Source organism: Cygnus olor, chromosome 1 (genome assembly GCF_009769625.2).
Source record: "Cygnus olor isolate bCygOlo1 chromosome 1, bCygOlo1.pri.v2, whole genome shotgun sequence".
NCBI lineage: Eukaryota > Metazoa > Chordata > Aves > Anseriformes > Anatidae > Cygnus > Cygnus olor.
Window position 1 is genome coordinate 208,712,484 of NC_049169.1, and position 122,934 is coordinate 208,835,417.

Genomic DNA, 122,934 nt, shown 5'->3' on the forward strand with positions numbered 1-122,934 from the left:
CTCGGACATCTTAACCTGCTCATAATGGCTTAATTCATGTCAAATTGCTGCCAAACCGGCTGGCCCGTAGGGCACCTTCCTCCTGCACTCAAACACTGCCATGGCACCTGCACCCACACCCGCGCTGCCAAACCCTGACCCAAACCACAGCATTTTGGAGAGGGCTGGCAACCTTGGCACCCGGGAATTTGGGATTTCCCGTGCCTTCAGCCCTGCTCTGGGCACGAAACCTGATGCAGGGGTTTTGGGGGTCCCTGGTGGGCTGCATTTTGGGGGGCGGTTGCCATTTCTGGGCTGGGCACGTGGTGCAGGAAGGGTTTCTGTTGGAGCAAATGCCACTGCTGTCCCTCGGCACCAGGTGCCCGGCCCAGGCAGGAGGGGGCTCGAGAGGCTTCGCGGTGTTTGCCTTGTGGTTACAGTATTGGGAAAGGCAAATAAGCCCTTTATCTGCAAATAACTCAGGGGAAGCAGACCGGGCGGGCACAGCTGGTGACTTGCTGAAAACGGACTCTGCAATCAGTAGGATTGTAAAGTAGGTATGTTTATTCAGCGCTGGGCGGCACGGGGGGTAGTCCCACCAAAGTCGTGCGCACCCTAATGTGGCAACTTGCTTTGGTTATATGCAGTAAGGAGTTACCTATGCATGAAGTTTCCCAATACGCCTATACATATGCATAACCTAGCTCCGCTTAGTATTAAAATTAGCTCCAAGAAGTCATTTCCATAAACTCCTCCCATCCATGCTTGCGCAGTGCCTTCTGGTGGTGGGCGCTGAGGGTCGTGAGGATGAAGTAAGATGTCTTCATCAGAGTTGAACTTTTCACCTCGTCTCCTTGCGCGTGCTCTCTGAGCCCTTGGTCACAATCTGAGATGTAAGGTTGGTTTGATCTGGTTCTCGGTGTCCCAGGGGCTCCTGTTATCTGGAGGCCTAAGTCCAGCACAGGCACAGTACATCGCAAATGTAGCACATATTAAGCAATGACTGTTGCCTACATATTCATTCTTAATCAATCGCTCTCTAATTTCTAACCCCATGTCTCACCGGGATGAAATCCTCCTCCTCTGGGTGCATTTGTGCTCTGTGTTTCTCCACCTCCACAGTGTTTATCCTCCTCTCACACCCGGAGCACGCCTTGTGCCAGGGCTGGCATGGGCGTCCCAGGATGGTCGGCGCGGTACCAGGTCACTGAGGATACTAACACGACTGTATAGATGGTTTTTATTTCTGATTTGCAGTGACATCACCCTGTGCTCAGCCATTCTTCTGCTGAAAAACACTGAACGCGTTGGTAGGAGCGAAATATGCGCACCATTGTTCGGGGGTACACTACGGAGCCGCTGCAGACCCAGCCCTGCTGGGCTGACGGGTACATTTAACCATCTTTACCCCTGCACTGCGTAAATGCAAACCCCAAACAGGAGCTGTGCATTATTAGCAAGTCTCTTTTAACTTGCATTATTTTGTCTGCGTTAAAAGACTCTCATTTGGGGGGCACGGGCAGTTATCTGCCATTCTGTAGCTGCAGTTATGCTACGTGGGGGCACTCTGAGTTTCAGAGCAGCATGGGGAGCCTTTCCCTGAAAACACACACACAGAGCTGCACATATGCACATGTAGATGTGTGTTTTGGCTAGGATGAAGTCATTCCCTCCAGCTGAGCCCCACCACGGTCCCTGCTGATGCTGGGAGCTCCCAGCACAGGAGATCCTGCAGAGAAGTTTCAACCCCTCAACAGTGTGGTTGTGCCCACAAAACAAATAACAAAGACTCTTATCGTCTATGACGCCTCTTTATCTTTCTTCAGGGAAGTAATCATGAAGGATCACCAATAACTGAAGGACTGATAATTCTCCTATTTAAGTATCAGCAATGAAGGTCAAATCCGGGTTTTAATTGTGGCTAGGAAGCTGAGCACTGATAACGTGAGGTGCGGGCATGGCTGTCACTGTCTTGTGTGAAACTGCTTTACGAGATTCAGGGTGCCATATAAAGAAACAGCCTGCTTGCTCTGATGGCAGAAAACTACTCTTCAGAATAATTTAAAGCTCTCATTAAGAGCATAAGAAAAAAAATGTAGCCACGAATGGAAGCATTTGAAATATGAATTTTAATTTTAACAGTCTCTCTTGCTGCCTGTCCAAAGATCTACAGAGTTCTTGTAAGAAACGTTCCTGCTTGGCAGGCTTTAGAGAGGCATTTAACATAGGCATTGTCCTTGTTGTGGGAAAATGAAGTTTTTGTAGACTGGAGCTGCTGTTGTGCTGGGCTCTGGCCTCTCCTTGAACACAAAACACAAAGGAGCAGAAAAGAGCAGCAAAGATATGAAGAGCAGAAGCTGTGCCTCGTGTCGACTCTCAGGTGCAAATTCCCTGAGGGAACCACCCTTGTCAGATATTCCGAGATCTGGAAAAATGTGCCGGCATCTGGCTGCTTGGGACACTGCTTTAACTGGGCTCGGGATCACACCAGCGCTGCTAAGGACGTGTGAGAAACACTCTGCAGCCAAGAACACTGGCTCAGGCAAGGATCTCGGTGAAGTAGCATTTTTATTTGCGATCGCAATGGCGGGCGTCCTGCAAGCACGAGCGCCCAGTAAAAGTTTATCCTAACCTTACATTCCCTATGACCTGACACCTGATTTCTCCCCTGTTTCCTCATGGGCTGAGAACTACAGGTTCACAGCCTACTCGACGCACTTCTATACCATAGATGTACAATTTTGTTTGACCAACTGTTAATTTCTCCTTTTTTCCTTCTCTCATGAGTAGAGGGCCCATGATTTTGTTTTTACCGATTTTGCACTTCTCGTCCTGTTTTTCTTAGGGATCCTCCTAATTTTGGGACAGTGGGACCTTCCCCTTATCTGCTTACCATACTCCCCGCTGCTACGCTACTGTCCTGCCTGCACAATCATTTTTGAATATGCAAGGTTAGAGGAGGAATTTTCTACCGCAAAAACACGACTTTATTTCTCACAGCACCCACCCCCGGGCACCCCCAGCCCCCAGACGCCCAGCAGGGCTGGGGGTACCCTGGGCCGGAGCTGCCCCTTGCCATGAGCCCCTCTGCTGCTGCTGCTGCTGCTGCTGCTGCTGCCGCCCGCAGGTGCCCTTGCAGCCCTGGGGCTGCCCTGTACTCACAGCAGCATCCCCTCGTGCACGGCCCCGTCCGGGTGCAGCTTCTCGATGAAGGAGCCGTTCCCCAGCCAGTAGAGCAGCGTGAGGTCGGGGAGGCTGCTCACGGCCTCGCAGGAGATCTTCACACCGCAGCCTGCGCATGGGGGGAGATGGGCTGGGACCGGGGGGGTGGCAGCGATCCCGCTGTGCAGCCCCCCCTATTCCATCCCCGGGGGGCCCCGTGGGAACAGCCCCTACCTCACCCGCCCCCCAAAAGCCCCCGCAGAGCCTTCCTGGGCACCCAAGCCCCAGCTGCAGGGGTGCGGGAGCCAACCCCCCCTCCCCTCCCAAGGATGAGGGGCGCAGCCCCAGCTCAGCACGGGCTCCCCGCAGCCCCTGTCCCCAGGCAGTCCCCACGGGGGTCACTTACCCAGGCGGGGGTGCTCTGCCGGCATCCGCAGGGTGAGAAAAATCTCAAATAATTTTCTTCAGGCAGGATCTTCCGTGAAGCTATTTCATTCGCGACTGCAATGGCGGGCGTCCTGCCAATTAGGAGCGCATTTTAGTAAACACATCATAACCTTTTATTCCCTATTCCCCGACGCCTGATCACCTCCCCTGTTTCCTCATTGGCTGAGTACTACAGGTTCACAAGCTACTCGACGCCCCTCTATACCATGTATGTACAATTTTTCTTTTTTTCAACCCTTTAATTTCTCCATTCTTATGTTTTGAGAACTTGTGATCTTTGTTTTACTGTTCTCACACTGCGCATCCTGTTTTTCTCACGCTTCCACCTTCTTTTGGAAGAGTGAGGCCTTCTACTGTCCACTTATCTACTTAGCATTGCTCCTTATTATGACTACGCAAGTACCTTAGAATACAGAAAATTAGTTCTCTACTGCAAAAACACACCTGTGTTTCTCACAATTCTCCCCTTCTTCTTTTCTTACTCCTATTGTTGTTTTTGCACCTCTTCACATACCGCACTCTTGAGTTTTTCCAACTTGGCGAAGTCAGGAAGGGGACCAGTAAAACCGCTGTCTTGGACTTCCGGAGGGCTGACTTTAAACTGTTCAGGTCACTGGTTGGCAGAGTCCCTTGGGAGGAGGTTCTGAAGGGCAAAGGAGTCCAGGAAGGCTGGGCGCTCCTCAAGAAGGAAATCTTAACGCCTCAGGAGCGGTCTGTCCCCACATGCCCAAAGACGAGCCAACACGGAACTAGACCGGCCTGGCTGAGCAGAGAGTTGTGGCTCGAGCTTAGGAGAAAAAGGAGGGTTTATAATCTTTGGAAAAGAGGGCGGGCTACTCAGGAGGACTATAAGGATGTTGCGAGGCTGTGCAGGGGCAAAATTAGAAAGGCCAAAACTCATCTGGAGCTCAATCTGGCTACTGCCGTTAAAGATAACAAAAAACGTTTTTACAAATACATCAACGCAAAAAGGAGGACTAAGGAGAATCTCCATCCTTTACTGGATGCGGGGGGAAACGTAGTTACAAAAGATGAGGAAAAGGCTGAGGTGCTCAATGCTTTCTTTGCCTCAGTCTTTAGTGGCAAGACCGGTTGTTCTCTGGATACCTGGTACCCTGAGCTGGTGGAAGGGGATGGGGAGCAGGATGTGGCCCTCGCTATCCATGAAGAAATGGTTGGCGACCTGCTACGACACTTCGATGTACGCAAGTCGATGGGGACGGATGGGATCCACCCGAGGGTACTGAGCGAACTGGCGGAGGAGCTGGCCAAGCCGCTTTCAATTATTTATCGGCAGTCCTGGCTATCAGGGGAGATTCCAGTTGACTGGCGGCTAGCAAACGTGACGCCCATCTACAAGAAGGGCCGGAGGGTAGACCCGGGGAACTATAGGCCTGTTAGTTTGACCTCGGTGCCAGGGAAGCTCATGGAGCAGATTATCTTGAGTGTCATCACGCGGCACTTGCAGGGCAACCAGGCGATCAGGCCCAGTCAGCATGGGTTTATGAAAGGTAGGTCCTGCTTGACGAACCTGATCTCCTTCTATGACCAAGTGACGCGCTTGGTGGATGAGGGGAAGGCTGTGGATGTGGTCTACCTTGACTTCAGTAAGGCTTTTGACACCGTTTCCCACAACATTCTCCTCAAGAAACTGACTGCTCGTGGCTTGGACTGGCGTATGCTTTGTTGGGTTAAAAACTGGCTGGATGGCCGGGCCCAAAGAGTTGTGGTGAATGGAGCCAAATCCAGTTGGAGGCCGGTTACTAGTGGAGTCCCCCAGGGCTCAGTGCTGGGGCCGGTCCTCTTTAATATCTTTATCGATGACCTGGATGAGGGGATCGAGCGCACCCTCGGTAAGTTTGCAGATGACACCAAGTTAGGTGCGTGTGTCGATCTGCTCGAGGGAAAGAAGGCTCTGCAGGAAGATCTGGATAGGCTGGACCGATGGGCTGAGGTCAACTGCATGAAGTTCAACAAGGCCAAGTGCCGGGTCCTGCACCTGGGGCGCAACAACCCCAAGCAGCGCTACAGGCTGGGAGATGAGTGGCTGGAAAGCTGCCTGGCGGAGAAGGACCTGGGAGTACTGGTTGATAGTCGGCTGAATATGAGCCAGCAGTGTGCTCAGGTGGCCAAGAAGGCCAACAGCATCCTGGCTTGCCTAAGAAGCAGTGTGGCCAGCAGGTCTAAGGAGGTGATTGTCCCCCGTACTCGGCTCTGGTGAGGCCGCACCTCGAGTACTGTGTTCAGTTTTGGGCCCCTCGCTACAAGAAGGACATGGAGGTGCTCGAGAGAGTCCAGAGAAGGGCAACGAAGCTGGTGAGGGGTCTGGAGAACAAGTCTTACGAGGAGCGGCTGAGGGAGCTGGGGTTGTTTAGCCTGGAGAAGAGGAGGCTCAGGGGAGACCTCATCGCTCTCTATAGGTACCTTAAAGGAGGCTGTAGAGAGGTGGGGGTTGGTCTATTCTCCCATGTGCCTGGTGACAGGACGAGGGGGAATGGGCTAAAGTTGCGCCAGGGGAGGTTTAGGTTGGATATTAGGAAGAACTTCTTTACCGAAAGGGTTGTTAGGCATTGGAATGGGCTGCCCAGGGAGGTGGTTGAGTCGCCATCCCTGGAGGTCTTTAAAAGACGTTTAGATGTAGCCCTTAGTGATATGGTTTAGTGGAGGACTTGTTAGTGTTAGGGCAGAGGTTGGACTGGGTGATCTTGGAGGTCTCTTCCAACCTAGACGATTCTGTGATTCTGTGAAGGTGCAATATCCTTCTTCGGATGTCACGGGGGATGATAGGTATACAACGCCATTATTATTACAATACCAACAAATAGTTGTTTGAACCAATTCTATTCAGGTAACCACAAAGTTACTTTCTCCCAAATGTTTCTAAATCCCCAGGAATTGTCATCTTGAGCTACTCTATGTAGGATCTTGTGTTGTTTTTTTTTCCCAAATATTTTTGAGATCAGTCAAATTCATCCCATTTGATCTACATATATACAGCAACTAGTATTAATTACAATGCACGCTCCTCCTTATGAGGTTATTAATAAATCTAATACTATTTGATTCTAGAATACTCTTTTTGCAAACTTATCAAACTTATTTTCTAGTTCTTCAATTATGGCTGAGATAGTTACAATAGCATTTTCTAATTCACTCACCCTTAACCAAGGTAAAAACCACCTTGCAACGCTGTGAAATGCTAGAGAATTTTACTAAAGGATTATCTGGAGTCCGCTTAATTCTGCGTGGGGTCTCAAGGGGCTTTGGCTTTGTGGGTCTTCAATTATAGTTACATCTGGAATTATTGCCTCCAGGATGCAAGCTCCCTTCCATCCTAGGGGCAACACCTTCCTGGCTTTATTGCCACATAGCCAGTACCACCCCTTGCCATTCGGGACAGGCCATCTGGTTACAGGATTCTCATGTTGTATCTGGTGTGCATTATGTATATTAGCACTCCCGTGGCTACCATATTTGGTACAGTATGGATTATTCCCTACTTCATGGATATTTCCACACCCAGGGTCAGTACTATTGCCCCCTGAGTTTCAGTCATTGTTGCTTAAAAGGCACCTGTGATAACACAGTATATTGTAGCCAGGACTATGAGTAGCGAGCTCAACTTCAAAATCTATTCCTTCCCGGGACTGAGTACGATCTGTCATTTTTAGAAATCTAGAGATTCCAGACACAGTTGCTGCTGGAAATAGCAATCAGGGACAAGGCCTTTTCAGTCTTTCTAGGCATCTGGGTGAGAGAGGGAGTTAGGAGAATCTTATCAAGTAGAGATAGAGCGCTGACAGCATTAAACTAGGATGCTACTTAGTGTCTTTGCTAACTATGGTGAATTGTGCAAATTAACTAAAGCAAGAAGCCTTGGGCCACTTACCAAGGTCAGTCTCCTAATAAGAGAGTGAGCCTACCTTAAGAAACTGGTAGAAACTGGTCCTGCGGATGGACGAGAGCCAAGGAGCAACTGAGTCTGCGCAAAGACAAGAGGTCAACTAGCGGTGACGAGGAAGAGTCATCAACCTGTGAGAAACACTCTGCAGCCAATAACTTAGGCTCAGGTGAGGATCTCAGCGAAGTAGTAATTTATTTGTGATTGCAATGGCAGGCGCCCCACAAGCAGGAGAGCACACCTACTAGTTCCATAACACAGTTTATATACTTTCTTTCCTCGAGGACCGGGACCCTCCCCTGTTTCCCCATTGACTGGCTAATCCAGGTTCACAATCTATCCAGTGCTTCACAGACAATACATGGCTTTCAGTTGCCGGCCTGTTATAAGTCAAATTTCTTTTGACTTTTATACTCTTTGAGGTGGTAGTGTTTCTTACACAGTGATTTCCGCCTAATTGCGCTAAGGATTCTGGTTGTCTGCATTTTACAAGGTTGTCTGTTAAGTTTTCTTATCACTGCAAGCATACCTCAACACCACATTCCTTCCCTCTAAACAATGCAACTCTGCAAAAACAACATTTTTATTCCCACAAACCTTCATCCCCACGACCCCCGACGACCACCACCAGAATACACTGCGCAAGCGCGGATGGGAGGGGTTTAGGGAAATGACTCCTTGGAACTTATTTTAATACGAAGCAGGGACAGGTTATGAATATGTACAGGCGTATTGTGAAACTTCATGCATACGTAACTCTTTACTGCATATAACCAAGGCGAGCTGCCGCATCAGGTGCGCACGACTTTGGCGGGACTACCCCCCGTGCTGCCCAGCGCTGAATAAACATACCTACTTTAAAATCTTACCGATTGTGGAGTCCGTTTTCCGCAAGTCATGGATGCAAATCCAACAATTATTTTGAGATAGAACTCAAGAGATGTTCTGGATTAATTGGAAATGCTGATTTTTCCCTCCATCCTATCACTAATCCACTGAGAACAGGTTTTACTCTGATAAGCTTAAAATACATCATTTCTATGTATATATACACCCCTATAATAATTAAGAAATAATAATTAAGAAAAGCAATAAAAGTTACAAACCGATAAGGATTCTTCTGGTGGGGATTAAATACCCCCCTTTCTCCCACTTCCAGAGAGTGTTCCCTGGAAACACTCCAATTCTGTGGAATTCAGTCCCTTTTACTCATTAATTCATTAAGAATTCTTCTAAGGAGAAGTTAAAGGTTTACAATAGATAGTTTTAACAGTTTTAACCTTAAAAGTCTTTGTTAATCTAGTCTCTCTGGTATCAGGGTTAACTGATGCTTTTACCCAGGTAGAGTCCACCCTTTCTCAGCCATTCTTACTGTCGTCTCAGTAGTCAGGAGCACTTGGAACAGTCCGTCGTCCCACTAAGGCTGCAGTTTCAGTTCTCTCCATGTTCGCATCAGATCCCAATCGCCTGCTCGGAATGGATGGATCACCACTTCCAAAGGTGGGGTTTGAGCTAACAGTCCACAGGTCCTGAGGGATGACAAAGAGGACGACAGCCCGAGTATATAGTTCTTAAGAAAAGCATCTTTTGTTTCAGACTGAGGTAACTCATTCCCTTTGTCCATGTACAGCAATCCAAATAATATTTCATATGGCAAAACTCCCACATCTTTTCTCGCTGCACTTTGAATTCGGAGAAGTGCCAAAGGTAAGCACTTCGTTTGGGGAAGCCAAGTTTCCAGAACTTAGTCAATTGCTTCCTTACTGTCTGATCCTTTCCACCCTTCCAGAAGACGAAGGATGCCAAGGGGTGTGAAATTTCCACTTAATTCCTAGAGTCCACATTAGCAATATTTCTGACATAAAGTGATTTCCTCGATCAGAGTCAATATTTTCAACAATTCCATACCTGGGAGTTATTCGTTCTAGAATTACTTTAGTTACTATGTTTGCAGTAGCAGATACGGAAGGGAAAGCTTCCACCCACCCTGACAAATGACCTACCAAGACTAGTAAGTATTTAAATCTACCTACTCTAAAGAGTTCTGTAAATCTACCTGTACATTTTGGAAGCGTTGAATTCCTGGTTCTCGCCCCTCCTTTGGGCTGACTGCGGATAATTTTCCTGTTTACCTTTTGACATACTACACAACTCCTGCATACTTGTTCAGCCAGAGTATATATATATATTCCAACACATGCATATTTCCATAGCACAGCGTCACACGTTGCTTGAATTCCCCAATGACCCTCTTGATGTAAAACAGTTAATATTTGCCTCATTAGCACTTTATTCAGCATTTCTCTCCCATCAGGGAGTATCTGTTTTCCTTTGGACTTCGCGACACCTCATTCCTTAAAAACCTCACTCTCTTAAAACTTTTCAGTTCTTTTTAGTTTTGGGTAGGGCTAGCTCAACAGTTCCCTGAATCCTCTCTGGATTTATTCTTTGTTCCCCCTCAGACACTAGATGCCCTAAATACTTGACTTCTCTTTCTACGAATGTTAATTTATTTTCCAATACTTTCAAGCCCTGTTTTCCCAGAAAGTCAAATAGCTTGTTAGTGGCTTCCTTCACAGCTGTTTTCTCCTGTCCTGACAATAAAAGATCATCCGCATATTGTAACAGTAACACCTCCTTTGGAGGTTGGAGTTACTCCAAAATTTGTTCTAGAACTTGCCCAAATAAATTGGTGGCCCTGTAAACCCCTGAGGTAAAATTGTCCATCTGTATTGCTGCTTCCATCCCATTTCAGAGTCTTTCCACTCAAAGGCAAATATATCCTTGCTCTCAGGGCCTGAGAGCACCCCATTAATAACACTGTTATTCCAGCCTAACAATTTACTATTTGAATGCCCAATTTCATTATCAAATCCTTTCCCAACAAGTTAGTCCCCGCCTCGGGTGCATACAATAATTGCCCAGTGATCATTCTATCCCTAGTCTCAGCTTGGAGTCCCCCAAAAGTGGCACTGTTATCCCAGTCCCTTCTACCCCCATCCCATCTAGGGTTTCATTAGTTAATTTAAGCCCTGATACTTTACAGGCCAGTAATGACCTAGCTCCAACCCCCCACCCACCAGTGCCACTCAGAGCAGGGAAGAGGTGGAAGAGAGTGGATGGGGGAAGGTGCCCCTGGCTTATTTCTTTGTTTTTCACCGCTCCAGCCCATCAGCAATAGGTAATACTTTTTTTTTTTTTTGCAATGGTGGGCGCCCCCCAAGCAGGAGAGCACACCTACTAGTTCCATGCTCCGGTTGCCCTAGAACACCAGCAGAGACAGAAAAAAAAAGAAAAAATGTACATACATGGTATAGAGGAGTGTCGAGTAGGTTGTGAACCTGTAGTACTCAGCCAATGAGGAAACGGGAGGTGATCTGGTGTCGGGTAATAGGGAATAAAAGGTTATGATTTGTTTACTAAAATGCACTCCTGATTGATAGGACGCCCGCCGTTGCAATTGGGAATGAAATAGCTTCACGGAAGATCCTGTCTAGCTGCCTCAGTGCATTGGGTTCACATGGCACGGTTCTGGTAGCGGAGAGGGCTGCAGTGGCAGCCCCTATGAAAGAATCCAGCAGCTGCCCCATGTAGATAAGGGCCAGTTTCTGCCGGCTCCAAAGGGTCCCACCGCTGCCCAGAGCCAAGCCATGAGCAATGTAGTTTAAATCTCTATGAGAGCACATCCAAGAAAAGGAAAAAAAACTGCTGCACAACAGCAGCTGGGGGAGCGAGGAGTGAGAAACCTCCCTGCAGACACCAAGGTCAGTGCAGAGGAGGGGGAGTGCGGTGCAGAGGTGCTCCAGGTGCCGAAGCCCCCCCGCAGCCCACAGAGAAGCCCCTGGTGGGGAAGGCAGACCCCCCCCCCCGCAGCCCATGGTGTACTGCATCGGAGCAGATCTCCACGCTGCAGCCCATTCAGGAGCAGCCCAGGAAGGTCGGCACCCCACGAGAGAGAACCCACACCAGACCAGCTCCCAAAGAGCCCGTTTTTTGCTGCCCGTGGAGAAACCCACACAGGACCAGCTCAGGAAGGTCGGCACCTCACAATAGAGCAGGGGGGAGAGCGCCCGTGAAGGAGTGGGGGAGATGAAGCACCACAGACTGACAGCAGCCCCCACTCCCGGTCCCCCCCCCCCCCAGAATACAAATTAGGCATTAGAAACAGACTTGACTGTTCTGCTAGGCCCTCAATTAAAGACTACTTAAAACTCCTAACCTCTCTGCTGGTAAAGGGGCAGTGGCACCGGCCCTGCGTCGCCCTGAACGGCCCCGAGCCCCCACCGGGACCCCCCTGCCTCCGCTCCTGCCACTCTGCGCTCCCCGGCGCGACTTCTCCAGGCACAGCGTCAATTGCAGTCCCTGTCTCCCCTCCTGGAGCAGCTGCCGCTGCCTCCGGTGCAATATTGGGATTATAGGGAGCATAACTTGATTCCTCCCCCGAAAACGGAGCCTTAGTGTTTACATATAAATTTCAAGCCTGAATTTTCATCAGACCCGTATTTTGGCCAAAATACTGAAGTTCCATTTATTAACTTTTTAGGCCAGACGATTGCACAATATCAAACCATTTTTTAATTATATATTTTTTAATCTTTTTTCCCTAGTCTTTGGGTTGTTTTTCCAAATCCTTATCATTCTCTCCAAAGGGCTATCTTTAGGCACAATCCCGGGGTCTCCAACCCCACCCTGCTGACTCTTGGAACCCTTAATCCCCAACCTCTTCCTGACGTGCTGCTGTGGACTTTACCACCCACAGGGTACCATGCGCCTTCACCTAGGATTAGGACAGAGGTGGGGCGTACTGCTGAGCACCTCACTTCACTGTGCTCGGGGTACCGTACACCTAAGGGCCCAAACCCCCGAGACTCTCTTTCACTCCTCTCCTCTCTCTTTCTCTTCGTCCCTCTCCAGCCGAGGGGACTTCGTTCGTCCCCTCGCGAGACTACAGAACCTCGTGGATCGGGACTCCACACTCACTTTGCACTAAAAGTGCATCTCATTCACACTCCACACAAGAGTATCCCCGAACCCAACCTGAGGCAAGATACGGTAAAGTTTCCCTTACATCGGTCCGTGCATGGCTTCCCAGTCCGGGTTATCAGCAGTAATCCCTGTGCCTGTTCCCGATCCGGGCTGAACCATATCCGGGCTGTGTCTGTGTATGTCAGTGCCGGCCTCCCTTCTCCCCAGAGCTTTGCAGGGCCTGTCTTCAAATTAACAGTCTCAGTCCTTTGCCGGCTGTACCAAGACAACCCACCACCCCCGAAGGGACCGCTGAAATCAGTGGGGTGCACCTTCCTGTCTGTGGTGGCAAGAAATCTTCGGCAGGCGACAAGATCCTGGACAAGCCCCCAAATTGTGAGAAAAATCTCAAATAATTTTCATCAGACAGGATCTTCCGTGAAGCTATTTCATTCCCAATTGCAACGGCGGGCGTCCTATCAATCAGGAGTGCATTTTAGTAAACAAATCATAACCTTTTATTCCCTATTACCCGACACCAGATCACCTCCCGTTTCCTCATTGGCTGAGTATACAGGTTCACAACCTACTCGACACTCCTCTATACCATGTATGTACATTTTTTTCTTTTTTTTTCTGTCTCTGCTGGTGTTCTAGGGCAACCGGAGCATGGAACTAGTAGGTGTGCTCTCCTGCTTGGGGGGCGCCCACCATTGCAAAAAAAAAAAAAAGTATTACCTATTGCTGATGGGCTGGAGCGGTGAAAAACAAAGAAATAAGCCAGGGGCACCTTCCCCCATCCACTCTCTTCCACCTCTTCCCTGCTCTGAGTGGCACTGGTGGGTGGGGGGTTGGAGCTAGGTCATTACTGGCCTGTAAAGTATCAGGGCTTAAATTAACTAATGAAACCCTAGATGGGATGGGGGTAGAAGGGACTGGGATAACAGTGCCACTTTTGGGGGACTCCAAGCTGAGACTAGGGATAGAATGATCACTGGGCAATTATTGTATGCACCCGAGGCGGGGACTAACTTGTTGGGAAAGGATTTGATAATGAAATTGGGCATTCAATAGTAAATTGTTAGGCTGGAATAACAGTGTTATTAATGGGGTGCTCTCAGGCCCTGAGAGCAAGGATATATTTGCCTTTGAGTGGAAAGACTCTGAAATGGGATGGAAGCAGCAATACAGATGGACAATTTTACCTCAGGGGTTTACAGGGCCACCAATTTATTTGGGCAAGTTCTAGAACAAATTTTGGAGTAACTCCAACCTCCAAAGGAGGTGTTACTGTTACAATATGCGGATGATCTTTTATTGTCAGGACAGGAGAAAACAGCTGTGAAGGAAGCCACTAACAAGCTATTTGACTTTCTGGGAAAACAGGGCTTGAAAGTATTGGAAAATAAATTAACATTCGTAGAAAGAGAAGTCAAGTATTTAGGGCATCTAGTGTCTGAGGGGGAACAAAGAATAAATCCAGAGAGGATTCAGGGAACTGTTGAGCTAGCCCTACCCAAAACTAAAAAGAACTGAAAAGTTTTAAGAGAGTGAGGTTTTTAAGGAATGAGGTGTCGCGAAGTCCAAAGGAAAACAGATACTCCCTGATGGGAGAGAAATGCTGAATAAAGTGCTAATGAGGCAAATATTAACTGTTTTACATCAAGAGGGTCATTGGGGAATTCAAGCAACGTGTGACGCTGTGCTATGGAAATATGCATGTGTTGGAATATATATATATACTCTGGCTGAACAAGTATGCAGGAGTTGTGTAGTATGTCAAAAGGTAAACAGGAAAATTATCCGCAGTCAGCCCAAAGGAGGGGCGAGAACCAGGAATTCAACGCTTCCAAAATGTACAGGTAGATTTTACAGAACTCTTTAGAGTAGGTAGATTTAAATACTTACTAGTCTTGGTAGGTCATTTGTCAGGGTGGGTGGAAGCTTTCCCTTCCGTATCTGCTACTGCAAACATAGTAACTAAAGTAATTCTAGAACGAATAACTCCCAGGTATGGAATTGTTGAAAATATTGACTCTGATCGAGGAAATCACTTTATGTCAGAAATATTGCTAATGTGGACTCTAGGAATTAAGTGGAAATTTCACACCCCTTGGCATCCTTCGTCTTCTGGAAGGGTGGAAAGGATCAGACAGTAAGGAAGCAATTGACTAAGTTCTGGAAACTTGGCTTCCCCAAACGAAGTGCTTACCTTTGGCACTTCTCCGAATTCAAAGTGCAGCGAGAAAAGATGTGGGAGTTTTGCCATATGAAATATTATTTGGATTGCTGTACATGGACAAAGGGAATGAGTTACCTCAGTCTGAAACAAAAGATGCTTTTCTTAAGAACTATATACTCGGGCTGTCGTCCTCTTTGTCATCCCTCAGGACCTGTGGACTGTTAGCTCAAACCCCACCTTTGGAAGTGGTGATCCATCCATTCCGAGCAGGCGATTGGGATCTGATGCGAACATGGAGAGAACTGAAACTGCAGCCTTAGTGGGACGACGGACTGTTCCAAGTGCTCCTGACTACTGAGACGACAGTAAGAATGGCTGAGAAAGGGTGGACTCTACCTGGGTAAAAGCATCAGTTAACCCTGATACCAGAGAGACTAGATTAACAAAGACTTTTAAGGTTAAAACTGTTAAAACTATCTATTGTAAACCTTTAACTTCTCCTTAGAAGAATTCTTAATGAATTAATGAGTAAAAGGGACTGAATTCCACAGAATTGGAGTGTTTCCAGGGAACACTCTCTGGAAGTGGGAGAAAGGGGGGTATTTAATCCCCACCAGAAGAATCCTTATCGGTTTGTAACTTTTATTGCTTTTCTTAATTATTATTTCTTAATTATTATAGGGGTGTATATATACATAGAAATGATGTATTTTAAGCTTATCAGAGTAAAACCTGTTCTCAGTGGATTAGTGATAGGATGGAGGGAAAAATCAGCATTTCCAATTAATCCAGAACATCTCTTGAGTTCTATCTCAAAATAATTGTTGGATTTGCATCCATGACTTGCGGAAAACGGACTCCACAATCGGTAAGATTTTAAAGTAGGTATGTTTATTCAGCGCTGGGCAGCACGGGGGGTAGTCCCGCCAAAGTCGTGCGCACCTGATGCGGCAGCTCGCCTTGGTTATATGCAGTAAAGAGTTACGTATGCATGAAGTTTCACAATACGCCTGTACATATTCATAACCTGTCCCTGCTTCGTATTAAAATAAGTTCCAAGGAGTCATTTCCCTAAACCCCTCCCATCCGCGCTTGCGCAGTGTATTCTGGTGGTGGTCGTCGGGGGTCGTGGGGATGAAGGTTTGTGGGAATAAAAATGTTGTTTTTGCAGAGTTGCGTTGTTTAGAGGGAAGGAATGTGGTGTTGAGGTATGCTTGCAGTGATAAGAAAACTTAACAGACAACCTTGTAAAATGCAGACAACCAGAATCCTTAGCGCAATTAGGCGGAAATCACTGTGTAAGAAACACTACCACCTCAAAGAGTATAAAAGTCAAAAGAAATTTGACTTATAACAGGCCGGCAACTGAAAGCCATGTATTGTCTGTGAAGCACTGGATAGATTGTGAACCTGGATTAGCCAGTCAATGGGGAAACAGGGGAGGGTCCCGGTCCTCGAGGAAAGAAAGTATATAAACTGTGTTATGGAACTAGTAGGTGTGCTCTCCTGCTTGTGGGGCGCCTGCCATTGCAATCACAAATAAATTACTACTTCGCTGAGATCCTCACCTGAGCCTAAGTTATTGGCTGCAGAGTGTTTCTCACAGGTTGATGACTCTTCCTCGTCACCGCTAGTTGACCTCTTGTCTTTGCGCAGACTCAGTTGCTCCTTGGCTCTCGTCCATCCGCAGGACCAGTTTCTACCAGTTTCTTAAGGTAGGCTCACTCTCTTATTAGGAGACTGACCTTGGTAAGTGGCCCAAGGCTTCTTGCTTTAGTTAATTTGCACAATTCACCATAGTTAGCAAAGACACTAAGTAGCATCCTAGTTTAATGCTGTCAGCGCTCTATCTCTACTTGATAAGATTCTCCTAACTCCCTCTCTCACCCAGATGCCTAGAAAGACTGAAAAGGCCTTGTCCCTGATTGCTATTTCCAGCAGCAACTGTGTCTGGAATCTCTAGATTTCTAAAAATGACAGATCGTACTCAGTCCCGGGAAGGAATAGATTTTGAAGTTGAGCTCGCTACTCATAGTCCTGGCTACAATATACTGTGTTATCACAGGTGCCTTTTAAGCAACAATGACTGAAACTCAGGGGGCAATAGTACTGACCCTGGGTGTGGAAATATCCATGAAGTAGGGAATAATCCATACTGTACCAAATATGGTAGCCACGGGAGTGCTAATATACATAATGCACACCAGATACAACATGAGAATCCTGTAACCAGATGGCCTGTCCCGAATGGCAAGGGGTGGTACTGGCTATGTGGCAATAAAGCCAGGAAGGTGTTGCCCCTAGGATGGAAGGGAGCTTGCATCCTGGAGGCAATAATTCCAGATGTAACTATAATTGAAGACCCACAAAGCCAAAGCCCCTTGAGACCCCACGCAGAATTAAGCGGACTCCAGATAATCCTTTAGTAAAATTCTCTAGCATTTCACAGCGTTGCAAGGTGGTTTTTACCTTGGTTAAGGGTGAGTGAATTAGAAAATGCTATTGTAACTATCTCAGCCATAATTGAAGAACTAGAAAATAAGTTTGATAAGTTTGCAAAAAGAGTATTCTAGAATCAAATAGTATTAGATTTATTAATAACCTCATAAGGAGGAGCGTGCATTGTAATTAATACTAGTTGCTGTATATATGTAGATCAAATGGGATGAATTTGACTGATCTCAAAAATATTTGGGAAAAAAAAACAACACAAGATCCTACATAGAGTAGCTCAAGATGACAATTCCTGGGGATTTAGAAACATTTGGGAGAAAGTAACTTTGTGGTTACCTGAATAGAATTGGTTCAAACAACTATTTGTTGGTATTGTAATAATAATGGCGTTGTATACCTATCATCCCCCGTGACATCCGAAGAAGGATATTGCACCTTCACAGAATCACAGAATCGTCTAGGTTGGAAGAGACCTCCAAGATCACCCAGTCCAACCTCTGCCCTAACACTAACAAGTCCTCCACTAAACCATATCACTAAGGGCTACATCTAAACGTCTTTTAAAGACCTCCAGGGATGGCGACTCAACCACCTCCCTGGGCAGCCCATTCCAATGCCTAACAACCCTTTCGGTAAAGAAGTTCTTCCTAATATCCAACCTAAACCTCCCCTGGCGCAACTTTAGCCCATTCCCCCTCGTCCTGTCACCAGGCACATGGGAGAATAGACCAACCCCCACCTCTCTACAGCCTCCTTTAAGGTACCTATAGAGAGCGATGAGGTCTCCCCTGAGCCTCCTCTTCTCCAGGCTAAACAACCCCAGCTCCCTCAGCCGCTCCTCGTAAGACTTGTTCTCCAGACCCCTCACCAGCTTCGTTGCCCTTCTCTGGACTCTCTCGAGCACCTCCATGTCCTTCTTGTAGCGAGGGGCCCAAAACTGAACACAGTACTCGAGGTGCGGCCTCACCAGAGCCGAGTACAGGGGGACAATCACCTCCTTAGACCTGCTGGCCACACTGCTTCTTAGGCAAGCCAGGATGCTGTTGGCCTTCTTGGCCACCTGAGCACACTGCTGGCTCATATTCAGCCGACTATCAACCAGTACTCCCAGGTCCTTCTCCGCCAGGCAGCTTTCCAGCCACTCATCTCCCAGCCTGTAGCGCTGCTTGGGGTTGTTGCGCCCCAGGTGCAGGACCCGGCACTTGGCCTTGTTGAACTTCATGCAGTTGACCTCAGCCCATCGGTCCAGCCTATCCAGATCTTCCTGCAGAGCCTTCTTTCCCTCGAGCAGATCGACACACGCACCTAACTTGGTGTCATCTGCAAACTTACCGAGGGTGCGCTCGATCCCCTCATCCAGGTCATCGATAAAGATATTAAAGAGGACCGGCCCCAGCACTGAGCCCTGGGGGACTCCACTAGTAACCGGCCTCCAACTGGATTTGGCTCCATTCACCACAACTCTTTGGGCCCGGCCATCCAGCCAGTTTTTAACCCAACAAAGCATACGCCAGTCCAAGCCACGAGCAGCCAGTTTCTTGAGGAGAATGTTGTGGGAAACGGTGTCAAAAGCCTTACTGAAGTCAAGGTAGACCACATCCACAGCCTTCCCCTCATCCACCAAGCGCGTCACTTGGTCATAGAAGGAGATCAGGTTCGTCAAGCAGGACCTACCTTTCATAAACCCATGCTGACTGGGCCTGATCGCCTGGTTGCCCTGCAAGTGCCGCGTGATGACACTCAAGATAATCTGCTCCATGAGCTTCCCTGGCACCGAGGTCAAACTAACAGGCCTATAGTTCCCCGGGTCTACCCTCCGGCCCTTCTTGTAGATGGGCGTCACGTTTGCTAGCCGCCAGTCAACTGGAATCTCCCCTGATAGCCAGGACTGCCGATAAATAATTGAAAGCGGCTTGGCCAGCTCCTCCGCCAGTTCGCTCAGTACCCTCGGGTGGATCCCATCCGTCCCCATCGACTTGCGTACATCGAAGTGTCGTAGCAGGTCGCCAACCATTTCTTCATGGATAGCGAGGGCCACATCCTGCTCCCCATCCCCTTCCACCAGCTCAGGGTACCAGGTATCCAGAGAACAACCGGTCTTGCCACTAAAGACTGAGGCAAAGAAAGCATTGAGCACCTCAGCCTTTTCCTCATCTTTTGTAACTACGTTTCCCCCCGCATCCAGTAAAGGATGGAGATTCTCCTTAGTCCTCCTTTTTGCATTGATGTATTTGTAAAAACGTTTTTTGTTATCTTTAACGGCAGTAGCCAGATTGAGCTCCAGATGAGTTTTGGCCTTTCTAATTTTGCCCCTGCACAGCCTCGCAACATCCTTATAGTCCTCCTGAGTAGCCCGCCCTCTTTTCCAAAGATTATAAACCCTCCTTTTTCTCCTAAGCTCGAGCCACAACTCTCTGCTCAGCCAGGCCGGTCTAGTTCCGTGTTGGCTCGTCTTTGGGCACGTGGGGACAGACCGCTCCTGAGGCGTTAAGATTTCCTTCTTGAGGAGCGCCCAGCCTTCCTGGACTCCTTTGCCCTTCAGAACCTCCTCCCAAGGGACTCTGCCAACCAGTGACCTGAACAGTTTAAAGTCAGCCCTCCGGAAGTCCAAGACAGCAGTTTTACTGGTCCCCTTCCTGACTTCGCCAAGTTGGAAAAACTCAAGAGTGCGGTATGTGAAGAGGTGCAAAAACAACAATAGGAGTAAGAAAAGAAGAAGGGGAGAATTGTGAGAAACACAGGTGTGTTTTTGCAGTAGAGAACTAATTTTCTGTATTCTAAGGTACTTGCGTAGTCATAATAAGGAGCAATGCTAAGTAGATAAGTGGACAGTAGAAGGCCTCACTCTTCCAAAAGAAGGTGGAAGCGTGAGAAAAACAGGATGCGCAGTGTGAGAACAGTAAAACAAAGATCACAAGTTCTCAAAACATAAGAATGGAGAAATTAAAGGGTTGAAAAAAAGAAAAATTGTACATACATGGTATAGAGGGGCGTCGAGTAGCTTGTGAACCTGTAGTACTCAGCCAATGAGGAAACAGGGGAGGTGATCAGGCGTCGGGGAATAGGGAATAAAAGGTTATGATGTGTTTACTAAAATGCGCTCCTAATTGGCAGGACGCCCGCCATTGCAGTCGCGAATGAAATAGCTTCACGGAAGATCCTGCCTGAAGAAAATTATTTGAGATTTTTCTCACCCTGCGGATGCCGGCAGAGCACCCCCGCCTGGGTAAGTGACCCCCGTGGGGACTGCCTGGGGACAGGGGCTGCGGGGAGCCCGTGCTGAGCTGGGGCTGCGCCCCTCATCCTTGGGAGGGGAGGGGGGGTTGGCTCCCGCACCCCTGCAGCTGGGGCTTGGGTGCCCAGGAAGGCTCTGCGGGGGCTTTTGGGGGGCGGGTGAGGTAGGGGCTGTTCCCACGGGGCCCCCCGGGGATGGAATAGGGGGGGCTGCACAGCGGGATCGCTGCCACCCCCCCGGTCCCAGCCCATCTCCCCCCATGCGCAGGCTGCGGTGTGAAGATCTCCTGCGAGGCCGTGAGCAGCCTCCCCGACCTCACGCTGCTCTACTGGCTGGGGAACGGCTCCTTCATCGAGAAGCTGCACCCGGACGGGGCCGTGCACGAGGGGATGCTGCTGTGAGTACATGGGGGTCCCGGGGCTGCGGGGGCACCTGCGGGCAGCAGCGGGGGGCTCGTGGCAAGGGGCAGCTCCGGCCCTGCTGGGGGTCCGGGGGCTGGGGGTGCTCGGGGGTGGGTGCTGACGGGGCCCTTGCTGCTCGCCCCGCAGAGAGGAGCCGCGGGGCTCGGGGGTGGTCCTGCGCCGCGACCTGCTCTTCAGCTCCTTCAGCGCCCGGGACCTGCGCACCAACTTCACCTGCGTGGTGCTGAGCCCCGTCGGCCTTGACACCAGGGAGGTGCGATGGGGCCCCCCGGAGCCGGCCCCCACCGAGAGCAGGGGACCGGGCTGAGACCGGGCAGCAGCTCGTGACGGGTGAGAGCCCCACGGTGCGGGGCAAGGGCTGCCCCGACCGCATGGGAAGGGATGCTCCGTGGGACCGGCGTGGGGGGAAACCCTCCTGCCCCTGCCCGGAGCTGCCCCCAGCCCGGCCCTTGCCGGACCCTGGCTGGCCGCGGTGCGGTGGGCTCTCACCCTGCCCACCCCCAGCTCAGGAGGCTGCTGTGGGGGCTCTTTGCCCAGCCCCAGGGCTTCGGCCCTGCTCTGACGGACACAGCCCCGCTGCGGGGTTCCTGGTGCCCCTCGCCCCCCGGGACCTGCCCGCAGCAGGTTGTGCGGCAGCAGGGATTCATTAAAGTGCATTGAGGCTGCCTGGTGTCACCTGTGTGCTGGGGGTGCAGGGGACACCCGTGGGGCGAGGAGGAAGGCGAGGTGCCCACGGTGCCGGCAGAGCTGAGTGAGTGCCGTGCGCTGCTCCATGGGGCAGCCCCCGTCCGTCCCCTCTGCAGAGCCCGATCCTGGGCACTGGGGGCTGAGGCGGTCGGTGCCAGCCAAATCCCTGATCCTGAGCCACTGTGGAGGCTCCCCAGAGAGCGGAGGAGCCCCCAGTGCTCCCCATGCCCCCTCGCAGGACCCGGGGCAGCACTCTCTGGGATGCTCTGGATGCAGGAGGGTTGGCGAGGGAGCTGGAGAAGACCCTTCGCTGCCGCCCATGCAAAATGCCCCCAGTGTGGGGAGCCACAGGAACCCTGCTCGATGCCTCCATCCTACAGCAATGCTTTTATTTCTCTGGAAAAGCCAGGAAAAGGCTTCCTCCAGCCTCTGCTGGTGTTCTAGGGCCACCGGAGCATCCTGGGGCTGGTGGCACCGCTCCTGCTGGAGCAGAAAGCATCCGGAAGAGGAAAGCGTAATCCCACAGTTTCCATTAAATGTGTTTTCACGTTTCTGCCCCATTTTCCTTGTGGAGGTGCAGCACCAGCATAGTTGGGTTAGAGGCATCCCACGGCTGCCAGGGCTGTGGCTACCAAGAGGAGACCCCAGAGGTGTGGGGGTTCCCTGGGACTGCTCCTGCCTGGTGGGGGGGGACAGGGAGTTAATGACCGCCGGAGGGTGCACGCACGGCGCTGGCCGTGGGAAGGGGCTGGGGGCTCGCCTCTTACCTGCGCTGAAAACACACGGCTGCTCCTTGCACCTTTTCTCTGCCAAAGAGACCAACAAAATCTGTGCACCACCGCAGTCTGTGCCCCTCGCCCTGACCTGGCCATGCCACAGAGGGCCCCCACTGCAAACCCCAAGGGAGAGCAGTTGGGAGTGCGCAGGGATGCGCAGGGAAGACCTGGTCTGAAGGCGAGCTCCTCAAGCTCCCCGAGCTCCTGAAGCTCCTGACACGGAGCTGTTGCCTTCACCACAAGGCTCCCCTTCCCCTCACAGAGCCGGTGGCACGGGGCCCCCCGCTCTCCTGCGGCCAAGGCTGGAGGAGCGCGGGGAGCGCGGCGCCTGCCCACGGCTGTGCCCCAGCCCCAGCCTCCTGGTGGCACCCACCCTGCGGGCTGCCCTTACCCTTCACAAACTCGCAGTTGTAGGTGCTGCGCGCAGCCTGGGAGTGGAGATGGATGAAGTTTCCGTCTCTGTCACGGGTGAAGTTGGTGACCTTGAAGACCTCAAAGGGTGGGATGAGGACTTCATCTTCACCAGGGTAGAAGGAGAAGTTCTTGATGGGGACACTGTAGCAGGTATCCAAAAAGAAGAAGGTTTCCTGGCCAAAGGACTGAGCAACCTCCTTCTTGAGGGAGGCAGAGGTGAACTGGCCGAAGCGGACGGTCTGGTGGAGCTGGGCTGTGAAGCGGGTGCCTCTGATGCCGCGGTAGACGCGGTGGCAGTTCTGGCCCTGGGCATCCCGCAGGGTGTGCAGGGCCTTGGTCAGGAGGAAGTGCAGCGTCTTGAAGGGGAAGGATTGGAGGTAGTGCTCGCGGGAGCGCCCGCCCTCGCGCACGGCCACGTTGAACTGTCGGTACAGGTCCCCCTCGGCAGTGTACGCCAGCACAGCCACCGCCTGCTCCTGCCGCAGCACCAGCGGGTGGGTGGCACGGCCCCATCGATTCCGCCACTCCGTCACTGCACCTCTCCAGCCCTCCGCGTAGGCAGGGCTGGCGAACTCGGTACGGTTCAGCTCCTCCAGCTCCTTCTCCATCATGCGGCTGCAGCCCTGGTACTGGTCATCAAAGGAGCTGAGGACCAAGTCCATCGCCACCTCCTTGATGGCATCGAGGTCTCGCTTGCTGCCAGTGGCTGAGGTGCCGAACAGGCTGCTGGCCAGCAGCACCCAGCCCAGGGCGAGGTGCTCCATGTGCAGAAGGACCCCGGTGCCCGGCTGCAGACCCACAGGTCCCCCCGGCCCAGTCCCAGCAGCCCTGGAGCTGCAGCGAGTTGTTACCTCTGCTCTGCTCGGTGCGCAGGACACGTGGAGCTGCCTGCTGTGGCTTTTTATAGCAACCCCTGCCTGCTTCCCATGGGCTATTTATATGCTGGCCCCCCATGACCGCCCAGAATAGCTGCTGCTGCCCAGTTGTTGCAAGTATCTGCAGGGACACAGTCAGGAAATTCCCCTTCAGCAGTTTCCCCTTGCTTTAGCGTTAGTGCGGGTCCCAGTCCCACGGGTGTTTGTGGTGGTGTTGCCCTGATGGACAGCTAAACGCCACCACAACCGCTCTCACAAATGGCTTTGCCTTTTCCCAAGGCAGGAGCAATCCACCTGCCTTCCCCAGCCACTTCCCTCCATGCACGACGGGGACTTCCCACAGTGCGCAGGGGCTTTGAGCAGGACCTGGATGGCTGTCAGATCCTCTGGTATTAACTAGCCAAGTGGCTTCTGCTAAATTTGCATCCCAGTGTTTCCATGCCCCAGCACCCAGTGCCTGTAACACAGGCTTTTAACGGTCCCTTACACCTTCCAACCTCTCCAGGGGCTCGTGGGTGACAGGGGATGTAATACACCCAGTCAATGCCGTGCCTCTTGGTCTAGGGGGTTACAAGGCTATTTCAGAGGTGACTCCCATTGCAGGGCTCGATTCTCTCGGGTGTACCATGACGCCATAGACCTTGTCTTTCCAGGCCCCAGATGGTGTTTGGGGCAGTGGCATCGTTTACCAGGTATGTTTCCAGCCACCCAGTAGTTGCTGCTACCACGGTGAGTATGTAGTGCTTGCCTTGGAGGGTTGGTAGCAGTGGTCCAGTTGCCCAGGTGACTTTCTTGGAGGGATGCCTTCCCTTCACACCCAACAGGAGTTGCCTCCAAAGGCTTTGTCAGTGCACCCTTCCCAAGAGAGGGATCCCAGCTGCTTGGCTTCCCTGCCCTCTAACTCCAGGCTATTGGCACCATTATACCAGCATTGGAGAAGCCAGGAGACAATCACAGACTCACGGAATTGTAGGGGTTGGAGGTGACCTCAGGAGATCACCGGGTGCAACCCCCCTGCCAAAGCAGGTTCCCTAGAGCAGACTGCCCAGGTAGGCGTCCAGACGGGCCTTGAATATCTCCGGAGAAGGAGACTCCACAACCTCCCTGGGCAGCCTGTCCCAGTGCTCCGTCACCCCCACCGTGAAGAAGTTCTTTCTCATGTTGGTGTGGACCTTCCTGGGCTCCATTTTGTGGCCATTGCCCCTTGTCCTGTCCCCACAAACCACTGAAAGAGGTTGGCCAAATCCCTCTGTCTCCCACACTTCAGGTATTTATAAACATTGCTAAGATCCCCTCCCAGTCTTCTCTTCTCCAGGCTGAACAGACCCAGGTCTCTCAGCCTTTCCTCACAGGGGAGATGCTCCCGGCCCCGTATCATCTTTGTGGCCCTCCGCTGGACTCTTTCCAGGAGATCCCTGTCTTCTTTGTACTGCGGAGCTCAGAACTGGACACAGTACTCCAGGTGAGGCCTGACCAGGGCAGAGTAGAGGGGAGGATCACCGCCCTTGACCTACTGGCCCACTCAGACGCTCCCGAACCACCACTCCCTCATCAACCAGGGGGGAGATCTCCACTTCCCAGACTCTTTCTCCTCCCTCCAGGGTCCAGGAATCCCGTGGGAAGGTCTTTGAAGCAAAGACCGAAGCAAAGGCGGCATTCAGTATCTCCGCCTTCTTAGCGTTCCCCGTTACCAGGATACCCACCTCGTTCAACAGGGGACCCACATTATCTCTAGTCTTTATTTTACTGTTTACATACTTAAAAAAAAATCTTTTTATTATCCTTTATCTCTTTTGCAAGCTTCACCTCCAGGTGGGCTTTAGCCTTCCTCGTCGCGTCCCTGCAGGCCCTGACAACACTCCTATACTCCTCCCAAGAGGACAGGCCCTTTTTCCACACTTCATAGACCTTCCTCTTCCTTTTGATCTTGTTGATGAGCTCCTTGCTCATCCACGCAGGTTTCCTGCGCCCCCTTCCCTGATTTCCTACTCTCCGGGATACACCGATCCTGAGCTTGGAAGAAGTGCTGTTTAAATGTTGCCCAGCTCTCACAAGCACCCTTGCCTTCTAGCAAACTAGCCTATGAGATACCCCCAAGCAGGTCCCAGAAGAGATCAAAGTTGGCTCTCTGAAAATCCAGGGTAGCAATCCTGCTTTTAGCCTTCTTCCACCAAGTTCCATCTTGAACTCCACCATCTCATGGTCGCTGCATCCCAAGCTGCACCCAACAATGTGCTCGCCTGTACAATGGCTGAAATCCCTTCATACACCTTGCAGCTCGCCCAGGAATAGGGATCAGGTGATCCTGACTTGTTTATGATTTCTGTCTCTTCTTCCTCCTTTTTTTTTTTTTTTTTTTTTTTTCTTTGTGATGTCCCTGCTGTAGATTAGCCTGTCGCTTCTATTTCTGCTTCTCCCTACCGGAACCTCTTTGGAGGAGCTTTTTCCCTTACTAAAGGAGCTGACTTCCTCTTCGATTGTTTCATCTTGACTAAAGGGGTGACTGCTACCGTTGAGAGCTGGCCCTGTGGTTTAGCTACCATGTCTGTTATCGGGTCATCAGACCCAGAGCCCTCCTGCTCCCCTTGAGGGTGCTGGGCAGCACCAACCACCCTTTGGTAGGACAGGCCAGGCCCCAGCACACTGCAGCCAGCTGGAGGGAGTTCTCCAGCATTGCCGGGGCAGGGCAAACGTCTTCCAAAATTTCTTTCAGTTGTTTAGGATTTCACCCTTGTTCAGGGATGAAGTTCAAAACCATCGGAGGAGACAGCCGTGACAGGTACCTGCCCGTATCCTCCCACACACCCTGCCACCTGCCAACACACTGCCTAGGGGCAGATTCCTGAGTGGTATTCGTAACTGTTTGTTTAACCTTAGGAAAAAACAGAAACCTGCTCTGGACACCTGTTGTGGTTTAGCCCGGCTGGCAGTCAAACACCACACAGCCGTTCGCTCACCCTCCCCCCTCCCTCTCCGGGATGGGGGAGAGAAACGGGAAAGTGAAGCCTGTGAGTTGAGATAAAGACAGTTTATTAAGACGGAAAAGAATAACAACAATAATAATAATAATAATAGTATTAATAGTAATAATGTGTACGAAATAAGTGATGCACAATGCAATTGCTCACCACCCGTTGACCGATGCCCAGCCTATCCCCGAGCAGCCGGCCACCCCTCCACCCCGGCTAGCCACCCCTATATATTGTTCAGCATGACGTCAGATGGTATGGAATACCCCTTTGGCCAGTTTGGGTCAGCTGTCCTGGGTCTGTCCCCTCCCAGCTTCTGCTGCATCCCTAGCCTGCTCGCTAGCAGGACAGAGAGAGGCTGAAAAGTCCTTGGCTTGGTGTAAGCACTGCTCTACAACAATTAAAACATCAGCATGTTATCAGCGCTCTTCTCATCCTAATCCAAAACATAGCACCCTGCCAGCTACTAGGAGGAAAATTAACTCTGTCCTAACTGAAACCAGGACAGATATCCACCCCTTATTCCATACCATTTATGTCATGCTCAGGTTACACTCTTTCCAATACTTTCTAATTAATCACCATTTTCATCTATGATATATAGCAACCATGGTAGCGGTGACATACAGTGTTATATGATAATTAACATATTATAATTCAACTCATGGGCTATTCTCACCCAGTATTAGGTCCCCTTGAGGTACACACCGGACCTCCCCATTCTCTTGCATTACCCACCAAGTGCATCCACGTCCCCGAGCAAAAGCAATCCCACGAATGGGCTTGTCTTTTCCTGAGGCGGGAGTAGCCCAGACTGTCTTACCCAGCATGTTTCTTACGTGCACTACAGGAACTTTATCCCCTTCTACAGTGCGTAACAGGTTTGATTGGGCAGGTCCAGCTCGGTTGGCAGATCCTCTAGTATTGACTAACCAGGTGGCCTTTGCCAGATGTGTTTCCCAATTTTTGAATGTCCCAGCACCCATTGCTTTGTCAATGCTTGCATCTCTAGCAAGGGATCCCAACCGCTTGGCTTCCCTGCCCTCTAATTTCACACCATTGGCTCCAGTGTCCCAGCACCGGAGCAGCCAGGTGACAAGCTGTTCACCTATACAGCGACCAAAATCTTTTCGCACATCTCGTAGCTCACGCTGGTATAGGGTTCGGGTAGTTACTGTTGACTTACTGACATCCTCATCCTCATCTTCATCCTCCTGCACACTTGATGGCCCAGCCTCGTCTTCTCCAGACCCAGACTTAGCAGAAGACTTTCTGCGTTCTAAACGACCTGAGTCTCTATACCACTTTTTCACCTTTTCTACAGGGGCAACTTGCACTGCTACAGCTCGCCTCTCCGACCCAGCCACAGGGTCTGCCACAGGGATTGGAATATCCTCTGCAGGGTCAACTTGCACTGCTACAGTTCGTTTCTCCAACCCAGCCACAGGGTCTGCCACAGGGGTTGGAGTACCCTCTGCAGGGGCAACTTGCACTGCTACAGTTCGTTTCTCTGACCCAGCCACAGGGTCTGCCACAGGGGTTGGAGTACCCTCTGCAGGGGCAACTTGCACTGCTACAGTTCGTTTCTCTGACCCAGCCACAGGAGTGGGAATGGCTGCGGGAGCTGGAGCCGGAATGGCTGCGGGAGCTGGAGCCGGGACGGCTGCGGGAGCTGGAACGGCTGCGGGAGCTGGAGCCGGAACGGCTGCGGGAGCTGGAATGGCTGCGGGAGCTGGAGCCGGGACAGCTGCAGGAGCTGGAGCCGGAACGGCTGCGGGAGCTGGAGCCGGGACGGCTGCGGGAGCTGGAACGGCTGCGGGAGCTGGAACGACTGCGGGAGCTGGAGCCGGGACAGCTGCGGGAGCTGGAGCTGGAACGGCTGCGGGAGCTGGATCTGGAGTGGCTGCAGGAGCCGGGACTGGAACGGCCGCAGGGTCTGTCACTAGGTTGATAGTAGCATCAATTGCAGCTCGATAGGCACAAGCCAGACCCCAGCACGCCACAGTGATTTGTGTCACTTTGGAACTGCCAGAGTCATGACACCTTTTTTTCAAGCATTCTACCAGTTTTTTAGGATTTTGCAGTTGTTCAGGGGTGAATGTCCAAAACACTGGAGGTGCCCACTGCCCTAGAAACCTGCCCATATCCTCCCACACTCCCTGCCACTCGCAAATATCCCGCCTCAAGACAGATCTCCGGATGAGATTCCTAAGTAGTTGTTTAACCTTAAACAAAACCTGAAGCGCATTCAGGAGACATAACAACAAGAACATGCTGGTCTGAGTATCCCAAGGATATTCAACATCTTGGAGAGCTACCGTAACTAGCTCGGGGGATAAGAGGGTGGTGAAGGAGGAAGGGAGAGTGAACAGGTAGGAAAAAATATCTTCCCCTGTCCCCTCCAGAGACTGACTCCCTGATGAAAAAAGGCAATAGGTGTAATTGCTAATAGTTTCTGAGATATGGTTTCCGAAGTATAGAGTCGACGACAGTGCTGAGTACAAATACCAGGTTAGAGTCATGACCAGATACTTCATCATTTCATAAGCCATCGTTACACCACACAGTACCATAACAATCTTAAACCAGGGCCCGGAAAGGGTAAACAGCACGACAGGGAGCACATACAGAAAGTAACTTGCTATAAAACTCAATTTGGGAAACAGGCACAGCAGACTTGAGATTAAGGCAATCAACATTGTGACTAGCAACTATTAAGCAGGTCGAATACTTATACCAATTTTAGTTTAACACACTCTGGTCAAATCTGTCGATATCTCAACCCTTCGAGCCCCACGTTGGGCGCCAAATGGGCTGTTGTGGTTTAGCCCGGCTGGCAGTCAAACACCACACAGCCGTTCGCTCACCCTCCCCCCTCCCTCTCCGGGATGGGGGAGAGAAACGGGAAAGTGAAGCCTGTGAGTTGAGATAAAGACAGTTTATTAAGACAGGGAAAAGAATAACAACAATAATAATAATAATAATAGTATTAATAGTAATAATGTGTACGAAATAAGTGATGCACAATGCAATTGCTCACCACCCGTTGACCGATGCCCAGCCTATCCCCGAGCAGCCGGCCACCCCTCCACCCCGGCTAGCCACCCCTATATATTGTTCAGCATGACGTCAGATGGTATGGAATACCCCTTTGGCCAGTTTGGGTCAGCTGTCCTGGGTCTGTCCCCTCCCAGCTTCTGCTGCATCCCTAGCCTGCTCGCTAGCAGGACAGAGAGAGGCTGAAAAGTCCTTGGCTTGGTGTAAGCACTGCTCTACAACAATTAAAACATCAGCATGTTATCAGCGCTCTTCTCATCCTAATCCAAAACATAGCACCCTGCCAGCTACTAGGAGGAAAATTAACTCTGTCCTAACTGAAACCAGGACAACACCTAGCTATAGGATTATGTTGGTTTCCCACAGACATGCAAAGTACTCAAAAGCTACTGTAATTAGCTTATAGGGACAGGAGGAGGAGGTACCATTCCCTATATCCTCCACCTATTGACTTCCAGAGGAGATAAAAAGAGAAGTTGTTGATGTTCTCCAGGAGATAGTTCCCAAGGTACAGAGGTGACCGCAATGCAGGGCCTGAATACCAGATGTAGTGCAAGGCCAGTGCTTTAGTGGTGGTTTTACCCTTCTGGGCAGCTGAGCTGCACCACAGCTACTCTTCCACTCCTCAAAAGGAAAGGGGGAGAAAATACTATGAAAAGGGTTCAAGGGTTGAGATAAGGATGGGGAAATCGCTCAACTGTTATTGTCATGGGCAAAACAGAATCAAAACAGGGAGATTAATAAAATTTATTACTAACAAGACAGAGCAAACAAAAAAAACACTCCAACACCTTCCACCCATGCACCTCTTCCACCTCCTCCCCCTGAGCAGTGCAGGGGAACGGGGAATGGGGGCTGCGGTCAGTCCCTGATGCTTCGTCTCCGCCGCTCCCTCACGGTCCCTCTCTGCCCCTGCTCCCCGTGGGGTCCCTCCCACAGGAGCCGTCCTTCCCGAACTGAGCCTGCGGGGGCTGCCCACAGGCAGCAGCTCCTCAAGAACTGCTCCCACACGGCTCCCTACCATGGGGTCCATCCCCCAGAAGCAAACTGCTCCAGCACGGGTCCCCCACGGGCAGCAGCTCCCCCCAGACCCCTGCTCCTGCGTGGGCTCCTCTCCACGGGCTGCAGCTCCGGCCCGGGGCCTGCTCCTGCGGGGGCTCTCCATGGGCCGCAGCCTCCTCCAGGCCACATCCACCTGCTCCAGCGGGGGCTCCTCCACGGGGGGGCTGCAGCGTGGAGATCTGCTCCATGTGGGACCCATGGGTGCAGGGGGACAGCCTGCTCCACCAGGGGCCTCTCCTTTTCCCTTTCTTCGGTCTTGTGCCCAGAGGCACAAGCAGCGTCGCTCATGGCCTGGCTCTGGGCAGCAGCAGGTCTCTTTGGAGCTGGCTGAACCTGGCCCTTATCTGACATGGGGCAGGTGCTGGGCTCTTCTCACAGAGGCCACCCCAGCAGCCCCCCACTACCAAGACCTTGCCAATAAAGATTTACAGAACAGCAAACTGAAAAAAAAACACTAACGCACAGCTTTTAACAAGCCCTCAGATATGATAAATAGCAAAAGAGAGAACACGGCACAGGATCACACAAGATCACACAGAAAGATATTAAGAGCAAACCAGACAACATTGTGGCCAGCAAATCAACAGGTATGTTTGACAAATATGATCATTGTAAGCTCCCTCTAAAGCACTCTGGTCAAATTTCTTGTTATCTCCACCCCCTGAGCCTCACACTGGGTGCCAAAAGGCAGCGGTGGTTTCACATCGATGTCTAACTAAAAACCACAACTGCTCTCTCATTGCTCCTCAGAGACAGAGGGGAGGAAGAAAGGATGACCCAAAAGAAAAAGGCTAAGGGGTTGAGAGACGGATAATTTAAATGCAAAAGAAAAAGAAAAGAAAAAAAAAACAATCCACACAGAAGCAAAGAGAAAACAATTATTCTCTACTGCCCATCAGCAAGCAATGTTCAGCCGCATCTTGGGAAGCAGGGCCTCAGTACACATATCTGTTGTTTGGGAGGAAAGACCTCTCTCAATTACTTTTCAGTGGTCTTGGGAATCTAGAGAGATCCCAGTCTATTGGAAGATGGCAAATGTGGTTCCAGTTTTCAGGAAGGGCGAGAAAGAAGACCCTGGTAATTACAGACCTGTCAGTCTCATTTCAGTGCCTGGTAAAATCATGGAGAAAATTATTCCAGGAGTTATTGAAAAGCACCTGAGGGACAACACAGTCACTGGTCATAGCAAACAGCAGGTTCATGAGGGGAAGGCCCTGCTTAACGAACTAAATTTCCTTTTATGACAAGGTTACCCACATAGTTGACCAAGGGATGACTGCTGATGTAATCTTTTTGTATTTCAGCAAAGCGTTTGATACGGTTTCTCAAAGTATCCCTCAGGACTAAATGTCCAGCACACAGCTAGACAAGTACCTAATGTGATGGGTGAACAACTGGCTGGTGGGTCAGACTCAAAGGGTGCTAGTAAATGGGGTTACATCAGGCTGACGGCCAGTTACTAGTGGGGTTCCCCAGGGCTCTGCTTTGGGGCCAGTTCTCATCAATGTTTTCATAAACGGCCTGGAGGTAGGACTTGAAGGCATACTAAGTAAGTTTGTGGATGAGACTAAATTGGGAGGAGCAGCCATTGCTCAGGGACGGTGCCCCCAGGGGTTTGTGGATGTGGTGTGCATGAAGGGTGAGTGTGTGAGTGCTGTGTGTGTGCAGAGAACTTCAGGCTGCACCTGACCATAGTAGACCCATGAATTGGGTGAGGGGACCAGGGTCCTCCTTCCTTGCACACTGTCATGTACCTGCAGAACTCCAAGTACTTCTGCCTTTGTGGTGGCTTTGACAGCCCAAGGAGCTGTCACATTTTGGCCTACTCTGGCTCATAAGCAAGACTTAGGGAAGTGCAGGAGTAGAGCGTACCCACCACACCAGTTCACAAACCTACCAGCTGCTAGGTCCAGGTTATCTTCTTGGAAGTGAGCTTGCAGTTTGATAGTAGTTCCTGCACTTTTACCATTATCAATTCTCTCCGCCATCCCACTGGGAGATGCTTTAGACAAAACCAGAAACACCATCAGGAGATATAGCCATAGAAATATGCTGGTTTTAATATTGAGGATTTTCAAAATATTCAAGAGCTATTGTAGCTTTTGGATCCTTGAAATAGCCTCTCCTGGGATAGTCTGTGCCAAGGACGCACGGAGCATCCGGGCCAGTCACAATACGGTGCTTTTGCCACTCATTCCCAGTTAGACTCACTTCAGCCTCCAATAAAGTTAACTGCTGGGATCCCCCCGTCACTCAACCGTCACTTACCTGAAGTGTGGGAGACAAAGAGATTTGGCCAACCTCTTTCAGTGCTTTGTCGGGACAGGACAAGGGCAATGGCCACAAAATGGAGCCCAGGAAGTTCCTCACCAACATGAGAAAGAACTTCTTCCCGGTGGGGGTGACGGAGCACTGGGACAGGCTGCCCAGGGAGGTTGTGGAGTCTCCTTCTCTGGAGATATTCAAGGCCCGTCTGGACGCCTACCTGGGCAGTCTGCTCTAGGGAACCTGCTTTGGCAGGGGGGATGCACCCGATGATCTCCTAAGGTCCCTTCCAACCCCTACAATTCTGTGATTCTGTGATCTTCCTTGAAGGCATACCTTTCTTTCACACCTGACAGAAGACACCTCCAGAGACAAGCCTTGTGCTTCTTTTCCAATTGCTTTGTCAATGCCCCCTTCCCTAGCGAGGGATCCCAGCTGCCTGGCTTCCCTGCCCTCTAATTCCAGACCATTGGCTTCGGTGTCCCAGCACCGGAGCAGCCAGGTGACAAGGTGCTCAGCTGGACGACGACTGAAATCTTTTCGCATATCTTGTAGCTCATGCTGGAATAGGCATCGGGTAGTTATTGATGCTCTTATGATACCTTCCTCTTCATCTTCCTGTTCCTCTGATGGCCCAGCCACTTTGGAGCAGCCTGCCTCGTCTTCTTCTTCCTCCCCAGTCTGCGTGGGAGTTCCTCTGTGTTCTAAACGAGCTGTGTGAGAAGCTAAGTTCTGTTTTTGCAGTAGAGAACCAGTTTTCTGTATTCAAAGGTAGTTGTGTAGTCATAACAAGGAGAAATGCTAAGTAGATAAGTGGACAGTAGAAGGCCTCACTCTTCCAAAAGAAGGTGGAAGCTTGAGAAAAACAGGATGAGCAGTGTGAGAACAGTAAAACAAAGATCAAAAGTTTTCAAAACATAAGAAAGGAAAAAATAAAAAAGAAAAAGGAGAAATTAAAGGGTTGATCAAAAAAAAAATGTACATGTATGGTATAGAGGAGCATCGAGTAGCTTGTGAACCTGTAGTACTCAGCCAATGAGGAAACAGGGGAGGAGATCAGGCGTCGGGTAGTAGGGAATAAAAGGTTATGATATTATTATTTATATTGTATATAATTATTATTATTTTATGTTTACTATAATGCGCTCCTAATTGGCAGGACGCCCGCCATTGCAATCGCAAATAAAATAGCTTCACAGAAGATCCTGTCTGAAGAAAATTATTGAGATTTTTCTCACAGCTGACTTTCTCATCCATTGTTTCATCTTGCATACAGGGTCAAGTGACACCAGCACAGTTTGGTTCACTGGCCCTGCCTTGGGGCCTGTCACAGGGGTTGTAGTGGCTGCAGGGCCCATCACAGGAGTTAGAAGGGCCTCGGGGCCCGTTGCAGGGCTTGGAGTGGCTGCAGGGTCTGTCACTGTGGTTATAGTGGCATTGATTGCAGCTCGGTAAGCATGGGCCAAGCCCCAGCATGTTGCAGTAATTTTTGTCTCTTTGGCATTGCCAGGGTGATGAGACACCTTTCTCAAGCATTCTGCCAGGTTTTTAGGATTCTGCAGTTTTTCAGGGGTGAATTTCCAAAGTGCTGGAGGTGCCCACTGCTCTAGATGCCTGCCCACATCCTCCCACACTCCCTGCCACTCATAACCATCCTGCCTCAGGACAGGTCTCTGGGTGGCATTCCTAAGTAGTTGTTTAACCTTAAACAAAACCTGGAGTGCATTTAGGAGACATTACAATAAGAACATGCTGGTCTGAACATCCCAAGGACATACAAATTTTGAGGAGCTATTGTAAGTAGCCTGGGGAAGAAAGAGGAGGTGAAGGAGAAAGGGAGATTGAACAGGTGGGGAAAACATCTCCCCCTGTCCCCTCCATAGACTCTCCCTGAAGAGAAAAGGCAAATGGTGTAATTATTAATAGTTTCTGAGATATGGTTTCCGAAGTACGGAGGTGAGGGCAATACTGAGCAAAATACCAGATTAGTCTCATGACTAGCAATTTTATCATATCATAAGCCAGTGTTACACACTACAGCAGAATAATAACCTTAAACCAGCCCCCAGAAATGATAAACAGCACGACAGGGAACACGTACTGTAAGTAATGTGCCATATAACTCAATTCAGAAAACAAGCACAGCAGACCTGAGATTAAAAAAAAAAATCAGCATTGTGATTAGCAAATATTAAACTGATGTAATGCTTACAACAATTTTGTTTTAACACGCTCTGGTCAGATCTGTCCTTATCTCAACCTTTTGGGCCCCATGCTGGGCACCAAAAGGACTGTTGTGGTTTAACCGGCCGGCAGCTCAGCACCACACAGCCGTTCACTCATCCTCCCCCCAAAGTGGGATGGGGGAGAGAACTGGGAAAAAAACAAAAGTAAGAGCTTGTGAGTTGAGATAAAGACAGTTTAATAGGACAGAAAAGAAATAATAATAATAATAACAACAACAACAGCAATATCAAAAATAGTAGTAGTAAAAATAATAACATGTACAAAACAAGTGATACACAATGCAATTGCTCACCACCTGCTGACGGATGCCCATCTCATTCCTGAGCAGTGGACCCCCACCCCGGCTAGCCGCCCCATATTAATTGCTCAGCATGACCCCAGATGGTATGGAATACTCCTTTGGCCAGTTTGGGTCAGCTGTCCTAGGTCTATCCCATCCCAGCTCCCACTGCACCCCCAGCCTGCCTGCTGGCAGGACCGAGCAAGAAGCTGAAAAGTCCTTGGCTTAGTATAAGCACTGCTCTGCAACAATTTAAGACAGTTTAAGAGAAAGAAAATGAGAAAGAAAGACAGAAAATAAGCAAGCAAGGGAACTAAAGAAAGTGATGCACAAAACAGTTGCTCACCACCTGCTGACCAATGCCCAGCCTGTCCATGAGCAACGGCAGCCCTTCAGCCAGCCCCCCCAATCTTATTTTTCCACGATACCACATGATATGGGATATCACTTTGGCCAGTTGGGGTCATCTGTCCTGATTCTGTCCCCTCCCAGCTCCTTGTACACCCTCAGCCTGCTCGCTGGCAGGGCAGTGTGAGAAGCACAGAAGTCCTTGGCTCTGTGTCAGCACTGCTCAGCAACATCTAAACCATCAGTGTGTTATCAGCACTATTCTCATCCTAAAACCAAAGCGCCACACCGCACCAGCTACTGTGATGAAAAGTAACTCTATCCCAGAAAAACCAGGACAAGCCAGTGTCAGTTCCTGCAGGAGCCCCTCTGCATTGGGGGCTGCAGAGCCAGCACCGCACCTCTCAGCACCCATGGGACTGGGACCCACACACGCACTAGAGCATGGGCAACTGATGAAAGGAGATTTCCTGTTGGTTTCCCTGCAGCCATTTGCAACAACCCAGCAGCAACTCGGTGGTCATGGGGGGGCTGGATCTTAAACTGTCTGGGGGTTGCTATAAAAAGGCAGAGCAGCCAGCTCCACGCACCCTGCAGCAGCGCCGAGCTGTGGGTCCTGCGTGCAACAGAGCAGAGGTAACATCTCACTGCAGCACCAGGGCTACTCCTGGCACAAATGCTGCAGCCTCAGAGGATGTCGGGGCTGCACGGGGGAACCCATGTGTCTGTGGTGTTTGATGCAAGTAATTGGGCTGGAGTCTGGGCCGGTATCAGGGTGGGGAAGAACCAGGTGGCCGTGGCTGGGGACACACACTGCAGGTACTTCCCTCTGGTGCCAAGGTGGGCATGGGTGGCTTTCAAGGTGACCCCAATGCATCTGCTCCGCTTCTCCCTGCAGCCTCCTCCGACCCTCCACTCGGTGCAGCAGACACCCGTGCCCTGTCCTGCTGCACTCAGCGGCTGAGCTCAGCTGGTTGCAGAGGACCAGGTCCTCCGCTGCCTGGGGCATCCCCGCTCGTGGCTGGACACCCGGAGCTTCCTGCACATGGAGCAGCTTGGCCTGGTCTGGGTGCTGCTGGCCGGCACCTTGGCTGGCACCTTGGCTGCCAGCAGCACCCGTGAGCAAGACCTCGGCCCCATCAAGAGGGTGGCGATGGACATGGCCCAGAACTCCTTTGATGACCAGTACCGGGGCTGCAGATACAAGATGGAGGAGGAGCTCAAGAAGCTGTACCACACTGAATTCAAAAACCACATCTATGCGGAGACCTGGAGAAAAGCAGTTCAGAAGTGGAAGAATCGATGGGGCAACTCCATCCACCTGCAGGTGCTGCGGAAGGAGCAGGCGGTGGCCGTGCTGGCATACACTGCCGAGAGGGACCTGTACAAACAGTTCAACGCGGCCGTGCGCGAGGGCGGGCGCTCCCGCAAGTACTACCTCCAATACTTCCCCTTCAAGACGCTGCACTTCCTCCTGACCGAGGCCCTGCACACCCTGAGGGATGCCCAGGGCCACAGCTGCTACCACGTCTACCGCGGCGTCAAGGGCATCCTCTTCACGGCCCACCTCCAGCAGACTGTCCGCTTCGGTCAGTTCACCTCCACCTCCCTCTAGAAGGAGGCTGCCCAGAAATTTGGCAACGACACCTTCTTCTTTGTGTACACCTGCTACGGTGTCCCCATCAAGCAATTCTCCTTCTACCCTGCTGAGAACGAAGTCCTCATCCCACCCTATGAGACCTTCAGGGTCATCAACGTCACCCATCAATTCAGCAGAAGCATCATCCATCTCCGCTCCCATGCCGTGAACAGCACCTACAACTGTGCGCTGCTGAAGGGTAAGGGCAGCCCGCAGGGTGGGTGCCACCGGGAGATGGCTGGGGCTGGGGCACAGCCCTGGGCAGGTGCCGCGCTCCCCACGCTCCTCCAGCCTTGGCCGCAGGAGAGCGGGGGGCCCCGTGCCACCGGCTCTGTGAGGGGAAGGGGAGCCTTGTGGTGAAGGCAACAGCTCCGTGTGGGGAGGTCGGGGAGCTTCAGGAGCTTGGGTAGCCTGGGGAGCTTGGGGAGCTTGAAATAACGTGGAGCTGTGTGGAGGCATGGGGGTGCGTACAGAAGGAGGAGCAGGAGGACCAAAGAGGGGTTAGGTTTGGGGTATAAAAGGGCCGGTCACACTTAAGCGAGGGATGGTCAGTGTTTGTCTGGCCAAGCCCTGCAGTCTGTCCTATCGTCTTATTTCTCTCATTAAAGCTTTTCTCTTTGCACGTTCGCCCTCTTTGCCATGTGTATGCGTGCTGAGAGGACTACATGCCAGCTCCTGGCGAGGCCTCTGTGTGTGTGAGCGAGCTTAGTGCCAGCTCCTGCAGCCAGATACATTTTCCATTCTCTCCCCAGTCCTGCTGGGGAGGAGGTGAGCAACCGGCTGTGCGGTGCTGAGCTGCCTGTAGGTTAAACCACAGCAGGCATTTTGGTGCCCAGTGTGAGGCCCGAAGGGTTGAGGTAACGACAGACCCAACCGGAGCGTGCCAGAGAGAACAGCCCTGCGTGGATCAGCCCACAACATGGCGCTGCCGCCGGCACTGGGCCTAGGGCCGGCTGCGGGACTGGTGGCAACAGTGCACGGAGGGGCCAGGGACAGTGGCAGCCCCAGAGGAAGGAGAGGTGACCCTGGGTTTGTTTAGAAGTGGCGACACGATGTCTGGGGTGACCTGGCCCCTGGCAGCTCCCTGTCCTCAGCTTCCCCAAGCTGCTGGGGAGCGGAAGGAGCAGCTCTGAGCCAAGAAGACACCCGGAGAACATCCCCTGCCATCTTGTCTACAGGGACAGAACAGATAAAAGTGCAAAACCAGGGCAGCTCAGAGCCAGTGCCCTGCTCTGCACCTCAGGGCTGCCCAGCTCCCTGCAGGGGATAAGCCCTCACCCAGGGGGAGCCACCACAGCGCTGGAGCACCGGTGAAGTCCCTGCAGCGCTGCGGACATGGCAGGGAGCAGGGGCTGGAAGCAGGGGACAAGACAGAGCTGCCAGCCTCGCGTGGTCCGGAGCCAAGGGCAACATCTCCCCCCTCACAGCCTTGGTGCCCCGTGCAGTCGCAGGGGTGGGGATGGTCCCTGTGTCCTGTGAGCTCTGCACCAGGGCCGGTGTCCCACCAGAGGGAGGATGAGGGGAGCTTGGCCATGCCCTGTGGCTCGGTGGCTGGGGCTGCTGTCCCCGTGTCCCTGCAGAAGTGGCACCATGGAGGTGACCACTGCAGGAAGTCCAAGCAAAGACATCCTCAGTCTTTGGAGGGTGCAAGCAATGCAAGCTGAGGTGAAGTGCCCAGGCTGGGGCTGATGGAACATCACAATGGAGGTGTCCATCCCACCCAAGGGGCTCCTTTAGCAGTGGATGAATCGTGGCTGTGGTGGTTTTACTCGGGTGGGCAGCCGAGCTGCACCTCAGCTGCTCTCTCACTCCTCCTCAAAGGGGAAGGGGCAGAAAATACAATGGAAAGGACTCAAGGGTTGAGATAAGGACAAGGAGATCACTCAACAACTATCGTGACGGGCAAAACAGACTCAGAGTAGGAGGATAAGTAACATTTATTGCCTATTACTAACAACCTAGAGAAGTGAGAAACAGAGGAAAGAAATCAAATACACCTTCACCCCATCCACCCTCTTCCACCTCCTCCCCCTGAGCGGTGCAGGGGAACGGGGAATGGGGGCTGCAGTCAGTCCCTGATGCTTCGTCTCCGCCGCTCCCTCACGGTCCCTCTCTGCCCCTGCTTCCCATGGGGTCCCTCCCACAGGAGCCGTCCTTCCCGAACTGAGCCTGCGGGGGCTGCCCACAGGCAGCAGCTCCTCAAGAACTGCTCCCACACGGCTCCCTACCACGGGGTCCATCCATCCCCCAGGAGCAAACTGCTCCAGCACGGGTCCCCCACGGGCGGCAGCTCCCCCCAGACCCCTGCTCCTGCGTGGGCTCCTCTCCACGGGCTGCAGCTCCGGCCCGGGGCCTGCTCCTGCGGGGGCTCTCCATGGGCCGCAGCCTCCTCCAGGCCACATCCACCTGCTCCACCGAGGGCTCCTCCACGGAGGGGCTGCAGCGTGGAGATCTGCTCCATGTGGGACCCATGGGTGCAGGGGGACAGCCTGCTCCACCAGGGGCCTCTCCACACGCTGCAGGGGAACTTCTGCTCTGGTTCATGGAGCACCTCCTGCCCTCCTGCTGCACTCATCTTGGGGGCTGCAGGGCTGCTTCTCTCTCCCAGCTGCTGTTCCCCAGGAGCTTGTGGTTGTTTTTTTTTTCTTTTTTTGTTTGTTTGTTTTGTGTGTGTGTTTTGTTTTGTTTTGTTTTGTTTTCCTTTTCTTAAATGTGGTCTCACAGAGGCACAAACAACATCACTTATTGGACTGGCTCTGGCCAGCAGTTGGGCCTTTATCTAACGTGGGGCAGCTTCTGGATTCTACTCACAGAAGCCACCCCTATGCCCCCCCACTACCAAAACTTTGCCATATAAACCCACTACAAGTAGTCAAATCCCTGCCCGGGTCTGAGCATTCGTTGCCAGCAGTTCGTGAGACGTGGAACCACCTGTGAAGGTTTTGGGGCTGGGTCCAGGTGAGGGTGCAAGCCTTGTCTGGCTGAGAAGTTGCTAAAAATTTTGAAGCTGGAGAAACATGAAATAATGGGGAAGTGGTAGAAACCTTCCCCTGTCCTGGGGGCTGGGTGCTGCTTGGTGCCGGGTGCTGCCAAGCCCTGCTGTGAGCACGTTCCGGGGTGAGCCCCAGCAGACCAGCCCTGGCACGTGACACTGGGCCCAAAGGTGCATGAGGCGGTGGTGAGACGAGGAGGAGCCTCCAGTGCGAGGCCTTGGCCAGACACTGTCCTCCCCACCTAGAGCAGCAGCATCCCCCGGCCAGCAAGGGGGCACTGCTGCTGTCCCCACGATGTCACGGCACGGCACGGCATGGCACAGCACAGGCAGCGTGCCGGGCTGCTCTGCCACAGGGTCTAGCTGGACTCCACACACCGCTTGTGCACTGCCCCTGGTTGCTCTGCCACAGACTGCGGTTCAGGCGTTCTCTGCATGGCCGCTGGCTTTTCTCCTCGGGGCCGCCAGCTGGGCGCTGCCCTTCACAGCTCCTCTCTGTGCCTGGCACCAGCTGCAGAGGGATGGGTTCGTCAGCTGCTCGCTGGCTCAGCCCCGCAGCAGTGGCACGGGCACTGCCTGTGGCTGTAGGGTCTGCAATGACCCCATAGAGGCTGAGCCCCTTCCCCTGCACAGAGACCCCGAAATGCGGTTAGAGGTCTAAACAGGCTCCCAGCAGGCAGCCCTGCAGTTAGCTGCTCCTAACGGACACGCTGTGTTGGTGGGTAGCTCTCGCACAGAGGACACGCTTGCCCACATTGCCTGGCTGTCCCCAGAGCCGTGCCGTGCGTGACACGAGCCAGCAGTGTGTGCCTGCAGCCCAGAAAGGCAACTGCATCCTGGGCTGCATTGCTAGAGGGGTGGCAGTAGGGGAGGGAGGGGATTGTGCCCCTCTGCTCTGCCCTCGTGAGGCCCCACCTGGAGCCCTGCGTCCACATCTGGGGTGCCAGCACAAGAAGGGTGTGGGGCTGTTAGAGCAGGTCCAGCCATGACAATGATCAGAGGCTGAAGCACCTCTCCTATGGAGAAAGGCTGAGAGAGCTGGGGCTGTTCAGCCTGGAGAAAAGAAGGCTCTGGGAAGATCTCGTAGCATCCTTTCAGTATTTAAACGGGGCTTATAAAAAAGATGGAGAAGGACTCTTTACTCAGGTAGATAAGGGCCAGGGCAAGGGGGAATGGCTTAAAAACTAAAAGAGTGGAGATTTAGGTTAGAGGTTAGGAGGAAATTCTTCACTCAGAGGGTGGTGAGGCACTGGCACAGGCTGCCCAGAGAAGCTGTGGATGCCCCATCCCTGGAGGTGTTCAAGGCCAGGCTGGATGAGGCCCTGGGCAACCTGATCTGGTGGGAGGTGTCCCTGCCCATGGCAGGGGGTTGGAACTGGATAATCCTTGAGGTCCCTTCCAACCTGAGCTGTTCTATGATACCACAATTCTATGACACCTGCGGGGGTTCCTACCTGTGCTACCCCTGCACTCCGGGCTCTTCTCGTCTAGAGGGAAAGCAGAAGGTCTGGCATCAGTCCCGGCCCTGGCAGCCCCGGCCACACAGCACCAGGACGATACCACAGGAGCAGCTGGGGGTGCCCGAGCCCCTTACTCACATCCCAGGAAGGCGCAGTTGAAGTGGCTGCAGGTCCTGTTGGCGCTCCGCAGGACAAAGCGGTGACTGCCCTTGTCCGGGAAGACCCAGAAGATCTCATGGCCAGGGATCAGCACCTCCTCCTCCTCCGTGTACAAGGAGAAGGCGTGGATGGGGACCCCAAAGCAGCTGCGGATGCTGAGGAACGTGTCCTGCCCAAAGCTCTCTGCCTGCTCCCTCCTGAAGGAGGAGGAGGCGAAGGAGCCGAACCTGAAGGGGCTGGCGCCCTGCAGCTGGTAGCGGGTGTGGGCGATGCCCCGGTACACCGGTGTCCTGTAGGTGGCCTCGCAGGGCCCCCGCAGCAGCTGCAGGGCTCTGGTCAGGTAGAAGTGCAGCGCCTTGAAGGGGAAGCTGGCGTTGTAGGTGGCCCGCGACCGCCCGGCCGCCCTCATGGCTGTGTTGAAGAAGTAGTGCAGGCTGTTGTCTGTGTACGCGATCACGGCCTGGCCGTACTCATCCTTGAAGCCGGGGGGCAGGCGGGCAGCCAGCGAGCCCTTCACCTGCTGCCACCGCTCCCCGGCGCGTGCCCAGACCCTGCCAAAGAGCCTGGACCTGCCCCGTGCCTGCTCCTGCTCCAGCAGCGCCGGCCCCGCTGCCTCCATCGCCTCCGTGCACCCCTCGTACTGGTCATCAAAGGCGTCGCGGCTCATGTCCATCAGGAACTGGGGGGTCCCCGCCTGCGCGAGGGAGCGGGGCTGGGGGGTGCACGCTGGGTGCTGGAGCCCCCTCCCCAGGTGCCGCATGCCATGCACAGGGTTAAAAGTGCCCGTGCATCCTCGTGGCATTCCCCTGCCCTGCCGTGGGTCTCTGCCCCTCCCCGAGCCGGAGCACCGTGCTCCTTGGGGCTCCCCAGGCACTGGGGGCGATGCAAGAAATTACCTTTGCAGAGGCAAGCAGCGGGAGGGCGAGCAACACCTGCATGGCTCAGGGCAGAAACCCTTCCTTCGCCTGCGAGGCCGAGGAGATGCCCACCCCACCGCGAGCCCTGGCACGGGGACAGTGGTGGCAAAGCGCAGAAGTAAAAGTGAAAGCAGCAGGCTGGCAAGGAACCGGCACCAAAGGCAGCAGGATGGGGGTGCTGCACTACAGGGTCCCCACTCACCCAGGGGGCTGCCAGCAGGGCCCCGAGGCACAGCCATGTCCAGCGCAGCCGCGGGATCGTCCTCAGGCCCATTGCACCCCCGGCTTTGTGGGGATGGGTGTTGGTGAAGCCTTGGGAGGAGCCTCAGAGCGCTGCACAAGGGAGAGCCTGGGACGTGCCCGTGTGGGGCCGTTCACCATCAGGGACAAGGGCAGCCATCAGATGCAAAAAAATCCTATAAAGGGTCACCCCGCATCCCCCTGGCTCAGGAAGGACTGTGGCTTTGCCAGGCAGGGAGTAGTCCCCGAGGTGATGAGGGGCAGCCCGGGGATGCCAGGTGCCCCCATCCTGCAGCTCCCTCCCAGCCCTTCTATAGCTCAGGCCATGCATATGTTTGTCAACGCACTTGAGCAGCACGTGTCCGTCTGTCCGGCACAGGCACGAGGCGAGTGCTCAGCCCACACATCCCCAGGACCCACCGTGGCCTGACCCCAACATTTTGTGCATTCATGGCTGGGACGGGGAGAGCATCACCCGGAGGGGCCGATCCCGGGGCTGCCGATGCAGGCAGGGCCTGGCCGGATCCTGGCACCCAGCCCCACGCTGCTGCTGCTCCCTCGAGGCTGGCAGCAGCAGGACCAGGGCTCGCCGCCCCCTTCCTTCCCCGTGCAGGCACCGGGGCTGGAGCTGCCGGAGGGAAACAGCCTGGGACGGCTCCTAACCGCTGCTCGTCCCCTGCTCAGCCCTGCCCGCAGCACGGGGACAGGGCCCCCTGCCAGCCCCAGGGCTGCACCCCACAGGGGGACCCCCCAGTCCCGTGGGGTCCCGCGGAGCTACCCTTGCTCCCCACCAGCCAGGCAGACAGCAGCCCCCAGGCTCCCGTCCCGGTGCCCCCGGAGGTGTCCCCATACTGGTGGTGCCCCTGTACCGGTGGTGTCCCCATACTGGTGGTGTCCCTGTACCAGTGGTGTCCCTGTACTGGTGGCATTCCCAGCGGTGATGTCCTTGCGGGTGGGTGCCCCTGCCCACGGGTGTCCGTGCGGGTGGGTGTCCCAGCCCAGCAGGCCCTGGGGGCCCTGTGCAGGGCTAGGACTGAAACCGGAGCTGCAAAACAGAAAACAGGAAAGGGGCAGACCCAGAGCCTCCGCTCGCTCGCTTGCTTTCATTTTCTGCAGGCCGGGGTGGCTGCGGCCTGGCCCTGCCCAGCTGCCATCGCCCTGCTTCTCTGTGCAGGAACCAAACCCCAGGGAAGGGAAATTCCAGCAGCTGCAGGACAAGCCCGGGGCCCGGCCACCCCACAGCCCAGGAGGGCTTAGGAGGGAGACCAGCCAGGCGGGGGGGACATGGGGTGGGTTCCCGCTGGACCCGGCGTTCGGCATCGAGAGGCTCCCATTGGCATCAAAGCTCCGTTCGGGGCTGCTGGCTGGAAGGAGGGAGAAGAACTGCGTGGTGTCACAAAGGGGGGGTGCGTGTGCACCGTGCCGTGCCCCAAAGGCGGCCCTGCAGGAGTGGGAGCGTGCAGTGGGCATCGCGGTCTGGCACCACCCTGGTGGGCTCCAGCTGGCGGGGGGTCCGGGGTGCTTGGTAAGGCTGGCTGGGGGGGGGGGGGCAGCCCTGCAGAAGTGGGGTCACCTTGCACGGGCCATGGGCAGTGCAGGCTGCGCCCCTCCTGTGGCACCCCAGCACCCATGGGCAGCGTCCCCCATCCACATGCAGGGCCCCGGCACAGAGGGGGGGCTCACAGGGTGGATGGTCAAGCCCCAGGGGATGCTGTGGGTGCTGGTGGTGTCGTCCCCATGCTGGGGGCTCCTCTCCCAGCCGCTGGCATTGGTGTTGAGCCCTTCTGGTGGCTCATGAAATTCGGGGCTCTGTGTCACAGGCCTGTGCCTGCCGCCTGGGGACCTGCGGCATCGCCGGTGCCATGGGGGGCCCTGGCCTCCCCCCCCCATCCGAGCTGCTCCCACTGCTGCTGCTGCTGCTGCGGCTGAGCCTGGTGTCCGCTGTGCTGCGGGTCCGGCGGCTGCGGGTAGGTGACAGAGTTTTGGGGCAGGGGGGTGCAGGCGGCTGCCCCCCCCTCACCCATCTACCTGTGGCTCCTGCAGAGGAACTGGCGGAGGCTGAGAAAGCAGAGGCCGGCGAGAGCCCGGCGGAAGGAGCGGAGCGGTGAGTGGCCCCCCCCGCCAGCACTGGGCACCCCAAGGGCTGGCACCCCCGGCGGGGGGCTGAGCGGGGGGGCTCCCGGCCGCTCACCCGCTCTGGCCCCGGCAGCTTCTCTGCGGATGGAGGCAGCAGCGGGGACGGCCTCGCCGGGACGGGAGATGCGGTGAGCGCTGCCCGGGCTGACCCCGGCCCCCCAGGGGCTGCAGGGCCCGGGGCTGGGCTCCGGGGCTCCGCCCGGGGACGGGGCCGCCCCCAGGTCCCCCCCCCAGGGCAGGGGGGCAGCGGGGGCTCCTCCATCTCCATCTCCTCCCGCAGGACGAGCCTGGCACCGCAGGGCGCGGAGCCTCCCCGGGCACCGCGGGCCTCCCTGGCGTCCCTGGTGTCCCTGGTGTCCCTGGCCTCCTCCTCCTCCTCCCGGTGCTCCCTCTACTCCTTCCCGGAGCCCTGGCCGGGCGCACTGGCCGAGCTGGCCGCCCTCGTCCCCCCGGGACCCCCGGAGCCGCCTCGGCCGCCACCTCCCCCCCTGCAGGGCTCCGACCCCCGCCGCCCCCCGGGGCCGTGCCTCCAGCGCCTCCCCGGGGACGGGGCGCGGAGCCCCGCGGGCTCGGAGCCGCCCCGGCCCCGTTCGCCCCCCGTCGGCCCCGGGGGGGCGGCCCCGGCGGAGCCCGTCCTGGCGCTGCTGCGCGCCGCCCGCCGCTCCCGGGCCGCCACCGAGCGCCGCTGCCGGCTGCTGCGGGCGGTGCTGGCGCGGCGGCGAGGGGCGGCGGGGGACGGCCGGCCGGGACCCCCCCGGCGGCGGAGAGAGCGCCGGGAGCCCCCCCGGGAGCCCCCCCGGCCCCCCGTGACGGTGCGCGTCCGGCTGGAGCTCCTCGGTACCGGGGGGTGGCAGTGGTGCCTCGGGACAGAGGTGCCGCGGGGGGGCACGGACACGGAGACCGGCACGGACACGGACACGGGCACGGGCACGGGCACGGGCACGGGCACGGGCACGGGCACGGACACGGACACGGACACGGACACGGTCAGGAGCCTCCCGCTGCAGCCGGACGGGAGCATCCCAGGGGATCCAGGCAGAAGCATCCCAAAGGAACCGGACCGGAGCATCCCGGGGGATCCCCGCAGGAGCAGCCCCCTGGGGCCGTGCTGGGTGCCCACAGGTGGGGTCCGGCCCCGAGTGGCCGTGGGGCTGTGCCGGGCCGGGCAGTGCCTGCAGGAGACCTGCGCCAGGCTGTGGCAGTGGGTGACGGCCCGCTGGAGGCAGCGCTGCCGCTCGCTGCCCTTCTGGGAGCGCTGGTCCTACAGGGTCGGTGGGCTCCTCTGGCCCCGAGCAGGGGGCCAAGCACCAGGACAGGCTCGCAGTGCTCCTTCGGGCTCAGCCCATTAAAGGGTTTCTCCTTCACGGCGTGTGGCTGTTCATTTCCCCGTCCCCGGAGTCAAACACGGCAAGGATGGGCTGGCGCTGGCCACATCTGGTGGTCACGAAACGAGCTGGTATCTCACAGGGTTGTGCTGGCCTCCAGAGGGACGTGGCCGGGCTGGGAAAGGGGCTGAGGGAGCCTGGGGGGGGCTCACGCATGAGCATGACCCACCTCAAGTCTCTCAATTCGTGTTCTGGATTCCTCTTCAGCCGTGTTTCTCCCCGCCATGCCAGCCTGGCTGCACGCGCACCCTGCACCAGCAGCATGCTGGTGGCCCTGGGAGCCATCACTGGTGCCCCCACTCATCTGCACTTGGCTGTGCTGCCCCCCCCTCCTCTTTCTCCAGAAGCCCCTGAGGCTGAGCTCAGCAGTAAATGGGCGCCCCTGGAGCAAATCCCTGGTGCTCCAGCGCCCTGCAAAGTGCAGCCCTGGGCTTATGAGAAGAGGGAGTGGGGGGGTTTTGGGGGTGACGTGGGCTGCACCGATAGCAGTGCCCTGCCTGCCCATGAATACCTACATGTATACATCCACACCCACGCACGCAGCCCCCCGGGAAAGGCTCTGCCCACCCCAGGCAGGAGGCAGAAGCCAGGAGACGCACGCTGCAGGGTTTATTCCCACTGATTTCTGCACCCGGGTCCGTGGGGCACAGTGCATCGAGCACCAGTGGGGATGGGCTCACCCCAGCCAGGACCCCCAGGCTCAGCCCCCCAGCATGGGGGGGCTCCCAACACCTCCCCAGCACTTCTGGAGCCCCCATCTGTCACCACTGTCCCCGCTGTGCCTGCTCCGGAGTCCCCGACCGTACCAGGGATGAGCCACCCGCGGGATACCCGGGGTGGTGTGTGTGGTGGTGCCGTCAGGCAGCTTTGCTGATGACCAGCATGCTCATGAGGAAGACCATGATGAAGAAGACCCACATGAAGAAGCGATCCATCACCTTGGCCACCTTCTTCCACTCCCCAGCGCGGCGCTGGGCGGCTCGGTGGCGTCGGAAGCAGCCGGCGATGTAGCCCACGCTGCTCAGCAGCACGTGGTGGTGGCAGAGGCAGTGGCCCCGGGGACACGGCCCCGGCTGGGCGCTCACCCCAGGGTGCTCCTGCGGCCCCATTCCGCCCGTGCCCGCCTGCCGGGGGCTGCTGCAGCTCTCGCCAACCTCGCAGACGCAGAGGGCGCGGGCCAGGTGGTGCAGGATGAGGCGCCGTGCCCACGGCGGCACCGGCCTGGCCCCCGGCCCGCAGTGATGGACGTTCATGATGAAGATGGTCAGCGCGGTGGAGGCGGCGATCATGGTCATGGTGGCGATGTAGTACTTCCCTGCAAGGCGGGCGGTGGCGCTGAGGGGCAGGGGCAGGGACCCCCCCTCACCACGAGGGCCCCGTCCCCAGCACCCCCCAGCCCCTCGAGGGCTCACCGATGAGCGGCACACTCTCCGACGGCGGCATGCTCTCCGCCACCAGCAGCTGGAAGACGGTGAGGGCCAGCAGCACCGTCACCCCCAGCGAGACCTTCTCCCCCGAGTCAGCCGGGAGGTAGAAGCCCAGGGGCGCCAGGAAGGAGATCATGACGCAGGGCAGGAGCAGGTTGAAGATGTAGAAGGAGGCGCGCCGCTTGAGCAGCAGCGTGTAGGTGACGTCGGGGTAGGGCTCCGAGCAGCACCCGTAGGTGACGACGTTCCTCGTGGCCGGCATGCCCAGCACCTCCCACTCCACGTTCTCCACAAAGTCCGTCAGGTCGCCCGCGTCCAGCCGGTTGCGGAGGTCGATCTGGTTCCCGTTGTAGGTCCAGGAGCCGAAGGTGAGGCGGCACTGCTGCCCGTCGAAGGGGAAGTAGGAGACGTCCACCTTGCAGGAGCTCTTGGTGATGGCGGGCGAGTCCCACATGATGTGCCCGTCGGAACGCAGCACCACATTGGTCTCCATTGAGCCGCTGAACCGGTCGTCGGCGCTGGGGCAGGGGTGGCCGTGGGGCAGCTGCCGTGGTGCTGAGCCCCAGCGGGGCGCGGGGCTGGGGGCCGGGGCTGGTGCGGGACCCCCACACTGCACCCTGCCAGCATCCCGCTGCCCTCCCGGGGTGGCCTTGTCCCTCGGGGTGGTCCCACGCCTGCAGATGGCCCCTCAGTCCCCCCAGCCTAGCAAGGATGATGGCCTCACCCCCCCAGGACCCCTTCCTCCAGCCCCAAGTTTGCGATGACCCCCTGCAGCCCCCCTGGGTCGGGGAGCGGCAGGGGCGAGCGCGACCCACTTGTTGTAGAGGACGATGTCCGGCCTCCAGACGTAGCTGCTGGGGATGCGGATGCTGTCAATGCCGCCGTAGGCGTCCTTGTCCCAGGTGAGGTGGGCGTCCAGCCAGGCCTGGCGGACCCACAGGTAGGAGGTGAGGACCTGGTTCCTCTCGTCCTGCGAGGGCGGAGGGTGGGCGCGGGCACCGGCCCCAGCACCACCTGCAGCCCCCCCATGTGCACAAGGGCTTTGAGGGGCTGAGATGGTGTCCAGGGGGTTGTGCTGAGGTTGTAGGGTTTGAGCTGGTTTGGCAGGGATATGAACTGGTTTCAAGAGGTTTGAGCTGGTTTGGGGAGCTGCTGGACTGGCTTTGAGGGGTGGCTGGGATGGTTTTGAGGCATCTGAGCTGGTTTTGAGAGGTCTGAGCTGTTTCCCAGCTGTCTGAGCTGATTTGGGGGCATCTGGACCACTTTGAGGGGTCTGAGCTGGCTTCAGATGGTCTGAGCTGATTTTGGTGTGGCTGGGCTGATTTCAAGAGGTCTGAACTGATTTTGGGGCGGTGGGGCTGGCTTTGTGGGCCTGAGCTGCTTTGTGGGGCTGAGCATCATCTTGGGGGTCGGGCAGGACCCACCGGCAGAGCAGAGCCCAGGCGCACGGTGCCAGGAGCGTGATGGGGACAGAGACGTGCCGGTGCCGGGGACAGAGGCGTGCTGGTGCTGGCTGGGTGCCGGTGCTCACCATGTCGATGATCTGGGACAGGGTGACCTGCAGGGTGACGTTGAGCGCCCGGTCCGTGTCCTCCGCGGGGCGCAGGGCGCTGGAGTAGTTGGCGAAGAGGTCGTGGAGCAGCTTGTGGGCGAGCCTGCCCTGCGCGCCCCCGCAGCCTGCGGGACCCGACACGGGGTGAAGAGGTGCGACGGCAAGCATGGGGACACCGACCCCCTCCCCACGGCTGGTACCCCACCACATCCTGCCCAGTGCTGCTGCTGGGACCCCCATGCCCCCCAGTCCAGTCCCCACCTTTGCCTTCCCTCGCCACCCTCCAGGGATGCCCAAGCTGAGCCAAAGTCCCTGCCTGTGGCAGCCTCGTGCACTGGCTCCCTCATTCCCCATCCCATATTTCTGGCAGCCCAACCCCAAAATTTGTTTTTTTTTTCGTATAATCACAGAATCAAAGAATCTCAGAGTCTCCCCAGCTGGAAGGGACCCACAAGGATCGAGTCCGACTCCTGTCTCCACACAGGAGCACCCAAAAATCAGACCCTATGTCTGAGAGCATTGTTCAAACACTAAGAATCATAGAGTCATGGAATATCCCAAGTTGGAAGGGACCCATGAGGATCATCGAGTCCAACTCAGTGCTGTGCCCACTGCCCTGGGGAGCCTGTCCCAGTGCCCGACCACCTCTCCGTGAAGAACCTTTTCCTAACACCCAGCCTGACTCCTGTTACAGCTCCATGCCGTTGAACAAATCTTTCTCCTATTTGCCAAATATTTCTATTGTTTTCTATGATTCCTGTTATTTCTATTATTTCTGTTCCTGGTCCCACCAAAGCCAGGAGGAGCTCTGGCTCCTGGGGGGAGGAAGCACCCCAGCACAGGGGTGGGGAGAAGGGATCTGTTCCCCCCACCCCAGCCTCTCTTTAGGGCCATTTCTTGGCTAATGAGAGCCCCCAGGCCAGGGCAGCGGCCGGTGCCTGTCCTGTCTTTGCTGGAAGCTGGACGAGCTGGATTGCGTTTCATGGGCGGCAGGCACCGGGCGAGATGAGCTTACAGAGCTGGGCATCGCCGCCAGCAGTGCCGGAGCCCGGGCTGCTCCGTGCAGGCGATGGAGCTGCAGCACAGCCCACGGTGAGTCCCCGCTCCCCAGAGCCCCCGGGGCTGGGACCGGGCAGTGGGGGCCCAGGGCAGACCCTGCCCACTGCCTGCAGCTCCCAGGGGGTTTGCTCCGCTCACCCAGTTTATTGAACTGGGGCCCTGCTGGTCCCAGTTCAGGCTGGCAGGTGGCAGCCCTGGCACCGACACCTTCCCAAGGTGCTTACCTGGGACCAGGACGGTGCTGGCAAGGCTGAGCGCCAGCAGCCACCCGGGCAGGCGAGCGCCCGGCTCCATCCTCGTGCTCCCGGGGCCGTCAGGTGCCAGGCGCTGGGGACATCGCGGGTGTCACCTGCTGTGTGTGCAGCCCCTCCTCACGCAGCATCTCCCAGGAGCCGGGGAGGGTTTTGGTGCAGCATTTAAGGGCTCGGCGCTGGCTGACGTCAGGGTTGGGGACAGAGGCTGCCCCGACGTGGGGAACGTGAGAAAGGCACATGGCCGAAACCAATGGGCGAGAGATGCCCCGAAAGGCTTTGTATGGGGAAAAAGGTGCGATAAGCCCAAACCGGGCACAGCCTCTGCCCCAGGGAGGCCAGCAATGGCCTCCAGTGATGGAGGAGGAGGAGAAGGAGGAGAAGAAGGAGGAGGAGGAGGAGGAGGAGGAGGAGGAAGGTTGAGCTGCACCCTGCCTGGGTCACCTAGCCTGGAGGCCACAAAGGGTGGTGTTGGAGGTGATGGAGGCAGTGGTGGGTGGGTGCAGACCTTGCGGGTGGAACCACCTCTGGGAAGTCTGTGCCAGCATTTGGCCGCCCTCATGGTAAAGAAATTTTTCCCAATGTCCGTTCCGACCCCCCCAGTGCGGCTTCGTGCCATTCCCAGTGTTCTGCCACCGGTTACAAGGGAGCAGAGACCGGCACCTCCCTCCGCGCTTCCCCTCCTCAGGGAGCTGCAGAGTGCGCTGCGGCTGCCTCTTGGGCTCCTGTCCTCCACACGGGACAAACCGAAGTGCTGGGGGATTTTGGATACAGGAGGCAAAGCAGCGAGTGGCAGCGGGGTCCCTGTGTCGCTCATCTCCTCCCGCTCCCGCGGCACCCCCTTGGCACCCTTCCTATGCTAATCCCCAGCAGCAGATGCCAAGCAGAGCCCGATCGGTTTTAAGGCTGGAGGTTTTGTTTCCAGGCGGTGAATTATTCATCCCCCGCCCGCAGTCCCAGCCACGCTGCTCCCCGGGGCCTGACGCGAGCGCCAGGGCAGCAGCTGGGCTTGCAGAGAGGCAATTACCGTAATGGAAGGAGGCGAAGGCGGCGCGACCCGGCTTCCTGCGTGCCCGTGGCCTCGCCGTGGGTGTCACCTTTACGCTGGGCGAAGCCGCCGCAGCGCTGGCCCTGAGCCTGGCAGTGACCACCCAGCCCGAGAGCGGGGACCCTGCCACCCGTGTCTGGGACAAGGGATTCGGGGCACCCGACTCCAGCCCCAGCCCTGGGGGCTGCTGCCCCCAGCACGGGGCAATGGGGGGAGACCCGCGGTCCTTCAGTCCCTTGTTGAAGCTGTTCCAGCTTCCGTGCAGCACAGAAAAGCACGTCCTTCTGCTCGCCCTGAGCTGTACCTGGGCTTCTGCCTCGTCTCCCTTTGGCAGTCCCAAGGACTTTCCGTCAGTACCGCTTCTGGTCACACCACGCTGACGGGCTGAGCGCTGGCACTGCCGGTGTCGGCGCCACACCACCGCAGGTTTGTTTGCTCCTTGTCCATCCCCTTCCCGACTGCAGGTGAGCACTGAACTTTTGTTAAAAAAATGATCCACGAGTCCAAAACTTCAGCCCAAGGTGGAGGGGCCTGCTCAGGAGCCACCACTTCCACCCCTCAGAGTTGCAGGTGGCCGGGATCCCCGGAGATCGCCTCATCCGAACCTCCTCCGTTGCCTTTCTGGGGACAGAGGAGAGGCTGCCCAGCTCCCCTGCTTGAAGGCAGACAGACGGGCTCTTGCTCACCTCTGAGTCTCCGCAGGAAGCTCCCTGTGGCCAGGGCCTTTCACAGGTATCAGAGTGGCCGCTGCCGCATGCCAGTTCCCTCAGGGCTTACGGGGGCACCCAGTCGGGTCCCAGTTTGAGCACTCCTCAACCTCATGCGCCAGAGGTCCTTGTCCCAGCCTTTCCCCCAACTCAGGGAGCTGGGGCTGCTGAAGACCAGCCTCACCCATACACACAGGGATGAGGCCATCCAGCACCTTTTCCAGGTCCGTTGTGATCACATCCCCATCCCACAGCGCACCCACGTTTCTCCTAGGCTAACTGCTGCTGGTGACGTACAGGAAGTCTGTTCCTGTTGTTCTTCACATCCCCCAAAAGATTCAGCTCCGGGGGGCTTTGGTGTTCCTCATGCCAGCCCCACACGCTCAGAGCCTCTCCATTCCTCCCAGGTCACCCATCCCTTCTTCTAGCCCTTGTGTTTGCCTCATGTGAGAAAGAAAGTTGTGTTTTTGCAACAGAAAAATCCACTAAACTGGCGTATCCAAATGTGATTGTGCAGGCATGGCAGTGGCGTAGCAGGGGGGAGTACGTTAAGCAGGTAAGGGGAAGGTCCTCCCGCTGTCCCAAAATAAGGAGGATGTCTAGGAAAAACAGGATGAGCAGTGCGAAATCAGTAAAAACTAAAATCACAGGCCCTCTAGTCACGAGAAAAGAAGGGAAAAAAAGGGAAAGGAGAAATTAACTGTTGGTGAAATAAAATTGCACATCTATGGTATAGAAGTGTGTCAAGGGGGTTGTGAACCCATAGTACTCAGTCAATGAGGAAACGGGAGAAATCAGGTGTTGGGTAACAGGGAATATGAGGTTAGGATGTATTTTTGCTGGGCACTCCGGCTTGCAGGACGCCCACCACTGCAATTGCAAATAAAACAGCTTCACAGAAGTCCCTGTCTGAGAAAATTGAGATTTTTCTCACACTCATTCCCTTCTCTCAGGATCCGACCTTCCTAAAGAGCCAGCACCTGCCCACCGCCACCGAGCCCAAATCACTCAGCCGAAACAAACCACAGGACCCATGCCTGTGGAACTGAAGCCTTATTAAAAAGCAAAGAAAACGGTGGGAATACTATAAACATTTTATTTATTGTTTTCAAAAAGACAGGAAAATAATCTAGATCATTTTATTTATAACTTTTAATAAAAACCTTTACATAATCCTCATGCATAAAGACCTTCAACGAGCCAATGCAAAGCAGCACCGAGCAGGCTCGAGGCCACTGCCACCAGCGGCTGGCTAGCTGTGGCAGGAGGCAGTGCTGCAGTAACCCTGAAATCAGAGCAGACCAACAGACAGCTTTTTTTCTTCCAAAAATAGTCGGTTTCTAAACACAGTAACAGTGAAGACTGTACACACTAGAGCAAATTGACATTGCCAGCTGTTCACTCGCGGGATGTTCTTATGCTGACGGCGGCTCCACTCGATGTTACCCAGCTACGCAGCAAGCACAGAGATGACGGCAGGCTCCTGGCTACGCGCGTCGGTCGGAGGGGCTGCGCGAGCACCGTGCCCCTCAGGCAGCCTGGCTCTGGCAAGCACCGCGCCGGTGTGCATGGCAGAGTGCTGTGGTGCTCGTCTACATGGGCACCTGCCTCACGCGTGGCTGTGAAGAGGCAGCCCGGAGCTCCCGGGCTGCTTGCTCCGTGGGCACGCGTGACCGACCTTTTGGCATAACTTGTGCAGAATTTGTCCCCTCCGATCAGAAGCGCCTGGCCTGGGGTTCTGAAGCACGGCGGGTATTGGGACAAGCTCCTGTGTTTTACTGCATGGTGACAACACGCTGCGTGTGGGGCCCAGATGTCTGTCTTCAGAGGCGTGGACAGCACAGAGCACACCGTAAGGCACACACGTAGGTGTCAGCTCCCCCTCTGAGGCAGAGAAGTAGCTTTCTTGGGTTTTGGAGATGGAGGATGGAGAAATGAGAAACACCACACTTGCAGGTGTCCAACTTAGCAAGAGAACGCAGGCAAAGACAAGTCTTCTGAAGTTAGTTTCTTCTCCCACCCCCCACCCACAGAGCAAACGTTTAACGTAAAGCCCCAGTTAAAGCTTATCCTTGGTCAGTTCAGGTACCAAAGGCTCGGCAGTAACAGGCGCAGTCCCGCCGAAGCGGACACGCCCAAGACGAACTGTCCCAGAACTTGCTTCACCATCCTCTGTGCCGCAACCAAGGAGTAAAACGGATCTGCCAGGAGATGAAGCCCCCTCTGTACCCCCTCCACAGGCACAATCTCACCTGCAGTCAGGTTCTACAAGAGGGATTTTATTAATTCTTGGAAAGTGTCATGTAGTTGAGGGTGCCAGCCAGCAAGGCCCAACGGGGTCTCGCTGGTCCCCCAGGTTACAAAAATTCCTGCCATAGCCCACGTACTAAAGCCACTTTAATACCTCTATGGAAAAACCGGTGTGGCTGGAGGCTGCTGCCAAGGGAATGCTTACCCTTAGAGCAGGGAAAGGGTGAGCAAATGGTAAAAACCTGTCTGTCCGTGAAGAGATTCGTCCTCACTGAGTCACTACTGTCAGCTCCCGTAAGTAAGACTGGGTGAGACCACGCAGCTCCTCCAAGGCATAGTCCTCTGGCATCGGCAGCCGTCCAATGTGGGGAGCAAGCAGGCGAAGGGGGACGCGCTGCACAGCAGGGGTGGAGTCAGAGATGGGCTCTGGGGTGTGCTGCAGGCTGAGGACCACCCTGAGCAGGTTAGCAATGCGCTTGGCCATGTCTGGAAAGAGCAGGAAGGTCAGTGTTTATGCACACCCCATACCGCACTCCACAATGGGAGCTAGCACGCGAACACTTGTGAGCTTACACCTCGTTGAGGAATGCACTTAACTACAACTCAAGAGACAGTTCTTGAGCAAAGGCATTTGGCTGGGTTGGTAAACCTATGCCCTGCTACGACTTCGTCTTTTCTCAGCTCCAGCAGTGAATCTCAACTCCAAACAGACTTCCTCCCTGAGCATAATCAACATTTGGCCTTATTCTTCAGAGCAGATGTTTTTCTGCAGGTAAGCTCACGTTTTATCTGGCACTGTAACACTAAGTAAGGACAAGACACTTCACTGCTTAACCAGAGACGGCTTTAAGAGACGAGGCACTGGAAGCCAAATTAGCCAGGTAACAAAAACTGCCAGAAACAAAGACAGTTTGTTACAAAGAAACAGTAGCTGCATGTACGGGAACCATTAAAGCAAAACACAGCTCACTTCACCAGCTACAGGCTTCCTTTTCTGCACAGGCCAAGAAACAGACACCGGCAGCCTGGGCGACAGCCAGTGCTAGCTGGATCAGGTTTTAAACTGGCTTTCCCAGCAGGGTGCTCGATATTGGTGGTACCATACCTGACTGAGCCAGCCGGTCCTTCGCGTTGTGGCACTGTATCTGCTCTATCCTGTTGCACAGCGACGTCACTTTGGTATGCAAACGCTCCAGCTCATATGCGGAGCAATCCAGCTGAAAGCACACGTAAGAGTAGACAGTCAGCCTCAGTGCATCCAAAGCCTTTTACAAGAATCACTGCCTGAGTTCATTCCGAGCTGAATCTGTCCGACAGAAGACATGTTGCAGCCTGTTTGAATTCAATGCCTTAAGCAGGGAAACAAGAAGTCTGGAACTGAATTAAATGGGCCTGACACACAGACTCCCCGTTAATTAGCTAACTGCTAGCTTTGTTCCTCCTCTTGCACTTATCTCACTGCCATGCCACGTAACAGCAGATTTTCAGGGCAGAGACCACATCTTATTTTCACATTACCACCATCTCTCTCTATATTTTCAGAGATGCATGAAATTCTGCCTGCTAGTGTCTGTAACAGAAACACTAAGTTAGCAATGAACAGTGAGGAAAAGGTTTCTCTAAAAATGAGGTTCTGTAAAAGCTTCCAAATGGTAATAAAGAAAACAGGTAGGAAAGAAAACCACCGTTTCAGTTTGTTACCTGTTGAATCCTATCAACCATCTCGATAACACGAATGTAATCTAGATAGACCAGCCCTGCCACCTCCCAGTCCTGGATGAGCACGCTGCGTTCAGGAGGGGAGAGGTCTTCCAGGAATCCTTTTAGGTACTTGTAGTTCTCGTTAATAATAGCATCTGAAGAGAGCAAACATAAGTAACTGAGCAACGGGGTTTCTTATCAAGTCAGTGATATTGATTATTAAAGAAAACAGCTGTCTGCTGCACTGTCAGTTTCCTAATTCCGTGACTATCAGCCATGACCACAAGTGTTTACCTGATTTATGACCTACAAAAGACAAGCCTAAGGCCATTCCATTTCCTAGAACAGGGACACCCATAGGATCAGCACTCCAGGAACGCTACTGCTGCCCTTGTTCCCCGAGGCACCTCTGGCACAGGAAGGTGAGCGTGCAGGAGGTTCAGCACTACTCTTCTCACATGTTTGCAGTGATGAATCATCGTGCCAGGTACCAAATGAGAGCTATTTTGAAACAGCCAGCCACTCTGTACTGCCCCTCTTGCTAGAAACAGTCTTACTGCTTCACGTTATCGAAAACCCAACGACTTTCTTTCCAATTCTATTTGTGTGTACTGTTCAGAATGGAAAAAAAACCAAACAGGAATAGACTCACCTGAGGCTAAATGCCTGACAACAAGCTTGTGACACTGGTTCCAGTGCCCAGCCTTGAACAAGAAGAGGGCTTCTTTATGCTTGTCACCCTCCATCCTTGCTCGAACAGCCTTTGCTTCATGAATCCACTCGGCAGGGACGCAGAGCCTTTTTGTCAGAAAGGTCTCCTTGGCCCACGATTCGGGTGTCTCAGACAGAACGCAGTGCCGATTTAAGAGTTCTCGCACTGCCTTTTCACGTACGCTGGTGGGAAGAGAGAACAGGTCATCATTCCAACACGCAATCCTTTGTGTCCCACCACCAGAAGATGCGCCTCAACACAAGTAACTGACGACTGAAAGCAGCAGCAGTGGACTCCATTACACTTGGGCTACAGCAGAGGCACAGGCGTTACAGGCGGTGAGCCAGCCTCGCCAGGCCTTTAGCAGTCTTACTTTAGATCCTAAGAAAAGTTCTACAATCAACTGTTACTTCAACACGTGTTAAACACTAAGAAAGAGGTCATCACTAGTGCTTTGCAACATCATAAATGTTGTAGCTTAAGACTATTTTAACACGATTCATGACCCTAAAAGTAATATACAAGCCTTATTTGAAGTTACGGCTGAAAAAAAAAAATCTGATGCAATGTATTAATTGCAACTGTAAACACTAGTAGCCTCATTTGGGGAAGGGTGTCTCTTGCTATTATTTACAAGTTTAAGACAATTTTTTGTTCACTATATATTTCACAGTAGAAGCAAAACATGTATTTTTGTGATTCACAAGGTTTCCCTTCAAACCACACTTGTTTCTGTTCAGCTCCAATTAGAATAGATGCAATATTTTGCATTCATCATGTTTTCAGGCAAAGTTCCTGAATGTAGTAAGCTTCCTGAGAGGATAAGCAGATCTCACTCATTTTCATATCCTGATCCGTTTCTACGGAACAGTTCAGGAGTTATAGTTGTTACAGTACAATGCTACTTAACATCTGACAAGACAAGACACGTAACTAAGCAGGATTATGCACACCACTGTGTAACCTGACACACTTTTTACAGTTGGCACTGAGTTCTCTAGCTTGCAGCTCCAACGTCATGAGAGAAGCTATAGTAATTACGGTATACATGCCATGTCTATAGAACAGAACAATTGATGGTGGTTTTTTTTGGCATTATAAATAATAAAGAAAGCTTTCACTCACTGAGTATCAGGCTCGTGCAGCAGTATAAAAACAGCCCATTCCCAAAGGCCTTCGCTTTCAAGCTGGGCAGCATAGCTAGCATTCAGCACTCCCTGCCCCTGCTTGAAGAGGTGGGTGTAGTTCAGGGCTCTGAGCACCTCCCACAGGTGCCAGCTGAGACGACAGTCTACAGGGTCAGACGTTATACTTCTTGGATCCAGCAGCTGGTCAAGGTCATAGTGCCTGTAGAGAAAAATATTTGCAACATAAATAGCTGTGTCCAAACAATCAGAAATACTGATGCCATTTAGTTCCTCTCCTTCCCCCACCTCCAATTATTATGCAAGTTATGTGTGGATTTATTATTATTATTATTTTTTTTTTAAGATACGAGCAGCTGTTAAAATCCTTTTGCTCTTCGAGTCTGCATCCAGACTGTCACCACTTTTTATTTTGTACGAGCTCCTCCTGCAGATTTCTCAATGCCTTCAAGTAAGACAACTACAATGAAGGTAAGATTATTGCAGAAAGTTGCAGAAAGCACATAAGAAAAATGCAAACGTGTTCCTAAACTTGAGTTCAATCATCTACACCACCAGCAGTGACAGCAGCAGCACATTCTGTGATTCTGTACACTCAAGGCAGATTTTTGACTATTTCCAAGTGGTTCAGTGAACACTGGAGTTCATTTCATACCCCTCGTTTGGGAACCCCATTAGTCACTGCCTTCACAAGGTTTTTCTGAATAGTTTTGAACCATTTACCCACGTACTTGTCACTGTAGAGCTTTAACAAATGGAAACAGACATCTCTCAGAGGTCTTCCTGCATTATCGTCTTCTTCGATTACACAACCAGAACCTTCTAGGTAAGGAGGCAGAGGGCAGCAGGCGTATTTTTCAGACTCTGGTGTGTTCTAAACAAAAAGTTTAAAGACAATACTTTGAACACAACACATTCTGAATTCCACAGAGCTCAGCAGACTGATGAGCAGGCTTTCTGCTCCAGAGCAGAAGGTGCACCCTAGTCCATCCGCACTTAAAGACTACATAGGAATTACATACTAACACAATACTAAGAAGAAAAAACTAAATGCAAAGTGCTTTTGCAGGTTTAACTGCATCTCACACTACGCTTTTAAAAGCCACTGTGCGGAGAGACACTCAGTTCTCACACATACCACCCATGTTCCTGAACAGTTTTAGAGCTGGAAAACCACATATGACTTGATCAAATGAAAGACGGTGCATCTCTGCAAGACTTCTCTCTCTCTGAAGCAGAGTTCAGACAGTTAAGTGGCACCACTGGACGCAGACAGTTGGCAAGAGCCATTTTACTGGGCACTGGAAACCACCCCCAAATTCTAACTTAGTAGCATTATCTTAAGTTCAAGCCATGGTAAAACTGAAACTTGTTCTTTCCAGCGTACAGCAATAAACAAAGGTTGCGTAACATGCAGCCACGCACTGCCTGTAGGACAGCTTCCACACCTGCTGCAGGGACAACAAGTGTAACAGAGGGCGGGTGGTTTGGCACTATTTTAGCAGGCAGCCGTATATTTATCACCTCATAGGGAAAACTGACTGGCTATACCTAGTCCAAATGGCCTTCCTGCTGGTGGTCGCTGCACACTGTTCTACTTTTGTCAAGCTGCCAAACAGCTGGAAACACTGAAAACAAGCGGGAGGTATGCTTGAAATAAGTCACTAACGCAACAACCTAAAGAGCAGGTCCTAAGGTTCAAGACTGTGACTCGAACTACCAACATGTCCAGCCCCAGGGGTTTATTTCCATCACACAGAGGGGAAAAGGAAGATCCTTATCAGAGAGAACTGCTGCAGAAACTCATCACCAAGAGGGGTGAAGGAATCTGATGCTGCGACAACTAAAGTAACAAATCCATACTCAGCACCTCAGCAGCACTACTTGACTGCTCACAGAAGTCTCTGTGCAGCACCGGACAGTCAGTGGTACCGAGTGAAATCTCCTTTTACCCAGGCATGTTGACCTACCTGAAATGCTGACTCGTACATGGCAAGGGCCTGGGAAATAGAAGCTGTTGGAGGAAGCAGGTACCAGAGATGGACAGCCATGCAACGCTTCCAGTCCAGCTGCGAGCACACGTTGATACTTATTCTCTCAGAGAGCTGCCACACCTAAAGAAATAAATTACTAACTTAAGTCAAACTTACCACACAATGGTTGGTATGTACTAGACCAAAAGGGAGCAAAACGCAACAGTGAGAGATGCCATTAGTAAAACAAGCAAAAAAAACCCAGCAGGTCAACACCTTGTACTTCTTTCCTACAGCACATGCCAGGGTTGACTCTTAAAACCTGAACTTACTGCTGTCAGGAAGTGGAAGTCAAATTAACGACAGAACAACAGTGTAGCAGAACTTACAGGTTTCCCTGCAAGCAGTGCAAAGATGCGCAGTCTCTCTTCCTGGATGAAGCAGTCTGCCTGCAGCCTGTGCCAGTCCACCAGCTGCATGGTGAGGAGGTCGCGGAGGGGCTGGCTGCCTGCTAGCTGGGAGAGGAGCAGAGCAAGCCGGTGGTCACCTGGAACAGGAGACAACAGCACATTGCTGACATGTCTGTGCCACAGCTGCTTGTTTCTGAGCCCTTTGCTCAGCTTACAGCTGCACAATTATCTAGTCCCTTGTGAATTAAGCCACTCCATAAACACCTAATAAAATGGGAAGGGAGGAAGACAAAGGAATAGGAAGGACAGACTTCCCAAACAAGGCCAAATGAATGGAAAAGTTTTGAGATTTAAGCTGATGTAAGAGACCAAGAAGAAACTAGCTATTAAGATCTGAAAATATGCATTTTTTAAACACACATAAGTAGCTTAACAGAAGCTCAATTAAAAGTAAAGAACATTCAGAGAATATGCTATGAAAAAAAAAGTTCCAAATGCAATACACTTTCGAACTCTAAGAGAACCCACAAGAAAGCCTCCATGAATACAACCCAATCTGTGTGCAGTAGATAAGCCAGACTCTACCTTAGTGAGCATCTCACATAGAAAACTCAGTATTCAGAGTGACTAGTTACTCACTAGGAGCTCCCGAAGTTTAAGTTTTCTTTGTATCTTTACCTCCCACTTCAACCCTGAAAAAACAAGACTCAAGCATCTTACCTGACTGCTGTGCCAGTCTGCAAGCCTCGCCAATTCTCCTCCCAGTAAGGAAGCTGAACACGGCCTCTACGTGGCTATCATGTCGGGACAAAGAGACCTCCTCATCGATTCGTCCCGCAGCAGTCTCTGACAGCCAGCGAGAGAAGGCTCTCCTGCGTTCCAGGGCTAGGTTGTATTCACTGGGTTCCTCCAGGCTGGCATCCAACCCCTTCAAGTTCCCCCAGATTGCTTCACATAACGTCCATGTCAAGCACCAGTGCTTCACAACGGCTGTGAGTACAGAGTTATCCAGTCATAAGGAGTAAAACCAGAAGAATATTTAGAAAAGAGTCACGATGTTTTTAACGTAATCTAGTAAGATACCACGTTACAAGTCAATGCAGGAAGTCAATTAGCCACCCAAATGCAAACACACACATTTATGCTTTCAGAAAGAACGCTGAGGTAAAGTCAGTTTGTTTTATTGACATTCAACTGCTCTGATGTAACTTGAAATTAACCTGGACAGTTCTCCAGATTTATTGCTATCACTATGAAAAGAATTATTCAACACTCACTTTCTGTCACAGCAGGATCCTCAGATGCCTTTCTAACCCAGTCAGCATAGTCATGGATAACAGAAACTCCTGGATTGGGTGCTAGAAGAGGACACTGCTCATCCATATGGACAGTGCTGTGTTTCAGCTTTATCTCCAGAGGGATGAGATACAACTGTTTGTCTCTGTCCATCTTCCTTTGTTTTAAGCTCACTTTCTCCACATGAACCTTGAAGGAAGATTCTGAGAGTCTGGAGAAGAAAGAAGAAACACAGGTCGCAATGTTCTGAATTATTTTCCATGTGAGCCAACTCCTACCACGGAGCAGTTGCATCATGCAGCTTGTCCTAATTTTAACATAATGACAACATGACATATGATCCAAAGTCAACAGCTATATACAAAGAACCTGGTCGCACAGCCCGGGATTCAGAACCAGACTTTGGCAAATAAATCTCACTGAACTGAGTTCAATGCAGTCAAAAGGCATTAGCACACCTCACCATAACTCGGTGCGTTTTGTGAGAGCACCTCATTCTGTCAGCAGATCAGATATGCTGGAGAACCTCAACTGAACAAACCATTTTAGAAGTCCTGAATAGCAGAACACTTCCTGGACATCAGTTTTGAACTTTGTCTTTAAACCTTCATTGGATGACAGTGCTGTTTGTATGTTAAAAAATAACTACTCCTTATTATGATATTCCAGTTCTTTAAAACAAATTTTTGTGAAGCAGCAACATAAAAGATCCCCCTGGCCAACAAGATCTTCCACCTTGCACCCATTCTATATATCAGGAAGAATATTACACTGAATTTCAAGAAGATGCTGACTTAAAATCAGGACTATTTCAAACATTAAGAGAGTATGGAAGAACCACCCTGAAGGAAAATACTACTTACAATTTGGGAGCAACTGGAGCAGGCAGGAATCCATATTCCACAGACTCACACTGAGTATCTTCCATTTCGCTTGATCTACTTAACTGATCTCCACAATTGATGAGTGTCCAGTTGGGTCCCCAGCCAACACGAAATGAGCGCCCCATGAAGAGCGCCATGTCCATCAACAGCTTCCCCTTTCTGTGGGTGATGGACTTATCCAGAGGTACTAGCCCCTGCTGTCTGCGGACACCCACTGTTTTCACCTGTACCTCTGGGACCGACGGAGGAACGGCAAACGCAGATGCTAGCGGAGAAGCTGCTGACCAAAGGGCAGCAGAGGGGGAACTGCTTGAAGTCCTCAGTCCCTTGAAGTCTTGCACAGCAGCGCCAGCAGATTGGAAAATTACATTAGCAAATTTTGATTGCAGCAGCCCACCAACTAGAAGGAAGAAGAGGGAAGAATATTTAACTGAAAGGACGCTCACTCTTCAGCCGCACATTTCTGATATTTTAAAGGTATTTCAGTACTTCGTAACCAGCCAGTGAAGACATTCACCGTGATTTGTGATGGTAACGCACAGCTAAGCATAATTACTTGCAGTATTAAGAACCAGGAAACCCACTGCACACAGCCTCACTCGCGTTATCCAAGCTAAAGTACACGGCAGCACACCAAAAACAGTACATACATAAGTCCCACCACAAAATTTGGGATTTTCAAAGAAAACGCTAATTTAACCAATATTGTTATAGTTAGACCATGAGAACAGGAACACCTCAGAAAAAGAACACATTGATTGCTACTAAAAGGAACAGGGCTGGACCCATACCCACAGGTGCATTTCAGGTCTGCCCATTCAATTCAGGGACTGGGAAAGGACAGGGGGTGATGTGCACTTCATTATTTTTTTTCCCCTCACTACCCAAATCTATTTTATCTGGCAATAAAGTAGTTTTACTCAAGTCAAAAAAGCCTGTTATGCCTGCAATAGTAACTGATAAGCAATTTTCCTGTCTTTATCTCAACTCGTGAGCTTTTCCCATTCAGTTTTCTCCCCCATCCTGTTGAGGAACAGGAGCAAGAGAGCATCTGAATGGGCATCTTGCTGCTGGCCAAAGCTAACCCACCACTGCACACAACTGTTCTGCCAGGTATTCAGCCAGTGATAGGACTTTGCCTATTAATGTTAGGATTACACTCGTTCTTCATGCAGCATGTGGTTTCCCACAATACCTGAGCATCTTTTCTGTCCTTGTGCTTTTGAAATAGGGAGCCTTGGAGAACAGATCTCTTGAGAAGTATCCATTTTTATAGGTTGCTTCCCAGGATAATGATCCAGGATCAAATCTAGGTCATCTTCATCAGCAAGCAAGGAAGCTTTCATAATCTAAAAAGGTGAAAAGTCAAGCCTGCATGTTAGCAATCCTTCTATTAGCATCTCATCAGCTCCTTTCCCAATAAAGGTAACTTCTGCACATCGCATACAACCAGTACGCTCATGCCACAAGTGTTTCAAGTAAAAGCACACAGTTGAGGAGAAATGGAAGCAAGTTGCCAGTTGATGATAAACATTTACAAATGACTAGTTAAGCCACTCTCACAGTACTTGGTAGGATGGGCACGAAGACTTTTGATAATCACGTTTTCTTAGATCTTAGCTCTGTCTACTTCTATTTCAGCTTAAGTAATAGTTGAGAAGCCCAAGATTATTTCATTATTTCTTCCTTACAAATTAAAAAAAAAAAGGTAGAAGCCCAGAAGTGTTCAAGGTATTATCCTCTCATCCAAAACCAAAACCACCACAACAAAATAACAAAAAAACAAAACACCAAATCAAGAACAGCTATCCTTTTACCTTCTTTTCTCCAAACTAGGCTTGAGGCAATCCTAGCTAGATAGTAGCTTATCACTTCAGAACTTTGAAATCTGAATTCTAGCCTTCAGATGCTTTGCATGTCGACTTTCAACTTTTTGTATCTATAAACATGTCCCCCCAGACACAGAAGCCTAGCATGCAAGACACAATCACACTACAGATGCAGTGCACAGTTTATTACAAGTTGGTATATAACTAGCCTTGGGCGGCAAACTGAGAAGTTACTGACGGATACTACAAAGTCCTCTCTGTTTTGGGGGGAGTACAAGACACTCACCTGTAAGACGTGGGGGTTAATACCCAGTGTTGATGCAATATGGGTTGAAGCAGGCACTGCCTCCTGCTCTTCCATCACGTTATCTTCCAGAACGGACTCCTGGGGAAGCTCCTGGGTGATGTCTGCCATGTCACTGTCCAGCTCCACAACCCTGCCCAGCTGCTCCACTTCTGGGGTCTGCAGACACATGCAGAGGCCATGTCAGACAACAACAGATTTCAACAGTTTGCTGAGAAAGAGTACTTAATAGCTTCAACAATCACCTGCAAACGAAGCGGAGTACTCCCTTGCTTGTGTCAAAACTCCAAATTAAGTTTAGGGAGGAATATATAACCTGTTCCCATTTTCTTCACAGTTGTAACAGTGTAAGTTAAAGTGAAGAAGTTTAAAGTGAAGAAGTCACAGTTTAGTTGTGTCCTTCTGAAGTTTACCGATTTCTGGTATTCAGTGTAAAAAACTGCTCTTCAGCTTTCCATTTTCACGTGACCGAAAAACGGAATGGGGCTTGTGCATCCTGCCTTCCTTCCCCTCTCTCTCTCACAATGATATTACATGAAGAAAAGTTTTCTGGGCCCGAGTTTAACTTGGGACATTTTAGATGACTGAGCAGCCAGTTTAAAAACAGTGATTCTCTGCATTAATTTGTGATACCAGTGGTAGTTGATGAGGAACAGGTGAGTTCTGTAACACTGCTTTGTTTCCCCAACTGTGACATTGTACAATATTGACTTTATATTCCACCAAAAATCTTCATAGAAGTTTTAGATATACACAGTCTCCTTCATGATCACATAATACTGGGTCATGGAGTGTGTTTGTGTGCATGTATATTTATTTTTATTTTAAACCAGGACACAACTGTTATTGGACTGGAAAGTTGTGGTTTTTTTTTTCTAATAGCATGCTGCTGTTCATCAGCAGTTCAGAAGTTAAATACAGTAGTTTTCTTCCAGTCTGCAGCTAAGTTTCTCTTGTCTGCGCCTAGTCCAAGGCAGGAGGAAGAATTCAGTTTGTGATTTTACTGAAGGCAATTGCATGGCATCATCTTTGCAATGAGCCTGAAGTGAACTCTACGCATCTCCCATTGCTTATGAGAACTCAGCCTCAAAGTGCAGGCAGGGCCAGAAGAAGTTCATCCAGTCCAACTGATAAGCAGACATCAGAAATGAACCTTGAGCACTGCCATCAGCTCTAGTTGGAAGCAGTGTGCACAGCTTGCTTGCTGTGGTGACAGCCAGGTCTGCTGGCAGCATATCGCAGCGATCCGCTGAGCCCCTCCTCTACCAGGTGTGGAACACGACAGTGCTACAAGCACTTCAACTGTTCTTCAGCTTTGCTACAAGGAACTGTTCGATAGCACAAACCCCCTGGAGGACGCCATTCAGTGCTGGGACTGTGCAGCCAACAGGTCGAGCTGAAAGAAGCACCTGGCCCGGGGGGCGCTCAGTCTGCACCACGATAACTGCCTTGTAACACCCAGCTGGGTGACTGACCGGCTCTAGCTGGGTGACCGACCTCCTGCACGCTGCCTTTGCTTCAGCCTAACCCTCCCCGTCCCTTACTGAGGAACGCCCTGAGGAAGATCCATGTGTACAGCTTACATGGGTTCCAGATGCAGCCACGTACAGAGCGGTGGAAGCAATGCATATATATGAGCAAGGAAACCATGCTAAGGAATCTAAGAGCATATTCAAATGGACTGCTACTTAGCTCATTAAAAACAGCTAGTAAGTATGATGACGGTTATCAGATGAGGCAGATAAAGTCAGACTAGGGGGTCTGTAAAGATAGAACTTGATGGCAGACGCAGAAGCAGCATTAGCGAGTGGTATTTGAGTATGCCTGCAGTATGCAGAACAGATTTACAAGTCAAAACATGGTTATAAAAAGAAGTTTCACTACTCCCTTCATTGTGCTTTAATGCAGCAAGGCCCCTGGTGTAGCTGTTTCCTGTGGGCCTTGCAACATTAACAAAATCATGAATATTCAAGTTAGCGAAGGAAGAACCCCCCAAAACTAATTCCTAAAAGCTTCCCACAGACTAGAGAATATTATTTTCAGATGCTCTACACACCAAGAATCTGCCGAGTTTAAGACATGCTATGCAGTTCCTCAGAGGTGTGGGGAATTGACCTAGATGTTCTTCCTATTTTCACAAACAAAAACCTTCGCTAATGGTATTCAAGTCAAAGAGGTTAATTAACAACCAAGATAAGTTTTTGCTAAGTATTCTTGAATCTACAAGACACGTCTGAATAAATCACATGTACTCCCAAGTATTTTTGACTGCTTAAAACATCAGCTCTGGTCCCAATTAACACGAATAAGAAACAAATAGGAAGACTAAAAGGTGTCACATAGAGGCATGTCTGCTAGACAACCCTGTGCTCATCTCTTAAATAAAATGTAAAGTAGATTCCTTAAGTATTTGCAAGAGCAGGATGAACTAGCAGGTTTTAATTATCCAGTGAGCCAGGTGTGACAATGCAGCAGCTGTTAACTACTTCTGGATTCTTCTGGACCCATGAACGGTGACAGTTCACTTAATTTGTCACTACAAAAGTATGCTCTGCTCAACAAATGGACTGTGCTGTTGCTGGCCTCCTGTTCATAAGGTGATCAGGACTCTGCCACGGGGATTCCTGAAGTGCACCAGTGCTGGCTTTACTGAAAAGCACTTAGGTTAACTGCTGCCAACAGACCTCTATGTCCAGACCCCTGTAACCTGCATGGAAGCCTAAGGCAGTGTTGCAGAAACACGTAAGGCTTTGCAGCAGAGGTTGAGATTAGACCACAGACTATACAAGATTAAAAGCAATTCCAGGCTGGTTTAATGAGAATTCCTACCACAAAAGTAACAAAGTTATTCTTTTGTGCAAGCAGTGATGAAGTATGGTTTTCTGTTTCTCACGAAGCAGTGAGTAGACCCTTGTACCCAAGGGCTCTAAGCTACCCAAAGCCATTGGCAGAGAGATGCTGCTCAAATGGTTTCAAAAGGACAAGACCCAGTACAGAAAAATGGATGTTCAAGCTATTTGACTCATGCTGTTCTTCATCCTTTGACTTCAGAGGTACAGAAAAAAACCTCTCCTCCTTTGCTCCCCATGATCTAAAGGGGTCATGAACACTGGCTGTGTGCCAAGCAACACCTTGGCACATGATCTGTGCCTCAGTGAGCTGCAAGCGTGGAGATCTTCTTTCACTGCTGTCACAGATTACTGAAGGGTAAAAACAAAGCCTGTTGCTGTACCTAAGCAGAAGTCCTCCCCAGCTGCTAGATACCTTTCTGCTCAGCCTTCCTGCATATCCTAACTGCTAGGGTTTATTTTTTCCCCAGCTAGGTAACCAAGAACCTAGTTTCAGAAAGTCTCCTGCTCTCTGCACTTGCATGCTGTTCTATGACAAGTTACTTAAAAAAAAAAACTAAAAAACCTACAAGTAGTTCAGAAACATTTGCCATTGCCACCTCGCATAAAGAGCGCATTCTATCCCATCAATGCCAGGATGCCTTCCAAAGAAGCTGTTTCTTATCCACCATGAAGCAGATTCTAGTTTAGCTTGACAATATCCATACTAGCTATATTTGGAAAGTGTAAGAGTATCAGTCTAATTAGTCTAACCTTTAAACCCAGGAGATCTTGGTTTGAATGAAGGTAACACTAGACCATAAGGGGTTACCAACAAACTGGATAAAATGTTACCTTCCCTATGTAAGGCACACAGGCATACCACTGAAGATGCATTACAAAAATTTAGAAGCAATCCTATCCAATTCCAATACACTTAAAACTCCAGTGTATAACCAGCCTTAAAAAGTAGCTTTTAATAAAAATAGAGCACGTTCTTAAAATATAAAGCATACAGTCTTGCATACTAAATGATGGTCAAGTCAAATTAATGCACAATGTCATTCTCAATGCAGGCAGCACAAGGCATTATAATTATATAGAATATAATCAATATTCACAAAAACAAGTTCTTCTTCCATAGGTGGCAACTATGCCAAATTAAATCTAGACCAGAATCTAAACAAGAAACAAGAGTTTAACACCTTCCCACCCCCCCCCATCCTTAGAAGGGATTGTCAAGTATCTTAACAAAAAAAAACACACAAACACTCAAAGAGGTCAGAAGAGTTTGTGCAGGTTTGTGTATGGTTTTGCTGTTTGATTTCCAGGCTAACTGTAACATCAGCAACCCCTCCCTAGGGGCCAGCTATTCTTCAAATATTTTCTGAATTCCCGTTTAGTCATTGTCCTCCTTCTACCTGAGATGGAGGCGTGGGCTTGCCATTTAGGGTCATTTGCTGGGGTGGCAGATGCCCTGGAGGTGGCACAGGTGTGGTTTTTAACTTCTTTGTGTCCACTTTTAAAGGATGCTCTTCCTCTTCCTCGTCTGAATCTTGCAAGCCGTACTTGGAAAAGTGTGCCACCTGTGTAATGAGAAGAACAAGCGTGTCTCACCTCAGAAACAAGATTTCAGACACTTACTTCCAAAAGGCCTGAACAATGAGCTGGCGTAACTGTCAGCTTTACAGAGCAGTTGTGACAGCTGGAACAAATCCAGCTTCTGTACAGAAGAACACTTGCTGTACACCTGCCTTCAGGGGATCGCGGAATGGGTGAGGTTGGAAGGGACCAAGGGAGGTGACCCGGCCCAACCCCTTGCTCCAGCAGGGCTACCCAGAGCCGCCCGTCCAGCGCCACGTCCAGGCAACTTTCAAATATCTCCAAAGCTGGAGACTCCTCCACCCCTCTGGGCAACCCGCGCCAGTGCTGTGTCACCCACAAAGTAAAGTGCTTCCACTGAAAGCCTCCAGCTCTTCAGAGAAGTTTTTACTGGTTTGGCTGGGAAAACAAAAACATTACCTTAAACACCCAAGATCCGGTCTCCGGGCGGTATTCCTTGAATCGAGCACCCTGCTTCCGAGATACAGACTCCAGTCTACCTTCATAATTCATCTCTGCAAGTCGTTCAGGGCTTTTTATCAAGCAACGAGATGTTTTATCTGTAGGCCAAACTCCATCTAATGTAACTTCAGCTCGTCTGTTAAAGATGGAAAAGTGCATAAGAGACTATGAGGTTTTGATGCAAAGCTATTAAGGTACACACAGAAGATGAAACTTGACCATGTTGACTCAAAACAGCTTTTAAACCAAGTTTTTGGTTGAGAAACTTTAAGATGTCTAGCAACTGTACAATGCTGCAACCTGAGTGCACACTTCAGATTTAGATTCCTTGGTAGCTGCCTGCAAACACAGTACACTGTCAACATTATAAAAACATCCTTACTATTAAGTACGCTTTTAAAAAAAATTACCTATTTAAACCTTCACCAATAGGTGGTTTTCTTTCATCGTCAGGGTAAACAATCACTTCTTTCCTACGGATATGTACAATGTCATCCAGATTTAAGTTAGTTAGATTTACTTCTCCTTCAAAGTAAATTGATCCATAACCTGTAAAGCAGAACAAAAGGTGACCAAACATCACTATTTGCTCATGAAAATAATCTTATGACAGACAGCCTAAGTTCCTGCCGTACTCCTCCTTTCCCCAGCTTACCACCTACCTTTGCTATGTCTCCAGAACAGAGTACAAGTGGCTCCACTTCCCAGTGTGAAAATGCTGAAGATGTTAGCAACTTTTTTTTTTTTTTTAAAGTCAACACTTGCACAGAAAGCTTTTTGTATCAATACTGCCCACACAAGTACCAAGCATACCCTTGGCTTTATAGAACATTTAGAAGAGTATTCTGAAAATACTATACATTATAATTTTATTTTTAAATAAAAGCAATAAGGAATATAGTTCAGGCTGAAGGCTCTTCACTAGAGCTCAGTAAGCTCAAATGTAGGCAGTAACTGAGATGGAAACAGTGATGCGATATGCAGCCTGCTCCAGCAAATTTGCTGCAGGTGCTTTTTTCATTTTCACATTCACTTTTTTCAAATCATCCCACAACATGGGTTGTTAGCACTACCAATCTGAAAGATTTCTAGTCTTTGGTGTAAGCTGTTCACAATGCAGGAGCACTGCTTATAATTAAGCTGAAGGTACGGAATTCAGATTCAGGTTCCATAGCTTTAAAAAAAAAACCTCACTAGTTCAACTTTTCTAGTTCCTTAAAGTTGTGTGTGCTTACCTTTACGGCCTATGGTGAAGTCGGTCACAATACATTCATTTCTGTCGTTGGTAAATCTAGCAAGCTCCTCCATAGACGGGATGGTGTAATAGCCAGCTCTTGTTAGAACAATTCCTACAACGGAAAAGTCAATGAGAACTGGGCTAACAAACAGCAAGATCGCCAACTTTACCATTTCAAGAATTTCAGTTGTCCAGGCTTGCAAAAGAAATGGAATGAAGGTTGCAAACAAACTGAGAATCAGTACAACAAAAGCAAACAGAGAAATGCCTTAATTCCAGAGCCTTCATAGCAAGTTTAAGACAACTGCTACGCCAAGTTTTTCCAGACACAAACAGCAGCACTTGACAGAAACACTCTTCTAGCTTTAATGATTTGGGAGCACAGGTATCTGCTGACCAAGGTAAGCATCTTTTGCATTTAACAGTCTCCAATGCTTTTTTTGCTATTAATTTGTCTAATGATCTTTAAAACCTACATAAGCTTTTTACATCCACAACTTCTTGCCATTGTGGCTTCTGAAAACATTTATTCTCAACACATCACCTGTTGCTTTTATTAGACGCATGTATAAACTGATAAACTGAAAAGGAGGAACAAATCTTTTCTTCTTCGCCTTTTCCAGACCACTCACATTTAACAAAACTAACAACCCCCCACCTCTGCACCTATAAAGCTATATATAAGCTATGAAGTCTTCGTTAAGCGAAAGCTACTCAAGACCTCTCAGTGTTCCCCCCCCAACACTTCTCCACATTCTCCAGTTTTACTACTACACCCTGAGACCAGAACTGAAAGTACCAAAACAGAGCTGCTAGACAGGTCCATGGAGACACGCAACCATATTCCATGGCCCCTTCCTTTCTCAGCAACTTCTAAAAGTCTGCACTCTGGTATTTACTAAGCATTTAAATAGATTTATAACCAAGATCTTTTGCCTGAACTGTAGTCAGCTCTGTCTACTATGTAGAACAACTACAGATTGGGTCCTCCTCCTCCCTTTCATGGAATCTCACTACATCAGTCTAACATAAAATTGGGCAATGAAATTTAATTGCTTAGTGAGTCAGCAGAAAAAGATTCAGCATTAGATATGACAACAAAAAACATGATTTGTATCCGGAAGAAAGCAGGAGGGAGAGAAACAAAAAGCTGAGGATCTGGAACAGCAGAAGAGAACTTTAAAGAAGCATGCATGAAGTGCTGTCAGGAACTACCTGCCTATAAAGGAATTGCTGCTGCCCACCCACAATCTAACCTGCAGGATGCACATGATGTGTGGTTTCAGTCTCCTCTTCACGTTCATCTTGAAGGGAATCGTCATGAAATGAGGCATCTTCACTGCTGCCTTCCAGACCATTTCGCAAGGCCGCCCGCATATTCAGAGCCACAATGGTATCGTCCACGTTGTTCTGGTGTTTGTGCACAGTGTTCTCGGGAGTCTGGGGGATGGGCTTGGCAATGGGGTTAGTGTAAAACCTGGTCACTTCATGGTGATCCTCCTCTTCCTCTCGCTCACCATCTTGTCTGTGGTTTTCATCAGAAGGTACTGACAAAAAGAACCTAAAGAAACGAAAAACAAATCAAATTGTTTAGCTCTAACAAGCTCAGCACCAAAATTGTGTCTTTTCATACAAAAAGCAAACACCACCACCCGATGAACAGCAGAAGCAGCAGATTGAGTAAAGCATTTAATACTTTTTAGGACTGAGGTGGTTATACAAGCAAGTTTCCCCACTCCTGTAATCAGTTTTTACTTCTAGTAGCTTTCAATGAATTCAAAGTGTTGAGCTGGTCAGGAATCTTTCCAGTCTCTGATAAAAAAGGGAGTTCATCTGAAACATGCCCAGAGACTTTGAGGAAGTCAGTGTACCGACTGGGGCAGGGCAGCCTAGAGTTTTCCTCATTTTTATTTTTCAATGACTCAGGTTAGAAGGGGCCTTCAAGATCATCCAGTTCCAACCCCCTGCCATGGGCAGGGACACCTCCCACCAGATCAGGTTGCCCAGGGCCTCATCCAGCCTGGCCTTGAACACCTCCAGGGATGGGGCATCCACAGCTTCTCTGGGCAGCCTGTGCCAGTGCCTCACCACCCTCTGAGTGAAGAATTTCCTCCTAACCTCTAATCTAGATCTGCCCTTTTTTAGTTTAAAGCCATTCCCCCTTGTCCTATCATTATCTGCCTGAGTAAAAAGTCACTCTCCATCTTTTTTTATAAGCCCCCTTTAAGTACTGAAAGGCTGCCAGGAGGTCTCCCCAGAGCCTTTTCTTCTCCAGGCTGAACAGCCCCAGCTCTCTCAGCCTTTCTCCAGAGGAGAGGTGCTCCAGCCCTCTCACCTTCATGGCCTCCTCTGGTCCCACTCTAACAGCCCCACATCCTTCTTGTGCTGGGGGCGCCAGAACAGAGGCGGACAAATTTAATACGCAAAAACAATCTTAGTAATATGATACATTCAGATGAGCAAAGTTTCCTTGGAATTCCACCTTACTGAGGAGGACTAAACAAAAGAAGAGGTTTCTCTCACTTCAGGGTCAGGTTTAGCACTCAAGTGGCCTAGTCTCTCTCTACAGGGAATGAGGAGAACCATATCCAGAAAAGTCATCCCTCTTTGAACTCCTGAGTTTGGTGGAATGAAGTGGAACGTGACTACACAGGAAGAACAGATGGCTAGGTTAAGAATAAACGAATCTCACAGTACGTCAACTGACTTCCAGTGAACAGCTAAGATGGCATCCCTCAAAATAACTACCTACATTATTAACAATAATTTAGAGACAGGCATAACAAGTTTGCATTTCTTGCAAGCAGAAACACCTGCATCACTCATCAACATACCGGTCTCCATTCTCTGGATACTCTGACGGAGAAGCCAGGTCTTCATTTTCACGATTGACAGGTGAGAACAGACTGCTATTGTTGAGATTCTTCAAAACCAACTTTTTGATGCTCTTCCTAAAAAAGGACACAAAAAAAAAAAAAGGGAAATTAGGATATAGCCACTGCATAAATATATGCTTCATGCTTAATTTGAGTGTTCCAGGGACCAGAAGCCGGTTGTGTAAGACCCGTTTCCACACTTTTTATATACAAAGTCTTCTGTAAGAGCACTGCAGTAGCTGAGTCACTAAGTTTTTTTTTTGTTTGGTTGGTTGGTTTTTTTTTTGAATTTCATTCAAGGCTTTGGTTTGTGAATAACTATAAAAACACAAGTCATTGAAAGCTTCAAAACCCAAGTTCAGTAAACCACAGTGTTATCCGTTTGTACAAATTGGTGCCTTTCCACCAGAAGCACATAACCCTGCACAGAAAGTCTGTCCCACAGATGCAGGTTTCTCTTTAGCACAGGGACACTTTAGCAGCAAATCAATGGCCATGCTAGGACTCACTGCCTGCAGTGTGAGAAGTCACTGAAGACCAACACCAATTACACCTGCAAGAAGAGTTTAAGCATCTGTTTTGTCCTGATTTTTTGTTCATTCGGTGTTTTTCAATAAAACACTGAGTAATTCCACACACTGCTCTCTCCCTGGAAAGTGAGCAGATGTTTCAGGCTAAATTAAAGAGAAACTAAGCCCATAAAGATTACAAAATGTTATTTTTAAAGTGTGTGTTTAGAGGGACTTTCAGTGACTGATCCATCTTTCTCTGAAGTATTTGTTTGTTTTAAGTAAAAACAAAAGCTTTCTAAAGCCCTTTTCAATTTGATTACCGCTGGTATTCTTAAAGACCGAAACCAAAAGCTTCATGACAATAGATCCACAGCACTGCTATTCACTTCTCACAGAAACAGCTATGAATCTGAAAGAGAACCAGCATTAGGCTGTGAAATTATCATAAATCTTCCTTCAAACTAGTGGCATTAACAAGCCTAACGACTCCTCTATTTCAGATGCAGGAAGCTGCACGCTATACAAACTTTTGTTATAACAACTTCTGATTTCATAGACTCTTCATTCCACTCATCACCACATTTTACAGCTTATTTGCAGCTAGCAGTTTAAGCTGACGACTGTCATCTCCTCCACAGAAAATATTTCTCTCCAAATTATACACAAGTTCTGTTATTGCTACTCGTATTTGAGCCAGGTCACAAGTGATGGGATTTACAACACTACAAAGGACTTAACCTGATCAGAAGAACTGGAGTGATACTACGGTTATTCTTGTACCGCTTGCTCCCGCTAACATACACAAAATAAGCACTCACTTGGGCATGAATGCGCCATTGGATAGGGATGGCTCATCATCATCAAGACCATCGAAGAGCTGGGATTTAGCAGAGCCAGCTGACTGCAAAGCTTTTGGTCGCACTCTGGTCGCTGGACGCGGAGTCAATTTGTAGTGGGTGGGTGTCGTTAAGGCCTTCTGAGCTGCTGGGTTTGTCGGTTTCAGCCTCTGAAACACACAGAAGTAGCATCAGAGTTTTCATACCGTGTACCATACGGTTAGCTAGCCAAGGACTTATAAAAGCAAAGAGCATAATAAGTAAATGGGGAACCAATAAACCAGGACAGACACAAAAGCTGGCTGATGACAGGTAGTGGAAACAACGTTGAAGACCAAAATTCCCCAGTCACGCATTGATGGGCCACCAAGAAGCCACAAGCACAGCTTTCAGAGAGGGCCAACCTGGACTTCAAGAGTTAGGGAGGAAAACAGGAGGAACAGGAGGATTTGGGATATTCCAGGAGGTCTGGGGAACCACCTAAAACTTCAGGAATGCTTAGAGGAAGGGAATGGGGAAGGTGCAACAGAGGGGGACAGAGAGAATGAGTATAAAACAGGCTGGGTGCGTGTAAACCAGTCAGTACACTTCTGACTTAAGCCCCACGCCTGATCACAGCTCTATCCCCCCATCTTCTTATTAAAACCCTTCTTAACCATCTTTGTGTTATCTCACCCTAACCTGTGTGTGAAACAACAACTGGAGACAGGCATGAGGGAATTTGGGGCCAGCAATTGCAGTTGTCCTGGCAAGGATATCAGACAGGCAGGGGAGTGGTGCTGATACCGAGGAAACCACGAGCACAGGGTGCGTATGAAGCGAGCACAGTGCCTGCATCTCTTTGCAGCAAGCCGGACTAGGCAGCAGGTAGGAGAGCTGCAGAGCAGGTAGGAGGGCTCAGGGCTTGGGCAGGGGGACTGGGCAGACAGAGGGGCAACGCATGCTCGGGGGATCCCCGAGCGTACAGGCGAATCACCGTGAGCCTGGGCACTTTCACTGCAGATCTTCAGCCCTTATCACCAAAGGAGGAAGCGCCTTGGCTGTCAACGCTCACATTTTATGCGAGTCCTCGTAGCGTTACATGTGGGTGCTGAAGGCAGTGCCTGGCCTGTGGCTGTGCCAGCTGCCTCAGCGTACCATGTGTACGCACACATGGACACGTCCGTCTGGGATACGTACCCAGCTTCCCAAATGGCTGGGCCTGCAAACGGGAAAGCAGCAGCCACATCCACCAGCCTGGGAAGGAGCCCCCTGGGTCCAGGGGAGCATTGTGCTGGGCTCCAGAGCTGGGCTGGAGGAATCCCCAGCCTCTGGAACTTGTCAGGGCAGCAGCCATTTATAACATCCCTTAACACTTAAGTCTGAGAAGTGTGCTTTGTTGGTTTTTAAAACAAACCAACAGCTCAAGACTGTCATAAGCCATGCTCAAGCTAAGTACTAAAAATATTCCAAGCATAGACAGCTACCCGTCCTTATTCTTAACTAGCAGCAGTGAGCATAACAAACTCTCAAGTCAAGGCTCTGATGTACCAGAAGCAGTAAATAAAACACCAGCATAAGCTTGTCCTGGATAGCATTAAAAAACAAAACAAAAAAAACCGGCACCACAGAGTACAGGGATGGTAGGTCACTACATTACTCACTGTTCATCTTAAGCAAAGACATGACAGAGAGCACAATATATGAAGTCATTTCAAATCTTTCCCAGAAAATTAGTTTAATACACTCACCTCTTCTTTCTTCTTTGGATCTGACATGGGGTTTCTGAACAGCGGGGAATCTCCGAAGGGTGAGTAAGTCAAGCTATTGAGATGCTGCTGAAGGACCGCCTGCTGGGCAGCTGATGCATTAGGGTCTGTCAGCGCTATAAAAAGAACATCTGTTTTTAGCATGCAACAGATTTATCAATAGAACCAAGGTAGACAGAAAAGACAACCCCCAGAGGCTCTCCTCATAGGAATTCAGATTTCTGTATTAACTTCAGCTTTCTTTTCCCCTGCTCTTCAGTCCCCATTTCTACAGAACTCTGAAGGAAGAAGTCACATCCTGTTCCCTCATTTGTATTTGGAAGCCTGTTCAGTAAGTTTTTATCTGTGAAAAGCTGAGGGCATGGAGTTACCCAACAGTAGAATAAGCCTGGCCTGCCAAAACCTTTAATTAATACATCTGATTTCTGAAGCATTAGTATGTCAAAGCTGCTGCAGTGATCGCACTTACAGCTCTCTGCAAAAAAACGGCCTCTGAAACTTGTCCATCTCCTAGCATCTACTTGTAGAATTTTAACAGGAACTAAAAAGTGTTCACACTATGAAACATTTAAGCAACATAAAGCACCCTAATTTTAATTATAAGAAAAACAGACTGAAACTGAGATTCAGTCATTCCCAGAGATGACCAAAACCACTCTCCGAAACAACACCTTACTGTCAGACAAAGTCTGCAAGGAGCTCAAGAGGAGAGTGTGAGACAACTGGTTCTTACCAGACTGAAAGCTGTACGAACTGAGCAAATATTAACCCGTGAGACCTTTCCCTAAGCTGTGCCACTGAAGGCAACACCTACAGAAGTGAATACTCGGACCACCTGCTGACGTACATCAATGAAGGTTCAAGCTTAGAAAATACAGAAATACAATGGAAGCAAGACAAGTACATAAAACCTGACTGCAATATAGAACTAGGCACTATACCTGCTATATCGAGCAGGTATTTTCTCCCGAACTCCCTCCTCAGTCAAATCTTTCCTCTTACAAGTAGTACATCAAGTAACTTTAACAGGTGTTCACAGCAACCCAACGTGGCTGAGACTGGGGGCACCCTGGGTGCCGCTGCTCGCCCCCTGCCCCAGCAGGGCCCCGCGGAGCCGCTCGCCCAGCCCCACGTCCCGGCGGCTGCTGGAGACCCTGCGGAGGAGCCCCCAGCCCCTCTCCTATCCTGCCGACTGTACAGGATAGCCTACACGAAACATCCACTGCTCTCCCTTTGTCTACCAGACCAGTCATTTCATTACGGAAGCTTATAAGGTTGGTCCAACCTGATTTCCCCTTGGGGAATCCATACAGACTACTCCTGATGACTTTCTTGTTGCTCACGTGCCTGTAAATGGTTTCCAGGATTAGCTGCTCCACCACGATCCCAGGGACAGACCTGAGGCTGACGGATCTGTCGTTCCCTGAGTCTTCCTTCCTGCCCTTCCTGATGGCAAGACTGATATTTTCTTTCTGCCAGTCCTCACCTTTTTTTTCCCCCCCTCCACACTTTACCATTTTTCATAATTATTCAACATTTGAGAGTGGCCCTGCAATGACACTTGCCAGCTCTCCCAGCACTTCTGCACACATTCCCTCCTGGCCCATGGGCTTATATATGCCAAGTTTGCTCAAGTATTCCCTCACCTGATCCTCTTCCACCAAGGGTACATCTACCTGCCTCCACCTTTCACCCTGGTTTCTGAGAACTGGCCTCACTGGTAAAAACTGTGGCAAAAAGGGCGCTCAGGACCCGAGCCTCTTCCTTGTCTTGTGTCACCAGGTCCCCATCTCATCCAGCAACAGGCCCACATTTTACCCAGCCTTCCTTTTGCCACCCACACACTTACGGAAGCCCTCCTTGTAGCCTGTGACACCACTGGTCAAGTTCTGTATAGGCTTTAACTTTCTTAACTTCATCCCCGGATACTCAGTGTCTCTGTACTCCCTGCAGGTCACCTGCCCTTGCTTCCACCTTCCACATGCTCCTTGTTCACCTGTGCAGGCCTCCAAGCATTTTGGCCGTTTTCCTGCTCGTTAGGATGGACCACTCCTGGGCTTGCAGGAGTCCTTAAACATTAACCAGCTTTCCCACATGGTGCTGCGTACCACCCCCTCCCTCCACACCACCCAGTTAAAAAACATCTTCCCAAAATTGCCACCTCAGCGGGGCTGGAGCATCAGTTACGTATGCTGTTCATACGAAGTGCTCAGGTCTGCCAAACAAGATGAAGACTGCTGGAAGTGTGGAAGCAGTGCAGTTCTAATTTACAGAATGACAGGGAAGTGACTGAATATAGAGAGCAGTCGTTTGACCGATGGTACGCCATACTTACTTGTTAAGTCTCTCTAGCTCTCCTAGCTAGAATCACTGAAGAAGCTAATGCTACGTTTCCCCCCCACCCTTTATTACATTATAAAAAGCACCTACTGTTGCTGCCCCAAAATTGATTGATAGGAAACATCTTAGTAATACTGAAGAGAAAGCTTTAAAATAGTTGCAACTATTAATAATGTTAAGTAACTTTGAATTACTTCTTTTTTTTATATATATACAAACACAAACAATTACCAGGAAAAAAATGTCATGGTCTATCGAGAACAGAAGTGGCCCCAAATAGCTACTCAAACATTCTTTTTTGCTCCATACCATTTCAGGGGGATGTATCTCTATATTTAGGAATGTTTGAAAGAAGGGAGGAAGCAGCAGCTAAACCTGGGTTAATGCACACTTACCTACGGCAGGCTGAGGGGCTCCGAAGCCCAGAGTAGCAGTTGATGTATTGAATCCCGGTGCTCCAAATGCTCCTGTTCCCAGTGTTCCACCAAGTTTAGGCTGGGTATTTCCAAATAAAGAAGTCTGTCCTGCCCCAAGAGCTATGGCAGAAGAGGAATGTTATTCACTATAACACCGTGACAAATTTAGAAGCCAATTTATCCCACAAAGAATCAATTATTTGTTAAATTGCAAGAAAGATTTGACACGCCCATGTCAACTCAAGACTCAGGTGGTCGGACCACCAGAGACTTCAGAGGGTGCCACCAGTTTTCTGAGCCACTGGCCACCACCATAAGCAATGCTGCTTGTAATCTCTAAAAGGTTACTGAGTACAGCATTATCCTGCTCTGCTTCGTTCCGATTTGAGACAGATTCATGACTTCAAGGTAAAGCATCTAGGGCCAATACTACGTTAGGGTTAGCACGTAATACACATGGTGTTTTATCATCAAAGTTTGAGGACTACGCTTAAGCTGATAAGCTGTTTACCTGTTCCAAACCCTGTCCCAATTCCAGTTCCCAGAGTCCCAGTTGCAGGCTTATTTCCAAATAAACTATTTCCAGCGGTGTTGGCACCAAAACCTTCAAGGACAGAAACAGTAACTCATTAATCTAAAGCTAAGAAATTAAAAACATATTTAAATAAATAAGCATCACCGGCTCAAAGACAGCCCTACCATAGTTAAGGTCAAAATTCACGCACCATTTTCAGCCATGCATGTTAAACATGCAGCAAGAAGCGACTTAAGTGGTAAACAAAACATTTAAGTTACGAACATAGGACTGAAAACATCGCTATAGGAATTTACCATCTTGCTTTCTTAGGCTATTAAGTTTGTTACAGATTTAAAAATTCTATAAAGCCAGACAGGACATTACGATGCTGTATCAGGCAACAGAATGTAATATTAAGTTTCTTCAACTGCCTGGAAGAACAACCCCCTTTTTATACTGTTTATACCACACACACACTTCTGATTCTTACTGACAAAGCAAGCAACAACTCAGGTTTGTAAGAGTGAACAACTTGAAGACATCTCTAACTGTAATCCAAATCTAGCATCCATTAGACAGGATAATTTTTAAATTGAAGATTGTGAAACCATAAAGCATTGGTTAGTGTAAAGACAGAATTAAACTAGAAAACTGCAGTCACGAACCAAAATCTGAAACACCCTAGAACCAAACTCCACTTTTCCTATAAACTGTACTAATGCAGGGAAACTAAAACAAACACTAGAATCAATATCATCCGCTAAACAGGGACTAATAAACAGTGTCAACGCGCTAACTAACGTGGCTATCTAGTCCTTAGAGAGCAGCAGAACAAGAAACTTGAAAGCAACTTCCACAAAAAACGTGATGATAATTTACCTAAGCTTGATTACCACAATGAACTATGCCCACTAAAGCGCTGCCCTGTCAGTCTAAGAGCTTGACAATTTCTTCCCTCTTTCTGGAAGGCTGGCATGGCAGATTATGTAAAACATAATCACGTTTTACATCTTTTTTTTTGCAGATTAAAAAAAAGGAGGCACATCAGGATCTTGAACATCCTAAAACCATTCCTGCTTAGTTTTATGAGTACAGTTTTGTTGCTCTCAGCTTCAGGAAAAAAAGAGATTAAGAGAAATCCAATGAAGGAAGACTATCATTTACTTGAACTATCACTATACATTTCCCTACTTGATCACCCACTCATTCAACACCAAATATTTAACGGTGTCAGAGGCCAACATTAACACAAGACCCAGTTTTTGGGACTTTGTTTTTCAGTGTGAAGAATCAAAACCAGCTAAAACTGAAACCAAAACTGTTTCATTTTATCCTCGCTCCAGTGTATTTCATTGTATCTGCCATCAAACTAAAGATACCACTATTTTCACCCTATTTTCCTTCAGCACTCCTTTGCAACCACGGAGGTTCAAGAGGCTATTAATACACTACGCTGTGTGAGTGCTTTGATTTTAAAAGTTTTAAGTTACAGGTTACGTCTTCTTAAGCGCTAAATGAAATAGTGGTACTTTTACTTAAGTATCTGCCTTATAAGTCAGGGAATACCACCAAGAAGAAAGGTATAAAACACCATCCAAGATGTTCCTCTGCAGCAAAATTCATCAGAAGCACAGCTTACCTGAGAATTCTAAATTCATAATCATTTAGTATGCGATATTCAGCAGCCAGGTATGTGGTATATGCAGTATATTTTTAAGTGATTGAATCCCACTTTTTTTTATATGTACCAAAATTGGAAGTGTTTGTATTGGTTCCTAAAGTCAGGGTTGGTTTGTTACCAAAGAGCCCGCCGCCAGTGGTTGTGCCAAACGAGGGAGCACTGGTCGTGGTGGTTCCAAATCCAGCAGGCTTGCTACCAAACAGGGTCTGAAAAGGAAGAAAATGACAATTTGGAAACCTGACAGACTGAAATTAAAAGAAATTGTATTAGCTTCACTTCAGGCAACAAAGCAGAATTAAAGCCAAGCATAACTTTGACCACACGACCCAGACTCCCAACAGCGGTGTTAGTTGCAAGCCACGTGCACTAGCATACAGCACCTTCTGGAAATAACTTTTTCGTTCTTTTACCCACCTCCATAGAGCATAGATTAAAACCCAAATAACCGAATTTCTAGAATCAAGTTCATTTTAAGTCAACATCTAAAGTTAAATGCTTGTATTTTCAACGCCACTCTGAGGCACCCCAGCAATACAGAATCACAGAATTCTGTGATTTGATATTGTGATATCGATCTGTGATTGATATCACAGAATTCTGTGATTCTGTATCAAAGGGCATACACAGGCAGTGTTCAGTCTCTCTTGCTGTCTCTCATCATTAGAGATGGCTAGTTCTACCATACATGTTTGTACCTTGACTTTACAAGATACACACTATTTCTGCATCTTCAGTGCCTTAGCTTAGACAACACTACTTTGAGTGAGGTCAACACTCAGTAACAGGACTCTAGAAGCAATTTTTAAAAAAAATTATCTTATTTTATTTTTAGGGCATGGACATACCGAACCGCCAACACCAAATCCTGTGTTAGTTTGTCCAAAAAGACTAGTTCCTGTTCCAAATCCAGTACCAGCATTTGTATTGGCAGCTGTTCCAAAGAGGCCTCCAGGCTGCGAGGGCTGGGTTGCCCCGAAGAGACCCTACAGAAAAGAATTACATTAAATTATGTTAAGATAATGCTTCAGTGCACTTATAATGGCAGAACTAATATAAGAAGTCAGTTAATAAAGTGATACAACAATATTTCACCTTTTGATAGGGGAAAAAGACAGCTGAAAAACATTTCAGAAGCTTTATTCATTCTCCAGGAAATTAGTTACATGTTCCCAGCTTAAAAGGATATTGGAATCTCCTCCCCACTTTGAATGATAGAGATGGGAAATAACCATTCCATCAGGTTTTCTGGGAGAAGTTACAACATACGCAGAAAGAATACAGCAAGAGGTTTTGGCTCCAGACGTACAATGCAACAAGTTACAGCTAAGCAGTGCCTTTCTACCATAAGAGCCCACAAATGCGGCTCTTTGGTCACCAGAAAGTACAGAATCGTTATTAACATTCAGTGGGAATTTATTTATATAATTCCATTCATTATTATTTGTTATCTGTGTGAACACGACTGGAAATACTTGAGTTGGTGAGAGAGTGGATTCTTTAAAGAGAATGGGAAACGTTACTTGTTAAAAGCTATGCTGCTGCCCACTTATTTTAATTGGCAAGAAGTTCCTAGATCAGACAGCAGTGTTCAAAGCTTTGCAGCTTACTTTTAACGAAGCTGTATTACAATTTGAAGGAGATCCAAAGAACTACATAACTGCCTCCTCTGTCTAGCTGGAGGAGATATACCACAAGTTAAAGCTTTATGGTTTCAAACAGTTTATCTTACCATTGTGTTTGTGTTTGGCTGCCCTAGTGTGTTGGTATTCCCAAAGGAAAAGCCGGTGTTCTGCGTTGTTGTGGCTTGACCAAAAGGTTTGTTAAACAGGCTTGTAGTTTGAGGTTGCTGACCAAAAAGACCCCCTGTCGTTCCTGTTCCAAAGCCAGTCGTACCTACAACACAAACAAATCACAGATCTGTTGGCTTTGTTAAACCAAATGAATTGGTTTTAAAAAAAAAAACCCTCAATAATTTATCCAAACCCATGCTCAGTGCATTCAAGCAGGAAAAAGAAACGCCTCAACTCAATGGAACAGCAAAACAGAGTGTCAATACAGCACAGCATCTGCATTCAGATGGAAATAGTTTGTATCAGGTATTTCACCAGGTTCTCCTTGTCCTGAAGTCAGTGCGAGTGTACCACTCAACAATTACCAGAAAACTTAACCTGACAGGTAGATCTGACCAAAAATATGCCATTTTTGATATGGTCAGCTCGTCATCCATTCTAGAAGGAAAACTGTACCATTTGCACCTGAAAAGAGCTGACTGGGCAGGAGGTAGACAGAGTCCCCTGCTTTACCAAAACTGTTCTGTAACCCACACAACTTTTACTATAGAAGCTTCCACCTGAACCTCAAACACTCTCCCTTTTTTTCCCCCCTGACAGAAAAAAAAATCTGTTCACATGTGATGTGGTAAACACAGCATAAACACAGACAAAAGCTTTTGTTCCTTCTCCCACAACTGTCATTGCTATCTCTGCAGAACTTTCTTCAGAGCTGACTGCACGAGAAATACATGAAGTCCAGCAAGACTGCTACGGTGAGCAGTCTGGGTATTTTAGTACGGCCTCCTGTATGTGGAACCTGCTCAAGGACAGCAGCTTAGCTCAGCCCTGAAGGGCATCAAGCAAGCCTAAAGGACAGACAAAGATCTAACCTCAGAAAGCAGCAGATAGAATTGCTTCTGTTTCTATCAGCTGTAGGATTTTGGCCTTCTGTTTGCATTTTAATTCCACAAACACAAATATCTGCTTACATTTAAGTTTACGGCAAGAAGCTAATTAGTTCACATAACAGAATTTGCATTCAAGCTTTTCAGCAGCATTTGCTTTACATTTAAGTTCAAAAAGGTTCACCAGCTGATTAGTCCAACTGACCTGCAACTGCCAGATATGCAACACCTGGCTTTTATTTTCCATCTAAGAATGGTAAAAACAGTGTGAAACCAGGGTGGCACAACAAACGTGTCTAGACCCTAACCCTGAGGTACTGTGGAGAAAAGACCCAGGCAAAGTCTAATCAGGCTAATACATTAACAGGTCAATTTCAAAGGAATGTGTCTGCTCATTAGCAGAAGTAGAATCTTGACTTCACCTTTAACCACCTGATGCTAACACCCCGGTGCACAGAAATACTGTCCTGGTGGTTCTACTTCAAATTATTTTACTCTCCACGTGAGCTAGCTGACGTTCTTGTAAAGACAGATGCTCAAACTGTTTACCAGCAAAACTCTGGGGATACAGACAAAGCATACAAACCCTGAAGAGCAAATCAGTAGATATTTCTATGGAAAAGAACCTGATTATCGAACGTTGATAATGCAACTAGTCAAATTCTGAGCTCACTCCAGTGCTTCCTCATCTTTTTTCACGGGCGAATTTTATGCAGCTCAACAAAACGTTTGCATATTCAGTCACAGTAAAGACAGAGATTAGGCAGTACTTACTAGTTCCAAAAGCAGTTTTATTCTGTCCGTATGAAAAGCCTGTATTAGTAGTAGAAGAGCCAAAGAGTCCCGTAGCTGTACTTGACGTAGCCGTAGAAGACCCAAACAATCCTGCAGTTGCTCCTGCTCCTACAGGGTTTGAGGGGCCTTTCCTGTTTGCCTGGTAGTCTTCTAAACGGAGCTCCTAGTAAAGGAAAATCCAGTTCTCTTTACATGTTCTTTTTATACAGAATAAGATGAGAACAGTGTTGTTAGCATGTTTACACAGCTTTCAGGATGAATGTGTCAAGAACAGCTGGCAACACCTCTACATTTTTAGAAATAAGGGCAGCATAATCAGGACCTGAACTTATCACCGCAGTTCACATTTGGGCTTTAATTTTATTTTTACGGGCTTTTACAGATCTTTTGATTAGACCTGTTTTGAAGCATTAAATAAGTCAACTTGAACACAGAAGCTTCGTGGTTAAATCCTTGGGAACGTTAGTTTATAACAAACAATGGAGTTTTGTCTGGGATTCTGCCGTTTCATCAGCACAGGATTGCTCCCAGCAGGACCTCTTGCCCTCCCAGTACATGCCAAGATGGAATTTCAGCTCTTCAAAAGCTGTAATTTTAAGCATTTAAGACCAACTAACATGATGTGCTTTCCTTGATGATGCCTCTCTTTTGTGAGGGACACAGAAATTGAAAGCTGTACTCATTAATGAGCATGCACAATACTTACTATAGTCAAAAAAACTCTGCTAGAAACAATACTAAATAACAGACAAAATAAACACATTTGAATATTATCGACTGACCTCAAGAGATTTGCTTTCATACTCCTTCATAGCAGTAATGCACTGGTGTTTGGTATTAATGTTAGTGCTAACTCCAGATTTTACCATAGTATCTGTACCTGTTGGTGGCTGCAAGAGAGGAGGTTAAGATATCAAAAATATATCCATATCCAGAGATATACCACATCCAGGTAGGTTTTCACTGATACCATTAGTTTCTGGGCAGACGCTGTAAAAAACTACACTTAGTACAGGAACCGAAGCAGTACATCAGCATTATCTTACAGCTGGGGCCTCACCCAGCGGTGACGCATGCTTGGTGGCAATCAATAGTGGAATTTACCCCAGTAACCCTCAAAACAACGCAGTGAAATCATTTCTGCCTTCAACTGGGGAGGCCGAACAAAGCCTGTCTGTTAAATCAGTTCGTGCAAGTATCATCCCTCTTCATTTCTAAACTGAACAGGTATTTGGAAAAAGAACGCCTCTTTCGACAGGTATCAGTTACCCCATTTCCACGACATCTGCTCTTCCAAGCCTCCCTTCATTTTCAACTGCCACAGAACCTTCAGGGTGGATTATTCTGCCCTTTCTTAAAGGGAACTCATCCAGAAAACGCACACAGGAATCAGTCTTCAACTTTCAGTTAACATTTCCAAAGCTGTGCTGACTTATATAAGGGGATTACATTTATTTTGGCCCACATTTGGAATGTTTTAGCCCTTACTGCTGTTAACATTTAGCAGTGATCACCTTGAATTCTGTGACACCTCCTGCCTTCCTGAGAAGGCTCAAATGTAATAGCTGGTTGCTCTCTTCAACTTTCATGTAGCAGTGAATCTAGTGAGTCTAGATAGGGCATTACTCCACAGTGCTTGGCAAATTCAGAATAAAAAAAGTCTAGCTCTTTGGAGTTAATTGTACGTACTGTTTACACTGCAACAGGGGATATTTTCAAGCTATTTCAGAATACCACATACCTGCACATGAATTAACCTTTTTAAATTTTTTTAAAAGAAAAAAGAAGCTCAGCAGCCAAGACAGTGCTCTACACAAAGAGCTGCACAACGTAACGTTTCCTATAGTAATCAGGCTGGATTAAGAAGGAAAAACAGAACTTACATTGAACTTAATGGTTGTGCCAGTTGGAGCAGCAGTGAAACTAGTTGGGCCAAAGAGAGAGCCAGATGTACTCCCAAAAGGATTGGAAGTAGTGTTGGTGGTTCCAAACAGACCGCCACTGCTGGTACTTGTTCCAAAGTCTTTATAAAAATAAAAACAAGAAGATCAGTACAAGAACAAACTTTAATTTTAAAACTGAAAGTCAAATACTCTATTCAAATTAGAAAGCAGTTTGGAAATGGAAGAAACTGCTAGAAAAAAAATTAGAGCAGTACTGGAGACCCGTAGCCTGTTAACGCACTGCGGATCACCCAGATTACCCCCCAGCTCATCACCCCAGGAAATACTAGAATAACCGCAGCAGCCAGTTTCATCCTCTTCCTGACAACACCACTAAGAAAACAACGTGCACAAAGAGAATCAGTGAAGTTTCTTTTTCTCTTCTCAAAAGTGTCTGCAAATTGTTGTTTCTGCTCCAGGGAATTACAGTAGAGTTTGAGAGGCATTTCGAACACTGTAGTGCCAGAAGCAGAATCAACCACAACTGCCCTACAAAAAGCAGAATAAAAAGCTAAGATCAAGCAGAGCCAAAGGACATTTGAGAATGGAAAATGCCAGTTGACTACCATTTCAAATAGGCTACAAAATCTGTAGCTGTCATTTTAGCCCTGAATTTTGAGCTAATCAGTTTCACATCTGGCTACCGTGGATCACAGTAACGTAACCACACCCTCTGGGAGAAAAGGAAGAGGAACTACACAAAAAAACACACGCTGAAACCCCACATTAACACTTGTATCAGACCCCCATGTATACCCAACGTTCTGCACTTTTCAACCAAACTAAGTAAGCAGCACTTAAGAGACGCAGCAGCTTTACTCACTTCCGAAGCCAGCAGGCTTGTTCTGCGCGAAGGCATTGCTTTGGGATGAGAAGAGCCCTCCACCGGTGCTGGTGGTGCCAAACAGGCTGTTTGACGTCCCAGTTGACGTCCCAAACCCAAAGCCAGTACTTGTGGAGGAGGTGGCTGGCTGATTGAACGTAGTCGAACCAAACAACCCTCCTGAAGACAGAAACAAGCTATTAATCATTTGCAGTCATTAACTGCTTGGGGTTACTGCTTGCCACGTTTTGGTTTTGTTTTTAAATAACTTCCTTCTTTCAGGAGAGGACTGCGCACTACAGCCGTAACGCTGCAATACCTGGCTTTGTCTGTGTGCTGCCAAAGAGGCCTCCAGTGTTGTTGTTCGACCCGAAGGCTGAGGTGCCAAACGCTCCTCCGCTCGTAGTACCAAAGCCAGCATCTGAAATATCAGTGACGGTTTAGACGAACGCATATTCTGAACGTGCAGTAAACACTGTTACCGTCCTCTTCACTTGCAAAAAGAAGCCCGTGCCTGACTGCACACTAGCGAAGCGGCACGCCTAACGCTTGCACAGCTATAGCAGCAAAAGCCGAAAGCCTGGAGTCAGCCACTGCGACGCGAGGCAAAGACAGCCAGCGCCGGGCCGCCCTGCAAGCTCTCCACCGCTTGTCACGGCACTCGGGAGCAGGTCTCGACGTACCTCGGTTTGCGAGCAACGCAAAAAGAGCCAGTAACAGAACTCTGGGGGGTTGGACCCGATGATCTCTTGAGGTCCCTTCCAAGCCCTACAACTCTGTGATTCTGTGAATTGATGTGCTGTTTATTCCCCCCAACAACAGGGCAGGTGCGGTGATGTACAGCCTGCTTTAATGCCAAAACCACCTCGCAGTGGAAAACCAGACTCCGAGTTTAGACGCGTGACTTACTTTGTCCAAAAGTTGAAGTTGTCCCAAAGCCAGTGCTGCCTCCAAACGGAGTTCCGAAGGATTTGTTGAACATCTTCAGTATATATCAGAGTTTTCTTTATCTAAACCTAGAAAGAAGAATTCAGTTTTTAATTAAAGCTTAACGCGAAAACTCATTTTTCATCTTCCTTGCTACCGAGGTAAGCAAACTAATTGGAATACTTAAGCCCCTAGACACGTGAGGGCATGACTTCAGTCACATTACATTTAAAACAGTCAGAGCCCTGAGAGGCACGAACGCTAATATTTCAGTAGCACGCTTCCCTCCATCCTTAACTACAGCTAGACTTCATGCACGTCTTACACCCTGAAACAACATAAAGCTATGCTCCCCGATCTCTGTCCTTTCAACAAAACCCTACTGAACCTCTGTCAGGAACCGCAATTCCCACACTTCCACTCTATCTGGTCTGCACCAGGCAACTCGCACACATTTTTGCTCAGTCACCTGCAGGCCTGGGAGCCCACCCCATCAAACTGCTTCTCTAAAACACGCACGGGGGCTGCACCGCGCTGTGGGCGCTTCTCTAACAACCCCAAGGTTTCCCTAGGGAGTTTCCTTGTAAGCCCTACCTCCCAGCTCCTCCACTCACAACACGAAATGGAAACGCACTGTAGGAGAGCTACAGGAACACAGCTTCCCTCAGCTTCCCTTTTGTTGCTCACTGGGCTGCACCGAGACTTTAACTCAAGTTTCTGAACATTTCTCTAAGGTTTTATGCCATTCAGGCAAGGCCCCATCTTCCCGCACAGCACCTGCCATTTATTTACGGATACGTTTGGTAACGCTACTCCACTCCAATCTTTTCCGCAAGTACAAACACGATGCCAGATCTTTTTCATCAAAAACCAGAGCCGAAATGAAATCACAACAGCTGTACTGCAGCCGAGAGAAATCCGTAGTCCCTTCCTGTATGGGGGTAACCATTATTCCGTCACCGATAACGCCACTATGACGTAGCAGAGGAGTTTGGCAGGATCAGCTAGGAGGGGACAGCGCAGACCTAACAGGTTTCCCCACAGAAAAGTGTAAGGCATGGAGAGCACCAATCCTATTTATAAAGCGCTCCTACTCACGCCGGGGTAACTACGGCACGTAACCACACGCTCGCTTTTAGCGCTACCTCTTTTTCAGGACTTCAAGCTCCCCCAAAGCCCAACGCTTCTGCAGCGCACCCCTAACAGGCGTGCGCCGCGCAGGGCAGCACACCCGAGAGCGCATCGCAACCCCGCGGCGTTGTCAACACGCGGGGAGTTGGGCGTTCAGCGGCTCCCAGTCTCGGAACAACCCCGAAGAAGCGCGATTTCCCAGGGGGTAAGGAAGGCACCACGAGACGCAGCCCCCGGCCTGGGGCTCCCCCGCGCCCCGCTGCCGCCTGCCCTCCGCTCACCGCCCACCTTCGGGGGCCGCAGCCCCGCGCAGCCCCGACCCCCCCGGCCCCGCGCAGCCCGGCAGGACCCGGCCCCGCGCAGCCCCGACCCCTCCGGGCCCGGCAGGACCCGGCAGGACCGGGCCGGGCGCTGCGAGCCCCGCACGCCCCCCCCATCCTCACCCCAATCCCACCGCCGGCCCCCATCACGCAACTAACCACAGCTAATTAACCACCGCTCATTAATTACAGCCAACCACAGCCGCCCGCAGCCCGGCAGCCCCGCGCCCCCCTCAGCCCCGCGGCCCCCCCAGGCCACCCCCGGGCCCTCCCCGGCCCCTGGCGGCCCAACGGCCCCGCACCCCCCCCCCGCACCGCCCCGGCCGTGCCCGAGGCCCCGCCCGAGGCCCCTCCCGCCCCCCGGTGGCCGCCCCGGGCCGGGGGGGACGCGGCGCTCACCGCCGGGAGCGGCCGGGCCCGGCCTGGCCTCGCCGCGCCGCCGCCGCCTGCCGGAGGAGGGAGGGCCGCGGGGAGGAAGCTGCGTCACAGCCCGCTCCGCGCGCGCCTCCCAGCAACCCCCGCGCGGCGCCGCCCGCCCGCCCCCCATTGGCCGGCCCCGCCCCCGCGCGCCCGCCGGCGATTGGCCGCCGCGCTGCGAAAGCGAGGCGCCCCCCGGGGGAAAGGGGGAGGCGCTTCGATTCTATTGGCTGACGGGCAGCCGCGCGCCCGCCCCCGCCCGAGCGCCGGTTGGCTCGCGCCGCCGAAGGGCGGGGCCGGCGCCGCGGAAGGGTCCAGAACAACCCCCCCGCCGCGCTGCGCCGGCGGAGGGGGCGGGGCTTCTGCCGGGCCGACCAATCAGAGAGAGGCGGGGGCGGGGCTTCCCGAGGGGGCGGGGCCGAGCGCGGAGCGGAGCGGAGGGGGAGCGAGGCCGGTGCGTGGGGGCAGGGCGGGGCCGGGGGGGCCGGGAACGGAGGGGCGGGGGGGGTCTGGCGGGGGGGGCGGGGCACGGGGCGGGGGCTGCGGGAACGGGGGGCCGGGAACGGGGGGCCGGTAATGGGGAACCGGTAATGGAGGATCCGGGAACGGGGGTGCGGGAACGGGGGGCCGGTAATGGGGAGCTGGGAAGGGGGGGTACGGTAACGGGGGTGTGGTGGTGGGGAGCCGGGAACGGGGGGCCGGGAACGGGGGTACAGGACCGGGGTCCCCGGAACGGGGAGTCAGTAACAGGGGGCCAGTAACGGGGGTCTGGGAACCGGGGTGTGGTAACGGGGGGCCAGGAACGGGGGGCCGGTAATGGGGGGTGCGGGAATGGGGGTCCGGTTACGGGGGTTCGGTAACAGGGAGCGGGAACGGGGAACCGGTAATGGGGGGTCCTGTAACGGGGGGCCAGTAACGGGGGTGCGGTGACAGGGGGCCGGTAACGGGGGTACGGTAACGTGCCCGGTGTCTGCAGGCCCGGCAGCATGCTGCAGGTTCCGCTGCCCCTGGACCGTGACGGGATCCTGCTCCGGCTCCGTTTCACCACGCTGGCCGTGGGCACCGTGTGCTGCCCCCTGTTCGGGTTCCTCTTCTGCGTCACCTGGTCCCTGCTCTTCCACTTCCAGGAGACCACGGCCACCCACTGCGGGGTGAGTGGCACCGCACCGCACAGCTCGGGTGGCATGGCCCTGGGGGGCCGCGAGCCTCCGCCTCCACCTGAGGTGCGCCGGGACCTCAGGTGTACCTTAAGGTACCTTGTAGGTACCCTGTAAGTCCTTAAGGTACCGTATAGGTACCCTATAGGTCCGTAAGGTACCTTATAGGTACCTTATAGGTACTCTATAGGTCCTTAAGGTACCTTATAGGTACGCTATAGGTCCTTAAGATACCTTATACGTGCCTTATGGGTACCCTATAAGTCCTTCAGGTACTTTATAGGTACCCTATAGGTCCTTAAGATACCTTATACGTACCTTATAGGTGCCCTATAGGTCCTTAAGGTACCTTATAGGTACGCTATAGGTCCTTAAGATACCTTATACGTGCCTTATGGGTACCCTATAAGTCCTTCAGGTACTTTATAGGTACCTTATAGGTCCTTAAGATACCTTATACGTACCTTATAGGTACCCTATAGGTCCTCAAGATACCTTATACGTACCTTATAGGTGCCCTATAGGTCCTTAAGGTACCTTATAGGTACTCTATAGGTCCTTAAGGTACGTTATAGATGCTATATAAGTACTTAAGGTACCTTATAGGTACTCTGTAGGTCCTTAAGGTACGTTATAGATACTATGTAAGTCCTTAAGGTACCCTATAGGTCCTTAAGGTATCTTATAGGTACCCTATAGGCCCGTAAGGTACCTTATAGATACCTTAAAGGAGGCTGTAGCGAGGTGGGGGTTGGTCTATTCTCCCATGTGCCCGGTGACAGGACGAGGGGGAATGGGCTCAAGTTGCGCCAGGGGAGGTTTAGGTTGGATCTTAGGAAGAACTTCTTTACCGAAAGGGTTGTGAGGCATTGGGATGGGCTGCCCAGGGAGGTGGTTGAGTCGCCATCCCTGGAGGTCTTTAAAAGACGTTTAGATGTAGCCCTTAGTGATATGGTTTAGTGGAGGACTTGTTAGTGTTAGGGCAGAGGTTGGACTGGGTGATCTTGAGGTCTCTTCCCACCCAGATGGTTCTGGGGTTCTGTGACCCTGCCACGCACGGCGGGGTGACGGAGGCGGATGGTGGTGAGGAGGCCGTGGGGCAGCACGGCCGCGGTGCAGATTTGGAGAAACGGGCAGCGTGGACATGGGCGCTGCCCCCTCCTCACCGACTGGCCGCGGGTTCCTCAGGCAAAACGTAGTCGGTCTGGGGAACGTCAGTCCCAGGGCTCCGTGGGTTGCTTTGGGCTCCAGGACAGACCGAGCAAGATCCAAAATGGTGACGGTGACAGCAGGAAGGGGACCCTCTTGGGGGGGACCCTCTGGGGAGACCGGAGGTGGCCATTTCCCAACCTGACCTGCTCCCGAGGGAGGTGGGTGGCCACCAGAGGCCCGTATCAGGGATGTGCCAAGACACTGCCAAGCCTCGTACAGCCCCTGTTCCACATGGGCACCAGTGAAGCTGTCGAGAGCAGTCCGAGGCGTATCGCGAAGGACCGCAGAGCCCGTGGTGGGCTCTGGAGCCACAGGCAGGCTCCTCTCCAATCCTGCTGTCCAAGGAAAGGGCTTTGGAAGGACCAGTAAATCCAGCAGACCGGTGCGTGGTGGTGGGGCAGGTGTCAGAGCCAGGGGCTGGGCCTTTTGGGCCGTGGGACCCCGAGAAACCTGGTCTTGTGGGGTCAGAAGGGGTCTGCCCCTCAGGGGAGGGGAAGATCATCTTCGGCTGCAGGCTTGTTGAGCTGGTGCAGAGAGCGTTCAGCTGAGTCCCTGGGCAGGGGGAACCTCACACTCTTGGCAGTTCGGTGCCAGCACCAGCGGTAGATCCCAGAGCCAGGAGAAGGATCAGAGGCCAGCAGGAGAGCACCTGGAGAACAGCACGAAGGAATTCCATCCCCTTCGTCCGACAGAACAACCTAATTAGGGATCCAACTTAACTGCCTCTACGTGAGTGCAGCAGCCTGGGAAGTAGCCGGGGGGAACTGGAAGTTTTAGCTAGTTGGGCTTTGGCCCTTCTGGTGTTCCCACTGCACGGCGTGACCGGCCAGCTTGATGATCCCGAAAGTCTCTTCCAGCCCGGATGCTTCTATGACTCTGTGATTCCCTGGAAGTGTAGTCCTGCCTGGGTTACCTCCTGTGCAGCATTCCCAGCTGGCTCGGGACAGCCCCGAGCCATGCGCTCGTTGTGAGGTTGAGGGGTTCCTGCTTTTCTGTTCCTCCCTGAACACCATCTTTGCTGCTGTCCCTATCAATTTCCTCCATTAGGGATGGGCAGCAAAGCCAACCTCTCTCCTCTCTCTCCAGCTGTGGGGGTGGAGGAGTTTCAGCCCACCGCTGACCAAAGGGAAGGGGCGAGGGCTGGGGACGCGAAGCTGAGGAACCCGAGGGGGTCCCGGAGCTGCTCCCCTGGGGCAGAGCTGGGGCTGGGTGGCCCCGGGGGACGCACCGGGGCTGCTGCCGTGCTGCATGCTGCCCTTCCCGGCTCCCCACGCCTCTCTAAGCTGCTGTATCCCATCAGGTCCCGAACTACCTGCCCTCCATCAGCGCGGCGATCGGCGGCGAGACCCCGCAGCGCTACGTCTGGCGCCTCTGCATCGGGCTGCACTCGGCGCCCCGCTTCCTGGTGGCCGTCGCCTACTGGAACCACTACCAGAGCTGCCACTGCTCCCACCCCCGCTACCCGCGCTTGTGCCACTTCAACCTGCTGCTCAACCTGCTCGAGAACTTTGCCCTCCTCGTGCTGACCTACGTGTCCTCGTCCGAGAACTATGGTAGGTGTCTCCTCCCGCGCCGGGCTCTGCGGAGCTCTGCGTCCCGAGGGCGCTTTGCAGGTAGGCAGCTCGGAGAAACGAAGGTGGTAAAACAAAGAGGTTCTGTAAACGTTGGGGTTTATATGTGGAAGTTACATCCAGCGTGCGGATAGCCCTGTTCTTCCTGGAATTCTTGGGGATGGTGAGTGGCTGAAGCCATAGGCGGGGTTTTTGTGCCCGGCATTGCTGCTTGGTTCCTCCCGTGCTGGGGCCGTGCTCGACGCTTCTCGTCGTGGCTGAGCAAAGAGAGACCAACGCCCGTTGCTGCTACCAGCGCTGCCTCCACACCTGAACTTTGGCTCTGAGCCGGCTTCCAGCCTGAAGTCTCTTGTAGCAGCATTTCAAGCACCCTCCCACAAAAATGTTTGGGCGAAACTCCCTGTGTCAGCCTCAGGGCAAAATCAGAATCTTTCAGGTTAAATCAGCACAAAATAGGATCGTGCTAGGCTAGGAAACACCGTTCAGGAAGGGAAAGGGAAGGGAAAGGAAAACTCCTTTTTCCCACACGGTCTGATCAGAAACGAATCTGAAAGCTGGTGGCACCAGCAGCTGCTCGGTCCTGGGCTACGGAGGTGGTGCCGGGGTTGGTGCGCGAGGACTCGCGTCAGGTCAGCAAGGTGGTGCTGTTGCAGAGGAAACCAAGCCACTTCTGGGACTTGCAGCAGCAGCAGCGTGCTGTGTCCGTGTGCTGTGTCCGTGTGCTGTGTCCGTGTGCTGTGTCCGTGTGCTGTGTCCGTGTGCTGTGTCCGTGTGCTGTGTCTGTGTGCTGTGTCCGTGTGCTGTGTCCGTGTGCTGTGTCTGTGTGCTGTGTCCGTGTGCTGTGTCCGCGTGCTGTGTCCGTGTGCCGTGTCCGTGTGCCGTGTCCGTGTGCCGTGTCTGTGTGCTGTGTCTGTGTGCTGTGTCTGTGTGCTGTGTCCGTGTGCTGTGTCCGTGTGCTGTGTCTGTGTGCCGTGTCTGTGTGCTGTGTCTGTGTGCTGTGTCCGTGTGCTGTGTCTGTGTGCCGTGTCCGTGTGCTGTGTCCGTGTGCTGTGCCCGCGTGCTGTCTGTGTGCTGTGTCTGTGTGCCGTGTCCGTGTGCTGTGTCCGTGTGCTGTGTCCGTGTGCTGTGTCTGTGTGCTGTGTCCGTGTGCTGTGTCCGTGTGCTGTGTCCGTGTGCTGTGTCTGTGTGCCGTGTCCGTGTGCCGTGTCCGTGTGCTGTGTCCGTGTGCTGTGTGCCGTGTGCTGTGTCCGTGTGCCGTGTCCGTGTGCTGTGTCTGTGTGCTGTGTCTGTGTGCCGTGTCCGTGTGCTGTGTCCGTGTGCTGTGTCCGTGTGCTGTGTCTGTGTGCTGTGTCCGTGTGCTGTGTCCGTGTGCTGTGTCCGTGTGCCGTGTCTGTGTGCTGTGTCCGTGTGCTGTGTCTGTGTGCTGTGTCTGTGTGCCGTGTCCGTGTGCTGTGTCCGTGTGCTGTGTCCGTGTGCCGTGTCTGTGTGCTGTGTCCGTGTGCTGTGTGCTGTGTGCTGTGTCCGTGTGCTGTGTCCGTGTGCTGTGTCCGTGTGCTGTGTCCGCGTGCTGTGTCCGTGTGCTGTGTCCGTGTGCCGTGTCTGTGTGCTGTGTCCGTGTGCTGTGTCTGTGTGCTGTGTCTGTGTGCCGTGTCCGTGTGCTGTGTCCGTGTGCTGTGTCCGTGTGCCGTGTCTGTGTGCTGTGTCCGTGTGCTGTGTCCGCGTGCTGTGTCCGTGTGCTGTGTCCGTGTGCCGTGTCTGTGTGCTGTGTCCGTGTGCTGTGTCTGTGTGCTGGGTCTGTGTGCCGTGTCCGTGTGCTGTGTCCGTGTGCTGTGTCTGTGTGCCGTGTCTGTGTGCTGTGTCCGTGTGCTGTGTCCGTGTGCTGTGTCCGTGTGCTGTGTCCGTGTGCTGTGTCTGTGTGCTGTGTCCGTGTGCTGTGTCCGTGTGCTGTGTCCGTGTGCTGTGTCTGTGTGCTGTGTCCGTGTGCTGTGTCTGTGTGCTGTGTCCGTGTGCTGTGTCCGCGTGCTGTGTCCGTGTGCTGTGTCCGTGTGCTGTGTCCGTGTGCTGTGTCTGTGTGCTGTGTCCGTGTGCTGTGTCTGTGTGCTGTGTCCGTGTGCTGTGTCCGTGTGCCGTGTCTGTGTGCTGTGTCCGTGTGCTGTGTCTGTGTGCTGTGTCCGTGTGCTGTGTCTGTGTGCTGTGTCTGTGTGCTGTGTCCGTGTGCTGTGTCCGTGTGCTGTGTCCGTGTGCTGTGTCCGTGTGCTGTGTCCGTGTGCCGTGTCTGTGTGCTGTGTCCGTGTGCTGTGTCCGTGTGCTGTGTCCGTGTGCCGTGTCTGTGTGCTGTGTCCGTGTGCTGTGTCTGTGTGCTGTGTCCGTGTGCTGTGTCTGTGTGCTGTGTCCGTGTGCCGTGTCTGTGTGCTGTGTCCGTGTGCTGTGTCTGTGTGCTGTGTCCGTGTGCTGTGTCCGTGTGCTGTGTCCGTGTGCTGTGTCTGTGTGCTGTGTCCGTGTGCTGTGTCCGCGTGCTGTGTCCGTGTGCTGTGTCCGTGTGCCGTGTCTGTGTGCTGTGTCCGTGTGCTGTGTCTGTGTGCTGTGTCTGTGTGCCGTGTCCGTGTGCTGTGTCCGTGTGCTGTGTCCGCGTGCTGTCTGTGTGCTGTGTCTGTGTGCTGTGTCCGCGTGCTGTGTCCGTGTGCTGTGTCCGTGTGCCGTGTCTGTGTGCTGTGTCCGCGTGCTGTGTCCGCGTGCTGTGTCCGTGTGCTGTGTCCGTGTGCCGTGTCTGTGTGCTGTGTCCGCGTGCTGTGTCCGCGTGCTGTGTCCGTGTGCCGTGTCTGTGTGCTGTGTCCGCGTGCTGTGTCCGCGTGCTGTGTCCGTGTGCTGTGTCCGTGTGCCGTGTCTGTGTGCTGTGTCCGCGTGCTGTGTCCGCGTGCTGTGTCCGTGTGCTGTGTCCGTGTGCCGTGTCTGTGTGCTGTGTCCGTGTGCTGTGTCTGTGTGCTGTGTCTGTGTGCCGTGTCCGTGTGCTGTGTCCGTGTGCTGTGTCCGTGTGCCGTGTCTGTGTGCTGTGTCCGTGTGCTGTGTCCGTGTGCTGTGTCCGTGTGCCGTGTCTGTGTGCTGTGTCCGTGTGCTGTGTCTGTGTGCTGTGTCTGTGTGCCGTGTCCGTGTGCTGTGTCCGTGTGCTGTGTCTGTGTGCCGTGTCTGTGTGCTGTGTCCGTGTGCTGTGTCCGTGTGCTGTGTCCGTGTGTGCTGTGTCCGTGTGCTGTGTCTGTGTGCTGTGTCCGTGTGCTGTGTCCGTGTGCTGTGTCTGTGTGCTGTGTCTGTGTGCTGTGTCTGTGTGCTGTGTCCGTGTGCTGTGTCCGTGTGCTGTGTCCGTGTGCTGTGTCTGTGTGCTGTGTCCGTGTGCTGTGTCCTGTGTGCTGTGTCCGTGTGCTGTGTCCGTGTGCTGTGTCCGTGTGCTGTGTCTGTGTGCTGTGTCCGTGTGCTGTGTCTGTGTGCTGTGTCTGTGTGCCGTGTCCGTGTGCTGTGTCCGTGTGCTGTGTCTGTGTGCCGTGTCTGTGTGCTGTGTCCGTGTGCTGTGTCTGTGTGCTGTGTCTGTGTGCCGTGTCCCTGTGCTGTGTCCGTGTGCTGTGTCGTGTGCCGTGTCTGTGTGCTGTGTCCGTGTGCTGTGTCCGTGTGCTGTGTCCGTGTGCTGTGTCCGTGTGCTGTGTCTGTGTGCTGTGTCCGTGTGCTGTGTCCGTGTGCTGTGTCTGTGTGCTGTGTCTGTGTGCTGTGTCTGTGTGCTGTGTCCGTGTGCTGTGTCCGCGTGCTGTGTCCGTGTGCTGTGTCCGTGTGCTGTGTCCGTGTGCTGTGTCCGTGTGCTGTGTCTGTGTGCTGTGTCCGTGTGCTGTGTCCGTGTGCTGTGTCCGTGTGCTGTGTCTGTGTGCTGTGTCTGTGTGCTGTGTCCGTGTGCTGTGTCCGTGTGCTGTGTCCGTGTGCTGTGTCCGTGTGCTGTGTCCGTGTGCTGTGTCTGTGTGCTGTGTCTGTGTGCTGTGTCCGTGTCTGTGTCCGTGTGCTGTGTCTGTGTGCTGTGTCCGTGTGCTGTGTCCGTGTGCTGTGTCTGTGTGCTGTGTCCGTGTGCTGTGTCCGTGTGCTGTGTCCGTGTGCCGTGTCTGTGTGCTGTCCGTGTGCTGTGTCTGTGTGCTGTGTCCGTGTGCCGTGTCTGTGTGCTGTGTCCGTGTGCTGTGTCCGTGTGCCGTGTCTGTGTGCTGTGTCTGTGTGCTGTGTCCGTGTGCTGTGTCCGCGTGCTGTGTCCGTGTGCTGTGTCCGTGTGCCGTGTCTGTGTGCTGTGTCCGTGTGCTGTGTCTGTGTGCTGTGTCTGTGTGCCGTGTCCGTGTGCTGTGTCCGTGTGCTGTGTCCGCGTGCTGTCTGTGTGCTGTGTCTGTGTGCTGTGTCCGCGTGCTGTGTCCGTGTGCTGTGTCCGTGTGCCGTGTCTGTGTGCTGTGTCCGCGTGCTGTGTCCGCGTGCTGTGTCCGTGTGCCGTGTCTGTGTGCTGTGTCTGTGTGCTGTGTCCGTGTGCTGTGTCCGTGTGCTGTGTCTGTGTGCTGTGTCTGTGTGCTGTGCCCGCGTGCTGTGTCGGCTGCTCTGCGCTCAGCTGGGTGACGAGGGTGAATAAATCCCGCGCCCAGCCACGGGACCGCGCTCAGGGGTTGCAGTCGCAGAGCACTGCAGAGAGAAAGGCCAGAGCGGGTGGGTTTGGAGCAGGGCTGGTGAGGGGGAGCCGGCGGCAGAGGTTTGTCTGCTTGCAGGAAGGGGATGTGGGGCGCAGCTGATCTCGTGCAGGGGGGATCTCACAGGGGTGAGGGAAGCTCCCTCCAAGGATAGGTGCGGTGGGTCTGGAAGCCCTTTGGTTGCCTTTCGAAATGGGCCGGGGCCCCTGGGGCCCCCCAGCACTGCCGTGACCGTGCCTGTGGGGCTGAGCAGGTCCAGGACCCAGGCTGCTCGTGCCCCACAGGGCCGTCGGGGCCCAGAACAGAGCCCTGCAGGCGCGTCCTGGTTTCTTGCCAGGTGGTTGTTTGGAGACGTTGCGTCCTGCACACCAGAAGGACGTGGTTCCACTGCTGTCGTGGAAAACCAACCAGCCAGTGCATGAAGCACAGCACTTCAGGCCGCTGAGACGGCTGGCAGCTCGGTGCAAGCTTATTTTCCTGCTCGCAGATGCTGTCCCGTTTTGCAGCGCAGCGGCTGATTTCTCTGCTCCTCACCCGGGAGTCGTGCCCAGAGCAGCCCATCCTGGGGCTCTCGCTTGCGTGCTGGACGTCAGCCCCATAAAGCCTCCCACCAGCCGGGCACTCGCTGGCTTAACCTGGGCCTTCACCGGTCAGCCCGTGGCACTGGGGCCAAGAAAGGAGCCCAAGGACTTCCCCTGGATGCTCCAAGACTGCCTCACCTGAGCCCCACGCTGCCCCAGGGTTCGAGCAGACCCTTCCTCCAGTCCTGTTCATGGGCGTTTGCTCCCCGTGGGGAGCGCAGCACGGGGCTGGTGTGAGCTCACCAACAGCTCCGCGTGCTGCGAATCCTGGTGCTCTGGGGGTGGAAGCCTCTGGCAGACGGAGGTCTGTGGCCCTGGGGCTTTCTGCCCAGCTCCCTGCCCTCTTCCCATGCCGCTGCCCCCTGCGAGGCATCCCGGTACCACCCTGCGCCTCGGGCAGCAGTGAGGAAGAGGAGGATGCAGTGCAGCAGAGGAAGGGCAGAAGCCGCGCTGAAAGCTGAGGCCAGCCCCGCCTCGCAGCTCCTCATTGCAGCTCCTCAGGTCTGTAGGGAAAGCTTCGGAGCTGGAGGAGGCGGGCACGGGTTACCCACCCCTGCAGGCGCTGCTCGCAGCCCCAGCTCCGAGAGCTCCTTCCCACCGCTGCTTCCCTTCCTCCGCAGCTGGGATGAGAAGGAAGGGGGAGCGTGTTTTATGGCCGGGTGTCTTGACTGTGAACTCAGCCCCCGGGCTTGGTTCCTGGAGAAAAGGCCGGGAAACTTCTGTTTTATTTAGTTCCTGGAGAAAAGGCCAAGAAACTTGTTTTATTTTTTTTTTTCATAGAAACACTCCTTTAAAAATCTCTCATCTGGAATTGCTGGGGTCTGTGTGTGGCTTTGGGGGTCTGCGAGCTGCTTCAGTTCAGAGCTCCAGCCAGCCGCGTTTCCAGCCTGATAAGTCGGTGTCAGCTCAGTGACGCAGGGTGGCCTCGGTGCTGGCGACAGCAGTTAGTGGCTGGGTTGAATGCAGGAGGCCGGATCCCTTTCTGGACCCCTGACTGTCTCACTGCAAACCTCCCTCCGTGCCTCGGGTCGCCCGTCCCTCCCAGGGGCGCTAATGGTGACGCTGAGCCGCTGCCCAGGGCGCCTGCGGCTTACAGCCACGCTCGGCTCGAGGCTCCTCGCCTCGGGGCTAAGCCCTCCTGAACACATCGTGCCTGCTACGAGGCTCACGTCCCACGCCTGCCCCGGGCTTAGAGGGAGCCACGAGGACAGATCCCTTTGCTGCCAGCTCTCCCTCCCCCTTCTCGGCACGGCTGGCGCGATGCTGCGCTGTCCTGTCAAGGCTCCTCGGCCGCTGCTCGCCCTTGGCACAGCATCCCCGGGGCATGGGGGCCGCCAGCAGGGCCGTGCCCAGCGGCTCTTTGCCCTCTCAAAGCCTGTCCCTTCCCCCTGTGCTCTCAGCTCACTTCCGTGCCCAGATTTAACAGGAAACCTGTTGTCTCGTTGATTCAGCAATCCACGAAAATGCCTTCATCGTCTTTATCACGTCGGCTCTGGGCCACATGCTCCTGACGTGCATCCTCTGGAGGATGACTAAGAAACACACAGTAAGTCCCGAGGTACAGACACTTTCCTTTCTTCTCTGCGCGCTGCGCTCGGGGCCGGGGCTCTCGGCTGGCGGTGGCAGGGCTTCACCTGTACCTCACTTTGAAATAACCCGAACCGGGTGGGAAAACCCTTGACGTTGGAGTGAAAGGGGCGGAAGGGAAGGCGGTCACCAAAACCCACGATTTGGTCCAATTTACCAGAACAAACCAGGGAGGAATGTCTTAATTTCCTCCTCTCTCGTTTTCACATGGAGCTGACACCTGACCAGCCACCCGGCCCGTGTCCCCCGGGGTCTGCCCTGCCTGAGGGTGCCCGTTTGGGGCCCTGCCGGGGCGCGGTGACCCTGCTGCTCCTGCCAACGGGGGCGGCTGCGGCGGCGGGACGCAGGCACCGTGCAAGCCCTCTGCTCCGGGGAGGAGCTGCCCCGAGCGCTCCTGGCGGTCCTGCCGAGCGGGATGGCCGTGGGTCTTGTTGTCCGGGGGGGCCGTGGGCTCGGGGGCCCCCTGGCCAGGCAGAGAGCCAGGCTTCTGGCTCCGTCACCTGGACGCGGCTCTACCTGGCGCCCTGTCGGTTCCGCACCACGAGCGTGCCACGAGCGGCAGCACAGGACGGGAGGCTCGGCGGTGCGAGCGCTCCGTCTGCCTGCACGCAGCTCTGCCTGGGGCCCCGGATCTCTGTGCTTTCCCTCCCCGCCCTGCTGCCCCCGTCCCGCCCTCCCTGCCCCAGGTTCCAGCACCGCTGGGCAGCAGGTCCCCGAGCCGTGCGGCACAGGGCCGGTGGTGGCCTCGCAAAGCAGAACTGGGTGAAGCCACGCGGGACGTGCGCGCACCGCTCTGTCCTGGGGCTGGGGAGCTGGCGAGGGGTGGGAGCACACGTCTGCCAAGTGAGGGCGTGCGGAGCAGGATGGGCGCTGTGCCTGGGGCTGGCACGGACAGCCACAGAGCGTGCTTCAGTAGGGCTCCCGCTTCATCACATCCGTTTGTCCTCCCCTTCTGACAGTTCACCGAGCCTGTACGGCTGCTGGCTTGTTTCGGGTACCCAGGAAAGCAGCGTCCGGCACTTGTGCTCGGCTGCAGGCTGCACCACGGAAGGGGCTTCTGAGGCTCTCAGGGCGCTGGGGCACGTGCAGGTCTCGGAGGCGGGCAGGGGACAGGGCTGCACCTCGGATCTGCCCCAACGGGGTGGTGTTCGCGTGGTCAGCAGTGTCTGCCGACCGACCTCAGCGCGTCTGGGGGGCCGCACGCTGCTGCTGCCCGGGCTAAGAACCGGCAGAAGGCTGCGGCCGTTGCTCTGCGGCCGTGGCAGCGGTTTGCCAAGCCAGGTGGCTTCGCCGTGCTTGCGGTCTGGTGGCGGGACAGAGCGTGGGCGACAGGAGCCCCGGGGCAGCGCGCTGCAAAGGGAGCAGCGGGCGTGCGGAAATCACCCCTTGGCTTCCCAGTAGCTTCCTCTATTTCATCTTTTTTTTTTTGCTTTCCCTGTTTTTGCACCCCCTGCACCTCTCCCTCGCAGTCCTGCAGCTCAGATGAGGGCTCCCCGAGCAGCATGTGCCAACAGGACGCGTGTGCCTGCGGGCGTGACAGCTCCGTAACACCAAGACCAGCTCGTGGCACGTTGGCAGCAGCGCTCGTCCTGCTGTTGGCTCCCGGGAGCACCGGCTCGGATGCGGGCTGTGAGCTCGGTGGACGTTCCCGTGCCACGCCGGAGCATGCGCTCGGTGCCTTTCGGCACACCCGGCCGCGCTGCAGCGGGCAGGGCGCTGTGGCCCCACGTGTCCCTGCCACACGGCAGCGTGGCTGCGGGGAGGATGAGGGCGAGCAACCTGCCAGTAGGCAGCCGGCTTCTGTCTGCTGATCTCCAGGGGGGTGTCTCTGAACTCTGTGCTGGGAAACGCGGGGACCAAAGTCCTTGCACCAGCCCGAGGTGCCCCTTTGCCGTCTGGCAGCACTTCTGCCTGCAGGCTGTCCTCCGGCCGCATCGCCCCGGGGCCGTTCCTCTCCTTGCCGGGAGGCCGGCACAGCGAGCAGAGGTGTCCTTTCTGCCCAGAGCCCTCCCCACACGGCTGCACCCCCGCATCCCCTGCATCTGAAGGGGCTGTGAGGTGTGGGGAGCACCCTGCACCCGCAGAGCTTACGGGCTCCACGTGTCTCGGCTGCTCGTCCTCGCTGCCGTCCCCTCCCCGATGCTGCAGGGCTCGAGCCGAGCCTGCAGTCAGCACGCGGGGTCGGGTCTTGGTGTGTGTGCCCAGCCCAGCACCGGGCCACGTGCGAGCGGCCCCGGGTGGCCCCGCTGGAGCAGGGCTTGAAGCAGGTAGCACAAAGCCAGAGACACCCACCTGGAGATCGGCAGACCCGGAGGTGCCCCAGCCTCAGCCACGCTGGCATGGAGAGGGGCTGCGTGGGGACAGCGCCCAGCGGCTCTGGGTTGGTTGTAAGAGGCCCCAGGCTCTCCCCCTGGACAGGATTAGACTCGGAGCTCAGCACCCAGAGCTGTGGGTGCAGAGGAGGCAGCGCAGCCCAGGACCCCAGGAAACCTGGCCCCGAGCCCGGGCTGGTTTCGATGGGGCTGCGGGGCCGCCTGTCAGCAGATGGTGCTGTCGCCCGGGGAGCGAGGTCCTCTGGAAAAGAAAGTGCGTGTGCAACGGAAAAGCTCTCGCATTAAACCCTTCTGGAAGCGGCGGGTCCGGGACTGAGCCCGCGGCGGGGGGAGGCCTCCCCGGGGAGCTGCCCGTCCGCAGGGCGGCTCTGGCGCCCCGTCGGCACCTCCAAAACGCAGCCGGGGCTCTGCCGTGAGTCGCTCTCATAACGCCCCCCGTCTCTGGGCCGGGCAAAATTATGTGGGGTTTGTCCTGCTGCTCGGCTTCCCTGGGCTCGTCCCGTGGCCCCAGTGCGAGTCTGGGGGCTGTGCTCGGGGCCACGAGGCGAGCACGGGGCCGTGCCGGGGGCCGCTGCGGGCATGGTGCCGGTGCCACATCCTCCTCGCCCCGCGCCGTGTGGCCAGCGGGGACTGCCCGGCCCAGCAGGGAGAAGCGCGGCAGCTGCTGAGCTGGCCGGATTGTGCCGTGCGCTGGGAGCCTCGCGGGGTTATTTTAGGGGAGAGCACGGGCTGTCTCTTCTCGCAGGGAAAGCCAAGGGTGCCCAGGAACGGCCCTGGTGGTGCCTCGGAGCCGGGCTCCGGCTCGCTTCACCTCGGTCGTGGGGCAATTTGTTCACCTCTGCCATCCCCCAGCCCTGGAGCAGGAGCAGCGTCTGCACCCCGAAGTCATCGTGTCCAGCCCCGCCGCGGCCGTGGCGTTTCTTCCAGCCCCTTGCCCGGCCTCGTCTCAGAGGCTCCGAGCAGAGGCGCTTTCCCCACCCGCTGCCAGGGCGCTGCTCTAGGGCTGTGCTCGGCTGGTGACAAAGCGTCCCCTCTGCTGCTCCCAGGAACCATTCCCTGCAGAGGGCAGGTCCCCGGGAGCGAGGGATGGGGCTCCTGGCAGTGTGAGCCCCGTGCCCTGGCCCACCTGCAGCTGGGGAAGCCGCCAGAGCTCCCCGACCGAGCCCGGGTTTGCCAGGGCTGAACCTGGGGCCGTTTCTGGGCCAGGTCCCCGCGCCGTCCCACCCCGCAGGAGGGCGCAGAGCCGCAGCGCGGCGGCACCGGGGCCCTTCGCTGGAGGCCCCGAAGCTGCCGGGCTGCGCTGGGGTGAGCACGTGTGTGACAGGAATCGGTGTTGCAAAAGCCTCGCGCTCCCCAGGGCGCGTGTTGCAACCGCCTGCTGCAAGGGCAGGAAGGTGCTGGGGAACTGGCTCGCAATGGGGAAGCGCAGACGGTTTCCAGCTGCAGAGAACGAGAGAAAGGAAAATAAAGCTCTGCGGGGGGGGGGAAAGGAAAGCGGGCAGGGAGGAGGAGGGGAAGGGGCACCAGATGGGCGCTCGGGGGGGAAAAGGAAAACGGTCAGAGCCTCCAGTGGGTGGAACCCCGCGCTGCGCCCCGCACACGCCTGGCACATCGCTGCGGCCGCTCCCCAGCGCAGCCCCTGCTCCGGGCCAGCTGCAGGCCCCCGCAGCCCCGTGCCACGGGGAGCAGCGCAGCCGGGCAGCCTGGTTTCACTTCTTGTTTGCAAACACATTTCTCCTCTTCCCCGGCAGCTGGCGTCACCCTCGTCTGCGTTCCGGCCCGGAGACACGCATGCACGCGCGCAGCGGCCGGGCGCTGGGGCCGTGCCGTGCTGTGCCTCCGTGCCGTGCCGTGCCGTGCCACCCCGCTGTGCCGAGCCGTGCCGTGCCGTGCCAAACTGCCAGCCCCTCGGGAGCTGAGCTGCGAGCGGGGTCCGTGAGCACGCGTGGTTTCAGCCCAGCTCCCCGCCAGCGATCGCCTGCAGCGCGGCGACAGCGGCCCGCGGCGGCGGCTCACCCGAGGCCGCTATAAATATCCCGGCGCTCAGCTCGCGCTGCTGGAGCCGCTCGGCTTCGCGTTCACCGCAGGGAAGCCAGAAGCGCTCTCGGGGGCGAGCTGGGCCGGCGTGCAGCACGTAGCCCCCGGGAAGGGCCGGCTCCCAGCGCAGAGAGGGTCTCTGGAAAACCCGAGCCCCCTGCGTGGGACGCGGTTGGGACTGGCGCTTGGTCTGCACGTGGAATGTTGACGCGTTTTGAACTAATTCACCTTTGCCCTCCTGTGACACGTCCCCGTGGGGCACTGAGGCATAAACCCCGCAGGGACCCTCCCCGGAGGTGGTGGAGGAGCAGGCAGGATGCGTGCCTCCTGCTGCCCGTCCCGCAGCTCCACGGCTGGGGCTCGCGGCGCGGGGCTCTCCCCAGAGGGAAGGGGTGGCTGGGGGCTGTCCGTGGGCTCGGCACGGGGCACAGGGCACGGGGCCATGCCCCTCCACACTGGTGGGTGCAGCCAGTGCCGTTTTGTCCTCCTGTCCCCCCCTGTCTGCCTCCCGCTCCTGACTCACCTTTGCGTGCACGGGGCAGTGTGCTGCAGCTCAGAGCCTGCAAACTGCGGCTCTAAATATAACGCGCCTGTGGTTTGCTGGGCCAGACGCGTGTCCAAACGCAGAGGGCTGGCTCAGGGGGCTGTGTGCGTGAGGAGCAGCGTGCGGGGGTCGGGGGCCGTGTCCACCAGGAAGCACGAAGTCCCGGTTTCCATCGATGCGCTGCACCGGTGCCGGGACAGGGACAGGGACAGGCACAGGGGTCTCCATGGCCATGCTGTCAGGCCGCCCTGCCTGGCTCAGCACGTATCCCGAGCTTGTCCCATGTCCCTGGGACTGCCTTGTCCCTCTTGTCGCCCACCTGCAGCTGGAGCACGGGCTGTGAGGGGCTGCCTCAGGCTCCTGCTTGGAGCCCCTGCGCCCCCCCCCCGGTGCTGCCTGGGCCCCCCCTGCCCTCCAGAGCTGTCTGCCCCGCGGCTTAGCTCGGCTTTTCCCTGCAGCGGGGGGGTGAGACTCTGGGCTGAGCCCATCCCGAGGAAGGATTATAGAGAAAAACAGCTAATTAGGTGCTGCCCAGGGCAGAATTAATCCTCAGTGCCAGGGCACGTGCAGCTCAGCCCCGTACCCTGCAGCTCTGCGCCTGCGGCACCGTTCCCGTCCCAGCTCTTGGCCGCCAAGTCCTGGGGGCACTTGAAGGAACCTGGCTGTGCCGTAATCCCGCTGCAAGCAGCGCCTTCCTGCAGGGCTTGTCGTCGGGGGCTGGGGGGACGGAGCGTGGGGAGGTGCTGTGTGACGCAGTGCATGAAGGTGGAGGAGCTCAGAGCTGCGTGGTGCCACGGGGTGCAGCGCAGCACCACCAGGTGCAGAGTAGTGCACTGGACGTGGTGCAGTGCAGCTCAGTGAAGCAGTGCAGCATGGTGCAGTGCAGCACGGTGCCCCGAGGTGTGGTGCAGTGCCCTGTGCTGCCATGCAGCAGAGCACAGTGCCACGAGGTGTGGTGCGGTGCCACAAGGTGTGGAGCAATGCCACATGCTGCCATGCAGTGCAGCACGGTGCCACGAGGTGCAACAAGGTGCAGCGCAGCACGGTGCCACAAGGTGTGGCACGGAGCAGTGCACCACGGTGTCACGAGGTGCGGTGCAGTGCCACGAGGTGCGGTGCAGTGCCACGTGCTGCCATGCAGCGCAGAACAGTGCCACGAGGTGTGTTGCGGTGCCATGTGCTGTCATGCAGCACAGCAGGGTGCCATGAGGCGCAGCACGGTGCCACAAGGTGCAGTGCAGTGCCATGTGCTGCCATGTGGTGCAGCGCGCTGCCACGAGGTGCAGCATGGTGCAGCACAGCACGGTGCCACGAGGTGCGGTGCGGTGCCACCTGCTGCCATGCAGCACAGCATGGTGCCACAAAGTGCGGCGCAGCGCAGTGCAGCACGGTGCCACGAGGTGCAGTGCAGTGCCATGTGCTGCCATGTGGTGCAGCGCGCTGCCACGAGGTGCAGCATGGTGCAGCACAGCACGGTGCCACGAGGTGCGGTGCGGTGCCACCTGCTGCCATGCAGCACAGCATGGTGCCACAAAGTGCGGCGCAGCGCAGTGCAGCACGGTACCACGAGGTGCGGTGCGGTGCCTCGAGGTGTGGTGCAGTGCCACATGCTGCCATGCAGCGCAGCACGGTGCCACGAGGCGCAGCACACTGCAGAGCAGCCCGGCGTGCTGTACAGCTTGATGCAGCGCCGCGGGGCGCAGCTCAGCGCGATGTGGTGCAGCGAGGCGCAGTGCCGCAGCGCAGGAGCCGGAGAGCGGGGCGCTGCCGCTCACCTTGCTGAGACGAGCGGGGCTCCACCGCTGCCTCTGGCGTGCGACTGTTTCCGCTGCCGTGGGACCTGGATGAAAACAAGGCTGTGCCGTGACCCGCTTTTCCGGTGCGAAACTTTGCATAACGCGGCCGTGGGCCCGCGCGCTGCCTGCTGCCGAGCACCGGCTGGCACCGCCGCGCTCCACCCCGCGCCGCCCAGCGCACCCCCAGCTCCTCGCCCTGTGCTCCCGGTGGGCGAGCGGGGCTGGCGCAAGGGGGGCGGCCATGGGGTGTAGGGGAGCGCCGGGAGGCGTCGGGCTGAGCTCCCCGAGCCCCCAGATGGCAACCGTAACCGCGAGGCCGCCCTTCCTCTCTGGGTTTTCCTCCCCGCCGCAACCTGTTTGTGCTCAGGGCGGCGGGCTGAGCCTGCAGGCGCGCTTTCGGTGGGGTAATGGAAAGTGTGATGGGGCAATTTAAATTTTCCTTATTCTCAGCAGTCCCTGAAAATGGAGTTTTTGTCTCACGTGAAACATCAGGCGAGAGGAAAATTCCCCTCCCACTCAGCAGCAGGAATAACAACCAGGGCCCGGGGGGCCGTGGGTGGCATCCCCGTGTCCTCCGCCTGGGTCCAACCCTGATGCTGGCGCTCACCAGGGACGCGTGCCCGAGCCCTGCTGCGGCTCGCGCGGTGCCTCCCACGCGGCACCGGCTGCCCACGCTGGTGAATTCCCCACGCCTGGGGCTGGAGGATCCGTGTCTGGTTGTGCCATTGCCCCTTCCCTGGCTGCCAGTGTGAGCTCTGCTGCAGGCACTGTTCCCAGATGCTAGCAGTGCCAGGGCACGGTGCAGTGCAGGGGGCTGGTGGGGTCTGCCCATGTCCCATGTCCCCACGGTGCCACGTGCGCCGTGACGGGGACGGATCCAGCACCGGGGCCATGCGGGCGGCCAGGCTGTGAGCAGGTGCCCTCGGTCTCTTCCAGGAGCGCAAGTCGTACAAGTGGAAGCAGCTGCTCTTCTTCTTTACCTTCATCACCTTCGCGTTTGCCGTGTGTGTCTACTTCCACCACAACTGGTACTGCGGGCCTGGAGGTACGGACGTGCACCTCTGTGCCGCTCGGCCGTGCCGGGGTGCGGGGAAGGGGCCGGGGTCACCCTGCTCAGAGCGGCTGTGGCGCAGCAGGAGCCCCCGCGCAGGATGGTGCCCAGCCGCCCTTCTCCTGCCCTCCTCTGCCCTGCATCTGGCTGAGGCCTGGCACCGAGCCCCTGCCCCGCGTCCTTGCAGCCCTGGGACGTGTCCCCAAGAGGTCCCCAAGGCCTGGGGACAAATCCGGCTGCAGGGCGGCACTTCCCACTAACCCGCTGCGTTTCCTCTGCCAGTTTACACCATTTTTGCTTTCCTGGAGTACCTGGTTGTCCTCTCCAACATGGCCTTCCACATGACTGCCTTCTGGGACTTCAGCAACAAGGAGCTGGTGGTGAGCTCCATGCTGGAAGACAAGCACTTCTAGCCGGGCCCTGCACGCCGCCGGGCGCGTCGCCCGTCCCGGAGCCGGCCGCAGGCACCCTGGACCGGTGCTGAGCCGTGCCGTGGGTGCAGTCTGCAGCCCCTGCCCGGCGGGGCTGTGGGCGAGGGGTTTGTGCCTGCCGGTAGCCGGGGCTCTCCCGTGGAGGCACTAGACCCGCGGCGGGGACAGGAAGCCGAGCCCCTTCCCTCTGTGCTGCGGCGCTCGGGGCAGAGCCCCCCCCTGCTGCCGCAGACATCTCCGTGTCCTGGGCTCCACGTGTTGGTGCTGTGCGTGGTCCCTGCCCATGGCCAGAGCTCTCATACACAGGGGACACGGGGACCCGCGTGGCCAAGGCTCCCTGCCCCAGCTCCCTCCTGGCCTTGGGACGCAGGGGAGGGCAGGCAAGGGGTCAGGCGGCTGCTGCCTGGTTCTTTGGAGGGTCCTTTCCTTGCCCCACGCTCCAGCTGGGTGGCCTCACGGTTTCTCCTCCAGGCTGGGGGAACTTTGTCAGGGGACCCTTGGCCAAGATCTCCAACAAGGGCTCATGGCCCAGAGGGGGCTGCGAAGCTTAAGGGAGCCCCCACCCCGTGTCTCTCCAGTCGCACCCCCAGAACTGAGCAGCGTGAACGCCTCGGGCGGTTCGCTGCAGGGCTGGGGCAGAGCTGGGCACAAGCTGCAGAGGCTGGGGCTGAGCCAGGCCCCTCGGAGCCCCGGCACTGCAATGGGGCAAAGGCGCCCCGGGCCGAGCTGGAGGGGCCCCGGCCAGGGTCCCAGTGGGGCTGGGCAGCCCCTCGCACGTCTCCACCCGTGCGTGCCCCGCCGCACCGGGTTCCACCCATCCCCCTGCCTGCATGCGTGTGGCGTGGCACCTCCCAGCAGCGTGTTCTCGTTGGTTTTGAGGATGAAATAAAGCACTGAATATTTTTGTGAGCTCTCTGCAGACTCTCTGCCTCCTCACTGCCCTCCCTCCTCCTCCTCCTCACCTCACCATCACCTGCGGCCAGGGCGGGCTGGGGGCTCGGCTCCCTGCAGCTGTGCCTGGAGCTGCTCCGGTGCCCGCGTGGACATCGGCACGATTGGGGCTGAGCTGGCACCCAGCCCAGGGCCACTGTTTTGTGCCCTGTGCCAATCCCTGCAGGCACTGCATCGGGGTGCTGGGCATGGCGGTGCCGCGGTGGCACGCAGCAGGCTGGGGACAGGCACGTGCCCAATCCCCCGGTGCTGCAGCCCGGCACGGCCCTGGCACAGCCCTGGCACTCCACCTGCACCCCTCCCCTCCCCAGGACCCCCAAGGCGATGCGGGGCCGGGCTGGGTGCAGGATGCGGATCCAGGCGCTGGGGCTGGCTGCGGGACGCGTGCACTGGGCAGCCCTGGCGGGGCGCGGGGCGGGTGGGAGCTGTTGGCCGAGTCCTCCCCGCAGCTGGAGGCTCCGCTCCCCGCCCGGCCCCGGGGGCCTGACGCGGCTGCAGATGCTGCAGGGCTGGGCTGGGTGGTCACGGGGCAGGGGACTTGGGATATGGGGCACGGGACGTGGGATATGGGGCACAGGACGTGAGATATGGGGCACGGGACGTGGGGCAGCCACGCTGGGCTGAGCCAGCTCGGAGCAGGGTGCAAGCAGCGGGGCCAGGGCCCTTGGCTTCCCTCCGCACCGCCCTGGGGCTCCCCCAGGGCTGCCCACGCCTCGGCACGGGCCCTGACCTCATGCAGCGGGGCCGGGGACGTGGAGGGGAAAACCCGTGAGCTCATCCCCACGCTGCACCCCAGGGCCAGGGCAGGGCCGCGTCCCGCTGCGCGTCCTGCCCCAGGTCCCTGCCTCGTCCCAGCCCTGCTCCCCCCTATCCCCACCGGGGGGGCAGCTCGGCCCTGCGAGGGGGGTCCCCATGGCCAGACCCTGCCGCAGCAGCTCCAGGCGCAGGGTGCATCCCGCTGCGGCACTGGGGTCCCCATGGGGACAGCACCCTGGGGGCACGGGGACTGGCGGGTGCCAGCGGGGTGCGTGGGGCACCCACACAGTGGGGTCGCCGTGGGGCCGGATCCTGCTGCCTGCAGGCTCCTGGGGCCCAGGAAGTGGGGGGAGGCTTTGCACCATCCCCAAGGGGCTGCGGCGAGGCTGGCGGCCGACGCGTGCCCTCGGCACGGGACGGGACAGGATGGGGACAGAGCCACCCCGCCTCGCAGGCATCGTCGCCCACGCCGGCCCCCAGGGCCCCCCCCAGATCTGCTCAGGAAGCGGCCGGCGGGGAACAAAGGCCGCTTGTGCGGGGCCGCCGGGTCTCTGCCCTTCCTGCAGCGGGGCCTGGCTGCGGCCCCGGGGCGAGACAAGGGGCCCGTGTGTGCCGGGGCCCTGCCAGGGCCGGATCCGGCCACCGGCAGCTCCTGCCCCCGAGGGGCTGCAGCGCCCGGAACCCCCCCCAGCACCCCCGGCCCCGGGCAGGCCAGGCCAGGGATGGCTCCGGGCATGGGGGGCTCCGGTGCTGAGCTTGGTGTGGGCCGGACAGGGCAGGGCCCGAGCTGGGTGGCCGGGGGCTCGCAGGGAGGAGAGCCTGGCCCGGGGACCTGGGGCCATCCCCACAGCGTCCCCACAGCCTGCCATGTCCCTGTGCACAGCCCCGTGGCTCTTCCCATCCCCAGCAGTGCCCAAGGCCAGGCTGAATGGGGCTGGGGGCAGCCGGGGGTGGAGGCAGGGGGCCCTGACCAGGGCAGGGGGAGTGGGACTGGGGGGGCTTTAAGGTCCCTTCCAACCCAGACCAGTCTGTGATTCTATGCAGCGTCCCCACAGCCATCATCTGCAATGCCCGTCCCCATGCCCTGCAATGTCCCCATCTCTACAGTGTCCCTGTGCCCATCCCTGCCGTGCCCCCATGCCCGGCAACGTCCCCACTCCTGCAGTGTCCCCATGCCCCGCCATGTCCCCATGTCCCCGCAGAGGAGCTCAGCGCTGCCCTGTGTGGGCCCTGGGGTGCAGGCCCGGCCATGGTGGGGTACCCCAGGCTCCCCCCAGCCCAGGAGCACCCCCGGGCCAGCCCAGGATGCCCCAGGTTTTGGGGCCAGCGCCCGCGTCCCCCCTGGCAGGTGGCTCCAGGGGTGTTGGGAGCGCGCGGGAGAGCACAGGAGGCGCGGGGGCCTGGGCAGGGCTGGTTTTATTCACGGAAAAGCAACTCGGCGAGGAGCTCGTCGCAGGCAGGTCCCATTGCCATTTGCAGTTCTTCGTCACCGGGGTCCTGGGGGACAAAACCCTCCCCAGGGCCTGTGCCAGCTCCGCTCTCGCCGCGGCCGGGCTCCCGTGGCGGCATGACGCCAGTGCTGGTGCGCGGGGAGCGGCGATGCCGTGCCCACCCCGGGAGCCCCACGCAGGACGGACCCCGGGCACCTGCGGGGTCCCCGTGGGGCTGGGTGCCCAGGCAGGAGCCGGGGGGGTTCAGCTCCCCCGGGCATCCCCTTCTCAGGAAGCGTTGCTCTGTGCCGGCACTGCAGAGGCGTCACCCGAAAGCGAACGCTGACAGCCAGGGATGAGGATGGGGCCGGAGGGGGTGCAGGACCCATGGGGGCAGCAGGGAGCCCGGCCGGCCCCAGGGCAAATGGGCAGGTAGTGCGGAGTGCTCAGTGCCGCTCGGACTGTGACAGCTCGGGGCTGGCAGCCCTCGGCCCTGCTGAGCACCACGGGAGGCAGTGAGCCTGGAGCTGGGGGTGCTCGGATCCGGGGTGTTTGGAGGGAGCTGGGGGTGCTCGGAGCTGGAGTGCTCGGAGCTGGGGGTGCTCAGAGCTGGGGGTGCTCAGAGCTGGGGTGTTTGGAGGGAGCTGGGGGTGCTCTGAGCTGGGGTGCTCGGAGCTGGGGGTGTTTGGAGGGAGCTGGGGTGCTCTGAGCTGGGGGTGCTCAGAGCTGGAGGTGTTTGGAGGGAGCTGGGGCTGCTTGGAGACGGGTATGCTTGGAACTGGGGATGCTCAGAGCCAGGGTGCTCAGAGCTGGGGTGTTTGGAGGGAGCCAGGGGCGCTCAGAGCTGGGGTGCTGAGAGCTGGGGGTGTTTGGAGGGAGCTGGGGATGCTCAGAATCGGGGTACTCGGAGCTGGAGGTGCTCGGAGCTGGACGTGCTCAGAGCTGGAGGTGTTCAGAGCCGGGGTGCTCAGATCCGGGGTGCTCGGAGCTGGGGGTGCTCAGATCCGGGCTGCTCGGAGCCAGGGGTGCTCGGAGCCGGGGCAGCGGGGAGATGCTGGCAGGGTCCTGCAGCGCTGGGCAGTGCCCGGGGAGCGGCGGGGCCGGGGCAGGAGCGTCTCTGGCTGGGCTGGCGCTGCGCCCGGGCTGCCCCTCACAAGAGGACGCAGGGCTTCTTGGGCTTGGCTGGGGTGGGGTTGAGCACGGCTCGCACCGCCTCCGTGAAGACATCCTTGATGCCCTCCTGGTTGAGCGCGGAGCACTCCAGGTACTTGACGGCGTGGATCTGCTTGGAGAGGCTGATTCCCTGCTGGGTGGTGATGGGCGCCTGGTTCTGCTCCTTGAGCTTCTTCATGGTCTCGGGGTTATTCCTCAGATCCTTCTTGGTGCCGACGAGGAGGATGGGCACGCTGGGGCAGTGGTGGCACACCTCGGGGTACCACTTGTGCTTGACATTCTCGTAGGAGGGCGGGCTGGCGATGGAGAAGCAGATGATGAAGACGTTCGTCTGGGGGTAGGAAAGCGTCCGGAGGCGGTCGTACTCCTCCTGGCCGGCCGTGTCCCAGAGGTTTAAGTTAATAGTCCTGCCATCGACCGTGTTCTGGGCGCTGTAGTTGTCGAAGACGGTGGGGATGTACTCCTTGGGGAAGGCGTTGGTGGTGTAGCAGATGAGGAGGCAGGTCTTCCCCACCGCCCCGTCGCCCACCACCACGCACTTGATGCTCTGCATCCCGGTGGCCTCAGCGTCCTCCGTGTCTGCCTTCAGCAACCTGCGGGGGGGGGAAAGGGGTCAGGGAACGGGGCCACGGGACACAGCACCGCTGCCTGCGGCCAGCAGCCCCTGCGATGCTCAGCGGCCCCGATGGGGAACTGTGTCCCACCAGCATGGGACAAACACACGTGCCACTGGGGAGCACGTCTTCCATAGGGTGCTGCAGGGCCCCGTGCCGTGCCGTGCCATGCCGTGCCGTGTCGCCAGCCCTGCTGCAAGGCCACCGCCGGCCCCAGCAGCTGTGTTTATCCCCAGCCCCGGCGCACATCTCCCTGTTTGCCTTCCTCAGGCTCCCTCTGCGATTCCCATTAAGGGCCGCATCCTGCTGCCCTTCCTGCGGGAGCGGCGGAGCCGGGGGCCGGCAGCTCCCTTCCCGGGCAGGGTCCCGCTATCAGCCGGGGCGAGGACCCCAAGGGCTGCTGGAGGGAGGACTTATCTCGGCCGGGGACGGAGGCTCACGCGGGGCTCACGTGCGGTGCCGGCACCATGGGGAGGGAGCGGGGCCGAGGGGACCCACCACAGGCACGGCCACGAGGAAAGAGGGGCTGTGTCCCCTGCGGGATGGGGACGCTGTGCCGGTGCCTGGTGGCTGGGCGGGGGTCTCGGGGGGGGGGGCTGGGGGCTGGGGCAAAGGCAAAGGGGCCGTGCCCCCTGCCCCCCCATGGGGAAGTCGCTCTTCCTCTTCCCGCGCTGACACCGGCTTCCTGCCCGCGGGGGCGGCTGTGCTGTGCCCCCCGCCCTGCCTGGCTCCCGGCCCGGCCCCACGCCCCCACCCCGCCGTGTACAGCTCCCTGGGGTGTGGGTGCTGCGGGGGGGGGGGGTGTGCTGCCACCACGTCCCCCACCCCACACACGGCACAGCAGGAACTGCTCAGGACGCGGCTGCGTGGGATCCCCCGCGAACGAGCTCCGGCGTCGTCTTCCTCCCCGCCCCGGCTGCAGGCAGATGGCTGCGGGCGGCTTCCTCTCGCCGAGCTGCACAGCGGCACTGGGGGCCCCGGGGGGGTTCTGGGGGGGCAGCGCCGCAGTGGGGCCTGGGCAGGGGCTGGAGCAGCAGCACGGGGCTGGGCGGTGGGATGGGGCAGAGATGGGAGCGGGACTGGGACGGTGGGAGCAGGGCGATGGGAGCGGGACCATGAGTAGGTCTGGGGGGGCAGGAGGAGGATCAGGATGGGGGCCGTGGGAGCAGGAGCAGGCTCAGGGTGTTGGGAGGCTGCCCCCCCTCAGGTGCCGGCCCCAGGCTGCCCCCATTGTCACTTCCCATGATGGGGGCCGCAGGGACGCACGGGAGGGCAGCGCTGGGGGAGATCCCAGGGGGTGCCCCCTGCCCCGCTGCCTTCTCAGGCAGCTGACAAAGCTGCCACCTGGCTTGGCTTGGCTTTTTTAATCTCTTTTCATTAAAGAGGAGACGGCACAAGTACGGCTTTGCAGATACCCGTCTCCCTTCATGTTTCCCATTTTCTGCCCCTGGACAACCAAGCCCAGCCCGCTCCCGGCGCAGCTGCGGGGACGGAGCTGGCTGACACCACGCAGGGCTGTGCCCCGGGCAGAGCTTCCTCCCGAACCTCTCTGCAAAACCCACCCCTGCTGTGGGGGCCACGGGGGGCGGCCGTGCTGCGGGGACCCCACGGGACCCCATGGCACCAGGCTCAGCCGGGCTGGGTGGCCGCTGCCTGCACCAGGGGCCGGGGGGGCCGGGGGGGCCGGGGGGCTCTGCCCAGCATGGGGCCGGGGACACCCATCCGGCGAGCGGCCGGGGAGGTGCAAGGAAGCTGCTCGTGGTCTATAAATACCCTGGAGACGGACACGGGCGGGAAGAGCGGCTGGAGCCGGAGGACAATGCTGGCAGAAGAACAAATGCGCAGGAGCCGGACCTGGCGCGCGGCGGGGGCGCGGGAGGAGGCCGCAGCGCCGGCACCGGGGTCCTGCTCCTCCACGCAGCGCCTCGGCCCCACGGGCAGCTCTGCGGCAAGCGGGGCTGGTCCCACGCGCTGCCAGCTCCTGGTGCTGTGACCGCGGTGCTGCCCCCCGACACATCCCGGCCTGGTGGCAATCATGGAAACCACTCGTGTGCCTGTCCCTGTCCCTGCCCCTGCCCCTGCCCCTGTCCTTGCCCCTGTCCCTGTCCCTGCCCCTGCCCCTGCCCCTGTCCCTGTCCCTGCCCCTGTCCTTGTCCCTGTCCCTGTCCCTGCCCCTGCCCCTGCCCCTGTCCCTGTCCCTGCCCCTGTCCTTGTCCCTGTCCCTGCCCCTGCCCCTGCCCCTGCCCCTGTCCCTGTCCCTGCCCCTGCCCCTGTCCCTGTCCCTGTCCCTGTCCCTGTCCCTGTCCCTGCCCCTGTCCCCATCCCCGTCCTGGGAAAGGCGCTGCCCAAGTCAGCGAGGCCGCAGGGGCAGTGCCCGAGTGGAAACACCACCCGTGAGACCATCGCTGCCGTGGGGAACAAGGCCAAGCCGCGGGGCAGCCCCTGGGGGAAGGGTCCCCGCAGCCCCCCGGGGGCTGTGAAGGCCCCGCACAGCCCAGGCACCACGGGCACGGCTGGCTCCGGGTGCGGGGATGGGGACAGGGACAGGGCCATGGACATGGCAAGGGCACCCGCAGGCACGGTGGCACTGGGCACGGGGCTCACCGAGTGGGGGCTTGGCACCGACGGAGAGCAGACAGAGAGCCGGGCATCGCAGCACCTGCCGAAACCCCAGCTCATCCTCGGAGGGATGGAGCCACCCCGAAACCCCACACCAAACGGGGCTGGGGTCTGGACGTTGGCTCCCCCCTGTGCCATGGTCCCCGAGCATCCCGCACCGGGGCTCCCGAGGCTCCGGCAGCCCACGGCTCCTGCCCTGCGGTGCCCGGGGACACCCGGCCCCAGCCGTGTCCCCAGCCCCGGCCCCGCCGCCTGCACAAGGCCGCTCTGTTCTCCCGGGAAGGCTCTGGCAAACCCCGCTGCCTCTCCGGCCGCCGGCAGCTCCTTAACCCCTTCTCACCCCACGGGGGCACGGGGTGCGGGGAGCCTCGGTCACGGCGTGGCCCCCTCGGTGCTTCCCCGGGTGCCACAGGGGCAGGGGACAGCAGCGCCCGTGCCCCGGCCCCAGGACACCCACTCCTGAGGCCATGAAGGTTTGGGGGGCATCCCCACTGCCCCCACAGCACACACCCCCTGCACCCCACGACTCCAGCCCCGCTCTGGCCTCGGCTGTCCCCATCAGGCCATGGTCGCTGTTAGGGGACGGGGCTGGCCACGCTCTGCCCCACGGGTGCGGGACCACCCCATTCGGGTGCAGGGCCACCCCAATCCTGCTCGGCCACAGGGGGCACAGACCCTGCTGGGGGCTGCTGGAGCTCCCGGAGCCTGCCGGGCAATGGGACGGGGGAGACGAGGGTGCAGCTGGCTTTGGGAAGAGCCTTCATGTGCGACCTGGGGACACGGGGCACGGCCTGCACGGGGTGGCAGGAGGGGCCCCTTCGCTGCCCCACAGCCCGGCCCCACGCCCCCGCCCCTGCCCCGTGGGGCCGCACAGCCCCGGCCCCGGCAGGAGGAGGGGAAACCGGAGGAGGAAGAGGAAGAGGAAGAGTCGGGGCACGGCGGGATTCGGCACCGCCAGCCCCGCCACGCCACCGCGGCCAGGCTGCGGGGTGCCAGGGAGGGGATGCGGCGGTCGAGTGGGGTCTCGGGGTGATTCACCCCCCGCCTCGCCTCGCCGCCCGCCGGGACGGGAAAAACGACTCATCTCTGCTTCAGCAGAAAAGGGAAGCAAAACCTTCCCTCCATCCCTCGCACCCGGGGCACCCCCAGCCCCCCCACCCCCCCCCCGCTGGGTTTTTCCGCTGGGGGAGCGGAGCAGGCGCCCGGTGCGACCGTGGGGCCGCAGCTCCCCTGCCGCGGCGGCACCCGGCACAACCCCACCGAACCCAGCGTGCTGCAGGCGCTGCTCCCCGTGCTCTGCACCCCGCGCCCCGCACCCTGCTCCGCGCAGCCCACACCCGCGCTGCCACCTGCACGACCCCACTGTGCCCCACGCCGTGCGCCCCACGCCGTGCACCCCCTGCTGCACCCCACAGCGTGCACCGCACCGCACACACCCTGCACCCCACACCGTGCACTGCACAGCCCCTGCCTTACCCCACACCGTGCTCTGTGCGCCCCATGCCGTGCACCCTGCCCAGGGCACGAGCCTGCCCGCACCCGGCGCACCTCTGCCCGAGGTCCCCCCCACGGCAGCGGCCCTGTCCTGGACAGACGGACGGGCCCAGACAGTCGGACACCGCACCGGGGGTTCCCCCTGCCCCAGCTGGTGTGCCAAGGGGGCCCACCTCTGAAAAGCGGGTCTGTGAGGTGGGGGCTCCTGGACGGGGCTCCCTGACCCCGCAGCACCAACAAGCGCCTTCAGGGGACGGGCAGAGCGCCCCGCTCCCCCCAGCAGCCCCTTCCCCACTGCGCCGAGCTGCAGCACCCCGGGCTCCTCGGAGCAGCACCGCGGCACGGGGCCACGCACCGAGCAGGGAGCCGTCCGTCCCCATTCTGGGTCTGCGGGGCGCTGTCCCCATTGTCCCCATGCGCAGCGTCCCGCGGGGCTGCTCCTCTGCCAGCCCCGTGAGAGCAGCGTGGCACGGCCCCCGCCCCAGCTACGAGAAAGAGGAAACTCATAAAATCTAAAAATACAGAGCAGGGAGCCCTGCAGGGGCCGAGCCGCGGGGAGCGGGGCGATCGCTGCCAGGGCCCCGCTCCGTGGGAACCTCCCCGCAGCTCCCCCATGGACCGGGGGGCCCGGCCGTCGCCGCGGTAAAAACGTCTGTGCTGAGTCGAAGGATTTCGGTTTCCCTCGCTCTCGGACTGCAGGCCCTGCGTGACCGATTTCCTCATTCTGCTCCCATCGCTTCCCGCACGGGTGCTGGGGCTGCGCTGCCCGCGGGCGCTGCCGCGGCTCCGCACGGCTCCGAGCGCAGCCGGGGGGGGCCAGGCCCTGCTCCCCCCCCGTGCATTTGGGCCATTTGCGCAGCAAACCTCACGCATGCACCTGGGGGGGCACTTTGGAGACACGGGGCAGGGGACAGCGGCGGGGACATCATCGCCCTGCTCTGCCCCTTGTGGGATGGACCGAGGGGATGGAGATGGGGATGGAGGGGTGGAGGTGGAGTGGTGGAGGTGGAGATGGAGGGATGGAGGTGGAGGGATGGAGATGGCGGGGACGCCTCCCTGTCCCTTTTGGGATACGCGGGGGCCCCGCTGTGCCGCAGGCCAGCAGCAGGACATCGCCGGGAGGCGGCGTGACCTCGTGCTTGGCGTGTGGCACATCAGCCCCGCCGCTTTCGAGGTGCCGCGAGGAAGAGGAGGGGAGGACCCCACGAAGCCACTCCAGAGGTGGCCCCGCGCTGTCACCATCCACCCAGCACCCAGCACCGCACGTCCCCTTGTGCCACGGTGTCCCCAGCAGGCACGGCGCTGGGGCTGGGGGCTCCTCCGCGGGGTCTCCAGCAGCCGCCGGGACGTGGGGCTGGGCGAGCGGCTCCGCGGGGCCCCGCTGGGGCAGGGGGCGAGCGGCGGCACCCAGGGGTGCCCCCAGCATCAGCCAGGCCGGGGTGCTCAATGGGTGCGGTGAAAGCGGCGAGCACAAACCGGCGGCACCCCCCCGGTCCCCCGGCACCCAGGACCCCCCGGCGCCCCCCAAGGGGGGGCGCCGGGGGGTCCTGGGTGCCGGGGGACCGGGGAGGTGCCGCCCCCAGCTCCCCCCCAAGCAGCCCCCCAACCTCCCCCCCTTCCACAGCACTCACCCCGGGGCATGGCGCTGGCTTCGTGGGGAGGGGGCGAGGGCAGGGGGCTGCGCTGCGCTCCCCCCGGCAGCCGGGCGGCTGAGCGCTCCCGACACAAACTTTCCTCCCGCCGCCGAGCCCCGGCCCGCCCCCGCCGCTTCCTTCCTGCTTTGGGGGGGTGGGGGAAAAGGGGGGGGGGGGAAGGAGATTGGGGGGGGGGGCGGGGGGGGCCGTGGGCCCGGCGGGATGTGAGCGTGGGAACGGCGGTGGGCAGGGGTTTCCCCCGGGGATGTTAAACGCCCCCTTTTCTCCCCCCCCCCCCCCCCCCCCCCCCGGCTCCACGCAGCTGACCCCCCCCCGTCTTGACACCCCCCCCCCCTCGTATCAGCGCACGGCGCCGCGGGGCCCTGCTGCCACCCAGAGGAGGAATGGGGCAGGGGGGGCCCCGGCTGGGTGTCCCCGAGCACGGTGGGTGCAGGGGCCCAGCGCCTGGGGGCTGCTCTGGCCCCGTCCCCGTCTCGGATCCCAACACAAGTCCTGTCCCCATCCCATCCTACCCCATCTCCATCCCCGTTCTCATCCCCATCCTGTCCCATCCCCATCCCATCCTACATCATCTCCATCCTCATCACCATCCCCATCCCCAAACCACCCCCACCTCTATCCTATCCTATCCTATCCTATCCTATCCTATCCTATCCTATCCTATCCTATCCTATCCTATCCTATCCTATCCTACCCTACCCTACCCTACCCTACCCTATCCCAAACCCATCCCTATCCCCACCTCTATCCCCATCCCCATCTCCATCCCCATCCCCATCCCCATTCTCATCCCCATCCCATCTCCATCCCCAACCTCAACCCATCCCCATCCCATCCCACTCCATACTCATCCCCATCCTATCTCCATCCCCATCCTATCCCCAATGCATCCCATCCCATCCCATCCCCATTCCCAATCCCCATCCCATCCCCATCCCATCCCATTCCCCCTCCCCATCCCTATCCCATCCCATCCCATCCCCATCCCCATCCCCATCCCATCCCCATCCCATCCCCATCCCATCCCATCCCCATCCCCATCCCCATCCCCATCCCCATCCCCATCCCCATCCCCATCCCCATCCCCCATCCCTATCCCATCCCCCATCCCATCCCCATCCCATCCCCATCCCCATCCCAATCCCTATCCCATCCCCATCCCATCCCATCCCATCCCCATCCCCATCCCCATCCCATCCCCATCCCCATCCCCATCCCATCCCATCCCCATCCCATCCCATCCCATCCCCATCTCCATCCCCATCCCTATCCCATCCCCATCCCATCCCATCCCATCCCATCCCCATCCCCATCCCCATCCCATCCCCATCCCATCCCATCCCATCCCCATCTCCATCCCCATCCCTATCCCATCCCATCCCATCCCATCCCATCCCATCCCATCCCATCCCCATCCCACCACAAGCAGGGTATTCACTGCACAAACAACTTCTCCAATCCCGCTGCCCTGGGTATGGCTCACGGTGATTCTGGGGATGGATCCGATCCCTGCAGGGGAGCTTTGCTGCCACCCCGTGCTGTGGCAAAAGCATGTGGGAAACCCAACCCATACCGGGACAGGCTGGGTTCAAGGGCTGGCAAACACTTCGTGGAGCTCAAGCAGGAGCCGTGCGGGGCCCTGCCCTGGGGGGGGCCCATGTCCATTCCCATGCCCAGGCGGTGCTGGGGGCACCTAGCGGGGCAGCAGCCAGGCAGGAAAGGCCCTGGGGGCCTGGTGGGCACCGAGCTGCCGGGAGCCAGCCGGGGGGCCCTCAGGCACAGAGGGCTGCGGGGGGCCTGGGCTGCACGGGGCAAAGCAGCGCCCGCAGGGGCAGGGAGGGGATCCTGCCCCTCTGCTCCGCGCTGGGGAGGCCGCTCGTGGGGTGCTCCCGGGGCGAGAGAGGCCTGGAGCTGGTGGCGAGAGCCCAGCGCAGGGCCCCGAGGTGCGGGAGGGCCTGGA

At 54.8% G+C, this 122,934-nt stretch overlaps 9 protein-coding genes and 2 long non-coding RNA genes across 26 annotated transcripts in view; 4 read left to right on the top strand and 7 right to left on the bottom strand.

The window, feature by feature from the left end:
* LOC121059036 (erythroblast NAD(P)(+)--arginine ADP-ribosyltransferase-like) overlaps window positions 1-24,571 on the bottom strand; it is a 29,873-nt gene extending 5,302 nt beyond the window's left edge. The window contains exons 1-3 of one of the 2 annotated variants that reach the window (XM_040535455.1): window positions 22,602-23,858; window positions 22,202-22,240; window positions 21,807-22,113 (exon numbers count right to left, since the gene is read on the bottom strand). In XM_040535455.1, coding sequence (XP_040391389.1) covers window positions 22,031-22,113; window positions 22,202-22,240; window positions 22,602-23,388 — 909 coding nt within the window. In that variant the 5' untranslated portion in view covers window positions 23,389-23,858 and the 3' untranslated portion in view covers window positions 21,807-22,030. Of the gene's footprint in view, window positions 1-21,806; window positions 22,114-22,201; window positions 22,241-22,601 lie in introns of those variants that run through there. The other variant, XM_040535541.1, reaches the window with a different exon arrangement.
* On the bottom strand, window positions 657-20,007 carry LOC121059625. Its single transcript, XR_005814600.1, has 3 exons — window positions 19,997-20,007; window positions 11,918-11,924; window positions 657-842 (listed from the first exon to the last, which is right to left on the bottom strand). It is a non-coding gene; the product is annotated as an uncharacterized LOC121059625 (long non-coding RNA).
* Window positions 8,151-27,246, top strand: LOC121059642. The gene is made up of 3 exons (XR_005814603.1): window positions 8,151-8,383; window positions 8,430-8,431; window positions 27,235-27,246. It is a non-coding gene; the product is annotated as an uncharacterized LOC121059642 (long non-coding RNA).
* LOC121059513 (interleukin-18-binding protein-like) lies at window positions 20,153-21,412 on the top strand. Of its 2 annotated transcripts, none has more exons than XM_040536420.1 (3): window positions 20,153-20,316; window positions 20,572-20,722; window positions 20,874-21,412. In XM_040536420.1, the coding sequence occupies exons 1-3, from the start codon at window positions 20,292-20,294 to the stop codon at window positions 21,052-21,054; spliced, it is 357 nt and encodes a 118-aa protein (XP_040392354.1). In that variant the 5' UTR covers window positions 20,153-20,291; the 3' UTR covers window positions 21,055-21,412. The 2 variants fall into 2 exon arrangements, with proteins under 2 accessions (XP_040392354.1, XP_040392428.1); XM_040536494.1 differs by having other exon boundaries at window positions 20,157-20,316; window positions 20,593-20,722.
* An 8,416-nt stretch (window positions 27,247-35,662) lies between the features above and the next one.
* Window positions 35,663-38,083, top strand: LOC121059170 (NAD(P)(+)--arginine ADP-ribosyltransferase 2-like). Its single transcript, XM_040535668.1, is given in 2 exon segments — window positions 35,663-36,363; window positions 36,626-38,083. A coding segment is annotated over 1 exon segment (954 nt). The 5' UTR covers window positions 35,663-36,363; window positions 36,626-36,772; the 3' UTR covers window positions 37,727-38,083.
* A 2,029-nt stretch (window positions 38,084-40,112) lies between these two features.
* On the bottom strand, window positions 40,113-44,248 carry ART5 (ADP-ribosyltransferase 5). 5 transcript variants are annotated; one of them, XM_040535995.1, is made up of 5 exons: window positions 44,021-44,248; window positions 43,097-43,243; window positions 41,957-42,671; window positions 41,813-41,845; window positions 40,113-40,869 (listed from the first exon to the last, which is right to left on the bottom strand). In XM_040535995.1, the coding sequence occupies exons 2-5, from the start codon at window positions 43,166-43,168 to the stop codon at window positions 40,841-40,843; spliced, it is 849 nt and encodes a 282-aa protein (XP_040391929.1). In that variant the 5' UTR covers window positions 43,169-43,243; window positions 44,021-44,248; the 3' UTR covers window positions 40,113-40,840. The 5 variants fall into 5 exon arrangements, with proteins under 5 accessions (XP_040391929.1, XP_040392071.1, XP_040391830.1 ...); XM_040536137.1 differs by having other exon boundaries at window positions 42,874-43,243; window positions 44,021-44,196; XM_040535896.1 differs by having other exon boundaries at window positions 43,987-44,194.
* A 3,001-nt stretch (window positions 44,249-47,249) lies between these two features.
* CHRNA10 (cholinergic receptor nicotinic alpha 10 subunit) lies at window positions 47,250-51,295 on the bottom strand. Its single transcript, XM_040535238.1, has 5 exons — window positions 50,918-51,295; window positions 49,614-49,759; window positions 48,898-49,052; window positions 48,068-48,600; window positions 47,250-47,970 (listed from the first exon to the last, which is right to left on the bottom strand). The coding sequence occupies exons 1-5, from the start codon at window positions 50,985-50,987 to the stop codon at window positions 47,513-47,515; spliced, it is 1,362 nt and encodes a 453-aa protein (XP_040391172.1). The 5' UTR covers window positions 50,988-51,295; the 3' UTR covers window positions 47,250-47,512.
* A 2,486-nt stretch (window positions 51,296-53,781) lies between these two features.
* NUP98 (nucleoporin 98 and 96 precursor) lies at window positions 53,782-91,422 on the bottom strand. Of its 5 annotated transcripts, XM_040534938.1 has the most exons (34): window positions 91,274-91,369; window positions 90,326-90,448; window positions 89,406-89,512; window positions 88,816-88,917; window positions 88,497-88,676; window positions 87,614-87,753; window positions 86,513-86,620; window positions 85,710-85,893; window positions 83,988-84,151; window positions 83,104-83,241; window positions 82,326-82,464; window positions 80,572-80,664; window positions 80,040-80,180; window positions 77,287-77,420; window positions 75,539-75,726; window positions 74,167-74,283; window positions 72,589-72,893; window positions 71,331-71,444; window positions 70,506-70,644; window positions 70,054-70,231; window positions 69,453-69,617; window positions 65,186-65,362; window positions 64,266-64,419; window positions 63,050-63,470; window positions 62,168-62,397; window positions 61,611-61,880; window positions 60,870-61,027; window positions 60,478-60,621; window positions 59,239-59,381; window positions 58,488-58,709; window positions 57,303-57,544; window positions 56,651-56,805; window positions 56,055-56,166; window positions 53,782-55,435 (listed from the first exon to the last, which is right to left on the bottom strand). In XM_040534938.1, exons 3-34 carry the CDS (start codon window positions 89,476-89,478, stop codon window positions 55,218-55,220), a joined length of 5,448 nt encoding a protein of 1,815 aa, XP_040390872.1. In that variant the 5' UTR covers window positions 89,479-89,512; window positions 90,326-90,448; window positions 91,274-91,369; the 3' UTR covers window positions 53,782-55,217. The 5 variants fall into 5 exon arrangements, with proteins under 5 accessions (XP_040390872.1, XP_040390955.1, XP_040390705.1 ...); XM_040535021.1 differs by lacking the exon at window positions 90,326-90,448 and having other exon boundaries at window positions 82,377-82,464; window positions 91,274-91,422; XM_040534771.1 differs by lacking the exon at window positions 90,326-90,448 and having other exon boundaries at window positions 91,274-91,422.
* A 270-nt stretch (window positions 91,423-91,692) lies between these two features.
* PGAP2 (post-GPI attachment to proteins 2) lies at window positions 91,693-111,191 on the top strand. Of its 5 annotated transcripts, none has more exons than XM_040539662.1 (6): window positions 91,693-91,745; window positions 92,268-92,442; window positions 94,961-95,213; window positions 101,955-102,061; window positions 109,737-109,845; window positions 110,134-111,191. In XM_040539662.1, exons 2-6 carry the CDS (start codon window positions 92,278-92,280, stop codon window positions 110,262-110,264), a joined length of 765 nt encoding a protein of 254 aa, XP_040395596.1. In that variant the 5' UTR covers window positions 91,693-91,745; window positions 92,268-92,277; the 3' UTR covers window positions 110,265-111,191. The 5 variants fall into 5 exon arrangements, with proteins under 5 accessions (XP_040395596.1, XP_040395687.1, XP_040395510.1 ...); XM_040539753.1 differs by having other exon boundaries at window positions 101,955-102,049; XM_040539576.1 differs by lacking the exons at window positions 101,955-102,061; window positions 109,737-109,845; window positions 110,134-111,191 and adding an exon at window positions 100,260-101,933.
* Window positions 107,554-108,613, bottom strand: LOC121060433. Its single transcript, XM_040538257.1, has 3 exons — window positions 108,402-108,613; window positions 108,081-108,336; window positions 107,554-108,045 (listed from the first exon to the last, which is right to left on the bottom strand). The coding sequence occupies exons 1-3, from the start codon at window positions 108,611-108,613 to the stop codon at window positions 107,554-107,556; spliced, it is 960 nt and encodes a 319-aa protein (XP_040394191.1).
* Window positions 111,192-113,387: 2,196 nt separating the features above from the next.
* RHOG (ras homolog family member G) lies at window positions 113,388-121,078 on the bottom strand. 2 transcript variants are annotated; one of them, XM_040539070.1, is made up of 2 exons: window positions 120,951-121,078; window positions 113,388-115,185 (listed from the first exon to the last, which is right to left on the bottom strand). In XM_040539070.1, exon 2 carries the CDS (start codon window positions 115,143-115,145, stop codon window positions 114,570-114,572), a length of 576 nt encoding a protein of 191 aa, XP_040395004.1. In that variant the 5' UTR covers window positions 115,146-115,185; window positions 120,951-121,078; the 3' UTR covers window positions 113,388-114,569. The 2 variants fall into 2 exon arrangements, with proteins under 2 accessions (XP_040395004.1, XP_040394920.1); XM_040538986.1 differs by lacking the exon at window positions 120,951-121,078 and adding an exon at window positions 119,675-119,833.
* Between the last annotated feature and the right edge of the window lie 1,856 nt (window positions 121,079-122,934).

Coding starts and splice junctions, on each gene's coding strand:
- RHOG (XM_040538986.1), bottom strand. CDS start 119,826: ATGAGTTTCCTCTTTCTCGTAGCTGGGGCGGGGGCCGTGCCACGCTGC. Junction 115,186..119,674: donor GACGGACGGCTCCCTGCTCG/GTGCGTGGCCCC, acceptor CCCCCCCCGCAG/GTTGCTGAAGGCAGACACGG.
- LOC121060433 (XM_040538257.1), bottom strand. CDS start 108,613: ATGTGGCACTGCACCACACCTCGAGGCACCGCACCGCACCTCGTGGTA. Junction 108,337..108,401: donor ATGGCACTGCACTGCACCTC/GTGGCACCGTGC, acceptor GCATGGCAGCAG/GTGGCACCGCACCGCACCTC. Junction 108,046..108,080: donor CCGCACCTCGTGACACCGTG/GTGCACTGCTCC, acceptor TGTGGCACCGTG/CTGCGCTGCACCTTGTTGCA.
- ART5 (XM_040535811.1), bottom strand. CDS start 42,779: ATGCCACGAGGATGCACGGGCACTTTTAACCCTGTGCATGGCATGCGG. Junction 41,846..41,956: donor CAACTGCGCCTTCCTGGGAT/GTGAGTAAGGGG, acceptor CTTTCCCTCTAG/ACGAGAAGAGCCCGGAGTGC. Junction 40,870..41,812: donor GGAGTGCAGGGGTAGCACAG/GTAGGAACCCCC, acceptor ATCCCTCTGCAG/CTGGTGCCAGGCACAGAGAG.
- NUP98 (XM_040534771.1), bottom strand. CDS start 89,478: ATGTTCAACAAATCCTTCGGAACTCCGTTTGGAGGCAGCACTGGCTTT. Junction 83,242..83,987: donor AGCCAAACACAAACACAATG/GTAAGATAAACT, acceptor TCTTTTCTGTAG/GGTCTCTTCGGGGCAACCCA. Junction 80,665..82,325: donor TACAAACACTTCCAATTTTG/GTACATATAAAA, acceptor CTGTCCTTGAAG/GTTTTGGTGCCAACACCGCT.
- CHRNA10 (XM_040535238.1), bottom strand. CDS start 50,987: ATGGAGCCGGGCGCTCGCCTGCCCGGGTGGCTGCTGGCGCTCAGCCTT. Junction 49,053..49,613: donor TGTCCCAGATCATCGACATG/GTGAGCACCGGC, acceptor CCGCCCTCGCAG/GACGAGAGGAACCAGGTCCT. Junction 48,601..48,897: donor GACATCGTCCTCTACAACAA/GTGGGTCGCGCT, acceptor CCCCTGCCCCAG/CGCCGACGACCGGTTCAGCG.
- LOC121059513 (XM_040536420.1), top strand. CDS start 20,292: ATGCCGGCAGAGCACCCCCGCCTGG. Junction 20,317..20,571: donor GGCAGAGCACCCCCGCCTGG/GTAAGTGACCCC, acceptor CCCCGGTCCCAG/CCCATCTCCCCCCATGCGCA. Junction 20,723..20,873: donor GTGCACGAGGGGATGCTGCT/GTGAGTACATGG, acceptor CTCGCCCCGCAG/AGAGGAGCCGCGGGGCTCGG.
- PGAP2 (XM_040539576.1), top strand. CDS start 92,278: ATGCTGCAGGTTCCGCTGCCCCTGGACCGTGACGGGATCCTGCTCCGG. Junction 92,443..94,960: donor CCACGGCCACCCACTGCGGG/GTGAGTGGCACC, acceptor GTATCCCATCAG/GTCCCGAACTACCTGCCCTC. Junction 95,214..100,259: donor GTCCTCGTCCGAGAACTATG/GTAGGTGTCTCC, acceptor GTTTCTTGCCAG/GTGGTTGTTTGGAGACGTTG.